Genomic DNA, 114,255 nt, shown 5'->3' with positions numbered 1-114,255 from the left:
TATACAGTGTATCACAAAAGTGAGTACACCCCTCACATTTCTGCAAATATTTCATTATATCTTTTCATGGGACAACACTATAGACATGAAACTTGGATATAACTTAAGAGTAGTCAGTGTACAACTTGTATAGCAGTGTAGATTTACTGTCTTCTGAAAATAACTCGACACACAGCCATTAATGTCTAAATAGATGGCAACATAAGTGAGTACACCCCACAGTGAACATGTCCAAATTGTGCCCAAATGTGTCGTTGTCCCTCCCTGGTGTCATGTGTCAAGGTCCCAGGTGTAAATGGGGAGCAGGGCTGTTAAATTTGGTGTTTTGGGTACAATTCTCTCATACTGGCCACTGGATATTCAACATGGCACCTCATGGCAAAGAACTCTCTGAGGATGTGAGAAATAGAATTGTTGCTCTCCACAAAGATGGCCTGGGCTATAAGAAGATTGCTAACACCCTGAAACTGAGCTACAGCATGGTGGCCAAGGTCATACAGCGGTTTTCCAGGACAGGTTCCACTCGGAACAGGCTTCGCCAGGGTCGACCAAAGAAGTTGAGTCCACGTGTTCGGCGTCATATCCAGAGGTTGGCTTTAAAAAATAGACACGAGTGCTGCCAGCATTGCTGCAGAGGTTGAAGACGTGGGAGGTCAGCCTGTCAGTGCTCAGACCATACGCCGCACACTGCATCAACTCGGTCTGCATGGTCGTCATCCCAGAAGGAAGCTGACGCACAAGAAAGCCAGCAAACAGTTTGCTGAAGACAAGGAGTCCAAGAACATGGATTACTGGAATGCCCTGTGGTCTGACGAGACCAAGATAAACTTGTTTGGCTCAGATGGTGTCCAGCATGTGTGGCGGCGCCCTGGTGAGAAGTACCAAGACAACTGTATCTTGCCTACAGTCAAGCATGGTGGTGGTAGCATCATGGTCTTGGGCTGCATGAGTGTTGCTGGCACTGGGGAGCTGCAGTTCATTGAGGGAAACATGAATTCCAACATGTACTGTGACATTCTGAAACAGAGCATGATCCCCTCCCTTCGAAAACTGGGCCTCATGGCAGTTTTCCAACAGGATAACGACCCCAAACACAACCTCCAAGATGACAACTGCCTTACTGAGGAAGCTGAAGGTAAAGGTGATGGACTAAACCCAATTGAGCACCTGTGGCGCATCCTCAAGTGGAAGGTGGAGGAGTTCAAGGTGTCTAACATCCACCAGCTCCGTGATGTCATCATGGAGGAGTGGAAGAGGATTCCAGTAGCGACCTGTGCAGCTCTGGTGAATTCCATGCCCAGGAGGGTTAAGGCAGTGCTGGATAATAATGGTGGTCACACAAAATAGACACTTTGGGCACAATTTGGACATGTTCACTGTGGGGTGTACTCACTTATGTTGCCAGCTATTTAGACATTAATGGCTGTGTGTTGAGTTATTTTCAGAAGACAGTAAATCTACACTGCTATACAAGTTGTACACTGACTACTCTAAGTTATATCCAAGTTTTATTTCTATAGTGTTGTCCCATGAAAAGATATAATAAAATATTTGCAGAAATGTGAGGGGTGTACTCACTTTTGTGATACACTGTACAAGTAAATTTTTTCATAAACCATTGTTAAGCTTCTTTTTGTGAAAATTAATTCCATTTTTTAGATCAACTGCCGCAGTCTACATTTACATAAAGATAACCTTCCCTTTTCCCCCACGTAAACCCAGACACAGGTAAGACACAGGTGGCACCACTGAGGTTCAAACTCAAAAGCAGAGCTTCTCTGCGATGGTGGGCAAGCTGTGAATCCCCATTCAGTCTCCTCTCCCTTTTTTTTTTTTCCAGCCAATTGTGTCTGTTAAGCAACTCCCGGGACAGTGGCACCACAATTTCTAGTGTCGAGTCTCCGGTGGTGGGCTAGCATATCAGTCTCCTTAGCAATTAGGTGGCACTGCAATCTGTGACGCTAGCCCTCCACAACAGTCCCAGTTTCTGATGTGGCCCATTGCGAATATTAATTGCCCACCCCTGCTTTAAAAAGTGCCATACAAAAGTATGGCTTTATGCAAATAATAGCTTAATGCTGATTGCATGATGTCTTTGGTAAAACAGTGCAGAATTAGACTGATGATAGTCATTTTGCTTTCTTAAAGGACAAAAGAATGATTTAAAAGTACATCTTTGTTGAATTCCCAATACATTCACATTTACTCTGTCTTATCATAGATGGTAATAAGAACAGTGATGGCCTAGTGGCTAGAGCTTTGACCTACCAATCAAAAGGTTGTGGGTTTGAATCTCGGCTCTGCCATGAAGTCACTAAGGCCCTTGAACAAGGCCACTAACTTTCTTAGCTCCAGGGGCACGTTACAATGAATAACCAGCCTCCAAACAATAGATTGGATATGCAGAATGACAAATACAGACCCCGTCCCTGTGCCCTATAAAATGCACTTGGTGCTGATCATCTCCAAATTCCTCTATTCCGTATGTCACTTAGCTTTAACTAAATTTAGATCATTATCTATCTGTTCTAAAACTCACAGACAGTAATAAAACTAAATGTCATTGGTATGTCTGCTATGTGGTTCAAACTTGATTTTGCTGAAAAACCTTTGGGATTTGGATACCTTAAATGTATCAATCTTGGTTGAAAAGCACAGCCAGTTGTAAATAACAGTGGCTGATAAACATTAAAAGCAGGGGAACTGAGGACTTTCTCTCTCTAACCCTTAACAAAGGTCTAAAGTGATTCAAAATGTTTACTGGATGAGATGTTCCACGCTTTCAGTATCATACCAGCACTTCTCAACTCTTATCATTTCACAAGACCATGTCCTTGTTTTAAACATGGTTGGCATATTTTCAGAAGGTTACACATCACAATTTATGATCACAAGATGTTGTTCTAAATTCCTCAAGCATATTAAAATTATCTACCACAATGTGCTAAAAACAAAAATGTTTTCAAGGCTGGTAATAATAATTAAGTAATAATTGTATGTATCCCTAAGCATGCTCTCTGTGACTGCTGCAAAACAGCATTGATCATTTTTCTTCTTCATTTGGGCAGAGATTACATATAGTTTATAAACCGCATGTGTCAAGTAATAAAATTACAAATCTACCTACCTATTTTAAAAAGAACTTTGGTTCCAGAATAGAAGATTGTTTTATTCTCTTAAATCTTCATTTTATCTAACAAAAAAGAAGAAAAAATGTTTCCCCAATTTTCCTCCCAATCTAGTCGTATTCAATTACCTGATTACATTATCGTCCTCTCTACTGATGTTGATCTTCGCCCTGGTTGAGGAGAGCGAGACTGACACACGCCCCCTGCATCTTTTCACCTGCACGATGCGAGTTCATATGTGGATCAGCTTTGTGTACAGAGAGCCACACCCTGATTAACACATTATCCCTCGACTCTGTGCAGACACCATCAATTAGCCAGCAGAGGTTGTAATTGCATCAGTTATGAGGTCCCCGACTGGCTCCTACGCTGTATGAACAGCCAATTGTTTTTCATGTAGGCGCCCAGCCTGCCGGATAGCAGAGCTGAGTTTCGAACCAATGTTAGCTCGTGTGCTTGCGTGTGTGCTTTTCTGACCAACTCGTGTTTTGTAAATATAAACAAATTTATAGTTAACGCCTAGAAAACACTGGAAAAGTTGGTACAGAAGTTAGAGCATGTTTACCACTGTTACATCACCTTTCCTATTAATTACACTTTTTAATTGTTTGAGAACTGAGGACTGTTGCAGTTATGCACGTGAAGCCCATATCTGCTAGACACAAGACTTCTTCTTAACAGTCAGTAATTGCTGTTATCTGATTCTCCTCTTCATGATGTGCCCTACATTTTTAAGAGGAGACTGATCTGAACTGCAGGCAGGTCATTCTAGCACTCTGTGTCTGCAAACGTAATCAAGAGCTACACAAGTCTGTTTCATCAGTTCATATAGGTTTTGTATACCAAGACAAACTAAGAGGTAGCATATAACAAGTAGAACACTCCACACTCCATTGTGCCCATGAACAACTGAACACTACAGAACTGTTAGTCTTTGGGACACTTGCTCATCTACAAATTACCTATTTAACTTATATAATGACTTGCAACCCTGCTTACACTGGTCTTTCACATTCATTTCATTTCTTAATTATTTATAATGTATATCTATAGTTTTTATACAGCACAGAACTCTGCACCTTAACCCATAATGTGAATTACACATGCTAATTGTTTACAGGTATGAATGTGTGAAGTGTGCGTTAGAGAGAGAGTATATGTGTGTGTGTGTGTGTGTGTGTGTGTGTGTGTGTTTAAGACTGTCCTTATTGTATTTATCGTGCACTGCTAGCATCTGTATAACCAAAGTCAAATTCCTTGTATGTGTGAGCATACTTGGCCAATAAAGTCTGATTCTGAATCAGATGCAGTACCTGCTTACCTAAAATTAAAACATGCAGCCACAGTGGCAGTTTTTGGGTGAGAACAAAGGACCGTATGTTAAGTGAAACTTAAACTACAACCCCAAATCAGAAAAAGTTGGGACAGCATGGAAAATGCAAGTAATTAAAAAAAACAAAAAAAACAAGAGTTTCTTACATTTACTTTTATTTCATTGCAGACAGTATGATCCTGAGATATTTCATGTTTTGTCTGGTCAACTTCATTTCATTTATTAATAAACATCCACTCCTGCATTTCAGGCCTGCAACACAATCCAAAAAAAGTTGGGACAGTAAAGCATTTACCACTTTTAAGAAAAGGAATGGCAACATTACAAAGATGCTTTGGCTCCGAGGATACCAAGCGGTTTAGTGTTTTAGGTTTTATTTGTTCCATTCTTCCAGCAAACACGTCTTAAGATTTGCAACAGTACGGGCTTGTCGCTGTCACATTTTTTCTTTTAAAATTCTCCACGCATTCTCTATTGGGGACAGATCAGGACTGCAGGTAGGCCAGCCCAGTACCTGTACCCTCTTTTTTCCACAGCCATGCCTTTGTAATGTGTGCAGCATGTGGTTTTGCATTGTCTTGTTGAAAAATGCATGGACGTCCCTGGAAAAGATGACGTCTTGAAGGCAGCATATGTTGCTCTAAGATCTCAATGTACTTTTCTGGCTTAATGCTGCATCACAGAAGTGTAAATGACCTTTGCCAAGGGCACGGACACAGCCACATACCATGACAGACCCTGGGTTTTGGACTTGTTGCTGATAACAGCCTGGATGGTCCTTTTCTTCGTTGGTCCGGAGCACACATTCATCTGACCACAATGCACGTTTCCACTGTGATGGTCCATCCTTGTTGCCTCAGAGCCTAGAGAAGTCAACGCCATCTTTGCTCATCAAAGACAAAGACATCTTTGCTCATCAAAGACATCTCCTGTTTGGAATCACATAATTAGTTTTTTCACCTCATTACTAGTCCTAAATTGCCCCCGTCCAAACTTTTTTTGGAATGTGTTGCAGGCCTGAAATAAGGGAATGGATGTTTATTACCAACTGAAATGAAGGTGAGCAGACAAAACATGAAATATCTCAGGTTCATCCTGTCTGCAATTAAAGTAAATGTAAGGAACACTGTGTTTATTTTATTTGCATTTTCCATACTGTCCCAACTTTTTCTGATTTGGGGTTGTACAAATAAGTAACATGGTAGTTCATGTTTTTTTAAATGCATGTTGGCTATTCCATTCTAAGTCCACTTTGTCATTCAAAAGTCTAAGCTGCCTTAAAGTGGTAATATCTTAGATTCTGTACTATGACCTCGGAAACCTGATAGTAATGCATAGAAGTTTCTTTGGCCATGAAATCTTCATGTCTTTTTGAGTCCCTCGAGCAAAACAGAGCTACATTAGTGATGTGTAACATTAGACAGACAGGCTAGACGACTGAGCAAAGTTGGACAAGTCCAAAAGTCTACAAGAGTTTACTGCCCTGTGAACTATATTAGGCTATAAAATACAGAATTCTACATGAAGAATGCAGATGGTTTTAATCAAAGGAGTAAAATGGTAAGTTAGTTTTATGACCAACACCACTTGTATCACTTTCAGTAAAGAACAATTTTCTGACAGACATTGGTGAATAATAATAATGGACCCAAGACAGGAAGACCTGTAATCCTTATTCTTTGACCCCCAATTCTGAAGACCCACTGACTCAACTTTTTCCTGAAAACAGCAGATTAAGCTTAAGCTAATAATCAAGATCTTTATGAGCTAAATCAGGTGTGTCTTAAAACAGGAAAAGCAATAAACTCAACAGAGCAATGAGCATCCAAGACAAACACTAAGCACACCCACCTTACTGCATAGCTACAGATTTTCTGCAATCTAATTAATAGTAGTACATGTTAAGGTCGTATGCTGTGCCGTATAATCATGAACAACTGGCATCATTTTGATAGTTTTGGCCAATATTCAACAGATTGCAGAAAAAAGGACACTGTCCCCACAGGAACTGAAACTGCTGCCAAACAAGTGAAAAGGGCCATGCTGGACCATCATAGTTCAGAGAATTCAATGATTTGACTGCTGGTTTAGATAAACAGATGGTTTTAATGTTTCTCCCTGGACGATGAACTAGAATGATAAAATACCTTAAATGCAGCTGAAATCGGCTATGACTAAATAATGCAAACCAATAATATATGATGACGCAGAGTAGAAAAGAGATCCACAAAGGTTTTTAAGCCAATTTATCAAACAATGATAACACAAAAAATGCAAAAAAGCATCTGCACAAACCAAGGGCCAAATAGACATTGAAGTCCCAGCTAAAAGGTTACACCAACATGGTCCACCAACAGCTGGACAGGGTCATGGTGGGTCTAATTTCCCCACAATCACAGGGCGCAATGCAGTAACACCCCGGACATGACACGGATCCATTGCAGGGCCTCTCCCATCCCCCTCAGAAATAGATGATCAGGTCTGTATGTGGACGCCTGACTGGCCACTGGATCCCAGAGATAGTGGACTAGCGTAATTCACCAGTGCACCACTCAAGTGCCATGTAGCTAAATGAAACTATAAAAATTCCTAATTTAAACTAGAAAATCAGTACATATTACAAAAAGTTACCAATCTTACCATAAAGAAAAGAATAATCATACACAATTTTTTATCTAGGATCCAGGACAATTGTTAAAACTACACATTATGTATTACCCTCAGAAATTTGTTTACATTCATGACAGAAATGGCAGTTACTTGTCACACAAGATTCATCAGTTCACACAAGGTTATATCAAACACAGTCATGAACAATTTTGTATCTCCAATTTACCTCACTTGCATGTCTTTGGACTGTGGGGAAAAAACCGAAGCACCCAGAGTAAACCCATGCAGACATGGGGAGAACATGCAAACTCCACACAGAAAGGACCTGGACCGTCCCACCTGGGGATCGAACCCAGGACCTTCTTGCTGTGAGGTGACAGTGCTACACACTTAGCCACCGTGCCGCCCGAAATCGGTAATTAAAACATGCTTCATAACTTTATCATCAGTGAAAAACAGAAGTTTGAAAAGTTTCCATTTACGGGTTTGTTCACACTCCTTACTGTGGCACCTTGAACTGTGTCAGAATTTTTGAGTATCCAATGCTGGATGGGAGCTAAAAATTCAAAAAGTGACCACATGGGTTCAATCAATGAATTGCAAAAGTCTTGAGACTAAAAGTCAATTTTTTCCGATTATTTATCTATTCACTGCACAGAATGTTACAAAATTACATTTGAGATAATCAGTCAAAACAATTTTTGTAAAAATGCATGAAAGTATTTCAGACACTGAGCTTTACAGGTAAAACAAGCTCACAATATGGCTTCACCTCCATTTTTGGCAGCAATGTTCCTTATAAAAATCTATTTATTTATTAATTAGGATTTTAACATTACATTTTACACACTTTGGTTACATTCATGACAGAACAGGTAGTTACTGGTTACACAAGATTTATCAGTTTAAGTCTTTAATGTCAAACACAGTCATGGACAATTTAGTATCTCCAATTCAGTCTTTGGACTGTGAGAGGAAACCAGAGCATCCAGAGAAAACCTACACAGACATGGAGAGAACAGGCAAACTCCACACAGAAAGGACCCGGACGGCTCCACCTGGAAATCAAACCCAGGACCTTCTTACTACCCACCTTTGGTGATCAGACTTATCTTCTGTGTCTAGGTGGTAGGGGGTTGAAGCTTGTCTGTCCAAGTGTCATTGTTGTTTGCCAATTGACAGCATAAGAAGGTTGTATGGACGGACAAGCAGACATACCGTATATTTGTAGTAAAAAAAGAAAGAGAACTTGACAAATGAAAGAAATGGAAAAGTGAACAAGGCTGAACAATACTTTTTTTCTAACCCATGTCTTGCTTTGCAGCAAAACACTTCTATTATTAGATTTGTTGTGTCTACATAATGTTTTGTTTATGAATGTACTCTACACTCTACACTTACTAATTGTATGTGTACTAAGGCATTTTTCAGGAGAATGCTACAGTTATTCATGAGTAGTTCAATGTACAGCGGGATAAAACGTCACCATGTCCTAATAGAAACTCTGGACTGCAAAGTAGATTTTCCCCATCATGGTCTATTAATTAACATGACGATTTTAAATTTAGGATGTGAATAACATCATTCCACAAAGAATTAAAGGCACATGGTAGACCTGCTTCTTATAACATCCTGAATATTAAGAAATTGTTATGCCTGTTTATTATTTTGGCCCATTCATGTATATGCCAACTACAAATGAGGAAGACTACCTCTATGGTACATTTACTATAGCAACATGAAACCATTCCTAATATCCCTAAACACACTAGGGATAAACAGCACAAGATTTTTCTTGAACCACTGGCCCATTCGTCTATAAATTCTGTAAAGAAACATGCTGTTTGGAGTAGGTTTGGCATGCTTGAACGTACCTAGCAGATGATTAGATTTCATGGTTATTAAAATGCAATGCTATGGTGCCCCCTGTCGCTAGAATTGTATTTAGCAATAGAATAAAAATGTAGTAGAGCTCAAAGTGACACAATCAAGCAAGCTTTACATTGCTGTAGACTTAGACAAAGGTGCTCCTGCTTTAAAATTGGTACCTTAATTAGGGATGTCCCGATCCGATCTCAAAGATCGGAATCGGGGCCGATCAAGGCATTTTTAACTGATCGGAAATCGGCTTTACTAATGCCGATCATAACCCGATCTTTTGTTTTACGTCAGCATGTCCGCTGTGTGGAAATACTTTAAATTGGAAAGTGAAGCGAGTCCAACAGCGGTGTAATGTCTACAATGCGAGCGTTTCACGAGGCGGTAGGAGCAGAGCTGCGTTCATTACTGTAGAATTTTACTGTTTATATGGTGTGTGAGTCGAGGATCACTCCGGTTTACAAAACAATAACTTTTAATCCGAGTATGAAAACTTCAGGACCATAACACAGCTTTTACGAGTTTACGTGTTACAAGACTGAACGACATCTCAGTATCAAGCACTCTGATTGGCTTAGTTATGTAACCGAGCGTCGTAGTGATGCACTCGCTTAATAAAGAAATAAAATACACGGTAATGGTATATTCACAAAAAACACTTTATTAACTTCTTCTGTTACTGTACTGAATCACGGACAGCTAGAGCCGAGCACGCTATCCCATGCACTATGGAAGCCCCAAAGGGTCAAAACACACTCACTTTGCGTAGACCCGTCCATCAAACCATTGTCACAAAACAAGCACTTTAACTGGCTTTCCTTCATAACAAAAGAGTGATTTTCCATTTTATTTTGGTATTCAGGTTTTACTGTAATGCTGTTAAGTAACTTATTAGTTTTTTTATATTCAAGTTAAGCTGCTACACCACTTGTGAGTGGAGATTTTTGTTCATTTTTAGTGTATCACTGCATTAAACAGAATTATGTTCTTTGAATATAAAGTTCAAAGTGAAACTGTAATTATCTCACTTCATTTTTACTACAATGCTGCACTAGGTTTGTTTACTTTTATTTTGTAAAAGAACATTAAGCAATAGCTTGGATGCAGGCAATTTTTTTCCTACAGCACTGCAGAGCTATTCAGTTGTTAAACATGTTCACTGGATTAATTTGAATAACTGTAATGTACTTGAATTGTGCACTGTGTGAACAGTATTATCTAGTTCTTATCTAGACAATATCTAGAAAATACAAGTATCGGTTTGAGAATCGGTATCGGATCGGGATCAAAATTAAAGATCGGGAACAAAAGAACGTGATCGGGACATCCCTAACCTTAATATTTGACTGAACAGTGCCACCAATATTCTAGCTCATGGTATGTCATTTCTGGTGGCTGTTGAATTAGTGAGGGCTCAAAAGGTCAAAAGGCAATTTAGGGCTAGTAATAAAATAACCTAAATAACATTGTGATTTTAAACAGGTGACTGTAATCATGATTTGGAACAAAAGCAGTATCCACGATTTTTTGCATTTTTGTTTGATGAGCAAAGATGGGCAGAGGATCCAGAGTTGGTCAATTAATGTGTAAGAAAATGATTGAAATTTAAAAAACAAAGTTCCTCAAAGAAAGATTGGAAGGAATCCCTATACTGTGCAAAATATCATTAAATAGTTTCAGGACTCTGGAGGAATTTCAGTGCATAAAGGGCAAGAGCGCTAGCCTAATCTGAACACCCGTGATCTCTGATTTCTCAGACGGAACTGCATTTATAACTTTTCATTAATAGCTGATGTACATTGGCAAACCTTGGCAAATCACTGCAATACGTTATTTTTTACAAATGATACTTAAAATTTCACTGTGCAAAAATGCATGTTATGTTAAACAAGTCAAAAAGTAGCATCAAGTTCTCGGGGTTTGGAGACATCTGTGATGGACCATCACACAATGGAAATGTCTGTTGTGGTTAGACTAAACAGATTTCTCCAATTTTTTGGGAAAAATGGACGCTGTGTGCTCCAGACCAGAGACGAAACTGACCATCCAGACTGTTTTTAGCAACAAGCCCAAAAGCCAGGGTCTGTCATGGTATGGGACTGTGTGACAGCATTAATGCAGAAAAGTACATTGATTTTTAGAGCAACATATGCCTTCAAGACGTCATCTTTTCAGGAATCGATAAATAGCAGTTTTTGTGTTGTGACCTATTCAGTAACCTAAGTGTGGCATAAAATAATACACTTTTTTTTTTTTTTTTACAAAATATGCTTTTTATTTTATCTCTCAAGATTTATAAAATAATTCTTCAATGTGCATTGACAATGTCTTAATATGCCCTTCATAAGAAACATTCTCCATAAACATTACACTCGTCTTTCATGCAGAATGAGGACCAAAATATATCCTTATCTTCAAATGTCAACGCCTCTAGAAAAAATGTGCAAATATACGAGGTTTCCCAAAGAGATCGCAAAAGCAGCATCAGTAATGGCAACAGCAGCATTGTGTTAAGTCCGACAAGCAACGCACACAACTTCTTCTATAAATGTCAAGCATAAGTTCATCCCTCATGTTTTTTTTTTTTTCTTTTTTCAAAAAACTTTTTTTTTCTTTTTTTGTGGACTTTCCAAGAGTGAAGACATGTGTAACCAGTCCAAATACATACAGCGTCTCCTCCTTCTCTTGCATAATTAAACATGAAAGACATGACATAAATACAACTCACGTACAAAAAATAGGGGGAAAAAAACACTGACAAACATGAATAAAACTGAAAAAATGTTAAGGTTTTTAAGGTAAACCATCAATTAGGCAGAAATTCCTTTACACGCCAAGAGCACATCTTTATCAAGAACCGTTTAGCCTAGACCAAGAGAAGCCAACAGAAGCTCAATAGTGGCGACAGCAGTTGCAGGAAAATCCACTTTATTCCATTCTTCATTCGCCAGTCTTCCATCAAGCCCAGTCATCTACAGGTGCAGGATTCTGCAATCATGTCCTCATATTCTTTATACACAATGCTGCCGTTCTTTTCCATCATTAGTACACTGATTGGCTTGTATTTGTAAGGCACACAGGAAGGAAGAGGGATGTCAGCAACACCGAGCTCACTGATGAAGGTCTGGACAATGGCATGGTTGGGCGAGTTGTAGCCATAGTACAGGATGCGCGGGCAGTCGCCCATGCAGTAACGAGGGTTGTACATGGGTGGTGCAATGATCCAGTGGTCCCAGCCGATGTCGCGAAAGGTCACACGATACGAATGGAGTTTGCACTGATTCTTGCCCACACTGTTCTTAGCTCGCCTGTAGTTGGGAATGTCAGAAACAATGCTGCCGGTTTCTTTGGACCGGCGTGACCGTAAGCCGATGTGAGAAGGGGCTTTGACATGCTTTGTCCAATCCATTGGATGTCCCTCTTCTTCCAAGAAGAGAAGCAAGGCAGGAGCTCTTAAGTGGTTTTGTGGTGGGAAACGTCTGTGTGTCCTCCGTCTTGCCTCGGAACGAACTCTCTCAGCTTTCAAGCACTTGTACTGAACATAGACGACGAACTGCCTGCCTTTAAATAGAGACACATGGGGTGTGACATCGGATTCAGTCCACAAGCTTTGAGGGCCCAGAATGACATTTGTGTCATTGGTATGTTCTGGGGATGAGACTCTTGCTTCACACTTAATCGAAGAGTATGGTGCAACAGGCGCTCTCAGATGAATGAAAGATGCCCTGATCAGTTTGTTCAGTGGAAGGTTTTCCAGTTCATATTGCACAGTGTAAGAATACAGCAGGTCTGGCAAGGACAGGGTTTGAGACAGGAAAGAAAGAGAAAGAGAGGCACACTAAGAGACAGTCAGGGAATCATGTGGTTCATTCATGTAACCCCCAATAGTGGCCTGTTTATAAGGTACACTTACCTAAGGTACCTACATTCATTAGCAATTAAATAATGTGAGGTCACAGTTGACCTCTGTAATAAAATTATATAATTAATTATGTGCAGGTAAATAAAAATAATACAAATTAATAATAATAGTAATGTTAATGTTGCTAATGTTAAGTATTGAAGGAGAGTCTGCAAGTATTCAAAACATGGCAGGAAGGGCAAATCTTTAACCTACAATGTTGATGTGAGGGGTGAGTAATCAGTGTTTGATAAATTTAACTCTCAAAAAAATTTGGGCTTGAGCAGGAAGGACCCTACACCAGCATTTAAGTTCTCCTCCTGCATGATACAAACACCATTAACACCTTTTCTCTCTTTGCATCTTATTTATTTATTAGGATTTTACCGTCATGTTTTACACTTTGGTTACATTCATGACAGAACAGGTGATTACTGGTTACACAAGATTCATCAGTACACAAGTTTAATGTCAAACACAGTCATGGACAATTTTGTATCTCCAATTCACCTCACTTGCAGATCTTTGGACTGTGGAAGGAAACCAGAGCTCCCGGAGGAAACTCAGACAGACACGGGGAGAACATGCAAACTCCACACAGAAAGGACCTGGACCGCCCGGCCTTGGAATCGAACCCAGGACCTTCTTGCTGTGAGGTGACCGTGCTACCCACTGAGCCACCGTGTCACCCCCTCTTTGCATCTTCATCTATTTTTACTCTGACTGTAAATGCACATACAGTGCAACTACAAAATCTTATCACTGTTCATGTAGTTTTCACTTACAAATAACATAAAATGTCACAATTTTACAAAGATTCATTATGTTCACAGTCTTTATGTCCCCTGAGCAGGAGGACAGACACTATAAGAGTTGAAGAAGACAAGGGTGAAATCTTGAGACAGATGCATTTTTAGTTGTTTAATCAGTTTAAAATATATCTTTTTATGGCTTGTCCCTATGTGGATAGAATTATTAGACTCAATAATAACAAACCACCTAGTGTAAATGGGGTCACAGACACAATGACTGAAAGATCAATGGCCTTCTCTGGTTTTGATTATATAAATAAGGGGATGCTAATATGAAAGGTACTCCAATACAATGCTCAATGGGTGTAGGTACAAGGTAGGTATACCTAATAAACTGGCCCAGCAGAGTATTCTAAAATAATAAATAAATAGTAACTCATTGAGTAGCTACTACAGTAACTTAGACTTATTAACTTCATAATCTGATAACATGTGAAATATCTAGACATTAGATATAAGACGTATTGAGCTGGTTGTAACTAATAAGCACATGTAAAAGGTATAATAAACTTTTACCATGGTTTGAGGAGTGGAAGTGCTTGCCGGTGGTGGATGCACGAATCAATCTGACCGTGTTAGATCCAAACATTTTGCGCTGTTTTGGCCTGCCGTCCAAATCTGCCGCTTTCCTGTACAGACTCCACATAAACTGTAGACTTTGGTCCTCTTTTTGTTTTTCTAAAAGTGCAGTATTGTTGGGGTTTCTCTGCTTCTGGTGGCTTTTTCTGCGACTCTGCTCGGTCGCCAGCACACCGAGATGTGACGGAGGGAAAGCCATTTTATCAGCCCAGGACGCGGGCAACAACAGAAAGAAACACGACAGTACACAAAGTCTGAGCAAATTATGACAGCTGGCAGCCTTCATGTTTAGCGTATGGCACGGACGAGTGCAACCAGGGAGGTCACCATCGTCCAAGAAAGCCAGAAGGCGGAATTAGCGCCGAACATTACCTGATAACTGCGTGTTTCTCTGAGTGCCGAGCCATTATTACATCCCTCCAATTAACCTGTACAGAGAAGGGCGAGCGCGTCTGACGTCAGCGCCACGCCTTTACACTGGCATACAGGGCTAACTATCATTCTGGTATGGGAATAAATGTGCTAATCAAATGTTTTATAAGATATAAATAGTCAATCAAAAATACATTAATAAATCTATTAACACAATATATCAGTAGTTCTGTGTTTCTACTATTAGATACTACAAGATTCGTGATCAACTCTGGAATCAATCAGGGCTGACCAGTATCATTCCTGTTCATTCTTGCAGCTGAAATGTTGTTTTTTCCTCATAAATTTTCAAATTTTAAATGTGTTAGGATATGCCTATAGGAATAAGACAACTGCTTATTAATAACAATCAGATTTCTGTTTTCCTAATAAATAATTATTAAATAATTGGTTACATAGAGGCATTTCCATCTTTGGAAGAATCTTAACACAAATTGAATGTTTATCAAGATCCATTTACCCAGCTCTTGTTTAATTACCTTCCACTGGCATTATGAAAGAAATGAAGCAATATGTTTTCTATTTTACATGAAAAATAAGTCCCATTATATTAAAACCATAATTTGATCTAATAAAGCTGTGATCAGGGTGGGCTAAATGCAATTGACAGAGTGTTCAAACTTATTTGGTTTAGGGTACCAGTGCCACAATTCAGAAATAGTAAGGTATGTAGTAATTGCTTAAATCTGATTTTGATGTTGCTTTTGATAAGTTGTCTGTGAAACCTTCTACAGTTTATTCAAACAGTAACAGCTCAATGGTTAATGTAATTGATTAGTAGGGCGGCACAGTGGCTAAGTGGGTAGCACTGTCGCCTCACAGCAAGAAAGTCCTGGGTTCGATCCCCAGGTGGGGCGGTCCGGGTCCTTTCTGTGTTGAGTTTGCATGTTCTCCCCGTGTCTGGTTGGGTTTACTCCTGGTGCTCCGGTTTCCTCCCACAGTCCAAAGACGTGCAAGTGAGGTAATTTGGAGATACTAAATTGTCCATGACTGTGTTTGATATAACCTTGTGATGATGTGACTGATGAACCTCGTGTAATGAGTAACTACCGTTCCTGTCATGAATGTAACCAAAGTGTAAAACATGACGTTAAAATCCTAATAAACAAACAAACAATTTTTGTCTGTCTTTAAAAAACGATTAAAAACTCACCTTTTTACTAAACACTTAAGCTGACTTGTACCTATTTACTAACATTTTCCAAAAAAAAAACGAAAAAAAACAACAACTTTGGTTCTAACAGGTTTCAGCAGATTCGTGTTCTTTGACTATTGTTTACTAAAACTTGAGAAATGAAATGTTTACTATGGAAGCACTTCTGTAAGTCGCTCTGGATAAGAGCGTCTGCTAAATGCAGAAAATGTAAATGTAAAACAATTGATTAGTGATTAGAAAGTTGCTGGTTCAAGCTCACAACTACCAGTTTGCCACTGGTGTGCCCCTGAGCAAGGCTCTTAACCCTCAATTGCTTGCATTATCACTGACCCACCTGCATGCTTGACCACGAGGACAGTTTTCTTCTGGTCATAAGAACACTGAACACTGTGTTCCATAGAACACTGTGTCCCGGAACTCAAGTCCAAAGACTGGTTTCTGCCTTTTGATGGACTGGCAACCTGTTTGGGGTGCTTACTGGCTTTCACCCAATAAATTAAACCCACCACAACACTGACCAGAATAAAATTGTGGTAAAACAGACAGTGAATAAATACATTATGATTTAATTTGACACTTCATGTGCTTTTTGGGGAAGAGTGGTTTGCCTTGTGGAGCCTGGCCATAAAGTCATTTGTTGTTATGTGATGTTCTTATGGTTTTCACTTACAAATGAGTCCCAGTTTTCATCAGATCATCCTAGAAGTATTTTGTAGTAACATGTTTTTTTCTTAATTGTCCTGATAAGATTGCTGATGCTTGTTATTAGAAAGTACATTTATGAGAGTCCAACCCTGAATGTGTGGATGGACATTACAATGGACATTTATAAATAAAAAGGTGCACTGGGGTCCATGGCAGGAAGGGGGCCCTCCACAACATGAACTCAACCACCCACCTCACTGCCCCCCCATTGGCTGCACGTATTATGCATGTATTATGGCAATATAGCAAACACTAATATATATGGACAGTATATACTGTATATATATACAGTGTATCACAAAAGTGAGTACACCCCTCACATTTCTGCAAATATTTCATTATATCTTTTCATGGGACAACACTATAGACATGAAACTTGGATATAACTTAGAGTAGTCAGTGTACAACTTGTATAGCAGTGTAGATTTACTGTCTTCTGAAAATAACTCAACACACAGCCATTAATGTCTAAATAGCTGGCAACATAAGTGAGTACACCCCACAGTGAACATGTCCAAATTGTGCCCAAATGTGTCGTTGTCCCTCCCTGGTGTCATGTGTCAAGGTCCCAGGTGTAAATGGGGAGCAGGGCTGTTAAATTTGGTGTTTTGGGTACAATTCTCTCATACTGGCCACTGGATATTCAACATGGCACCTCATGGCAAAGAACTCTCTGAGGATGTGAGAAATAGAATTGTTGCTCTCCACAAAGATGGCCTGGGCTATAAGAAGATTGCTAACACCCTGAAACTGAGCTACAGCATGGTGGCCAAGGTCATACAGCGGTTTTCCAGGACAGGTTCCACTCGGAACAGGCTTCGCCAGGGTCGACCAAAGAAGTTGAGTCCACGTGTTCGGCGTCATATCCAGAGGTTGGCTTTAAAAAATAGACACATGAGTGCTGCCAGCATTGCTGCAGAGGTTGAAGACGTGGGAGGTCAGCCTGTCAGTGCTCAGACCATACGCCGCACACTGCATCAACTCGGTCTGCATGGTCGTCATCCCAGAAGGAAGCTGACGCACAAGAAAGCCCGCAAACAGTTTGCTGAAGACAAGCAGTCCAAGAACATGGATTACTGGAATGCCCTGTGGTCTGACGAGACCAAGATAAACTTGTTTGGCTCAGATGGTGTCCAGCATGTGTGGTGGCGCCCTGGTGAGAAGTACCAAGACAACTGTATCTTGCCTACAGTCAAGCATGGTGGTGGTAGCATCATGGTCTTGGGCTGCATGAGTGTTGCTGGCACTGGGGAGCTGCAGTTCATTGAGGGAAACATGAATTCCAACATGTACTGTGACATTCTGAAACAGAGCATGATCCCCTCCCTTCGAAAACCTCCAAGATGACAACTGCCTTGCTGAGTAAGCTGAAGGTAAAGGTGATGGACTAAACCCAATTGAGCACCTGTGGCGCATCCTCAAGTGGAAGGTGGAGGAGTTCAAGGTGTCTAACATCCACCAGCTCCGTGATGTCATCATGGAGGAGTGGAAGAGGATTCCAGTAGCAACCTGTGCAGCTCTGGTGAATTCCATGCCCAGGAGGGTTAAGGCAGTGCTGGATAATAATGGTGGTCACACAAAATATTGACACTTTGGGCACAATTTGGACATGTTCACTGTGGGGTGTACTCACTTATGTTGCCAGCCATTTAGACATTAATAGCTGTGTGTTGAGTTATTTTCAGAAGACAGTAAATGTACACTGCTATACAAGTTGTACACTGACTACTCTAACTTATATCGAAGATTTATTTCTATAGTGTTGTCCCATGAAAAGATATAATAAAATATTTGCAGAAATGTGAGGGGTGTACTCACTTTTGTGATACACTGTATATATATATATATATATATATATATATATATATATATATATATATATATATATGAAATTTGTTGAGGGGACCCAAAACATTTTTTTGCACTGGGGTCCATGAGCTCCTAGTTACACCACTGCTGTGGGGGGGGGGTCAACTTTATATATTAGCTAACTATCGAACTTTTGGGGGAGGGGGAGTTAAAGTATTAATTAATAGGGTCAGTCCCCGCAATCCCCCTTGTAATTCGAACCATGGTTTGGGGGGGGGTCAGTAAGTTTGGAATCACCTCATGTAATCGTGTGCTGCTGTGTGATTTGCGTAGGAGGAGCTGCTCCGGTATGCACGAAAAAGTTACTGCGGGCCGGACAACGGACAAAGCAACAGTTAGCGTTTGCATCAGATCCCGCCCCCGGCGACATTACATTGGTCCATTCCAATGAAACTCGACCCTCAACGGTCGTTCCACCTGTCAATCAATTTGACTTCTCAGCCTGAAGCACTTCCTCGGAGTGGCTGGACTGTGCAGCCCTGAGCCCTCCTCTCCCTCCCTCCCTGCTCTCACACCGCCGCTGCCGCTAAACGAGTTGTTAGTGATGGAGAAAGGACACACCGCGCTCAGAGAAGTGTAAGAAGTGTAAGAAGTAAGAGGAAAAAGTCCCGGAATCCAGCATGGAGACCGTGGAACAGCTCGTCACGTTTAACCACATCCACGTCGAGTTAAACGGAGGTGCTCCATGGGGATTCACGTTGAAAGGAGGACTGGAGCACGGAGAGCCGCTCATCGTTACTAAAGTAAGTTCAGTCAAAAAGCAAGGCAGAAGTGTGCAAACTTTAATGTTTTAGGTCCTCCGATTAGTTTTTTATGCAGGTTTACTTCGACTTGCATTAAACATTACTTAATCGATACGAGTTTACACTGGAGTACAGCAACAGAGCTTTAAATGTAGCGGAACGCTTGTACTGGGCATTGTGGTTTCTCTGTCATGCAGTGGATGCACTTTTTCTGCACAGTATTATAACAAAAGTTTCCAAACTCATGTATCAGCCACGAATTATGGTTTAACTATTACACTATTTAACACTGAATTAAGCTATTTAACAATTAATGCATTCATGTCTTAACATTTCATACAAACGAATGAACACATTAATGCATTATTATTAATTCCTTTATTGTTTTTGCATATACACTTCATTAACATAACACATGGTCCTAGTTGCGGTGGTGGCATTGCCTGCATTTCAATCCAAATGTACTTAATTTTGTCCAGACCAATTTAACACAAAGTCCAATATTTACAGATTGATGTTTTGTATGGAACACTGTTAGTGATAACAGTAATCCATACAGCGCCAGGTATTTTTCTGTAGTTGAATTTAAAATTTTTGCTTTGCTGCTGTTTTCTTCTCCTTATGTACCCTGGCACACTGGAATGCCTTAACTTTACACTACACAGTAAAAGTTTGAAATTCAACTACTCTTCTTGGTTCTTGCATTATTTCACCCTGTATTCACTCCCCCATAACCACATTAGTAAAATATGCTAGCCATTTAGCTAGTGAGTCTGCCATGCTTTCGTTTGTGAGCAGCAAATATTATAGTGGAGTGAAGCACTCTTGGGAGCATGTCTATAATGTGAATAGCAGGATATATGTAAACAAACCAGCCCGACTCTGTTTTTCATACGTTTCCTCTGATTTGTGATGCATCGGCTTGATCACATTGTTTTAAGTGTTTTCATGTCTGTTTTGTTGTTGAATTTTAATTTTATTTGCAATGGTAAGAACAATTAAATTGCAAATGCAAGTTAATTAAAAATGAATTCTGTTGGTCGCTTTTTTGGTCACTTTATTTCAAGAGGAAACCTACATACACTCTGTTATCCAAAACTCGCTCCTCTCCTAAATGCTGGGGTATTTTCAAAGTGTGCTTAGGGAAACTTTCAAATGTGACTAACAATGTGCAGCCATCTGTTAAACAAAAATGTCACATTTAATAGCAAAAAGCTGGTATAATAAAAAATATTTTTAGAAAGGCATTATTTTCCCTAAAACCATTAACAAAAAAACAGATAACGCAGGACTAATGGCATTACTGTCTCTGTCTAATAACAATATAAACTAGGAGGGACATGATTTATTAGTAATAAAGCATTCTGGGAGAAAAATAGGGAAAATTTTCTTCCCATCTTAAATCAGACTCTTCTTTTCCAGAGTTTTGGCTAGCCCATACTACTTTTAGAATTACTCATTCTGACATTTCCCCTTTGTTGTATTTTTCATCTTATTCCATCCCGCTTCAAGCCATCCTATTCACTTCATTCCATATAGTTGCACATTACCATACTGGCGACCATATTTAGTTCGACAAATTATTTGGGAGATACATTTATATCTGAAATATTTAATATTTAAATATATTAAATATTTCTTTGCTTTTATTCTACATTATAAAAGCTCTGAAATCAAACTTGACTTTTTAACTTTTTTGACTTTTTTTTATATCATACTGCTGTGTGTGTAGTTCTTTTCTGACTTCTTAAAATACTGCACATTAACATTGTGTACCTCATAATGTACCTGTGCAGCTTTTCCTACACTCATTAGCATTCACTTCTCCTTCAGGCAATGGAAAACTGATTTTTGAATCATGTTAAATTCAGCTATCTTGTCAGAAATGAACAGACTTGTAAACAAACCAAGAGTCGGGATATGGCTATCCCGATCAGATTTTTTTAATCAATTGCCGATGCAATACTGTTACTCTTTGGTTTTAGCTTATACTGTTGTCAAAATCTTATCTAATACTGAACCAGGATTACAGTATTTACCTTAGTATGAATACCTAATATTTAATCAGGACATTTTAATCCATAATCTATTCCTAGCTGTAATGCATAGGGCCATACATTATTACAGATATAATTTAAAAATTGCTGTATGGCGCCCAGGTGGCGCAGCGGGAGATTCCACTAGCACACCAGCGCTGAGGTTCTGAACTCCTCGATTCGAAATTCAGCGTTGCCACCGGCCGGCTGGGCGCCATCTACCAAGCATAATTGGCAGTGCCTGCAGCAGCCACGTCTCTGCTAGGGCGGGATGACTGGACTATGTGGGTGGGGTTTTCAAACGCTGTGTAAGGATCCTGATTGGCAGATAGAGAGGCGCCTGTGCAGAGTGCATGGGTGAAAAAGGGTTCCGCTAAGGGCTGCATGCGGGTCGAAGGAGGCGTGAGCAGCAATATACCCTCCTCGACCGAAATCAGGGATCCCCCAGCAGCGGAAGACAATTGACTATGCTAAATTGGGAGAATATGCATAAATAAAATAGAAAAAAAGTGCTGTACAATATAAATTTTTTTTTATATTACAGCATTGACACTTTTAAAGCTAATATTGCAAAATCCAACAAGAGACTCAAAACAGGTGTGTTTAGTTATGACATACAAAAATTAAAATGTCACAATATAATCACATTGCTTTTTATTTTTGTAGTGCTGAACTAAGATGTAAATATTTCTTCTTTTATAATGCGTATTATTTGTTTAGTTAGCTGTTTGCTCAGTGGCACTAAAGGGTGTAGTGTTACAGCAGATTGTTTCAGTGGGCTACACACAAAATGGCATTTAAATTAAGTAGGTGTACATAGTAAAAACAATGAGACTACTGCCTATAATGGATTGGTAATACTTTAATCTACTGGTTTACATCCACAGAAATAATGTGCTCATTGCTGATCTCTAATTGTACATGACTTAAATCATTTGATTTGTTTTCAATAGTGTAAGGTTTAGGATGCTACCAAGCATTTTCCTGGCTGGTTAAGTTTCTACACATGCTAGGCTGATAAAAAAAATAAGAAGAAATCACATTATGTGTATGAATTCAATAAACATTTTAGCTAAAAATATTCAAAGTATATGTACAAACCAAGCTTTATAATTCTTGTTAAAATTCTTGTTAAGTGTGCAGTTTACAAGGCCTGATTAGGTAACTTCTTAAATCTGACATTGATTGCTTATTGGCGTGCAGATAATCTAAGACCGTCCTGGTGAAAAGAAGCTCTTAGGATGTAACGTTCTCAAATTTAATACATTCTTTGAGTGCATGTGTTAGGAAATGTTTACAGTGTTTGCATTTAAAATGTAAGGCAGCTGAACTACTATACAACCACGTAATGTCTATAATTTGTTTGATTATTTAATAAATGACACAAACCGTTTGCTTATCTATCCTGCTCTACCTCCAAGCAGTCCACACATTAAGAAATGAGGCCTGCAGGTTAGAGTACAGAGTGCAGTCAAGGAATTGCATTTAATTTTCCCCTCTGCTGGCTTCAGTTCTGCTGCATTTCACCAAAAGTGTTGATTTGTTTTTCTTGAATGAAGATGTTTTGGGGTACAAGAGCCCCAGAGATCACATTCCCAGACTCACCACATGAGCTTTCAGTTGGGAAGGGGGAGAATGTCGGGGGGAAAAAAGAGGGAACGGTTAGAGAGATGGGGGGTGTGCGTAGTTGAAGCATGAGCATGAGAAGAAACGTCTTGAGGCTGCTCTTGTGCATTCTGTTGACTGAATGTAGCACTGTGGTTTCATGAGCATTGCTGTCTCGTATGGTTTGGTTCAGTGTTGTTTGAGGAATTTTCAAATGTACTTTAGGGTCGAATCGTTTAGGACTGAAGCGTTGACAGGCCTGAATGAATTCAAGATGAGCATCAACTAATCTTTGTAAGAAAAGATGCCTGTGTGTGTGTGTGTGTGTACTCAGGCCTGGTGGCAATTGTATACATTTTTTCGGGGCGCACTGATGTGGTGTGCCTCTCCTCTTCCAGATGGTATGATGTGCTGCATGAGTTCTGTTCCACTTCGTGTCTCAGATGTGTCCCACTGACCTTGGGGCCTTCCTCATGACCTGATCTGGCACCGGAGTCATAAACAGGTGTTATTGATATTTGCCCATACCATATGTTTACTTACCCCAGAATGAGCAATTATTTCTTTTTTAATAAAAAAAAGCCAGTTCCCCAAAAATAAAAGGGTCCTTGAACCAACACTGTTGGGTTCTGTAGCAAACTCTGTAGAAGTGATTAGTGGCTAATGCTAAACACTTTCTGTAGTAACACCTGTACAGTCCATGCCCTTTACCAAATATTGTCCTTGTTGTTGTAATAAAGTTGTATAAAATAGTATAGAGACCAAATTGTGATGTGTTATTATTGATGTGGAACTATGACTCGATTTATTTGTGGGAACTTGGCAGGCATGTGGATTAAAGTGACTGATTAACCAAATATAAAGTTCAGCTCTTCTAGTAGGATTTTCCTGACATTTACTTAAAGCAAACTTCTAGCAAAAGACACGGTCCGCAAAGAGCTTACAAAGTATCAAAGTATCAAAGTCATCTCATTGTTGAAAGGTATCGGTCAGGAGAAGGGTGCAAAAATGCCCAGGAATTACATATACCATGAAACTCAGTGAAGATAGTCATCAACAAGTGAATAAAATATGGCACAACAGTGACATTACCAAGAACTGGACTTTTTCCCCCAAAAAATGATGAAAAGACAAGAAGAAAACTGGGTCAAGAAGCCTACAGCAACAGTAAAGGAGATCCAGGAATATCTGGCAAGCACTGGTAGTGTACTATATGTGACAACAATACCCTGTATTCTTCATGTCTGAGCTGTGGGTTAAAGTGGCAAGAAAAACATCCAATCCTGGCTACATTTAGCAAAAACCTACAGTAAGTCTGCCAAAAGCACTTAGGTTGAACTTTTTGGTCACAATTCCGAAAGGCATGTGCAAAAACAACACTGCATATCACTAAAAAAACACCATACCCACAGTGAAGCATGGTGGTGGCAGCATTATGCCTTGAGGCTATTCTTCTGTGGCTGAAACTGGGGCTTAGTCAAAGTGGAAGGAATTATTCATTCATTCATTTATTGTCTGTTTTAATACTGTTTTATCTTGGTAAGGGTCGCAGTGGGTCTTATTCATTGGCTGAAAGCAGAAACCACTGTGCCATCCAGACACACACACACACACACACACACACACACACACTCACTGAGAGTGTCTTTTAGTAGATCCAATTGGCCTGACTGCACGTCTGTTGTCTCGTGGGAGGAAACCAGAGCACCCAGAGAGCACCCTCACAGACACAGGAAGAATAAGCAAACTCTACACAAACAACCCTGGCCGTCCGGCCGGGGAATCAAACCCAGGCCCTTCCTAATCTTAGGTGACAGCGCTACCCAGTGGAAATTATAAACAGTTGCAAATATCAGTCAGTTTTGGCACAAAACTTTCAGACCTCAGCTAAAAAGCTGAGGATCAAGAGCAGTTTCACCTTGCACAACAATGACCCAAAGCATACCTCTGTATCTACAAAAGAATGGTTTCACTAGAAGAAGATTAGAGTTTTTAGAATGGCCCAGTCAAAGCCCAGATTTTAACCCAAGTGAAAATCTGTAGGGTGACCTGAAGAGAGCTGTGCACAGGGGATGCCCCAATCTAACAGATTTAGGGTGCTTTTGAAAGGAAGAGTGGGCAAAGAGTGTTAAGTCGAGATGTACCATGATGATAGACTCGTATTTAAAAAGACTGAATGCTTTCATAAATTCAGAAGGTGCTTCAAGAAAGGATATGTTTAAGGGTGTGCATACAGTATTTATGCAACCACATTGTTGTAAGTTTGTTCACCATATTGAGGCACAGATGGCATTATAAATTCTAATCCAATCTCTGCCACAAAGGTAAACTCCAATAAACAGCAGTAATCCCACATCCACAAGAGAACTACTAACATGACTCTAAGCATAAAGGAGCATAGGCCTCCCAGTAATGACACCTGAAGGACTCTTGCCTGTTCTGCATTAAATGGAAACTGAATGTTCTCAAATGGAACGTTTACCTTACTAATGGCTCAAGTCGTAAAACCCAGTGAAACGTGTTGAGTCCACGTGGGCTGTGTTTTACTTCCTGTGAACAGTTTTGTTGTGTCATGGAGTGAGTTTAAATGCAGATTCCACAAGTAAACTTTAAGTCTTTTGTCAAGCAAAGACCATAGATTGATTTCATACAAGCTCACACAGAGGGGCACTGCTTACTGATGGAAAAATGCCACTAGCTTTTCCATGATCATGCTAAGCTATTAAATAAACCTTAAAGCCTCTAAGCCCCTGAGTTAGACTCACTCATGCTGACTCTTGAGGTTGGACTGGAAACAGTGTGTAGTCCCTTGCTTTTAGTGATTTCTTGCTTTGAAGTTAATATAGACCACAGTCATAGTCATACTTTCTGTTTGGCCAGTGGAACCTTTTCCCAGTAAACCATAGTTCTGGGATAAAGAGAGCGTTTTTGGATTTGGAACATGTTTTGCTGACAAACATCTTTTATATAAATTTACACACTGGTGAAATGTTCAGGCAGTGCATTCACTCTTTATCAGTAATGTGTGAAGAGTGAGATTGCTTCCTCTTTTCTGTCATTAAGTAACTACAGACGCCTGATACTGAAACATTGTCCAAGAGTTGAACCAGTCCCAGTTTCTGTGTGACTACTGTTTAAGACACAGCACTATGAGGTAATGGGTATTTTGTTATTACTGGTTTTAGTCTCAAAGAAAAACTGGACAAAACAATGTTTTATTTATGCATTAAACTATAACTGCTGTTGGGTGTGGGAAGAATCTGATATCTTTTAGGAATGTGAGTTTGGCTCTTGCAACATTTACTTTGGGTGGAGGGGGTTTGATAGAAAGAGAGATATATTGGGGTCTTACTACTTTTACTGTATTCACTGCAACAGATTTCTGTTTCTAGGGAGTTACTTTTGGTGTTGTTTGTTTTATTGAGGAAATGGGTAGAATGTATGCATTCATGCAGATGCTACTGCTGATAGAATTAATGTGTTAGACTCATTTTCTGTGTCATTTCCCCCGATGTTTTTAATAAGTTGCATTTCTAGGGTCCTAAAGTCTTTTTTTTGTCCCCAAATTTTGTTTTTAGATTTATTTTTGTCATTTAAATTATATGTTTTGTTTATCTGTATCCCCTATATGTTTTTAAAAAGTACTTACCTGTATTATTTAATAAATCAAAAATTTATTAAAAAAAATATAATTTTGACTGTGATTTTGTTAGGCAGTAATTCCTTCCTCTGCCTGATCCAGTTCAGCATTATAGACCAGTATTAGCCCTGATACCAATACTTATAAAACGATTGAGACATTCTTATTATTTAATGTTGTACAATTTTTAAGAATGTGAATAATAGAATGGCTGAGATTCGAACCCAGATCTCAGCATTGGTGGGTTAGCATAATAGACAGCTTCGCCACTCGAGCACCTTGTTCTTGTTGTGTACATTTTAATCCCACCTTTAAAAACACACACACAATAATGAGTTACTTTAAATTGTCTTAAGTTGTAAGTCAATGGAATAGATATATGGATGTGTGATGCCTTGCAATGGACTGGTGTCATGTCTGGGTTGTGTTTCCACATTGCCTGCTGTAACTGGGATGGACTCTGTATTGAACACTACTCAGATAGAGCTTAATAAATTAATAAGTATCTTTGAAACAATTGTTTTGTTGACACAGCATGTCTTTTTTTAAGGTTTTAGTGAATATGTGGATGTGTGTTGACCTGCAATTGATTTTCACCCTGTCCTGGGTATTTTTATTGCACCCTTTGTTTTCAGATATCCACAGTGACCATGATCAGGATAAAGTGGTTATTGATATCGAATACATGAGTCATGGTTGGTGTTTCAGTCTACTTCCATAAAGAAAAAGGAAAGCCGAAGAAAGAAATAATGAAGCACTTTGTTTAAATAAGGTTAGCATAGGGTACAAGGTCATTTCTTACACACTTCCACTTCAGAAGGCACACCATGGCCCTATTCATGGACAGCAGGAAACCAAGAGATGACAGGTCTTGTATTAAGCTTTCATGGTACGTCCTCCATCTTCCATGCCTTCATGTCTGACATGACATTGATGAATCAATATGTCTTTCCTTTGATCCAGAAGGTCACTGGCCTTCTGACACTCAAACATGTCCAGTTATAAGTTTAAGATTTGTGTGAGTTTAATACTATTATTTTAATGCAATGATCAATTCATTTTGACCACATGGACTTGAAGGGTTAGGCGTTGTTTGGATTGTAAACTTCACCTTCTTTAGTATGAATAAACTCATATACAAACAAGTATGATGCCAAGTTCACCAGGTAACCATCTAATGGGCTTTTGATTTGCTTTGTAATTTAAATTCAGTTAAATAAATAAGGGACCCGGCCAGTCAGGAGGTTTCTTCTTTGTCTTTTTGGACATTTTTCAAAGGTGCCTTCTCACGTCACAGCAGGAGAGAGCACATGCTGCTGCCTCTGAAAAGCCTTCAAAACCAAAAAATGCTCTCAGTTTATGTCTGAGACATGAGTGATCACTTAGTGATGTTTGTGAATATGTCTGGCAGCTTGGTGTGTGGTGTCTCAGTAACACCACACAACATGTAAATGGATAGTTAAATACCCTTGATAGATACTCTTACCATTGTGTCTCATTTTTAAAGTGTGTATGGATGTGAAATGTATATTATTGATAATATTGTTATATAGACATTTATAAAACTGCAGATTTGTGATTGCTGTGGTAAGATATATTTGCAGTTTAGCCATAACTACAGTGATGTTTGGAAGGGTGCTGTACTTTACACCAGCGCCAAGATTCTGAACACCCCGGTTCGAAATCTCGGCTCTGCTACTGGTCAGCTGGGCGCCATCTAGCAGGCACAATTGGCAGTGCCTGCAGCAGACAAAAATTGGCTACCATGTCTGCTGGTTGGAAAAACAGCCGGACTAAGTGGGTGGGGTCTTCAAACGCTGTGCAAGGACCCTGTTTAGCAGACTGAGGTGCCTGTGCAGAAAGTGGTTGAGCGTCATGTGCGAATCCATGGGCGTAAAAGAAGGGGTCTGCAAGGACTGCGCACTCCTTGGCGGGGAAGTGTGAGCAGGCAAATATACCCTCCTCGAATGCAATTGGGATTCCCAGCAGCGGAAAGACAAATTGACTATGCTAAAATTGGGGGAAAAAGGGAGACAATGCCTAAATAAATAAAAAGAAATATAGACAATGAGAAATCAACAGTTCTAGATGTTAAGGTAGGGATGTAATCAGGAAAGATTTAGAAACATCGCTGGCTACAGGTATGCGTCTGATGAGTAAACTTCTCTCCATTTTTGTGTCATAGTTCCCTAGCTAAACCATCTGTATGAAGGTGTTTTAGTGACTTTGGCTGGTTGGGATACAGTGAGGAGAGATAGCTTGTTGGTGTTCGCTTCTCGGACTCTGGAAGGATAATAGTTCTACAGAGTTTTCATTAAGTGTGGACAAAGCGTAGTTTTTCCACAATGTGAACAATTAGAAAATTGATGATAATGTGCCACCTTGCCAAACTTTAAATCCAAAAATTAGAGCATATTATTGTACATTTAGTTGTTTTTTAGGAACTGCTTCATTCTAGTGTTGCTGTGAATGGATTGTGTATTGTGTGTGAACTGAGCAGACCATGAACCTGTTTGTCAAACACTTAGCAAAGCAGCGAAAGTTCCTAACTAGTGTTTAGCAAGAATGATGAGCTGTTGAAATGGCACTCATTGCTTTGCCATTAGGCAAAAACAGTAAGAACAAATAGTTGATTTCACTAGTAAAAACATTTACATTTTGACTGAATGGGAGGCGTTTGGAGTTATTTGTGTTGCAAGTCTAGAGACAAGTATTTTTGCCTTTTTAAAAAAGAGCCATTGAGTTTGTTGGAATTGTTTTACAGTTTTGTGTGCTGGGATATATTGACTAAAAACCTCGTTTTGTCTGTGGTGTTTGGCTCTTTGTGTTTTGAGCTATAACTGTCATTAAAATATATGATGGGAAATGGTTTGACATTGTTCAGGCCAGCTTGCCACATGTGGCTTGTTAACTGGTAAAAGAGAAAAGCGCTGGCAAGTAGAAGTTGTCATTAGAGAATTGAAGAATGTGAAGCACATTTCTTTACAGAGAAGTATTTTCTCCACAATGAGGATTATCTCAAGACAAAACTGGCTGTGTTTAATAGTTGTACATTGAGGTGTGTGTGTTTTGTTGGTGTACAAAAAGTCATTTAAAGTAATGCGTTTTACTCTGTATCATGTAGCCTTAGGGCTGTTTTACTTTAAAGAGTCCAGCAGCACAATGGGACCTTAGTCTCTGCCAGGCTTCAACACTATTTGTCTCACTGAGTTCGAACTCACACTCATTTTTCTGGCTAAAGTCTTCAATAAGAGGCTTTGTCAACGATTCTCACATTGCCTGTCTCTTTTAACTTCCCTCCTTCTCATCTTAACTCACCCTTTTTGCTCCTGACTCTGCTTGACCGCCACTGATTCCACTTTGCGCTCTCCTTTACTTTGTGTACGGAATTTACTGGATTTTCACCCTGAATGCCATTCGTGTCTGTGCTTTGTGTTACCCCCGCTCCCATGCCCAACCTGAACTTTCCCGTCTCTACTGTAGTCATGTGCTCAAGGATAAGGGCTTTTAAATGACAAAACTGACCCGAAATATCTGAAAAAACTCTGATAAGCTTTTGTTGTGGTCAGGGAGATTGAAGATAAAGTCTGTGCGTGCATGTGTGTGCTTGTGCTTTAAGTCGGGGGGGGGGGAGGGTTTCGGGTGAGTGGGATGGATAAACGAAGCTTTAAGGAAGCACTGGGCGTATTGCAGATGTCGGTGTGTATTGTCAGGTTGTGCTGTGAGCCAGTAGCTTAAGCCCCAGTTTATAAACAAAGACACTGTTTGGGATGGGGGGCGGTGGCTGCTCTCAGTGCCCTGCTCCTCACCCACTCTCATTTTGGTGCTGAGAGGATAACAGTGGTTAGGAGTCACCTCTTATAATCTTGATAAATTCACTAATCATGAGCATGCACTGACCTATATGACTAAATGAATATGGGCCTAGCATGTAAAAGTGTGATTATTTTTTAAGAATAAGTGTCCAACTGACATACTTTGGTTAATTAGCTTTGAGAAACATTTATAGACGTTTCTTGAGGTGAATCATTTTTAAAATTCCTTAATTACTACTAGTAGCCCAGGTGGCGTGGCGGCACATTCTGCTAGCACACCAGCTCTTAAGATTCTAAACACCCCAGTTCGAATCTCAGCTCTGCTACCGGTCGCCATCTAGTGGCCACAGTTGGCAGTGCCTGCAGCAGACAAAATTGGCCATGAGTCTGCTGGGTGGGAAAAGACCAGACTAAGTGGGTGGGGTCTTCCAATGCTGTGTAAGGACACTGGTTAGCAGACTGAGGTGTCTATGCAGAAGTAGAGGAGCCTAATCCACCAAGGCATGGGTGAAAAAGAAGGGGTTGAGGGAGCAGGCAAATATACCCTCCCTAAATGCAACCGGATACCCAGCCGCGGAGGAGTAATTGGCTACGCTATATCGGGAGAAAAACGGAGAAAATGCATAAATTAAAGAAAAAAAAGCTACTACTAGTAGTGTTAGCTGGTTCAAATGTCTTATTAATCACAACCAGCATCATGATGCTGTTACAGTCAAAGCAGCAAACTGTTTTTTGCGCTGACTGTGCCATTGTTTCCTCTCAGATTTACCGTTTTGACGCTTGTTTTGTCTTGCTTGTTGCTGCGCTCAAAGTTCAATCTAAATTGTTTATGGAATGTAGTCTGAAATGAAGCACAGACAAATCAGAGATTAACTGATTCTCACTGTTTTACAAAATGCTGTACTGTTGGATCCAACCCTAAATTTTAACCATGGCATTGTGAGAAACATAGGACATGGCAGCTAGTGAGCTGTGAAATAAGACTGGGTTTGCAATTTCAGAATCAATCCGATGTTAACTAATCCCAGAATAGTTTGTTGTGGCTTCGTAGATCTTTAAGATTTAATGTGCTTTTTGAAACAATAAAGATTAATGATCCCATTTCCTTGTTTAAAACTTTATCACATATAACATATTAAATGACGACCATTGTATGGGATTTCTTTTTAAATACAAGTGAAAAACTGTCAATACTTTCACTTAATGTTGTGAGCTTGCCGCTCAGTCGCATAGTCTGTAAAAAGTGGTTTCACCGCATATTATGTGAAAGGTTCAAACACCGCAGTAAGCGTGAATATACACCCAGCCTCACAGTGAACGAAACCCATATAATGTAAATGCAGCCTTAAAGCTCTCCAGGTGATAAACCGTATGTGTGAATTAAGATTGTTGTGAAGTTATTCAAATATTTAAGTATGTATTACTTTTGTGGAGCACCACATAGGAAAAAAGCTTCAAGCACCACCAGTGGTAGTTTTATCCCAGTTTGAGAGTTAACTAAATCAAAAAGAGCCACAAATTTGGTTGTTCAGTCCTTAAAATAGCACCACATTTGTGTATTTGTGTGTATTTGACAGGTTTTCTAATGTACCACTGCTTCTATGTGCTTGTGTCTGCTTACATGTGTATATTTGTGTGTTTATATGTGTGAGTGAGAGAGAATTAATTGAATTGGGAGAGAGAGAGAGAGAGAGAGAGCGAGAGAGAATGAGTATTGTAGTGTAATACACTAATATATTTGGAGGTGCTAACTGTCCTTTTCAGTTGAATGTACTTGATGAATTGCTTTAGTTGTGTATAAAGCACTTAGGGTGGCACGGTGGCTTAGTGGGTAGCACTGTGGCCTCACAGCAAAAAGGTCCTGGGTTCGATCCCCAGGTGGGGCCGTCCGGGTCCTTTCTGTGTGGAGTTTGCATGTTCTCCCCGTGTCCGCGTGGGTTTTCTCCGGGTGCTCCGGTTTCTTCCCACAGTCCAAAAACATACCACCAGGCTAATTGGAAAACACTGAATTGTCCTATAGATACCTAGCCGCTAGATGCACAAACCAGTGCATTGTAGTGATTGATTGATTGAGTACTTTATTAATCCCCGAAGGGAAATTGTGGTGCCGGTCCCAAGCCCGGATAAAATAGGGAGGGTTGTGTCAGGAAGGGCATCCGGCGTAAAAATTGTGCCAAATCAATGCGGATCATGATCCGCCGAGAGCCGACCCCGCAACCGAACGGGACAAAGGTCGAGGAAGGTTGCATCTGGCCCCAGTTTACTTGTGTAAGAAAAGTGTTACACAAGCAATTACAATGACTAGTGAATAAAAAAATTAAAAAAAAGTAATATTCAGCATGGTAGAGGTATACAAATGGCTTTTTTGTTAAAATCAAACTATAGAATTAAAGAACGTCAGCTGTCAACACAGTTTTGACACCAAGGAGTTAGTGATGCTCTTTGATCTGTCCAGGGAGCATTGCTGCTTAAATAGCGTCCCATTCTGTACCAGTGCTACTGGTATAGACTCTGAATCCAAGATGATTGATTATTATTATGATTATTGTAGATGTTGCTATTATTTTCTTAATTATTATTGATGATATTAATAATTAACTGAAAGTACTGATAAATAAACAGCACATTAAGCTTGTATACACCAAAAACACCAAGGACAAGTGGGTGTATAATGAAACTATCAGTGAAACCTGTTTTTGCCAAGTTTACAATCCGAGTTGACCACACAGAACTTTTATGGATAAGCACAGTTGTTCTAAATGGAAAAATAGTATGACAAAATAAGTTGGTGATTTTTACTTTTTATATACTTAGTAATTAAACTAATTTCTGCAATATTTACAAATATGTGTTGTTGAACTGATTTGGGTTGAAAGTTTTGAAAGATATGTATGAAGCATAAGAAAAGCATGTGGTGAAAATGTGGATACTTCTGGTGAAGTAAAGGAGTGAATGTTGGATTCCTTCTGCAGCTGCAAGTCTTTATTGAGCTCTGACCACTGGCACATTTTAAACCCTGTGGCATGGGGTTACCATAGTGACTCTGCTTTTGATAGGGGCTAACCCCAACCCTGTGTGTGTGAGGGAGAGAGTGAGAAACTCTGAATATAATTCTATATGCTGAAAGACATTCCTCTGTGCTATTTGGTAATAATTTCCATGTTGAATATGTCTAAACACATACATGAAATCTAATTTATATGCACGTGAGCACTAATGTTATGCTACACTGAAAAGTAGAAAAATATGTCAATGCAGGTTGTGCTTTTATTTGCCTTAGGTTTGGGTTTGTTACTCTGAAGGAATGTCCATTGCTTCTTCACATTGTTTACCTATGGATCTTCCAAATATCATTGGATTAGTAATTAACCTTAAGGGCAGTGGTAGCTCAGCGGTTAAAGTACAGGACTAGTAACTGAAAGGTCACAGGTTCAAGCTTCAAGCCCCACATCTGCCAGGTTGCCTCTTTTGGGCCCTTAAGCAAGGCCCCAAACTCTCCGTTGCTTGCAGTGTTACAGTTTCAGCTGTAAGTCGCTTTGGATAAAGGAGTTATTGAAAACTAAAATAATCAAAATCTAGGTTGATAACTTTAAATGCAAAGTTCCGTTCTTTCCTCTTACACATTTTTTCCTGTTTAATTGTTGCCAGTTCTAATTCACTACCTGAATCTCCAATAAGGGTAGACCTACCCTACGATCACACTACTAAGAGGGTGAAGGCTGGAATGTGCTTCCTTTAGGACATGTGCAGCCAGCTACATTGTCTTTCTGAACTGAAGCTCTTGTATTGTTAGTGGGTTAGATTAACAAGCTTGAAGGAGGGTGCTAACTGCCTCTTTTCATGCACAAACTCACATATGCTTGTGATTAAGAGGAAAGATCATTGATCTCTGCCATCTAGCCCTCATCTGTCACTTACTAATGAGTAGGCATTACTGGTGTACATTACAGCTGTTCTGTTTTGCCCATGAGCAACATTCAATGTTTTATTGAAATAGTCTAAATAAAAAACAAAAAACATTACATAACACAAGTCATGAACTATATGCAAGAGGGCTGGTCAGTATGACAATATATACTGCCTGACAATAGAAATGTATCTATACTGTCACAAATAGAGATACTGAAATGGACTGTTTCCTGACACTGAGGTGGTGCACTCAGGGGTACATCTTTGGTACTTTTTGGTTTCTATAATTTTAGAAAAGTACTCGTTTGCATTTTGTAAGATAGATAATACATTTTTGTAATTTTTGTACTTTTTCAGCATGGAAAGAACAAAGACTACATAAGCAGTACATTTAGTACTTTTTAAAAAGTGTACAGGTAGAGATTTAGCTTTACCATTTATTTCATGGAACTGAACTGTGGACTGTCACAGATCTGTGCTTCTTATCTCCTTGACTGATGGGGAAAATATAACATACCTTTTTAGCCACCTTTCTAAAATAAATATTATACCATGATAATATGGCCGAAGCCCTGTGATGGATTGGCACCTGGCCCAGGGTATTCCCGCCTTGCGCCCATTGTTTTCCGGTGGAACCGCACTGCACCCGCCACAATCCTCACTGGGACAAAGTGGTTAATGAAAATAAATTTTTTTTAACTTTCATACATTTATTGTTCAAAGTTCCAATTAATTTAATGCTGTAAAAAGTTCTAAAATGTAATTTAACTTGGCTTTCCATTAGCAAGACATCTTAATTTCTTGTTAGTGATTATGACTGTCAACAGCTTTTGGCTTTTCTGGCCATATAAACAGATTTGTTTAACTGCACCCACTAGACCGAGCCGTATACACTACAGAAAGAAAGTGTAGAAGATTTTCTACAACTCCTTGAAAACTGATTATGGATGAAACATTCATGAAACAGTAAGCACTTGGGAAGAGAAGAGAGCCCAATTTGTGATATGGCCTATTTAAACCTTTAAACCTGTGGTTGTTTCATCAAAACAATGACCAAAAACACATGTCAAAACATGTCCGGTTTTGGAATGGCATTCCTATAGTTTGGAAGTCAACCCATCAGGTAGAATGCTGATTGTACCGACAAATCCAGTTCGTGTAAAATTATACCAGAAGCTTTTAAATGGCCATCAGAAAGCTTATCAAAGTAAAGAAGACTGAAAGAACATGTATACAAAGTATTATTAATAAGTTTTGTCACAAGTGTATGAAAACCTTTTACCCTAGCTGTAGGTGTGACTTAAATACTTACCTGAAAACACTGACTGGTTGAGCATCACACACACTTTCTATGTTCCTCAGCTCTTTATTCATATTTTTGTTCAAAGCCAGCACATTCAAACCCCCTGTGAGGAAAAAGCCATCCTTTATTTCAGCTCTGTGACAGTGAAGGCTTTTAGTTAACAATCATATTTCTTTTACTATATGCCATTACATTAAAACAAAGTGTGTTTTATCTGTAATAAATCATACAATAAAAACTCGCTGTATAAATAAATGAATATATGAAATATTCTATTCAATAAAGTAAATGAAGACAGAATACTTGATAGAAAAAGAGAGAGATGAGTCTGCTCCCAGGGAGCATGCTATATAATAGCAACAGATGTTGCATGTGTTAATCATTGGCTGTCATGTGACACACACACACACACATCCTGGAAACAGATTAGGCTTCCTCTCAGTAAAGATGTTTAGCATTGTGTAGTCTGACATCTACATACCTACATATTTTATGTTAGCCAGTAAAGCCTGGCTGATATCACCATTTCATGGATATATCAATATCGACATCTAACTGCACACAGGAGAACTGGAACTAAAGCATGGCCGTGTAAAAACAAGCCTGGCCAGCTGTACCAATAGCTCATACATGGCATTGCTCTGATTTGATTTTTTTCTAGAGTCACACATTTAATTTACCCAAAGCTACTGTAATAAATATGTAAATAAAAAAATGTGAAAAGACTTTTACATGTTGACTTTTCTCCTTAAAAACAAGAAATGGCACAAATGAATGTTTACCCATCAGTCTACACTTAATCACCCATAAGGAGAAAGAAAGAACGCATATAAAACAACATACTAAAACAACGCTTGACAAGGGCTATAGACTGATATAATAATTACCCACCCTTTCCCGCCGTGAATATAACCATTGGTAAACACGGCGTAAAACAAAAAAAATATATATGAAATAGAATCGAATTAAATAAATAAAACAAAAAAATGTGTTTTTAGAGTTTTATAAATGTTTCTATTCACGAAAGTATTCAGGCATTTTTTCTGTGGCATATCAAATTGTGGTCAGTTTAATTCTGTTTGCTTTAAAAATCCTTAGATGTGTCTAGAACTCATTTGGAATCCTCCCATTGTGATCTGAGTTTATTGAATATAATTTGGAAAGGTACATACCTGGATCTATAAGGGCCCTCCATCACATTGTCAGGACAGAAACCACTGTCTGTGGGTCTCTCTGATCATATTGCTGCAAGGTACAGGATATATAACAGTATCTAATGCTTTGATTGTTCCCAGGACCAGGATGGTCTCAATTATTTTTAAATGGAACAAGCTTGACACAACCTTGAACCTTCCCAAGAGTTGCAAGGATGACCTTGGTCTTGGAAGTAGGAAAGAACCCAGCAGTCACTCCTGTTTAGAAATGGAAGAACCAACTGGATGGTCAGCCATCTCTGCAGTTTGCTAGCTAAATGCTATGTAATGGCAAGTTTATTTGGTCTGATGAGAGAAAATGTAAATCTCTGGGCAAAAAGGCAAGCAATATGTCTGGTGAAATACAGGCAAAGCACATCATCTGGCGAATACCATCCCTAAGGTGAACCATAGTGCTTTTAGCGTCATGCTATGGGGCTCTTTTCAGCGGCAGTGACGAAGGTAAGAATTGTGAAATGGAAAAAAGCAGCCAAAGAACACAAAACTCCTTTCAAGAGCCAAAACAACAACGGATTAAGTTAAGCTTTCTCTGAAATCTCTGGCTAAATAAAAGCACAAAATCTATGGAACATCTTTGCACAGATCTGAAGATGGCACTTCATAGACACTTGCCATCCAGTCTGATAGAGCTTGAGAGGATCTGCCATGAAGAATCGGATAAATGTTGGAAATCCAGATGTGCAAAGCTTGGAGAGACAAAAAAGAAAAAAGACCTGAAGCTGTAATTGCTGCCAACAGGGACTTCTACAAAGAAGTAATGAAACAATCTGAATACATTTGTGGATATGACTCAAGATACACACTGCATTTTTAAACTACAAAAACAAACAAAAAAACATCTGCAGCCTATTGTTAGCATACAGTATTAGCATAATACATAACACCATACTAATCAGCATTATAGAGTCTTGTTTTTTTTTGTAGCATGAATTTCACAAGGTGTTGGACCCTGTGCCAACTGTAGCTTTTGGCTGACATGAGTGAAACCAGATGTGGTTCCCCTTGTAGCCCATTTACCATAGGGTTGACATGTTGTGTATGCTGATGCTATGTGGTTGTAAGGAGTGGTCAGCTGAATTACAGTAGCCTTTTCTTGTCAGCTTTAACCAGTCCGTCCATTCTCCACTGACCTCTCTCATCAAGGGGTTTCAGCCGCAGAACTGCTGCTTACCATATGTTTTCCCTCTTTTGCATAGTTTTCTGTAAACTCTACAGACTTGTATTAAAATCTAAGAAGATCGGCAGTTTCAGACATACTCAGACCAACGTCTGGTACCAACAACTATGCCACATTCAGCCACTTTGTTTACATTCTTCTTCTTTTCTGATGTTTGATGTGAATATTTATTGAGTCTCTTGAGCTGTGACTATGAAATTTTGTTGCTGTAGTCTCTAACTGTACCACCATAGCGTGTGCACAGTGTGCGCCTATGAAAGAGGCCAGTTAGAGGCCTGTAAACAGTATTAAAAAAGCCAGATATGCAGCTGCAGTCAATGTACTAAAACCAGTACAACACTCTACCAGGTCATTAGTGTCATTGCAATGCCCAGAGGGGTCCACCACCCAAAAAATACATGCTCAATTGTGTGCTATGGGAGTCCCTTTCTAAGGATTTGGGTTTGTTTTGATGTTTTTACTTATCTCTCACAACTAGTTTCTACTAGCACAACTTGAACCTACTGGTATATTACAACCCCAAATCAGAAAAAGTTGGGACAGCATGGAAAATGGTAAAAAAAAATGTCTTGAAGGCCGCATATGCTGCTCTAAGATCTCAGTGTACTTTTCTGCATTAATGCTGCCATCACAGAAGTGTAAATGACCTTTGCCAAGCGCACGGTGTCCATTTTTTCCAAAAAAGACCTGGAATGCTGATTCATCTGACCACTATTCACGTTTCCACTGTATTGATGGTCCATCCTAGATGCCTCTGAGCCCAGAGAAGTTGACGTCGCTTCTGGACATGGTTAACATTGTTTTAAGTGCCATTTGTGCATGTACCTCTGTATTGTTGTGCTTGACAAAGGTTTGCCACAGTAATCCCTTGCCCGTGTGGTTATATCAGCTATTGTTGAGTGGCGGTTCTTGATGCAGTGCCGTCTCTTGTTCAGCTTAAGCTTGCGCCTTTGGACTTTACACATTGAAATTCCTCCCGATTCCTTGAATGGTTTAATGATATTATGCACTGTAGAGGGAGAAATATGCAGATGTGCTTTAAATCTTTCTTTGAGGTACATTGTTTTTAAACTTTTGAATCATTTTCTCACGCATTTGTTGACAAACTGGAGATCCTCTGATCATCTTTGCTCATCAAAGACTCAGCCTTTCCTGGATGCTGCTTTTTTACCGAACCATGATTACAATCACCTGTTGACATCACCTGTTTGGAATCACATCATTATTTAGTTTTTTCACCTCATTACTAGCCCTAAATTGCCCCATCCCAACTTTTTTTGGAATGTGTTGCAGGCCTGAAATGCAGGAATGGATGTTTATTAATAAATGAAATGAAGGCAGTGATAGCTCAGTGGTTAAGGTACTGGACTAGTAATCAGAAGGTTGCCGGTTCAAGCCCCACCACTGCCAAGTTGCCACTGTTGGGCCACTGAGGAAGGCCCTTAACCCTCAGTTGCTTCAAATCATGTTCAGTCATAATTGTAAGTCTCTTTGGATAAAAGCGTCTGCTAAATGCCAAAAATGTAAATGTAAATATAAATGAAGTTGAGCAGACAAAACATGAAATATCTCAGGTTTAAACTGTCTGCAATCAAATAAAAGTCAAAGTAAATGTAAGGAACACTGCATTTTTATTTTATTGGCATTTTCCATACTGTCCCAACTTTTTCTGATTTGGGGTTGTACTAATGCCAGTACCCAGAAACGTTCTTCTTCTCACCAATCACAAATCATCACCGTATGACACAAAATATCCTGCCTAACAAAAACCTAATATATCCCACCACAATAGATTCACAGAAAACAGCCAATGTTTAAGGTATTTCTCACACATGCCCAGAAATATCCACACTTAGAGATTCATGTCTGGCCTGCATGCCTTAGCTGCCTTTCAGTTAATCATTTTCTTACTGGGGAAATCATTACAGACATTGATAAAGAACCACTTGTCTAAAAGCAGCAGTCTTGGGATACTTTTCTCCCCAGCGCTTTTCAGGGTTGGTCTCTGTTGGACACATCCATGAATTATTGCTCCAAACAGCAGTGTTGAAACCAATTTTACAATTCATTGAGAACATTTTTTCAGATTAATGTGAGCAAGCAAATACTTTTCTCCTTACAAGGATAAAATCTGGCTGTTTTTTGCTTTTACCAGTATATCCTGAAATGAGATGCTTTCTGAGTGAATTTCACAGCAACAATCATCATCTGTTGTCCTGTTTCTAGTGACCATGAACTGGGGTCTGCTCCCAAAATAAGGATCATTTTCTTTTCCTGTTTGCCTTCTGTTTTCTGCCCAGCTATAGATTAAGGCCCTATATGTGACTGTGTAGCTGGACAGTGCCCTTATGTGCCCAGCCAAGGCACAATAGTGGGCAGGGAGCCTGGCAGGCGGAGATTGGCACTCCCTGTTATTTATAGACAGTTAGAGACGCTGACCTCATCCAGTCAGGCTTAAGCAAGTGGGCTCAGACTGGGAGACAACAAACTCATTCTTCATGTCCGCATACAGAAGTGAGCTGGCAGATCGGCACTGCTACAGACAAAAAGTCAGCTGACAAAAAGTTTTACGTCTTTTGTCTGTGCTGCTGTTCCCAGACCCAGAAGAACCTGATTAGAAACTGATTATTTTGTTATTAGTGAAATATGGAAGTAGGAATCAACTAAGACTTGATTCAATATTACAATATTTTTGTAATTATTACTGGATTGATTCAGGTTGATTCAGAGGTATTGTGTTATTTAAATCAACTTTAAATTTCCTAAAATGTCTTAGTATAATGTGTCATTAATATTTATACTTACTTTAAGAAGTGAATGAATGAATTAATTTATCTATCTTTGGTTATGACTTCACTTATCAGAGTTGCTGTGGGCAAAATCCCATCTGAAAAAAAAAAAAGTCTCTGGATTCGCTGAATCATATGCAATTCATAAGTACCTTATGAATTTATAAGTACCTTATAAATCAACGTCCCCTTAACTCAAAATCTTTGAAACTCAATGCCCTTCATCAAGAAATGTGTACCCTTAAACTCAACGTTTCCCTTAAACTCAACATGTTCAGTTTCTTAAACAAAAGAAAAACAGTAAAACGTTATCAAAGTGCGCATATAAGACGAATCTGCATTTGTGTGAGAAAACAGTTAAATCCACTCTAAAAGCTCTACATGTATCTGTGTTTAGCTGGATTTTCCTCACTGTTTCACTTTTAAACTTGTGTTATAGCTCAAGGTGCTGAGAAATTGTAAGAATCAACTTTTTTTGAGAGAGAGTCTAAAACGGCACATCAGCTTTTGCGCTGCTTTTTAATGATAAGCGCTTATCACGTGAATGCACCTTTACTGAATGGAATACGGTGTTCCAAGATCTAGCATCTCCACGATTAAGAAGCATAAGAAAACAGCCGCTCAGGTGGTGCAGCGGTAAAGTACGCTAGCGCACCAGAGTTGGGGTTTCGAATACATCGTATCGAATCTCAGCTCTGCCTTTCCGACTGGGCAGGGCAGCTGCATGAACAACGATTGGCTGTTGAAAAAGCATAAGAAAACAATTAATAATTAAAGGTAAAGTGCAGTTTTTTTTTACCTGTTTTCCATTGAATTTAAGTGGTTTTATATTATATTATTTTCAGTGTATAAGTGTAAAAAAAAACCCCATTATTTTACATTAGCCTAAAATATATGCAGTTCCACGGGACCATGGAATGCATTAACAGGTTTTCCATACATCCTTATGGAAAAAATACCTTAACTCAATGCCTTTTAAACTCGCCACTCCCAGAGCCAACTGACTGAGTTTCAAGGTACTGCAGTACTATGTATTGTAGATGGTAAAATACCTAAATGATTTGCATTATTGCATTGATCAATGTTCTTTTTGAAACTGAGTGATAATTCACTCATGAAGATTGGTGAAGCCACAACTCATCATTGCTTGTAAAGGCTGAGCCTTTGGTGGATCCTCCTTTTATATCCAATCATGGTTCCCTCATCTGTAACCAATTCACCTGCTTAATATGGAATGTTTCAAATGGGTACAATATAAATATTATATAAACTTTTCACTCGGTGTATGTCAGTAATGTACAATATACAATGATTAGGGATTTTGTATATTACCCTCTCCTAGGCTAAAATTAGAACAAATTCAGTATCACCCCATCTTCACCCGATAAACAAACCCCCGCTCACCCAGGGCTTGTTCACATTTTTCAGTACAGCAGCCACCCTGTTAAGAATGGCCTCTCAAAGCTACTTATTGTAGTGAGACTATTCCCACCAAGGGACTTATAATTTTCCAGCCTTGTTCGGGTAATTTGAGATTACTCTCACCTCCCAAGGCTGAAACGGAGAGTGTATTTTATCTTGCTGAGGAGGGGCAGGAAAGGAGGTACAGTGATGCCATTTGTTTCCTCTTCTCACTCATTGCCTCCATTCCTCCCTTAGTTTGTTTTTATAAAGAAAAAAACATTAATTAAAAGCCTGCAAACAGCGCTCTCCCACCAGTGCTATCTGCCTCCTCAACACTGCTGTCTGCCAGCTCACATTTGAGGAATGGGGTGCAGATTTATTTTTATTTACTTTTTTTTTTTTTTTAAGGCTCATATTGAGTGGCGGTTTCAGAGGGAGGTGGCTGAAAGGAGGGGGATGGAAAAAGATGGAGAACCACTCCAGTCTCTACAAAGGCCTTCTTTGTAAAATCGTTTCCTTATGGTCACTGGGAAGTGTGGAACAAACTAGCTGGTACCCATGCCCAAGCCAAACACATACACACACATACACACACACAAATACAGTGAAAGAGGCCCAGTGGAACATAGGTGTGGTGCGTGCAGTGCACGACGCCACAGTTATTTTTATCGCCAAACCTCCAAGGAGATCATGACCTCAGGAGAGAGGGAAAGAAAAGAAGAAGGTAAGGTAGTGGTGGGTGGACACGGTGGAGGGAGAGATGAAGACTGAAGGGTGGAGATTTAGCAGCTTTGTAAGACTCGTGGCCTTTACCAGTGGCAGCATACAACTCCTCAGAGGCTAGTGCTGAATTGTGGCAGTGTGGCAACTATTTCTTTGTGTTCCTTAAAGAAATGCTTGACATTCTGTAATTAATGGGGACTGAGTTCACATCATAATTAAAGGCAATGACGGAAGATGCCGGAGCTATCACAGAGACGCGTGCGCTTGTCATTTTTGATCTTCTGTTTCACGGTCTTTGAGCACTTTGGAACCAAATGAGGTAAGTCTGAAACACTATTATTGTGATTTATCGCATACAGTGGGGCACCTGACTGCTGTGACTGCCAGCATAAGTGCAATAACTTTCTCACTGCAGGCAATAGCATGACACATCTTAATTTGGATTGGGTGCTGGCATACTTCCATTCTATTTTCCCACTATAGTGCCTTTATTGTAATAAGGTGGTATATGGAAAGAAATGTATAATTTCATTTATTTATAACTGTGTTCATAGGCATGAAGCAGCAGATTTATAGAACTTTGGCAAACCCAGAATAGCTCTGGGAAGTGAAGCAGGCATTCCATTATGCAGATGAAAATTCATTCACATTTGAGTATTTATAATGGTGTGTGCCTGGATTTTCTTCAGAGAAGTGCTGTCTAACATCTGGATACTCCAGGTGCAAAGTAATCCATTTTAACTCCTGAATATTGCCTTATGAGGAAAAAAGTAAAAAAAGAGGCTTTTACTGGAATAATACAATAGTTTTGATCATAGCTGAATTCCTTTCATAGTTATCAGAACAATAAAGATAAAGAAAGAGAAATTCCTACAGCCAGAAACCAGTTCACTTCAAACAAAGGCCTTAAAATAAAACAGAGACCCATAAATTAAGCCTCTAGGGATGGACAAATATTCATAAATGTAAGTAATTCATAATGGATTAAAAATTCTTAACATGTATTAGTAACATGCAGCTGTAACCATTTAAAACTGACTTATACCTAAAACAATTCAAACAAAATTCCACATTACCACAGGTGAGAAGTAACCCTTCCCATTAATTGGACTTTTTAATGCTTTGAGAACCAACGATACTAATTGTTGCAGTTTTGCAAGTGGACTTTTTGTCCATTCTTCAGCTGTTCTACAGTCTATGGTCACTGTCATCTGATTTTCCTCTTCATGCTTCACCATGCATTTTCAATAGAAGACAGATCTGGACTGCAGACAGGCCAGTCAAGCCCACGCTTTCTGTAACTACAAAGCCACGCAGTTGACCTGGCATCATCTTGTTGAAATAATTATGGACTTTCTGGGAAATGATGTTGTTTTGATGGCAGCATGTGTCTCTAAAACCCCAGTATACACCTCGACGTCAGTGGTACCTTATGCAAGTCATATGCAAGTCATCCATGCTATGGTCAATGGTGGATTTCCCATACCATGACAGATGTTGGCTTTTGCGCCTTTCACTGATAACAGTGTGGATGGTCCTTTTCATCTTTGGCATCTAAGGCAAAGCAAGATCTGTTTTTTTACTAAAACAAGCTGAATCATGAGCTTGGGCCCTGAGGACTCAGGTGTTTCTGCATAGAATTAATGTACGGCTTTCTCTTTGTTTGTTTTCCCTAAAGTTTGGCTCAACTTGGTGAGCCACGATCCATCATTGCTTGTATGGATGGAGGATCCTTCTTTCATCCGCAATCATGATTCCTTTGTCTTTTACCAGTTCACCTATTGTTGAACGCTGTAACCTGAATATTCTATAAACTCCTATTTTACCCCTGTCCCCACTATTTTGGAGGGTTTACAAAAACTTTGTAAAAACACTTTACAAACAGATCCACATGTGTAGAGGTTAAAGTGCTACCCCCAGACATAGCCAATCATGTATGTAGATGCTGACTGGCTGATAGCACTGGGAATTTAAACCCTGGATCACAGGCTAGTGTAATTTACTGCTGCGCCACCGAGTGCCCCTACTTTTGATTGTATATTTATTATATAAAATATATAAATATATATAGAATGGTTCAAATTTGGGGCTTCCTTTCCATGTATTGTTTTATTTTACAAGGCTGGTTTAGAATTTCTTATTGTTTTTAATGTCAAGGACTTGTACATTTACATTGACATTTTCGGCATTTAGCTGACGCTTTTATCCAAAGCGACTTACATTACAGTTACAGTATACAGTCTGAGCAACTGAGGGTTAAGGGCCTTGCTCAAGGGCCCAACAGCAGCAACCTGGCAGATATGAGGCTTGAACCAGTGACCTTCTGATTACTAGTCCAGTACCTTAACCACTAGGCTACGGCTTGCCCTAGCTTGTATAGGTATTGTATTTGTATCGAAAAGTGAGGATTTTGAAAACTATACAAGAGGGTGCACAATTGAAACAAGGCATGTAGACCATAAAGCATTTAAAAAAAGTAAATGTTGTGCATCAGAGTTCTACTAAGAACCATAAAACATAAACCAAATCACCTGGCTTTGAGTTTGCTTTGTCCAAGCAGGATTCAGAGCTTCGTCTCTCTTTTATGTCTGGTGATTCTTCAGCAAAAATATTTCTACAATGTGCAGAGGCTCCCACACAACCACAGCCTGAACAACACTTATGTGTTTATTTAGATAGCTGCAGAGAGGCTTTCAATTACTATGGGAGGAGAGGGTGAAGTATGTGTGTATGTCTGTGTTACAGAGAGACCACTTTGTGTCTTTGGTCATTTATTTAGCTTTTTGTAAAGACCAGATGTTACCATAAAAATGGTAGAAATACATAAACGTTTGGCACTAGTGACAGCTTGCAACTCCATATGAGTTAGAGTTGAATATAGACAGTCTATAAACCCTCGGTAGTTAGTTTAGTGCTAACGAAATAGAAAAGTTCCATTTTATTACAATATGACATTGTGGGGGCATTTGGTTGGTCTATTGAGCTCTGTAAAAGCTGTTATTATTGTACCCTATACAAACAAAGGAGGATTTTTGAGGAAATCCTTTTGGATTCAACATGCAACAAGTGAATGAAGGCAAGTAACGTCCTGGCTCAGAAATCTGCAAGTCTGATTCAGTACAAAACATGTCAAAAACATGTCAAATAATAATGCAAACTATTGCCAATATTTTGTGTATTGATTATGTCAATAATTGTTAAAGCCTCCCTTTTTTATTATTATCAATTGGTAATGCTTTCAGGTACAAAGTGTCTCTACTCCAAAGCTCAGATGTTCATCTACTACTAATAATATTCAATAATTTTACTATTTACAGTTCAGTCTAATTAAATGTATAATGAAAATAAGAGCTACAGCTATATACAACAAAAATTGTAGGGTGACAGGCTGTGGTGAGGCAAGGGGTCCAGCACATAAAATGTTCAGGAAGTATCACATACGGGTACAAGAGCCTCTTGGTGTGTTTACAAGCCTTTATCTACATTTATGGCATTTAGCAGACGCTTTTATCCAAAGCGACTTCCAGTTGTGACTGAATACAATGCAAGCAACTTGGGGTTAAGGGATCCATCACAGGGACCCAATAGTGGAAACTTGGTGGTGGTGGAGAATGAACCAGCACCATTCTGTTCTCTAGTCCCATTTTTCTCTGTGGGAATTCACATACCTCCAACTGTTAACCCATGTCACCAAATGGGGTTCTAAATGTTTCCAGTTTTACAACCTTTGAGCAGAAACAAAAGAAAAATGGAGAGGGATGAAGTGACATACATAACCGAGCTACAGACATATGGTACTCATCATAGTGAGATTGTGCATATAGACTTACACAAAAGCAAAGCTGAATTGATTTGTGTCAAATTTCAATATGCTTGGTTTATAACTTGTTACACAGTACAACAGGATGTGTATAAATCCTTGATTATATAGAATGGTTTGCAACAAATGTACTTCCTTGTCTTTCCTCTGACCTTGTGTTTTGTGGCACAGTTCCCAGTGTTCTCAGTAATGCGTGATATTTGATTTAGTGAGCAGTCTGGTATTTGCCATGTCTCTGATGAGAGGAGTTGGTGTTTGATACCAGATAAGACTAAAGGAACAGAAGTGTGATTTAGTGTATAAAACAATGTAGAGCCTTTTTCCAGTTGCTTGCTGTTGAGTCAGAAGATCTTGTGGAAGTCATGACTGCAGTGTATTGTGGCTATCCCAAATGTTATGGTCATATAAAAAGTAGAATAAAAGCAATGTAGCTATTATATGAGTTTACTGATCTATTAAATCTGTTTTATTTGGAAACACTTTAATACCAAGGTATTTTGGGGTAAACTCTTGGGGTAAAAGTTACTTGGCCGACATGTGGGACAGAGTACCTCTCATTCATTTTTTTTTTACACTTTTTTATACTTCTAGATATTTTATGTTGATAAGAGCTGTGGTAAGTCCAGCCTAGAAACATTGGGTTTTGCACACCATTAATCTCGGTGCATTACACATACGATTGTTGTCAGTCCACCTCCTGGCATGATTTCGGGTGGTTTGGTTTGGTGCTGAGGTAAACTTTGTCTGACCAGCTGTTTGACTAACCAACTCAAATTGCACTACGCTGACTCAAGTTGGTAAGTGACATCAGCAATCCAAAAAAAGCTGGATACTTCAAGAGGCCAGTCTAATTCCAAAGTACCAAACCATATGAGTCTTTAGAAGTGGATCATGTCTAAAGTAAAAGACACAGGTTAAGTTTTCTGTATGCTGTGAAGTAAAAAAGTGGCACTTTGATACCAACACCTGGCCAAGGCCGTATTAAGGCTAATGAATAAACGTTATGTAAACGTCCCTACGACCATATCACCTGAGCAGATAGTACTACTTCAAGGCCAGAAGAACACATTTCAGCTGCAAGCTATTGATTATCTTTTACCGAAAACAATGTGTGCAACATTAAAAGACCTTCTGGAATTTCTGAAAGGTACTGATTGTGTTCTATATGTGACAACAATCTCCCGTATTCATGTGCCATACTACCCTCATACAGACTCCTACCCTAAAACGATCGAATGCAGTCATACAATCAGAAGATGCTTTAACAAAGTATTAGTTTAAAGGTGTAGTTTTTAGGGTTTTTTTTCATTGCACAGATTAAATGTCACATTAAGATGCAAAAGATCTAAAATTATTCATCTTGGTCTCACTTTTTTACATCACACAAACCTGGCACTGTAGAAATACAATGTACACAATAGAAATACAGTACAACAAAATTATTTCTTCACATATCAGAGCGCAGTGTCAGCCATCGTACGGCGCCCCTGGAGCAGACAGGGTTAAGGGCCTTGCTCAAGGGCCCAACAGTGGCTGCATGGCAGAACTGGGATTCGAACTCTCAACGCTTCAGTTGATAGCCCAAAGCTCTACAGTGGCTAAGTGGGTAGCACTGTCGCCTCACAGCAAGAAGATCCTGGGTTCAATCCCCAGGTGGGTTGGTCCGGGTCCTTTCTGTGTGGAGTTTGCATGTTCTCCCCGTGTCTGCGTGGATTTTCCCCCGGTGCTCCGGTTTCCTCCCACAGTCCAAAGACATACAAGTGAGGTGAACTGGAGATACAAAATTGTCCATGACTGTGATCGATATAACCTTGTGAACTGATGAATCTTGTGTAACAAGTAACTACCTCTTCTGTCATGAATGTAACCAAAGAGTGTAAAACATGACGTTACAATCCAAATAAACAAACAAAAAAATCTGTTATGGTAAGAAATATGAACATATGCTCATATGAATAATCCACAACTATTTTGTGACAATTTGTGCCTTTACTCATCCCTCCGTTTGATAGTGATCGTTATCATTCATGACTATGTGAGGGTTTCAATTGCGTCTTTGTTTAAAAATTTATGAGAAATTTTAGCTGCATTATCCATAATGGGAGTTGCGAGAATTATATGTTTACAGTTTAGGATGTATATTTAGCCTTTGACTCCTCTGTACTGCATCACAGATAGAGTAAAAAGGAAAATATGGCCAGAATGACAGGCATCCTCTGGAAGTCTGTTCTTAGTGTGTAGCGCCTGTGTAGTTCTGCCTTTTTTACTCTGTGATTAAAGAGTTTTACCTTACTGTGCCCTTGTTGTTTTTGTGACTGTGACAAAAAATAGGTCTTTAGTCAACTTTTGACCTCAATTTGCAAATACTCCTATAAGACAAAGTATATATGCGTGAGTAGAAGTTAACCTTTAACCTCACTATCTTTCTTTTAATATATGTCTCATATAGATAGAGGAAGGAGGGAAGGCAGCCGAGTGTAAGAAGTTGAGAGTGGGTGACGAACTGGTCAACATCAACGGCTCTGCACTCTACGGCTCACGCCAGGAAGCTCTTATTCTCATCAAAGGTTCCTACAGGGTCCTCAAGATTGTTGTTCGCAGGTACTTTTATACACTCTATACACAAACGCACACACTCTGGTTACTTCCAGGTCACACTCGGTTCCTTTAGAGGAGTAAGACCAAAGGAAGGAAAGTGAATGCTGTAATGATAAAGATGACATCATTGCTATGACCTTTAACAAAGAAGAGGGTAAAAGAAACATTTAAAAAGATAGATGGAAGTTGCCTCCCTCTGTGGTATTTGCTTTAGCTGGGCTGATATGATCTGACGTCAGTAGAGCTGGGCAGACAAACATTAGGTCACTTGTGCATTATAACTTCTGAATAACTACCCGCTGGAGTCTGGATCAGGGGTGGGTAGTATAGCCAAAAACCCTAATCAAATAAAAGTATAGTTTCTTCTACTTTAGGCTCTTCACGTTAGGGGTTGCCACAGCGGATAATTCGTCTTCATCTGCATGTCCTCTCTCACCGAATCTATAAACCTCTTCATTGGCCTGCCTCTCCTTTTACCTGGCAGCTCCATCCTCAGCACCCTTCTCCCCATAGATCTCTAATCCCTCTGCACACGCCCAAACCATCGCAATCTCGCCTCCCTAACTTTGTCTCCAAAACATTCTCCCTGCACTGTCCTTTTAATAAACCCGTTCCTAATCTTGTCCATCCTCATCACTTTCAATGAGAATCTTAGCATGGTCATCTCTGCCACCTTCAGCTCCCTCTCCTGCCTTTTCAAAGCCATATAACATAGTAGGCCTCACTACTGTCCCTTTCACTCTGGCAGATTCCCTTCTGTCACAAATCACTCCTGCCACTCTACGCCACCCACTTCATCCTGCATGCACTCTCTTCTTCAACTACTTTGTACCCTTGACACCAAGCATTAAACTCATCCAATTTCACCACTGTAACTCCTTGCAACTGCAGCTTTGCACCGCCCCCCTCTCATGTTTGCAATGTGGAAATCAGTAATAGGCATGTGTGTAAAAAGTACACCAGTCTGGAGATCATCTGGTGGAGTCCACTCCATGTCTCAGAGCTCTTAGACGACAGCATTTAACAGGGGTTATCTATAATAAATCTTAAAACAAGGCCAAGGTCAAAATGCAGAAATGTATGAAACGAGGTACCAGGAAATACACAGCTAAAGAACAATGAACTACAAGACATTGCGAATGGACATGAAAAAATAGGTTTAACTCAAACCAGATCACAAGAAAAAGACACACTCAGGAAATCAATCATTAAGGAAACGGAGGTGAATACAGGACCAAACAGATTCCAGAAAAGTATGCAGCCAGCAATTATCGTTGCTAAGTACAGTTAAGTTGAGTCAGACCTCTGGTGACCATATGGATAGTGTTTATCTAGAAGATTCTGTCCTCTGTTTGGGTGTTCAGAGTTCTCAATGACTTGTTCATTGTTTTTCTACCTGTATTCATCCATTATGCTGCTGGAGCAACACTCTTATCTTTGCCTTATCACTGGCATCCAACATAATGATCCTCAGCCATAGTCAACAGCCTGTGGTCACTGCCCTGTTATACATTTGTGTAAACTATTCATACAAATATTTCTCTTACTTACTCTAGTTGCTTAATCCTGGTCAGCTTTGTGGTGGGTCCAGCACCACACAAGGCAAATTAGGGTGCCAGTTTATTGCAGACCATTACACACATTACACATTTGCTCATTTACATCCGAATACCATTTAGAGTAGCCAGTACACTTTTTGAATGTTCTTGGAAAGGTACAAGGAATGGAGTACCCAGAGATAACACACACTCTTTAATGTGGTAAACATGCCAAACTCTTTAGACAGTAAAAGGATGCGAGTGTAGGATTTACATCGTTATGACCAGTGTTAACTACTTTACCAGCTGCACAGGCTTGCAAGGTCTGGATTCAGTAAAGTGAGCAGGATTGTCTGTCTTCCTAGAAATCTAAATAGATTTTGATGTGAATTTCTCTCTTTTTGGTAAAGGATGATGTCTCGTACAAAATTGTAGGGAGATGCTTAAATTGCAGAAAGATTTGCGAGCACAGGTTGCAGAGATCTTATTATATTAAATAGTACTGTACATTGTACAAACAGTGCAGTACTTGTGCAGTGATATAGCAGTTCAATATTGATATGGGGATTAAGATAAACATTATCAATCTGCTTAAATAATCTGAGGTATATCAGCCAATTATACATTCACCAAGAGATTAAAACTATTACATAGACAAGTCTGGGTTTAGATAACATGCTGTCTGTATTTGAGCTGGGTTACTGGGTTACTTACTGCCAATACTAATCAATACTAGTTGTTGATAATATTCCTGTCAGCCCTTCCATCACTGTGTGAAACCTTTGTGTCCTCTTCGACCCCCAGTCTTACCTTTGAACTACACAAACAAAAAATTCAAGACCAAGTCAGCATATGTCACCTGTGCAATATCGCTCCCACTGTCCTCATCACATCGAGGTTAGACTTTTGCATCACAATTGCTTTGCCCTCTACGATGCATCCAAAATTCTGCATCTAGACTCCTGTTACTCACCAACACTGGCTACCAGTGACTAAACGCATCTATTATAAAATTTTGCAGTTAACCTTCAAAGCTCTGCGTGGCATGATGCCTGCTTACCTAGCAGACCTGCTTAATCCCTGTATCCCACCTCGCAAACTAAGGTCCTGAAATTCAGGCCTTCTACCTACCCCAGGTCTGGATTGTCCCCTATGGGTGTCATTTAGTGTTCCTGTCCTCTCTCTCTGGAACTCCCCTTTCTACCTTTAAAGCCAGGCTCAGATGTATCTCTTCTCAGCTTACTTCAACTCACTACCACAACTCTTAGATTCAATTCATTCTGTAAAGCGAACTTGGGTTTGTGAAAGGCACTGTATAATCATAACTTATGATGATGATTTGATGATGATAATGATTATTATTATTATTGCCATGTATCTTGTGGTATTTTTTCCTGCTAAAAAACCCTGGTCCTAATAATAAGTCAATTTACCAGCTTTTACCATGGGTGTGAAGAAGTAGGTTATGAGCAGGGCAAATATGCTCAAGGATTAGTTGAAAACGTGTTTATGTGTAAGGTTAATTTGCCTTTGCATGGTGTACTGCCACACAGTGACTGAAGCCTGAACTACAATGATTCAATGGTCTGAATAGCAGCATTTATTGCAACCGTTCCAGAATGTACATGTGTTCAGAATGTTTGTTTGTGTGTGACTAAGTCTAGTTAGAGGGGATTTCCATGAAATAATTGATTTGGGTTATGCTTTTATATCAGTTCCAGCTTGCTACAGTGACTACCGGTCATTCCTTTCTGACTGTTTGTGAACTGACACAATAAATTAAGCTGAATGTTGCAGCTACTGTTTTTACCCTGTTAACTGCACCTCTAAAAATCTTGGTGTACAGAATCATACATAGTGTAATCATCCAATACAGGAATCAACCAGAAATGTTTCTGTACACCCTGAGGCCCAGAACATTCATAAACATTGGAAACAAATATGTACACAATGAATGGCCCTATTCACCAGGAATAGCCTTTAAACCAGGGTTTGTACTATACACCAGTGGTGATCCCATACACTGGAAATAGTTCAATACAGAAGCAATTCTGTATGGTACCAAGAGTTCTACTGTATACTAGAGAAAGCAGCAGAATCAAACTTTTCTTTAAGAACAGTTATAAACCAGAAACAGCCCTAAACACTTTTTCAATACACTATGGACAGTCCTATACACCAGGAACATATGCGTACACTAGCAGTGCCAGCTGTAAAGTAAATAATAATGCATTAGGGGCATTGGGCTGGGGAGAGTTGGAGGGAGTTGCTGAAACTGGAAAATTTCTTCAGTTTTTTGCACATCCATTTATTTGGCTGTGGTTCAGAAATGCATCAGTAAGTCTCAGTGTTATTAGCCTGCCTGTGGTTTCCCGCTTTCTGTGGGTTTTTTTCAAGGCATTTCAGGTCAATAGCTGTTCTGTACTCCTCGGTTCTTGTATGAAGTACTAGATCCTTGTCATTCCACCACAGCTTTAAGGGGTACGTGGAGTGTGGAATACATGTCGAGTACTGTATGAACTGATTTTCTCTGTGTGTTTTCTTTGGTTTGTGTGAGTGGGTGTGGATGTGAATTATTGGTCGGCTTGTAAAAAAAACAGACTTGGCTCTTGGATGTCTTTATGTGTGTAATTTTAGTCAGAATTTCATCAGAATGACATTTACTGCGTGCTGATGTGGCTGCTATAACGGTTGCTAGACCCCATCATGGAACATTTAGTTAGCAAGTTGTCAGGACTGAGGAGCTATTAAAGCCTCCTAAAAGCAGGGCTACCATTGTCTACCTCTTTATTTCTTCTGTTTCCATGACACTTAAGCAGGAAAGAAATGCATGTCCTTATGCAACCAGACCATTTAAAATTAGAAACAAGACCTTCCATTACATATGTGAGTAAGTGACTCACTTGAATTATTGCAATAATATTTCAATATAATACGAGCATTCAGACTTTCATCTATTAAATTTAATAGCACTTTGTCTGTTGTGAGTTTTGGATGCTTGGTAAAGGTCACATGGTTGTAGCCAAGACTCAATACCATGCTAAGTACACAGTGGAACATGGATCAGTTAGTGTAAGTGGGTGTTCATGTGTAAATAAGTATGTGGGCATACTTCCCGTGTGCTAAAGTAGAAAAGCGTGTTCTTTGTTCCAACCCTTTGGTGTACTTGAAATATTATGTGTGATAGTTGTATGAGTGAGTGAGTATATTAATAGTTCCTTGGTTCATAAGTGGAAACCAAACCCGGACCTGTTGTGTGCCTCTTTTTACCGTATTTCATGTTTATTGTCTTTTTAATATTTGTTTTTGTTAGTTATGTTGTTCTTAATTCTCACCCACTTGCTAGTTCTTCCCTATTGCAAAGTAACTACCAACCTTTTTTTCCCCTGAAAGACGCTGTTGCACCATTTTGAGAAGACACTCAGCAATTGCACTGTTTTTTTGTGTTATTTACAGTTATATGTATCGCTCACTCACTCAAACTTGAACTAATGAATCTGGTGTAACCAGTAGCTACCTGTTCTGTCATGAATGTAACCAAAGTGTGTAAAACATGACGGTAAAATCCTAATAAATAATATTCACTCACTCATTCATTTACTCACTCACCCACCCATCTATGTGCAGTTTACACTTGCTCATTCTTTTGCTCAGTTGCTCACTCACTCACTCACTCACTCACTCTCCCACCCATCTACGTATGTGCAGTTTACTCTCACTCACTCACTCTCCCACCCATCTATGTGCAGTTTACTCTCTCTCACTCACTCTCCCACCCATCTATGTGCAGTTTACTCTCTCTCTCTCACTCACTCACTCACTCACTCACTCTCCCACCCATCTATGTGCAGTTTACTCTCTCTCACTCACTCTCCCACCCATCTATGTGCAGTTTACTCTCTCTCACTCACTCACTCACTCACTCACTCTCCCACCCATCTATGTGCAGTTTACTCTCACTCACTCTCCCACCCATCTATGTGCAGTTTACTCTCTCTCACTCACTCTCCCACCCATCTATGTGCAGTTTACTCTCTCTCACTCACTCACTCACTCACTCACTCACTCTCCCACCGATCTATGTGCAGTTTACTCTCACTCACTCTCCCACCCATCTATGTGCAGTTTACTCTCTCACTCACTCACTCTCCCACCCATCTATGTGCAGTTTACTCTCTCACTCACTCACTCTCCCACCCATCTATATGCAGTTTACTCTCTCACTCACTCACTCTCCCACCCATCTATGTGCAGTTTACTCTCTCTCACTCACTCACTTACTCACTCACTCACTCTCCCACTCATCTATGTGCAGTTTACTCTCTCTCTCACTTACTCACTCACTCACTCTCCCACTCATCTATGTGCAGTTTACTCTCTCTCTCACTTACTCACTCACTCACTCTCCCACTCATCTATGTGCAGTTTACTCTCTCTCACTCACTCACTCACTCACTCACTCACTCTCCCACCCATCTATGTGCAGTTTACTCTCACTCACTCTCCCACCCATCTATGTGCAGTTTACTCTCACTCACTCACTCTCTCTCCCACCCATCTATGTGCAGTTTACTCTCACTCACTCACTCACTCTCCCACCCATCTATGTGCAGTTTACTCTCACTCACTCACTCACTCACTCTCCCACCCATCTATGTGCAGTTTACTCTCACTCACTCACTCACTCTCCCACCCATCTATGTGCAGTTTACTCTCACTCACTCACTCACTCACTCTCCCACCCATCTATGTGCAGTTTACTCTCACTCACTCTCCCACCCATCTATGTGCAGTTTACTCTCACTCACTCTCCCACCCATCTATGTGCAGTTTACTCTCTCTCTCTCTCTCTCTCTCTCTCACTCACTCACTCACTCACTCACTCTCCCACCCATCTATGTGCAGTTTACTCTCTCTCACTCACTCACTCACTCTCCCACCCATCTATATGCAGTTTACTCTCTCTCACTCACTCACTCACTCACTCTCCCACCCATCTATGTGCAGTTTACTCTCACTCACTCTCCCACCCATCTATGTGCAGTTTACTCTCTCTCTCTCACTCACTCACTCACTCACTCACTCTCCCACCCATCTATGTGCAGTTTACTCTCTCTCTCTCACTCACTCACTCACTCACTCTCCCACCCATCTATGTGCAGTTTACTCTCTCTCTCTCACTCACTCACTCACTCACTCTCCCACCCATCTATGTGCAGTTTACTCTCACTCACTCACTCACTCTCCCACCCATCTATGTGCAGTTTACTCTCACTCACTCACTCACTCACTCACTCTCCCACCCATCTATGTGCAGTTTACTCTCACTCACTCACTCACTCACTCACTCACTCTCCCACCCATCTATGTGCAGTTTACTCTCACTCACTCTCCCACCCATCTATGTGCAGTTTACTCTCTCTCTCTCTCTCACTCACTCACTCACTCACTCTCCCACCCATCTATGTGCAGTTTACTCTCTCTCTCTCTCTCACTCACTCACTCACTCACTCTCCCACCCATCTATATGCAGTTTACTCTCTCTCACTCACTCACTCACTCACTCTCCCACCCATCTATGTGCAGTTTACTCTCACTCACTCTCCCACCCATCTATGTGCAGTTTACTCTCTCTCTCTCACTCACTCACTCACTCACTCTCCCACCCATCTATGTGCAGTTTACTCTCTCTCTCTCACTCACTCACTCACTCACTCTCCCACCCATCTATGTGCAGTTTACTCTCTCTCTCTCACTCATTCACTCACTCACTCTCCCACCCATCTATATGCAGTTTACTCTCACTCACTCACTCACTCACTCTCCCACCCATCTATGTGCAGTTTACTCTCTCTCTCTCACTCACTCACTCACCCACCCATCTATATGCAGTTTACTCTCACTCACTCACTCACTCACTCTCCCACCCATCTATGTGCAGTTTACTCTCTCTCTCACTTACTCACTCACTCTCCCACTCATCTATGTGCAGTTTACTCTCACTCACTCACTCACTCACTCTCCCACCCATCTATGTGCAGTTTACTCTCACTCACTCACTCTCCCACCCATCTATGTGCAGTTTACTCTCACTCACTCTCCCACCCATCTATGTGCAGTTTACTCTCTCTCTCTCACTCACTCACTCACTCTCCCACCCATCTATATGCAGTTTACTCTCACTCACTCACTCACTCACTCACTCTCCCACCCATCTATGTGCAGTTTACTCTCTCTCTCTCACTCACTCACTCACTCACTCTCCCACCCATCTATATGCAGTTTACTCTCACTCACTCACTCTCCCACCCATCTATATGCAGTTTACTCTCACTCACTCACTCACTCACTCTCCCACCCATCTATGTGCAGTTTACTCTCTCTCTCACTCACTCACTCACTCTCCCACCCATCTATGTGCAGTTTACTCTCTCTCTCACTTACTCACTCACTCTCCCACTCATCTATGTGCAGTTTACTCTCTCTCACTCACTCACTTACTCACTCACTCACTCTCCCACTCATCTATGTGCAGTTTACTCTCTCTCACTCACTCACTTACTCACTCACTCACTCTCCCACTCATCTATGTGCAGTTTACTCTCACTCACTCTCCCACCCATCTATGTGCAGTTTACTCTCACTCACTCACTCTCCCACCCATCTATGTGCAGTTTACTCTCACTCACTCACTCACTTACTCACTCACTCACTCACTCACTCACTCTCCCACCCATCTATGTGCAGTTTACACTCACTCACTCACTCACTCACTCACTCTCCCACCCATCTATGTGCAGTTTACTCTCACTCACTCACTCACTCTCCCACCCATCTATGTGCAGTTTACTCTCACTCACTCACTCACTCACTCACTCTCCCACCCATCTATGTGCAGTTTACTCTCACTCACTCACTCACTCACTCATTCTCCCACCCATCAATGTGCAGTTTACACTCACTCACTCACTCACTCACTCACTCTCCCACCCATCTATGTGCAGTTTACACTCACTCACTCACCCACCCATCTATGTGCAGTTTACACTCACTCACTCACTCACTCACTCACTCACTCTCCCACCCATCTATGTGCAGTTTAAAATAGCCATTTCATCTTTTGTCAGATAAAGGTGGGTTAAAACTGAAGTACCTGGAGAAAACTGACATGAACACTGCCAACACCATACCACTTGAATTTATTTGTCACATAAAAAAACAATGCGTCAATACCCATGTGGTGGAGCAGGCTAATAAAATGTGAGGTGAAAATGAAACCCAGGTTCACAGCAATGTGTTCCATTCACTTTATTAGCTGTTCTACTGTGTTTCTTAACTTAGAGCTAAAATTACTTACTAAATTATTTCTGGCAAGGGTTTGGGAACATTTGGGGAAGTTGTCCATGATTCAGTTGGAAATATATCAATCACTGGTGTGACGTGACATACACTGGTATGTTTAGTATTGTTCTTTGTGCTTATTCGTCATTAAGGTGCCTGCGTGTTCTGTTGGAACCGGTAGATGTCCTCCCTCTAACTAACCAAAAGAGGACAGTGTATGTGTGTATAGTACGTGAGAATAGTATGATGACATGTGCAGTAAATCGGATGTTTGTTATGGTTATGGACCGGAGACAGTGTGTACATCCTTCCTGCATACATTTATTCTATTGTTTAGCTGCAAATAGGGATTGTTTTAAGTGTGTAGTGTTCCGGTCTGTTGATGTCATTTCGGATTCGGTTTGACTCAGTAGGTGCATGTATTAAAACAAATTCTTGGCTTTTATTTAAAAATCGAAATGTATAAAACATACCACCTTCTGTTCTTAACACAGTATGTCTAGCATGGGTGCGGTAGTCATCTTGCCATCCTGACCGGTGTGCTCACTTCTTGGGAAATTCCTGTCCACTTGCGTTGGACTTCCTGGTCCGCCCAGTTATGCTTCCTTCTCCTGCTTCCTGTTTCAGGCGCCTACTGTAGCAGCAGATTTAGACAGTGCATTCACAAGGCCATTAGCAAGAGACTAACCGTTAATCCCGGGCCATGACAAGTCCAGTAGCAAAGGCTATTGTTTAGTCTGTGAGTGAATAGGAGTGACACAGAGGGCTGCACACAAGCCAAGCACAGACAGACCTAAACACACTGAGGAAGGGCAGAACGCTACAGGAAAGTTAGGCTGTTGCTCTCTGGCCTCACATATTTATTTTGCTTCATGGGAGAAGTTTTGACTCAGGCTTACTCACCGCCTGCTAGAAAAATAGTTTCCTTCAGACTTAAATTGATGCACCTGTTATCACAGTAAGTCTTTGGGAAAGCTCTCCCCTAGACCTAAAAAAAATTCACACGTTGCATAACTATAAGCTTAATTAATCTAGGGGCGGGTGACACTTTAAAAATATACTATCGTGATAAATGAGGACATTTTCATAATATGCGAGCTGTATAAAAATATTTGGATTTGCTTAAAAGGGCCAGCGATATCGAAGTGTTGCATTCAGAAAAGAAAAAAAATGCACTTACGGTTATCATAATATTTGTATTTATTGTCGGAAAAGAAGTTGAATTATATAAAATAGATTTGAACGTCCAATTCTTTACTTGCTACTATGAGTAACAAGTGTCAGTAAGCAAGTGCATTGTATGCTGCTACTAACACAACCACTGTATGATTTTGGCAGTTATTTAATTGATTCATGTACTTAGGCTGGGTAGCGGAAGCTCAGTGATTAGGGTTCTGGACTTGTAATCAGAAGGTTGCTTGTTTAAGCCCACCATCTCTAAATTGCTACTGTTGCAAAGCAACCAATTGCTTGTTATATATTCAGAAACACTCAAGTCACTTTAAAAAGAAGCATCTGCTTAAATAGCATACATGTAATTGTCACATAAATGTAAAAAGCATCACTGACTAAATAAGCAATAAGTCATTTTGGGGGGATTAGAAGTATATAACTTCTTATGTATGTTCTTGCAAGCATTATGTAACTAGCAAACTAATAGCAACACTGTCAATGTCATAATAAACTTAGAGATCTTGGAAACACTGGGCACAAAGTGGAAACACACCTTTCACAGAGCACCAGCCCATTGCTTAAGACTTACTTAAAGCAGGTTCAAATACACTTACAATATTAACCAGAGGAAATCCATGTGGACAAGAGCAGGGGAAGGTTGTTCCTCCCAATCTAGCCATATTCAATTACCCGATTGCATTACGCTTCCTCTCTACTGATGTTGACCTCCTCTCTGACTGAAGAGAGGCATGACTAATGGCCCCTCCGACACGTGTGCAGTAGCCGACTGCATCTTTTCACCTGAACGAGCCGAGTTCATACGTGGATCAGCCTGAAAGACACACTCTGTGCAGGCACAATTAATCAGCCATCAGAGGTCGTAATTACATCAGTTATGAGGAACCCCCTCCGGCACCCTTGCTGAACAACAAGCCAAACGTTGTTCATATAGGCGCCCAGCCTGCTGGTAGCAGAGCTGAGATTTGAACCAACAAGTTCGAAATGTCAGCTCTGGTGTGCTAGCGTGTTTTACCACTGCACAGGAAAACCTTATTTTAATATTACAAGAGGAGCAGTTTTTCTAGGCCTCATCACTCAGAGCTGCACTAATTAGAAGTACATAATTTCCACTTCTACACTTTAATAAGCAACATCCTACAGTCCTAATGTTTCCCATCCATCATTAACATAGAAAATAACCAAATGCAGTGCTAAAAGCAATGCCTGCTAATGCTCCCTGCAAGAGGACAGAGTGTGGAGAGCCATTTGGAGGCTTGTCTGTCCCAGACACTTAAGACAACAGGCTAAATAACATTCCCTTCTATAAGTTTATGAGCCATGGGGGATGTGTCAGTTCCCTTAGATCTAAGCAAAATGGAGAGAGGTGGAGGGGGCAAAGAGAAACGGACAAGTTCAGGGCGAACAGCGCCAGGAAGTTTCCAGAAAAGTGCTCAGCAAGACCCCCTCCTGCTGTGCCAAGAAACTTCAAAAACAAAAGAGCTTTGGCTCCTGTCAAAACAATGGACATTCCAAGCATTCTTAGACCTACTCTCTCTCACACACTTTCATCAATCTTCCATGTGCTTTTCTCATTCCATGTTCTTGTGCATACATATGTCTGTGCTGTTTTTCTTCATGTAATGTTATACACATTTTTTCTTTTTTTATATACAGTACGGCTAATACAGTGTGGTCTGTGAAATGTATGTATGATTATGAACATGTGTTTAAGTCATTTGAAGAGCAGTCGCTTAGTCTAGTGTAGAACTTGCAGAGTCATCAGTGCAGACTGCTCTCTCAGTGTGAGGCCTGGGACCAGCTGCCATTGGGATTCCACTGCTGTCTGACCGCACAAAGCAACACAACTGCTTTTTATTACCAGTGCCATTAGTCCTGAGACATTACTTGTCTCTTGACAGCTACGGTCCTGAGAAGAAAAAACTATCAGAACTAGAATCCCCATGTGCAGTAAAGACGAGTTCATTGTAATATAGAGTAGAGGTAGGATCAGAGATAGTAGTTATATAGACATTTCTACAGATAATCACTTAAACGACTGCATAGACTAGTTCCAACCAATAAACAGTTTGGTGAAAAATCAGTTTCACACAATTGCTCTCTTTTCCATAAGTATGTGGAAACCTCTCCTCATTACCACTGCCAACTGGGGTATAAATTCAATTATATAAAATAAATTATGTGCTCACAACTTTGCAGCCTCAGTTTGGTAAAGGCACTTCTCTGTTCAGTGACTGTGTTTTCAATTCTACATGTAATACCCTGCCAAGACTAAACTGTCTTGTGTTTTCAGTTTTGCAGAATGATGTTTACAGAAATCAAAATTTCTTTTACTTAAGATTGCAAAATAAAACTCCTACAGAATTATCAATAATGTAATGTTAAAGGTAGGGCTCTACTAATTTCACGGACCTTGTTTTTCAAAGATCACAGAATTCACAGATTTTTGAAAAAAAGTTCATTAAATTACACTCATAAGCCGAATAATGGAATAAATGGAAGCTACAATATACAGCACAGCCTATCGTAATAGTTGAATGTGAACCTAGAACATCCAGTGACAGTGCGAGACTTCATGCTCCGTCTTAAATACGAAAATGCTCGTCCGTTTTGACACACCTCCCTCTGCGTCTACAGAATTAGTTGGAAGTTTTCCAAACTCAGTTACCCGGGTAGTGTTTTTAGCTGCTTTAGACTTGGACATCTTGGACATTTTGACTAAGTGATTGCTAACTGAATTGCCGTAGGATTGCTAGAACTGCCTTATAGTGCAAACTATAGTCAATGAAAAGTGCTTGAATGCTATGCGAGTGAAAAACAAATCGTTAAACACAAACCTTATAGTTTAAATTTCACAGCAAATTGCATATTACATGGGGAACAGCTCATTTTACGGTCTGTGATGCAATTTTCATGGAGTAGGGCCTTAATTCTAAGTAATAAGTATTGTTTGAATTTTATCAGCTTAGAATGCCAAAATATGTTGACCTAATAATGTAAACAATTAATTAAAATTAGCATTTAAACAAATAAAATTATGATTTTATATTTTAACAACATGTATCCTAATTTAGTTTGTGTTAAGTTATGCACTTATATTCAATATAATCATATTGTTTTACGAAAGTATACAGCACCCATATTCACTTTTAACCGCCTGCCCAGTGAGGTGTGAGTGCATTCTGTTTTGATGGAACAGTTTATGCCTTTTAAATTATGTTTATTTTTTATTTACTAATTTGTAAATTCAAAAACATGCATTTTAAAGCCTGACTCAGACCATTTTAATTTCTGCCACTTAAGGACTTAAAAGTGACTCGTGTTGTTTTGACAGTATGCTTTGTGTTAGTATCAGGCTGAAAGATGAACTGTTGCCCTGTATTTTTCTCCATTCATTTGTTTCTAAATTCTTATTACTCTCCATGTCCCTGCTACTGAGATGCACTCCCATGGTTTAAACCTACTAGATTTCACCTCAGGGATGGTATTAGCCAGGTGATATATAGTGTGTGTGCAGAACATTAAGCACTATGCCTTTCAAAATAGGGACTTCCCTTTTGCCACTCTACCATGAAGACCTAATTTATTAAGTGCTGCAGAGATGTTTGCCCATCCAGGAGGATTTTCCATCTCTGTACAGGCGTTTGAAGCTCTTTTCCAGTGATCATTAGATTCTTTCTTACATCCCTGCCCAGGGCTGTGCCAAGCTTCTTCCATTTCAGAATTATTGAGGCCAATGTGGTCCTGGGAACACTTTGTAAAATGCAATCAAACAAGAATCAGTGCTGTGTACACATTCTCTTGTACCTTTATTTAACTGATAAAAGGACAATTAAATGAGTTGTAATATCTATAAATGTAAATATATTCATATAGGCTATTGAGTACTTTTGGAAACCATTGTCAATTAACACAGTCTGCTGCTCCATCAAGAAATTCAACATGAAACTCTATTACACAAAGAGAATTCTATGCAGAGTTCTCTGGACCAAAGCTTTTCTCAGGTAGATTGTAAGACAGTGGAAGTGTGTTCTGTGGTCAGATGAGTCCACGTTTCAGCTGTTTTTGGGAAGAATGGACGTTGAGTTCTTAATGCCAAATACGAAAAGGATAATTGGCAAAATTAAAAATTCACATGCACAAATAAAATAATTTGTATACTCAGTTGCCTCTGTCTAACTGAAGGGCTACTTCGGCTCAGATTGCAGATCATTTTAAAACTGATGATGAGGTAAATGTATTATAATTCACAGACATTGAACCCTTTGGTGTTTGTATCTACATAGTCGCAGACCAGTCAACTGCCAGTGCTAATCGCTGAAAGCATGTCTGGGGGTCATAGATGTTTTGACAGCATATTAGTCGGGTGGTTCTTGTGTTTTTGCTCAGTGGGGTGCGCCTGCGTGCATCTGTGTGTGTGTGTGTGTACATCTATATTGTTTTGTCTACATTTGCTTTGTGGTTTACCTGAAGTCATGACTCAACACAACATTCATTTACATGAGAAAGTCCAGACAAAACTACAGTGAGGAGGGGGCAGTATCGATGATAAGTTGTTTGTCCGGGGGAATTCTTAAATAATTCTTGTCCTTTAGGAAACTACTTAAAGAAAAGAGAGAGAGATGGAACGAACCCAAAACAACAAACAAGCCATTGTGCTGAGGAGGCCAGTTCTGGACAGTTCCCTTCCTGAGGGGCTCATTTTCTGAATATGGCTGTAATGTTCAGAGCGCTGGTGATTATATGGAATGTGGGCAATGTGTTTTTGGGAAGTGCATGACTACAGAACAAACAATGGTGATTGCAGAAATGTGATGTGCATGAAACACTAAAATCAAGAGTGTGTATGGGTGCATTTGTGTGCTTGTATAGGGTTTCCAAGGGGTCGGGTTAGAGGTCAAGTATCAGCTTTAATGGGTACAACTAACAGTTTACCCCTTCAAGCATATTTATTTAAAGTATTATTTATTGGAATGTTAAGAATGTGCAAATTATGTGACCCCCCTCACACAAATACTGTCTAAACAAACGAAGCATGTATGAATACCATGTTATTCAATATGTTGAATGACATGTCCTTTTCATTGTGTTTTTACAAATTTAGTTAGAGTACATGACCAAGCCAGCAGTGTATCTGAGACTTGAACACAAGCAGCTATAACTTATTAATCTTTTTATTTATTTATTCATTTATTAGTATTTTAACGTGTTGTTTTACACACTTTGGATACATTCATGACAAGACGGGTAGTTACTGGTTACACAAGATTCATCAGTTCAAGTCTTTAATGTCAAACACAGTCATGAACAATTTTGTATCTCTAATTCACCTCACTTGCATGTCTTTGGACTGTGGGAGGAAACCGGAGCTCCCAGAGGAAACCCACACAGACATGGGGAGAACATGCAAACTCCACACAGAAAGGACCCAGACCGTGCTACCAAAGAATCGAACCCAGGAACCTAATGCTGTTAGGCAACTGTGCTACCCACTGATCCACCAAGCCGCCCTTATTAATCTTATTTATTCAATTTTGCATTTTCCCATTTTTCTCCTAATGTACTTGTATCCAGCTACCTAGTTTTCAAATAAAATAATTTACACTGGTGAACCATTTGAGTACCTCACTGTATGGCCAACATGTCCTTTCTCTTAAACATGTGAAGCTACCTTACATCTTTACAAAATTCCAGCTAAATGCACATAAAGAAAAGCACTAACTGTAACTGAAATGTAACAATGCATCTTTCTGACTTAATGTGATGTAAGCACTGTCCAGTCACAGCTCTGTTTCAATTATACAGCAGGTTCTCTGACATCTTTAATTATTTAAAGTGGTATGTAGGTCCTACTAGTGCTAACTTGTTAATATTTACTTGTTAAGTTAGCACTACAGTGGATTATAACACAGTTAGTGGATTCCTGTTTGGTAATTTGGTAACTTAAATGTTTACACAAATGTAAAAATGTTATTGTTGAAAGGCTTGTTCAATCAATAAAGAAATACTAATAAATAGAATTATAATATTAACACTGCATTCAATTACCATTTTCAACCACCATGACTGTATCCAGTAGAAACTGAAACATTTTGGACAATGTTTATTGAAAGTTGTCTAGTGAAGTCTAATGTGTTAATGTATTAGACACATGTATTAGCTTTGGGGAATAGAGTTATTTTTCTTTAGCTGTAGACAGTCAGGGCTTTTTTAACATCTGTGAGATGAGGGGGCTACTGACTCATGAGTCTATTAACCCTATAGGATTGCAGCCGGCACTAACCAGACAAAGAGGGCTGAAGTATGCACACAGTACCACTGAGTCAGTGGATTGTGTGTGTGTGTTACTGACCTGCCCCACCAGAAAGCAGTGATTAATCTAAACATTTATTTAAACAAAGTTTACAGTTTAAATACAAGATATTTAATGTTTTACTTTTTGGTAAATATAAATTTAATGTGTTGTCATTTTACTATATAATTCATCAAACAATCATGTAACATTTCAAAACAGTTCACAATGTGCAACTGCAAGTATTTTACCCTCAACAATTCATAACATTGGTAAAAGATTCAGGGAATCTGGAGAAATCTATGTGTGTGAAGGACAAGGCCAAAAATCACTACTGAATATTTGCACTGCATTAAAAACATGCATTAAAAACATGCACCAAGATAAATATCCTGCTCTCTGTATTTTTAAAGCGTATTTTAATCAACTAATTTGGATTTAGCTTACATTTGCAACAAATAGTTGACCAATGTAAAAATCACTGCTTTTTTTAAATTACCATTTCACATAGTGCCAATGTTTTTGAAATTAATGTTTGCATACTTTTACCAGTTTTTCTCTGTAATATTGTATATGATCTTTTATTGATATTGTATTTCTTATTGATGGTGTTATTGTAATTATTTTTTTTTTTTTTGCATTTTCTCCCCTTTTTCTCCCCCTTTAGCCCGTCCAATTGTCCAATTTGCATCATGCTTCCTCTCTGTCTATGCCCAACCCTGCCCTGACCAAGGAGATCGAAGCTAACCCACATCCCCTCCAACATATGAGCAGCAAGCCAGATGCATTTTTGCCACCCACACATTGATGTGTGGCGCAACCTAGCGTTGCATGCGGAGAGACACACCCTAAGGGCACTCTTCCTCATCTCTGTGCAGGCGCCTCTAATCAGTTGGCAGAGGTCGTAATCACATTCTGACAGAGAGAGACCCACATCCGGCTCTTTGTCCCGCCCCCCCAACTGAACAACCAGCCAATCGTTGCTCATACAGCCACTCAGCCTCGAGCCGGCAAGGCAGAGCTGGATTCGATACGACGTACTCTAAATCCAGCTCTGGTTGCAATGTGTGTTTTTACCGCTGCGCCACCTGAGCGGCGTAATCTTTTTTTTATATATTATTTTATTTACTTTTTTTATAAAGAACAACATGAACAAGCAGAACATCAGCCCCTACAAAAAATTACAATAAGACCCAACAAAGGAAACAGATGACCAAGCAAAATACAATTAGAGAGAGAGAGAGAAAAAAGATCCCTATGGTCTCCCTAACTCGTGGTATTGTAATCTTAACATACTTTCTTGTCTTTCTTGTATAGCTTGGTAAATAAAAAAGCATTCTGATTTTGATACATGCTTTTAGAAATCCATAATATTTTTCCCTGCATTTTCTCCCATTATAACCACTACAAATTCTTACTACTACACAAGTCTGTCCTATCATGTGAAGGTTACCGTACATGGAGAGGCAGGGGTAGTTATCCATTTTTCAAGACTTGTGAAGACAGCCACTGTCTCTTTTTAAAATACAGCAAATGCAGTATGCATCATTGAGGTATCAGCTAATGTAGCATTAAGGCAAGATTGACTCGTATCAATATTAATTTATAGGCGGACAAAAACCATTACAAATTAAGCTCTGTAGCAGTATTTGTCTCTGATGACTATGGCATTGTCAGGGCAAAAACCTGTTATCCCTGAATGACACAAATGGTGAGTCCCATCGATCTAAGTACTGAACAAAGGCAGATGATGTTAAAATCAAATAACCGTGAATAAGCCTCCACTGTGGCTATCACAGTGGTAAATCCTTATTATCAGAGGTAAAAAGTATGATGATGCTGAACTTTAAGCTCATGCACCTTTGAAGTATGCTTTATTCTAGTCAGTATTGTGGCGTGTCTGGTACCACCTGGAAACACTGGATGGAAGGCAGGAGTACATTCTGACTAAGCACTAATCCATCACAGCCACTTAAACAGCAGTGAGGATTGAACCTGTTTTTAAGATGTTGCTGTGTCACACAGTCTACCTGCTGCATCACCTTGCTACCCAGAAGAAAGAACTTTACCTGATAACATGCCACCACAACTGTTACATCACTTCCTATCTCTCACTTCTCCATCATCTTTTTGACAGTTATTTGAAGCGTCTCTCAAATGTTCTTTCCCGCTGTCCAAAGTTGACAGGTCTCCCAGAGAGGCAGGAAGCAACCCTAACATTTTCCCCACATTCAAACAATAATAGGAGAGGACCCTGGGTATTATTTTAGCAGTGGCTTGCCCCTTTATCTGCTCGGAACATAGTTTCCTCTCCGTTTGAGAACCACTTCCTTTCGCTAATGTCATTAGAGAGAATTGAGTGGGAGTTTGTGTGTGAGGTCTAGAGGCAAAATCTGACTGCTTGGACTTTGGCTCAGACTATAAGGGTATGAGGGAGAGGGAAGTGTTTTATTTTGTGTGTGTGTGTGTGTGTGCGTGTGTGTGTGCGCGCGTGTGTGTGTGTGTGCGCACGCATGCTTGCAGGGGTTTTGTGTGTTCATTTTTCCCAGACTAGAAAACTGTTCAGAGCCTTAGGCTGCCTCATTAGTGCCAAAGTGACCGCAAACCTTCACTCATATGTTCACTTAGGCTTGAGGAATCTGATAAGGGGTGACTGCTAACACCAAAACCAGACCTCAGTGTTTTTATGTAGTTTGTGGAATTTAAGGATTTTTTTCTACTGAGCAACAGAACAAGCATTGGTTACTTACTCTTGGTTTTCACACTTGATCGACTCTTTCTGTTGTTACTTCTTGTAAACGTGAAGACCAACCGGGTAAGAGTCTGCTGCGATTTTACTACTTTTCTGTTATAAAAAATATTACTCTAGCTAGAGCACTAATGCTTAGTTATGTTGTGACTAGCTTCAGGTTTATGTATGTTTAATGCTATCACATGCTATGACGTGTTTTGTGATGTTCATGCTTTTTAGGCTTTACTTAACATTTACTAAATAAATAACCTACAAATAAAAGCTTAACATGTTTTGTAATGCTGATTTGTTTGTTCTACTAAATTTATAATGACTAGATGTAAGGTCTTAAGCCACCAATCCTTTTTTTAAGACAACTAACTTTTCTTGATCGTTTTTTTCTAAACTCTTGAATGTATTTTTCACCTTAAAATATGGTTCAATTTAATAATAGCTTTGAAGATTTTAAATTCAAGTCAAAATAACATACAAAGAATAAGAAAGACTGAGCAGTGACTTATTTTTACTATTAAATCTTTCTCAGACTAACACTCCTCTGGCGAGTCAATGATCCAATCAGTTTTGACAGATTATAAATAATTCATCTTGGAGCTGTACTTAAATTATATACAAAAATATATCAGATTGCAGTTATTCCAGCAGTATGTTATTTTGAGTGTTTATTTTCAGTATTTCCTATTTAGTTCAATTACCCAATAGGGACCACCATTATTTTATAATTACAATAATAACAACCTATTCAGAACTATTGCTGTACTAGGAAGCATATCATCCATAATTTTTGGGAATATTGTGTTTTCTTCAATGGCAGAAATGGGATGTACACACATTCTTGGCAATATTTCATGAATGCTGCTAATTTTTAATGGACAGATATAAAGAACATATTCCGCAGATTTCTTACAAAAGCTGAAATGATTATTGCTGAATAAGCTTGTGGTTTATAATTCTTGAGTCAGATTTTGTTTGGTTACACTGTATCATTACCCCAGCTCCAGGTCCTCTGCAGGGGGGAATCAGACATTTTTGTGGATAAGGAATGATGTGAAAAGCAGAAACAGTAGTAACTTTGATTTATAGGTTAAATCACTGCTGTAAATGGTAATGATTGATTTAAATGCAACTCAGTGCATTTGGATAGCTGACAAAGTTAAATTTACTGCACTAAATAGTAATCGTGTATTGTTCCACATTCAGACATCTTTGCAAAACAATGACAACTTTTTAGTATGTTTACTTAATTAGACTGCAGCAAAACATGTGCATCAATGTTATTGTCTAGATTGTAATCATCCATGTTTGTCTTTATAGACGCTCCGTCCCACTGTTCCGGCCTCAATCCTGGCACCTGCTGAAGTCATCTGAAGCACCCTCCGTGCCAGGTCCAGTAAGCGGTCCGGACGGCCCTCCGGCCATGCAGCTCCACCCCACTCCCTTCAGTGTACCTTGGCACTCAGGGGGTGACAGGTATTCTAACCCATACACTTATAACCAGCATTAAGTACATAGAAGCAGTTGGAAAGTTGGCACATTTCTTCTTGGGGGATTTTTCCTCTAATGAGTTTCTAAAAAAACATGATCAGGAAGTCAGTGATCTCATGCCTTATGTCAACACACTCCTTGCTTGATAATGCTGCTATTTTTACACTTTTTAATTCTTGCATTCTTTTAAGATTTGTGACCAAAGTGATTAAGGTATTTGAATGACATATAATGGTACATAAATGGCTGCTAAATAAACAGATACAATCCTTGTGTACTTTTTATAAATCAACCACATGGACTGGTTTGATTTGTTAAGATTTAGACTGATTTTATTAAGGAATTATTTCCTGTATTTTTAGGTTTTAAATTAGATTGTTGATGTAAAATGTCTTTATAACTGTCTACATCACTGTGCCTAGACATCAGTGTATCTAGGCTATTACATTATCACTGATCCCATTTTATATCATTAACTGTAATAAATGGAAGTGTATTTGTTTATGTTAAAACAATGTTATGGTCAGATTCCCACACGTCCCTATTTAAATGAAAACACACATTAAAAAGAGCTTTCCTACTTGCAAATGCTTAGGCTGATAAAACTCCTTAAATAGATCTGAGCTAGAAAAAATTAAGACAATAAATATTGCACCTGGCTAAATGTCAGACTGCATAAACAATACTCAATTTTTTTATGTCACAAGAGTGCAGACACAACAGACATAGAACTTTTTTGGAAAAGGAGAAGGAACAACAAGCATTGAACCACTTGTTATTTGATAAGCTTTTAGTACATATATTCATTCACATATTCATATATTTTCAGGCTGATAAATGACACAATTGAATCATTTATTGATGACATGTAATGCCCCATATCATGATGCTTTTGCCCTCACACTTCAAAGCCCTGTGACTATTGTGACTATATATGATTTAAGTAATTGAGGGTTAAGGACCTTGCACAGCAGCCCAACAGTGCACACTATTGGGCTGCTGTGCAAAGTCCTTAACCCTCAATTACTCAAATCATGGTGGGGGTTAACCAGCAACCTTCTGATCACTAATCCAGTACCACTGAGCTACCCCTGCCCAGGTTCAGGTTGACCTGCAATCCTTTGGTAGTGACTATTGGCTTCTCTCTTACCCTTCTTATCACTAGTTTAGGAGAAATGAGATCTTGTTAAATCATGTGTGGCACACCTCTGGGGATAACTCGTGGTTTCATAAACTTGCCACTTGCAAACTGTCATACCAGTTACACTAACAAGAATTATTAATGTTTTTTCTATAGCTCTGTAGCTTTTCCATTTAGTTTCTGTTTAATATTTTTCGTCCCGATAAACTTCACCTTTATCTTTACCATAGTTGCTGCTTATGTTAAATCTTATTGAGTGTTAAGTGTTTAAATACTTCTTCCCCAGTGGACCTGTGCTTGGGATCATTATCTTGCTGATGAATCCTCATAAGTCTTGACCTTTGTTGTGCCAGACAACAGTTTCCCCATAACTCTGTATATTCCAGTCGACCCTTCCTGTGCTTCCTGGTCAAGAGTGCTGTGCATCATTAAGCCTGGCCATAAAGTCATTGGTTATTACGGTGCTGTGAAAAAGTATTCACCCCCTTTTGAGTTTCTTTCATTTTAGCCTGTTTTTTACACTTATATGTTTCAGATTATTAAATTACTTTTGATATTTGACTGACTAAACCCAAGTTAACACAAAATTCTTTTAAAATGAGGATTTCATTTATTGAAGGTAAAAGGTTCAGCCCTAACTGGCCCTGTGTGAAAAAGTAATTGCCCCCTTAGCTACTAAATCAGCCAGTTAACTAGTGACATCTATATGTACTGGAAATACATTATGTAATAAAAACTAAAGTGCTTTTTTTCCCTTGACGTATTTTGGAATGGTTTTATATATTCCATAATTTCTATTACTGCTGCTGGAGTGATTTTAGGAATTTTTAAAAGCTCTGGGCTCTCCAACACCAAGTGTTTTAATCACCAGACAATCATGTCACAGTTGTTTGTTGTTTTCTTTTTGTATACATTTTATGTATAAAATTATATTTCATTTATTCATGTATTTTTCTTTACCTTTTTCCACCCTCCCTCTTTTACGCTATAGTGAGCTGTCTATGCCATTGGGCCATCTTTCCCGGCACTACAGCACAGACCGTAGCAGTTCAGTGGGGAGTATGGAGAGTCTGGAGAACCCTCCAAATCAGGGTTACTACGACAGCCAGCTTTCTCCAATTGATCCTGCCATCTTTAACAATAAGCGTGACTCTGCTTATAGTTCCTTCTCTGCCAGCTCGAACACATCTGACTACACAGTATCCCTACGCCCTGAAGAGAATAGCTCCATGGACAGCCTCTTGCAAGGCTTTGGTCCCTCCTGTAGGTTTCCCGAGGGTCGCCCACACTCAGTGACCAGTGGTCCAGGAGAAATGCATTGTGAGGAGGGACTTAAGTCCAGGACTCTACCTTACAGGCCTGAAGGTAAAACACGTCCCTCATCCTACGGTTACGAGGAAGAGAAATGTGCACCCCCACCACCTCCCATGAGGAAGGAGAGTTTCAGGGCCACTCGAACACAACCAGGAGTAACAGATAAGCGCTGTGTCTCTGCTCCTGTTGGCATTCCAAGTTTAAATTGCACTATTGAAGACCCACCTCATGTACTAAATGGCCGTGTTTGTTTGAATGGTGCTCCAGAAAATGACCAGGACTTGAAGGATAATAAATCAGAGCCTTACTACGTAAAACATCCTCAAAGAGACATTTGTAAAATTATAAAAGACCCATCAACAGAGCAATGCCAAACTCTAGGCAGGTATTCAACTAAAGCAGCAAAGAGTCCAGACAATCAGCTCAACCATTTTGAGAACAACCACCAGTCTAGGATGCACAGACATAGTGCCCCTGAAAAGCTACTTGCCTCTGAGTTAGGTATGATGGAACTTTCCAGTGACAATAAGGAACACATCATAAGTCCTTCTAGCCAGTGGTCTAATGCACTGCATCCTAGGGAGGAGCTGACAGAAAACAGTTCGGATGTTGTGGCTCATGGTAAATGGGGAGGAAGCAGGTGCTCTACCCCTGGTTCAGTGACCTATTCAGAGCTGGGGGAGCAGGATGAACCAATAGACTCAAGCCAAAGACTCACTTCTGCACATAATTCCTGGGAATGTTCCACCAGTGCACCAGGTGAAAAAAATGCTGCACCCTCTATAGACCCTCAAGTTCAGGAAATATGTTTTGGGACCATTAGTTCTGCATCCAGTATGGACACTTTACTTGAAGAGAACCAGGAACAAGAAGAAAGCAGGGAAGATGAAAGTGAGGTTTTGAAAGCCCCTCAGAAGCGGCACTTTCGCTCATCAAAGTCACGCCGTCGCAATGAACGTTTTGCCACAAACCTTCGCAATGAGATCCAGAGGCAGAAGGCTCAGCTACATAAGTGCAAAGGCTCAGGAGGTCTACTCTGTGGTAGCGAAACATTGGAGGAAGAGGATTCTTCAAACATCTATATGGAGGAAGCATCCTCATTTAAGCCTTCTTCAATTAATCAACACCAGGCACGAGCGCATAACAGTCAAAACACCAGCTTCCAGAATGTTGCCCCAACTCAGGTCAGATCATCATTACCAGACAGATTCTATGGATCAAAAGATGTGGAATCTTCAAGAAGCAAGACCGAAAACATCCATGTTTCACAGGATGACACCCATGGTGTCAAGTCAGTTGAGGTATCCAGATCTGTAAGTGTGCAAGTAGTTGAAGAGTTAGCTCCACCAGGTAAAGCCCGTCGCTGGCGTTGGACACCTGAACACAAACTGCAACCAGACACTGGATCAATTGAGAGGAAGAAGAGTGGTGAAGAAAAAAAACAGTCATCTTGGAACTATGGAACAACTAGAGGGAGAATAGGGTCTACTGGTGGGCGCTCTAGTAGAGGAGATGATTGTGATATTCCACCTTTTGCAGACCGGAGGAAGTTCTTTGAGGAAACTAGCAAAAACCTGAGTCAGTCCGTGACCAACTTGGCTGGTTTGACGAGTCACCGCCAGAGACCAGAAAGGCCAGCGAGGAAGAATGAGCTGTCTACGTCTGAGCCCATTGAGTCGGTCTCTAATCTTGGATGCAGGAGATTCTCATACCAGGGTGGAGTTCATGATGTAGGCTCAACCGGTTCGCTTGAGACTCGAAGGCAGTTGGTTAATGCACATCACGAGATTGACAGAGAAAGAGAAAAAACACTGGAGAGAGAACAAGTAAAGGAGAGAGAGCAAGAGGGTGAGAGAACACAGGAAAGAAAGCAAGATATACCCAATGAACAGGAGAGGGTACAGGCATGGACAATGGCGCAAAAGCAGGACGAAGAAAGGGAGCAAGAAAGGTTGAGAAAAAAAAATGAAAGAGAATCTCAGAGAGTGCAACAGGTGGAGAGAGACTGGGATAACAATAGAGAGAACATCTATGCTGGACATGACCTCAAAAATATCACAGTACTGCCACCTTTGCCTCATGAAACCCATCAAAAACAACCCTTCATCTCTCAGAATCTATCCCACCATAATTATAATTCAGACAATTCCAATATCAAGCACAACGCTGATATCCCAAAGCCATGCTCAGCCTTCCGACCTGTAACTAGCCAGCAGTATCAATCAACCCAGTATTTTCGACACCCTGGATTCCAGACCAGGAGCTGCACCCCAACAGAGGTAATGCTGTCAAGTATAAATAATTTTTCTATGCACTTTAGAGAGACCCTTACACTATATAGCCTGGGAATTAGACTAGAGTTTTCACTTTACAGTTTGCAGTCCACCCTATACATTATTCATTCGTTGCAGTTATAGTATTAAGGGATTCCACAGTCCTTGGTTTGGAACTGATGAGATGAATGTGTTCCATAGAGACTAAACTGCTGGATCAGAGCCACTTGCATTAAAACCTTACCAGCCAGCCAACAAAAATCTTGAACAAGACTTGCGCTGTGAGAATGGTCGCAGAAGCCGGGCTTATAAAAACATACATTTAAAAAACTTTTTGTGTATCTGTCTGATAGAATATTTGTTTAGTTTATATAAAAATTACACCATGGCCTCTTGGAGGTGTATACTGATCTATTAAAAGCATTGCTGATAATCACTAAACACTGAATAGACATGATAGACAAGATTTAGATTAATACCCAGATTATGACTAAAGTCTAGTCTTGTTAAGCATATTTACAGACAAAATATTGCTTTTCACTCCCCCAAGGTGGAAAATGCTAAAATTATTTATTTGGGGATCAAACTGTATGTTTAAATGTGTTTATAATTTGTTAATTGGCTTATTTTCACAAAGTATAGTTTTAAATTGTGCTAATAATAAATAACCATGCCTCTTAAGGTTACAAAGCAAAAAGAGCGTTTGCGTTTACAGTTGAAGTCAAACATTCATAGTGTATCACAAAAGTGAGTACACCCCTCACATTTCTGCAAATATTTCATTATATCTTTTCATGGGACAACACTATAGACATGAAACTTGGATATAACTTAGAGTAGTCAGTGTACAACTTGTATAGCAGTGTAGATTTACTGTCTTCTGAAAATAACTCAACACACAGCCATTAATGTCTAAATGGCTGGCAACATACAGGGGTTGGACAAAATAACTGAAACACCTGTCATTTTAGTGTGGGAGGTTTCATGGCTAAATTGGACCAGTCTGGTGGCCAATCTTCATTAATTGCACATTGCACCAGTAAGAGCAGAGTGTGAAGGTTCAATTAGCAGGGTAAGAGCACAGTTTTGCTCAAAATATTGCAATGCACACAACATTATGGGTGACATACCAGAGTTCAAAAGAGGACAAATTGTTGGTGCACGTCTTGCTGGCGCATCTGTGACCAAGACAGCAAGTCTTTGTGATGTATCAAGAGCCACGGTATCCAGGGTAATGTCAGCATACCACCAAGAAGGACAAACCACATCCAACAGGATTAACTGTGGACGCAAGAGGAAGCTGTCTGAAAGGGATGTTCGGGTGCTAACCCGGATTGTATCCAAAAAACATAAAACCACGGCTGCCCAAATCACGGCAGAATTAAATGTGCACCTCAACTCTCCTGTTTCCACCAGAACTGTCCGTCGGGAGCTCCACAGGGTCAATATACACGGCCGGGCTGCTATAGCCAAACCTTTGGTCACTCGTGCCAATGCCAAACGTCGGTTTCAATGGTGCAAGGAGCGCAAATCTTGGGCTGTGGACAATGTGAAACATGTATTGTTCTCTGATGAGTCCACCTTTACTGTTTTCCCCACATCCGGGAGAGTTACGGTGTGGAGAAGCCCCAAAGAAGCGTACCACCCAGACTGTTGCATGCCCAGAGTGAAGCATGGGGGTGGATCAGTGATGGTTTGGGCTGCCATATCATGGCATTCCCTTGGCCCAATACTTGTGCTAGATGGGCGCGTCACTGCCAAGGACTACCGAACCATTCTGGAGGACCATGTGCATCCAATGGCGGTGCCGTGTATCAGGATGACAATGCACCAATACACACAGCAAGACTGGTGAAAGATTGGTTTGATGAACATGAAAGTGAAGTTGAACATCTCCCATGGCCTGCACAGTCACCAGATCTAAATATTATTGAGCCACTTTGGGGTGTTTTGGAGAAGCGAGTCAGGAAACGTTTTCCTCCACCAGCATCACGTAGTGACCTGGCCACTATCCTGCAAGAAGAATGGCTTAAAATCCCTCTGACCACTGTGCAGGACTTGTATATGTCATTTCCAAGACGAATTGACGCTGTATTGGCCGCAAAAGGAGGCCCTACACCATACTAATAAATTATTGTGGTCTAAAACCAGGTGTTTCAGTTATTTTGTCCAACCCCTGTAAGTGAGTACACCCCACAGTGAACATGTCCAAATTGTGCCCAAAGTGTCAATATTTTGTGTGACCACCATTATTATCCAGCACTGCCTTAACCCTCCTGGGCATGGAATTCACCAGAGCTGCACAGGTTGCTACTGGAATCCTCTTCCACTCCTCCATGATGACATCACGGAGCTGGTGGATGTTAGACACCTTGAACTCCTCCACCTTCCACTTGAGGATGCGCCACAGGTGCTCAATTGGGTTTAGTCCATCACCTTTACCTTCAGCTTCCTCAGCAAGGCAGTTGTCATCTTGGAGGTTGTGTTTGGGGTCATTATCCTGTTGGAAAACTGCCATGAGGCCCAGTTTTCGAAGGGAGGGGATCATGCTCTGTTTCAGAATGTCACAGTACATGTTGGAATTCATGTTTCCCCTCAATGAACTGCAGCTCCCCAGTGCCAGCAACACTCATGCAGCCCAAGACCATGATGCTACCACCACCATGCTTGACTGTAGGCAAGATACAGTTGTCTTGGTACTTCTCACCAGGGCGCCGCCACACATGCTGGACACCATCTGAGCCAAACAAGTTTATCTTGGTCTCGTCAGACCACAGGGCATTCCAGTAATCCATGTTCTTGGACTGCTTGTCTTCAGCAAACTGTTTGCTGGCTTTCTTGTGCGTCAGCTTCCTTCTGGGATGACGACCATGCAGACCGAGTTGATGCAGTGTGCGGCGTATGGTCTGAGCACTGACAGGCTGACCTCCCACGTCTTCAACCTCTGCAGCAATGCTGGCAGCACTCGTGTCTATTTTTTAAAGCCAACCTCTGGATATGACGCCGAACACGTGGACTCAACTTCTTTGGTCGACCCTGGCGAAGCCTGTTCCGAGTGGAACCTGTCCTGGAAAACCGCTGTATGACCTTGGCCACCATGCTGTAGCTCAGTTTCAGGGTGTTAGCAATCTTCTTATAGCCCAGGCCATCTTTGTGGAGAGCAACAATTCTATTTCTCACATCCTCAGAGAGTTCTTTGCCATGAGGTGCCATGTTGAATATCCAGTGGCCAGTATGAGAGAATTGTACCCAAAACACCAAATTTAACAGCCCTGCTCCCCATTTACACCTGGGACCTTGACACATGACACCAGGGAGGGACAACGACACATTTGGGCACAATTTGGACATGTTCACTGTGGGGTGTACTCACTTATGTTGCCATCTATTTAGACATTAATGGCTGTGTGTTGAGTTATTTTCAGAAGACAGTAAATCTACACTGCTATACAAGCTGTACACTGACTACTCTAAGTTATATCAAAGTTTCATGTCTATAGTGTTGTCCCATGAAAAGATATAATGAAATATTTGCAGAAATGTGAGGGGTGTACTCACTTTTGTGATACACTGTATGTACTGGTTGGAAAATGTATATGGTGGAATTTCTGGAATTGTATTAGTTTCTGTTGCTATTCTTTTTCTGTAACTAAATAACTGGAAAACATACTTGGGTTTAGTAGTGTATACATGGTGTGGAATGTAATGTCATTCATCTATGTGACACAGCCCCCTAAATTCTTGTAACTGTTTGTGATGGATGATGACTACTCTGTGTCCATATGCTTTCATACCATTGTAAAATCCAGTTTTGAACTTTGGAGGTATCACAGGCCTGGTCGGCACTTAACAACCACAGTTGGCTATGTCTAATTTATGAATCCATTGTTGGCTAGTGAAAAAATGCAGTTTGTTTTATACATGGGGTGGCATGGTGTCTTGGTGGGTAGCACTGTCGCCTCACAGCAAGAAAGTCCTGGGTTTGATCCCCAGGTGGGGCGGTTCAGGTCCTTTCTGTGTGGGAGTTTTCTCCCACAGTCCAAAGACATGCAAGTGAGGTGAATCGGAGGGACAAAATTGTCCATGACTGTTTGACATTAAGACTTGTGAACTGATGAATCTTGTGTAACGAGCAACTACTGTTTCTGTCATGAATGTAACCATAGTGTAAAACATGACGTTACAATCCTAATAAACAATAATATTTTATACATGTAGCAGGAGGTGTTTGCTAGCATATGGCCCTCCTCACGGAACATGAAACCAAATGGAACAATGCTCTCCTGCCAGCGTCAGGAACAAACCCCAAACTTATGCTAAAATAACATCTGCCTGGATGGACCCCAAAAAATAGGTCTTTGTCATGATTTGTGGCTGCTGGAACATGGGTGACACTGTTCACAGGCAATGAAGTCATTGTTTTTATCAGGACAGATTTCCTCTTAGCATAAGGTGACAGTTTGGGTTTTTCTCCATGACCTGGCAAAAGACATCTGTGAGTGAAATTAAACTAGAGTTTATTATATGGGCACCAGCTATAGTCAATCACTTACAAGGAATTAGGAGGCCATGTCACAGAGATCAAATTCTTTATAGAACATTGTCAAATATTAATTTGTTACTGTTTTTAATCTAGAACATTTACAATAAATATATTTTTAAATGCTTCTGTCAGGAAACATTAGGAAATTGTAGCATTCAGACACATTCCTGTTTTGATTCATTTCACAAATATCTTCCACAGGTTTATCCTGTACAGAAACTGGAACAAACAAAACTCAACAGGAAGTTCAGCCTAACTGAGAGGTATGGTCACTTCCTGTATTTGAGTTCCCAGATGGGTGGCTGCAGCGGATTTGTTTTCTTTGCTTTTTTATTATTCTTTATTGTTGTCTTGTTTTATGTAATCTGTGGTTTTGGATATGTAACTTGGAAACAATGTTCAATTGTACATTCTTTCCAATTATAAATAGACGTAAATAGCTTCCCAAGACTTTAATAAACTGTGTGGTATGTCTGCAATAGGATATTAAATCGTTTTTTTTTTTTGTCTTTAGGGATTATGTTCAATGTAGATGTGACTGCAGACAGGAAGACCTCTCTGTGGGTTGGGGCATTCAGGGTCAGCGCAACAACAGACTACCTGCAGGCAACAATGAGAAGGAGGCGTTTATGTTATCACCACTCAGAAACCGTGCAATGTCGGAAAACGATATCCGGATAGATACCCAGTCTCTTCATAGCCATGTTGCTGCTGCTAGCACTACCAGAATGTCTTCGTCTGTCCTCAAAGAACTGGATGAAAACGTTGTACCTGTTGATGGGCCAAAGAAGAAAAAAGGTCCTGCTCCTCCTCGTCCACCTCCTCCCAAATGGGAGCAGTTTCATAAGAGAAGAGCATCACATCACAATCTCTTCTCCTCCCAGTCTGCATTTTCTTCTCAGGTGCAAGTGTATACCCCCGGTCCCCCTACTGTTTCTGAAATGGCACGTCAGCGCTCCTACAGTCTTCCTCCAAGAGATGGGACAGAAAGTCACCAACAGGGCTACCAAACGTGTCCACCAGCTCCTGCCTTTAATCACAGCGCTTTCAAACCGGTGACTCCGCCTTCAAAAGAACAAGAGACTAACAGATCTCAACACTATGATGTGAACAGTAGGACAGACATTCCCTCACCTTCCACTGAGAACAGCTCAAGGTAGGAAAAACGCTGCTGCTCTGACTTGTGAAGGATATTTTATGTAAGGCTGGGGCAATGAGCACTTCTTATGTTGATCATTTTATTATACAAGGGATCTTCAAAAAGTCTCCTCACTTTTATATTTCCGTTGGAAACGGTGAGGGTGGGAGGAGTAGTAACTGGTCGTGACTGAGAGAGCTTATAGTCTGGATTTAGCGCCATCTTATTCCCATCTTTTTGGACTGCTTAAAGAAGCTGTAAAAGGAAGACTATTTTCATGTGATGATGTAAAAGCAGCGGTGCATCAGTGTCCACACTTAACCAAAAACCAAACTCTGGGAAAATGCATCGTCAGATGACTATTTATTAAGAATTTACATTATACAGAATCTACATAAAGTTTAAAAAAGTGTGGAAACTTTTTGAAGAACCCTTGTAGAATAGCATGCATAGCATATACACTGATCAGCCATAACATTAAAACCACCCCCTTGTTTCTACACTCGCTGTCCATTTTATCAGCTCCACTTACCATATAGAAGCACTTTGTAGTTCTACAATTACTGACTGTAGTCCATCTATTTCTCTACATACCTTTTTAGCCTGCATTCACCCTGTTTTTCAATAATCAGGACCCCCACAGGACCACCACAGAGTAGGTATTATTTAGGTGGTGGGTCATTCACTGCAGTGACACTGACATGGTGGTGGTGAGTGGATCAGACACAGCAGCGCTGCTGGAGTTTTTAAATACTGTGTCCACTCACTGTCAACTCTATTAGACACTCCTACCTAGTTGGTTCACCTTGTAGATGTAAAGTCAGAGACGATCGCTCATCTATTGCTGCTGTTTGAGTTGGTCATCTTCTAGACCTTCATCAGTGGTCACAGGAACGCTGCCCACGGGCCGCTGTTGGCCTGTTGTTCTCAGTCCAGCAGTGACAGTGAGGTGTTTAAAAACTCCAGCAGCGCTGCTGTGTCTGATCCACTCATACCAGCACAACACACACTAACACACCACCAGCATGTCAGTGTCACTGCAGTGCTGAGAATGATCCACCACCCAAATAATACCTGCTCTGTGGTGGTCCTGGGAGAGTCCTGACCATTGAAGAACAGCATGAAAGGGGGCTAACAAAGCATGCAGAGAATCAGATAGACTACAGTCAGTAATTGTAGAACTACAAAGTTCTTCTATATGGTAAGTGGAGCTGATAAAATGGACAATGTGTGTAGAAACGGGGGGTGGTTTTAATGTTTTGGCTGATCGGTGTATTTATGCAAAAAAGATCACTTGACCTATCAAGAAATTGATACATTTTTACAGCTTAACTAATAAGTTATTGCTCTAACCCTAAGACCATGGTACTTGCTTTTCATGTCTGACTCTATTACTCTTTCATTTCAGATTGTCAGACCAGAGTCTAACAGATCAGCACAGACCAGCTGTATTAAAGCCAGTCATCCATAAACATAAAGCGGAGTGGGACCTCACCTCCCCTCACAACTACACAGTGACCACCACTTCCAGAAAGTCACCAGGACCTGCCCCGTCATTAGAGAATGGTTCTTGCACTGTCCTTGCTTCTCCTCAGTCCTGCTTCTCCATAAACAACAATCACCAACAGCACTTACAGAATCGGTCTCAGCAAACGAGCATTTCTGACGCATCCTTAAAGAATCTGGAAACTTCTGGTCAATGTTCACCTCCCAGCAACGATCAGATGTTGCCCTTTGAGACCGATATTGATGAGATCCACGAAAACCAAGCTGCTTCAGAGGAGCAGCAGAAGCAGACAGAAGAAAGGGCAGAGATGCAGTGTTACGCTCAGCCAGTGACTGTGCTGGAAACTGACATTGACACTGTGACTGTAGAGACAACTTCATTAACAGGAATGAGGAGAGGGCAGAGGGCATCTGTTGTGGATTCTTTGTTGGAAGAGAATTGTGGTAGAGCCCGGAAGGAACTTATGGGAGAGTTGTTCCCTCAGTACGCACAAGCAAAGACTGGGGCAGAGGGTTGGAGAGGAGGCTACCCAGTGAGTGGAGACACCCTAGAGAGGTATACTATGGTTCAAATGTTGTTTTATAGAAATGTTGGTATAATATTGGAGTGCTGTAAAATGATTGAATCCATTTATATTCATTGCATTAGGTCCTCTAGACAGAGCTCATTAGCATTACAAGACCCAGCCTCCGCCAGCTACAAAGCTCAACTCCTCAATAAGATGCCAAACTTCTCTAATGTAAAGGAGGAGGATGAAGAGCTCAATTACAAGGTTGGTACTGATTTACTTTGCTTCCCTCTAGGTTAAAGGGTTTTACTTCTATTCAGTTAACCCTACGTCCATTATTTTGGGTGAAAAGCATGCTATCCCATTTATGTTCAAAATGACCATAATCTTTTCTAAGACATTTTGGTCTACATGTGCTTGATACATTTTCCCAGAAATTGGTTTGGGAGGTGTGCACATCTTATAAATGCCTTGCTTCTTCTGCATCACATGATGCCCACAGGCATTCCGTGTTGTTTGGTATGTTTAGACAAGGCTGCCTTATTCTTTTGCATGTGACTTTTTGTGAAAGTGTTGGTTTTGTGTGTGTGTGTGTGTGTGTGTGTGTGTATATATATATATATATAAATATACATAACTATCGGCTTTCTTCCCACAAGTCCAAAGACATGCAGTCAGGCCAATCTGAGCAACTAAGATTTGCCCTAAGTGTAAATGTGTGTGTGTGTTTGTTTGTCTGTCCTGTGATCCGGTGATGGACTGTTTGGAGTGTTTCCTGGCTTTTGCCCACTGAATCAGACCCACTGTGACCCTGATCAGGATAAATCAGTGGTAAAACAGACAATGAAGGAATGAATGAATGTATCTTCCTTCATGTCAATAAAATGAATAGAGGTGGGTGCCCAGGTGGCGCAGCTGGATATTCCACTAGCACACCAGCGCCGAGATTCTGAACTCCTCGGTTTGAAACTCGGTGTTGCCACCGGTCGGCCGGGTAGTGCATGACCCAGGTAATTGGTAGTGCATGAATTGAGGGATGAACGGACCATGTGGGCGGAGTCTTCAAGCGCTGTGTAAGGACCCTGATTGTTGGATAGATGTGCCTGTGCAGAGTGCATGAGTGGAAAAGGGTTCCGTAAGGGGCTGCACGCAAGTCGGAGGAGGCATGAGCAGCAATATACCCTCGTCAACTGCAAGAAATCAGGGATCCCCTGCAGCGGAAGACAAATTGGCTAAACTAAATTGGGAGAAAAATGCATAAAATATAATAAAAAAGCCGTTCTGTGTGCCTTACAGAAGCAGTTGATGGAAAGCTTGCGTAAGAAGCTGGGTGTGTTGCGTGAAGCTCAACGGGGCCTGCAGGAGGATATCAGAGCCAACGCTCAGCTGGGTGAGGAGGTGGAAAGTCTAGTGCTGGCAGTCTGCAAACCGAATGAAGTGGATAAGTTCCGCATGTTCATCGGGGACCTGGATAAAGTGACCAGTCTGCTGCTATCGCTCTCGGGCAGGCTGCTTAGGGTGGAGAGTGCTCTTGAGTGCCTGGACCCAGAATCTTGCCACCGTGAGAGGGTAAGATATGGGATGCAGACATTTTGCATTATTGGAATTATATTTTTCCTCAGGCTGGATATTTCAGCATTATGATCCTCTTGGCTGAATACCTCCATTGTTACTCAGCTGCATGAAAGCAATTTAGTACCATTTTGATCTAGTCCTCCTTCTTCTTCTTAACTTTTTTACATTAAAACAATGTGTTTAAGGAATCTTTATTTTCACTGTTGGTCTTGGCATAACTTCATACTGTTGAACTGTATTATGTATTATGAAAATATAAAGAATTATTTTGATTTGGGAGTCGTCTTAAATTTGCCCTTTGTTGCATCCCTTATGCGCTTTGTTCATACACTGGATATTATGTGTTGTGTTTTAATACCTGGGAGTCTTTACAATGTGTTTGATTCTTTTGTTCTATAAAAAAGTAAGGAAAGAAAAGGCATTTACATTTTTGTCACCTAAGTATTTAACAGTATTTGATATCTGGTAAAATAGTGCCCTAAGTGTGGGTGTAAATGTTTGTGTGTTTCTACCCTGTGATGGACTGGTGACCTGTCCAGGGTGTTTCCTGCTTTTTGCTCAATGAATCAGAACCACCACGACCCTGACCAGGATAAAGTAGTGGTTAAACAAACAGTGAATGAATGATTGAATGAATGAATAAACAAATGAACATTACTTAGACTATTATTAACGTTCTTTGTCTTGTACTCAATGGATCATGAACAGGTGAGCATCACATAGTTCCCCCTGGGTAATAGACGGTGAAAGTAGTAGGGCAAAAAGTAGTACTGGGAAAGTAAGATGCTGGTGATTTACTCCCCACTTTTAGCACTGGTGTTTAACGTCCAAATACTGAGAGCTGTTCTTCTTCTTCTTCTTCTTCTTTCGGCTTTTTTCCCTTTTTCAGGGGTCGCCACAGCGAGTCATCCTCATTGATTTGGCACAATTTTTACGCCGGATGCCCTTCCTGACACAACCCTCCCTAATTTATCCAGGCTTGGGACCGGCACTACAATGCACTAGGGGCTAGGTATCTATAGGACAATTCAGTGTTTCCAATTAACCTGGTGGCATGTTTTTGGACTGTGGGAGGAAACCGGAGTACCCGGAGGAAACCTACGCAGACACGGGGAGAACATGCAAACTCCGCACAGAAAGGACCCGGACCGCCCCACCTGGGGATTGAACCCAGGACCTTCTTGTTGTGAGGCGACAGTGCTACCCACTAAGCCACCGTGCCGCCCAAATACTGAGAGATGTTATTGTGTAGAAAACTAATTGTGGTCCATACCAAGCCCAGAAAAAGTCCTAATAAAAATAAGATGTTAAATTTTTTTTTCCAATTGTCTAACGGTTGCACAGCTCATGAAATGGTTGCCAAATAGCAGCAGGCTTTGTAAGATTCCATGTCTCACCTTTGGTCGTTGTCTATAAGAAGTTTATTTTTCTTTCTGGGTACTCCAGTCTTTTCTTACATTCCAAAACCGGGCGGCACAGTGGCTCAGTGGGTAGCACTGTCGCCTCACAGCAAGAAGGTCCTGGGTTTGATCCCCAGGTGGGGCAGTTCGGGTCCTTTCTGTGTGGAGTTTGCATGTTCTCCCTGTGTCTGCGTGGTTTTCCTCCAGGAGCTCCGGTTTCCTCCCACAATTAAAAGACATGCAAGTGAGGTGAATTGGAGATACTAAATTGTCCAAGAACCTGTGTTCGATATAACCTCGTGAACTGATTTACATTTTCAGCATTTAGCAGATGCTTTTATCCAAAGCGGCTTACACAATGAGCAATTGAGGGTTAAGGGCCTTGCTCAGGGACCCAACAGTGGCAACTTGGTGGTGGCGGGGCTTGAACCGGCAACCTTCTGTTTACTAGTCCAGAACCTTAACCACTGAGCTATCACTGGCCCAACTGATGAACCTTGTGTAATGAATAACTACAGTTCCTGTCATGAATGTAACCAAAATGTAAAACATGACTGCATTTTCTGTCGTTCATGTCTTTTTTTTCCTTTTCTGTGGTGCTGCAGCTCCCCCTAATGGAGAAGAAGAAGCAGCTCTTGGAGCAGCTGGCTGAGGCTCAGGAGCTGAAGGAGCATGTGGACAGGCGAGAGGAAGCCGTGGGCAGAGTCCTGGGTCGCTGTCTGACCCCGGAGCAGCTGAGGGACTACAGTCATTTTGTGAAGATGAAGGCAGCACTGCTGGTAGAACAGCGGCAGCTGGATGACAAGATCCGTCTCGGCGAGGAGCAGCTCAACGGTCTGAAGGAGAGTCTCGGGATGGGATTTTGTCCTTATTGAAGGCGGGAAACGAGGGAAGCGGAGCAGGTCGTTTAATGTGTGCATGGACGATGAACATGGATGCATGGATGTCTTTTGTTTAAGTGCTTGGCGCCGTGTATCCATTCACACTGAAGCACTACCTGATCGAGCATTTAATTACTTCAGAATCAGACCTAAGCCTCACCGCAATGTGTGGGCATCTTCTACCATCAACTGAGAGACTGTTCATGCACTGCTATTTATTTATTTATCCCTCTCTGTCTCTGTCTCTCAGCTAAATCTGAAAACGTTCAGTGCCATGTTGGATTCTCTTCACTGAGATTTGAGCGAACTGAGAGCTAATATGCATATTGATACAACGCAAAATTCAACGAAACACTATTTACTCCTGAAAACATGCAGAAGAGAGTGTTCTTAATGGCTGTAAATTTGCCATACCGACGGTGACCCTGACCGTGACCCTGAGCGTAAAAAAGCTCTGCACTCTCGGTTAAATCTTCCTTAACAATGCATTTACGTTCTCTAGCGGCTTTATTCTGGCCAGGGTCGCAGTGGCACCTGCACAAGCTGAAAAAACTGGATACAATTAGTGAAAGAACGTTATCTCTGATGTGCCGAGTAGAGATGTTTTGCTGCAGTAGTAAAGCAACACTGATATTCCACCATCGCCATATTGAAAGTAATATGGACGTTTAAATGAGGTGGAGACTTCAGTCTGGTTTTGTTGTTGTTGGAGAAACGTGTCTGCACTTCTTTTTCCATTATTAGTTCATTCCTCCGTTCAGATAATTCATGTCTTCATTAAGAGCATAACATACTCTTTATTTTTATTATTGGGTGCTTTACTGTAACTGTCAATCTATTTGTTGCCAAAGATTTGTCTTTTAATGAAAGGACAGAAACATGGTGCTTGTTGTTGAAACATGCAGTAACTGATCTCTTGATGTCTGCATGGTGCAGAAAGATCTTTAGCTGTGTAAATTCACTACAGCAATTCGTATATTGTTAATAATTATTCACGTTGCCAGTGTTATAAAGGCCATGTGTAATATAATGTATTTTCTGACTGTAATATGTTAAACTGCTTAATCATTTAATCCTCAGAGAGAGTGAAGATCTCTAGAGGAAATAATGCTGCTTTATTAAACATTTAATGCCCTTAGTGTTTAAAAAAGCATTTTCGTTTCAGCCAACAATATATTGAATAATATATTGATTTTTTTATTATTATTTTTTATTTTGGATTTTCTTTTAAGGGCTATCAGCATTTTTTACTATGCCAAAAAACGAATGTGTATTTGTTGCAGCGTACTGACGTATACTTTTCCACTGTATAGATAGTCTTTTTCTGTACTCTTTATATTGTTGTATTATACCTTCATAAATAACTTCAGCCGGAAAATGTAAGAAAATATTTGGTTGAGCTATAACTGAGTCCCTCAGTTTTTGTATTGAAAATTAATTGTGGAATATGTACCACTACATTTGGAATATACATATTTTAAGCTATATGTCTGTTTTTTATTCTTCCTAAATATTTCCATTTCATACTACACACTACATAGAGTTCTTTAATAGTATTGTATATTTTTAATCTTTTAACACTATCGCTAAAGAACAAGCAAAAGCCCAGTGACCAGGAATGAACCCAGGTACTCTAGCAGCTGTGCCGCCTGTTTTCAGTTACTTAACAAAAATAAGTAGCCCGCCCCTTTGTAAAGTCTGTCATTATGGTAGACAATTCCCTTAAATTTATCAGAAATATGATAGCTCAACATTTAACATTTAGGGTACTAGACTAGTAATCGGAAGGTGGCTGGTTCAAACCCCATGACTACCATATTTCCATTGCTGGGCTCCTAAACATCTGCTAAATGCTGTAATTGTAAATAAAAAATACACTCACAAGTCTGAACAACAAGACCATTATAAGGAAGAGATGGTGGTGGAAGTATATCGTTTTTAGCAGCAGGGACTGGTGCTCTGTTCAGGATGTTGCATGGTACAGAGAAATTCTGGATAAAACCCTACTCTGCCCAAAAGCCTAAACTAGGGGATTTAAGCCCTGTGACTCACAGCACACTGCCAATGCAACATTAACACAGTTAAAAATAAAACAAAATAATGACCTTTAGTGTGCTAATCAGACTCGATCTTAACCCCATCAAACATCCGTGATGAAAATCACTGTACACCACCATTTTCTGACAGACATGAGAGCAATTTTAAACCATTCCTCTTAAAATTGATCATGATTCAATTGCTCCATAATTATTGGCACCCCAAATTGGCAGTAAAAAGACATATAAGAAATTCACCTTTAGGTATTCGGCTCAATCTCACACTGAAAAATCCCACTGTTAATTAAATCACAATGACTGACTGACATCTTCAAAAAAGGAACTGAAGAGTTTTTTTTTCATTTATATTTTACTTTTAGGTTCATCCATATCTAGAAACTTTTAAGCAATAATCCATGATGTCCTATTTCACCAAGGTAGATAGATGTATAGGGTGACAGAGGTCAAACTAGCTTAGTCATTCTTCAGCATAAGGAAAAAACTAGAGAACACACAGTTTAAATTAGGCTTAAATCAGGGAATGACTATAAAACAGCTACTTGCCTAAAAATGCCCATGTCTACAGTTTGGGCAATACTTTCGATTCACGTTCCAATGAACTTGAAATGTGACAAACTTGCATGGATGAGGACCCAATTTAGTTTTGCCACCACACACAGTGCAGAGGATAGTAAAACAAAATCCCCAAGACACATTTACAAAAAATTGCATTGTGGGGCCACCAAGTCTGCAACACTACAGACACCAGCTCCATGCCAAGAGATTATTTGGAAACACAAAAAATGGTTTACTGAACACAAACTCAACTTCTGCCATGGTTCTCAGTCCCCTGATATAAAACCCAATAAATATAAAATCTAAATAAGGATAGAGCATGAGAGACGACCTGATGACCTAAATATTTTGATTAAGAGAAATAGTCTCAAATTCCCTGCTCTGTGTTCTCCAACCTTACACAATGTCATAAGAGAAGCCTAAGTGCAACTTTTTGGGAAAGGGAAATTGTAAAAGCATTAAATGCAGGGGTACCAATAACTGTGTGCACATGTGGTTTTGTTAAATATATCTTAAAAGTGAACTTCTTATAATCCTAATTTCTTAACTTTTATTAACTGGGGTGCTACTAATTGTGGAGAGGACTGTAACGATAAGAGGAATGAATATTTTTGCTGGGCTCTGTTTATAAAAGCGCATTAAATTAAGCAGGAACCTGAGTACATCTAGTTAAATTATCATGCAAGTAAGGTCCCGAACAAAGTGATTCCTAAAGATAAATGACATTAATGAGGAGCAAGGTGGCATAGCAGGTAGTATTTATGGCATTTAGTGCTTATTGAAAATGAGCACCCCTACTCCATGTCTGTGGTTTTCTTTGGGATTTTCTTTGGGCATAAACCCATCTTGCAAAATAAGGTCTGGACCACTGTGACCAGGATAAGGTGGAAACTAAATATGTTACACTTGCTGTTTAAACTACAGATGCTGTGTATATCCAGCCTTGGAAAAAAAAAATAATAATGCTAAATGGCCAAAAGTATGTAGACATCCCAACATATCATCAGTATGTTTTTTGTTCCTAACTAGAAAACTGAGCTGTTGTATACTAGAATTTAGAAAATGTATTCTTTACGAATTTACTTTCATATATTATTATATATTCTTCTGCCAAAGTTTTTCCAAATAGATAGAAATGTATGTTTTATGCATTAGTTATGGGTGTAGCTAAATATTTGAGTTCACTAATTAAAAAAAAGATGTCTACATACTTTCGGTCATGAAGTGCAGGTTTAATTTATTTCTAAAGGTTACCTCACACCTTCAAGTTCTTTAACTTTTCTTAGTGTTTTTATAAGATGATGCATCAGTACTTAGAGGTTTGTATGTTTATGGTGAAGATCCCTTTAATAAAACTTCTGAAACTCACTCAGTGACAAAGAAAAACACTAAAACAAACAGAACATTTACAACCTCAAATCAAAACAAAAACTGTACAAGCCTAATGCTGTTTCACTGCTCACTTTACTTTCTGCATTCATTCATTGGGGGGGGGTTTAATATGATAATAATAGTTCATTGCACGTTTTGCAATACCAGGTATGAATAATCATAGCCATTTCTTTGCTGTTTTCTCCACCACGGTAATGGATTTGTGGGATTTTTTATTTGTACAGGATATCATAATGGCCGGGTCGATAGAGGAGAAAAATGCGTGGCTCGCTGCCCTCGGGGAAAATGTGATGATTAACCGTGCCACCCTCGCCTCGGTCCATGTACTCCACCAATATAGACACATTGAGCGCCTGTGCCAGGGCTATGATGTGGATGTGGTCACTTTCTTTGGACATTGGCTCCACCTCCTGCAAAATAGAGCAAATACAATTAAGCATTAGTTTTGTTGGTCTGATCAACAATGTGTTTTTACACTTTCAGATTCAGATCAGTATTTCAGATTTACAAATCCACCAAATCTATCTGAATGCACCTTCTTTTTCAGTGATGAAGCTCAGCTCTGCTACTGGCTGACCAGGCACCTAAACAGACATGATTGGCTATGTCTGAGAACAGGCAAGCCAAAAATGTTCCTTATTGCTGCTGCAATTGCCATTTCTACTGACTGGTCAATGGTGATGGGAAGTTAAAAAAAAAAGCAATCAAGGGTTATCATACTTCAGAGTAAAAAGAAAATTGAGGAATAGCCTTGTACTTTAGATAGAGGGTTGGTCACCACTTAATAATTAGTTTAAAACAACATTCGCCAGTAAACAACTGCAAAAATGTTAATATTTTGTCCTCTGGTGAAATCTGATGAAGTGTGGGCCCGGGAATACTTCCACAAACTGTTGCTGTATACATAAAGGCAAGTCATGTTTGTACTAGGTCAAAAGCATTGACAATCATTAGCAACTTTTCTCCTTAAGCTTCCCTAAAAAGGATCGATGCACTGTGGAAAAGTGTAATGTGGGCTACTGAGACACATACAACTTTAAAGCTGGGTTAAGTAAGTGTATAAGAATGCGTTAAGGTTAAATTGCATGGGTAATTTGCTTATCTTAAAGAGCAAAATGAGCATTTCTTCCAGGAACATTCCTGCTTATTTCAGTGTACAATGTTAAAATCACACTCTGACATTACAACAGCAGTGCTGGTGCTAGACTAGCTTGCCTGGAACCTAGACATATCTCACTGTGTTGCATTATAAAAAAAAAAACAAATGTAATAGTGATGCCCTACCAGGTTATACTGAAAGAAACAAAACTGAATAGGTGTTGTTAAACAGAAATCAAATAAAGACTTTTAAAGACACACGGTTTTAAACCACTCTTACCTGCTGACAGAATTCTTTGACGGAGCGTCCTCCTTCGATGAAGTGCTGGAAGAAGGCATGCTCTCTCTGTAGGTAGCCTGAGGTGAGCAGTCTCAAATAAACCACCACGTAGTCTGACACACACTGATCATTGAAGGAGTTCAGCAGCTCACGAAGAGCCGGCTGCTTCTCACACAGTTCAATCAGGTCCATAAACTGAAAGTGACAAGGAATAGCATCACTCATTGAACGCAACATAATCACACATATGATTACTAAAGGATGAATGTTTCATTGAACATAAATTCCAGCTAGCAATTTTCTTACACTTACTCACCGTATTGTGAAAGTCTTCGATAGTGAACTCAGTGAAGCCCTGATTTACAAGGTCCAGTTTGCTCTTTGCTGCCACAGCTTTGAACCTATAAATATGACCAGAATAAGATCAACCAGTCAATTACTACATCAATAAAAAAGTACTAAAATACATGATTTATTTATACTACTAATTTTACTAATTAATGGGTAAAACCTCTAAAAGACAATAAAACATTATTAATACTACGTGAAATTTTCAGCATGGAAACAAAGAAAATCTTTACTTCTGTAGTTCTTTGCCGTCATCCAGCAGTGACTCCAAATGTGAAAAGCCAAAGGCTCTGTAGAAACAATTTCCATCGGGCCGTGTCTTCCGAATATATGAATATTTTTTGTGAAGATCCTGCAGAAATACATACAGTAGAAAACTATTTAGTATTTAAAATCAAACTCTGGTGTAGTTTCCACTTGGATTTGTACCTCGATGCTGCTCCTCTTGGATTAGTAGTAGTATTTGTTGTTACTGGCATACAAGCATCTATACAGTGGGGTCAAAAAGTATTTAGTCAGCCACTGATTGTGCAGGTTCTCCTACTTAGAAAGATGAGAGAGGTCTGTAATTTTCATCATAGGTACAATTCAACTATGAGACAAAATGAGAAAAGAAATCCAGGAAATCACATTGTAGGATTTATAAAGAATTTTTTTGTAAATTATGGTGGAAAATAAGTATTTGGTCAATAACAAACAAGCAAGATTTCTGGCTCTCACAGTCCTGTAACTTATTCTTTAAGAAGCTCTTCTGTCCTCCACTCGTTACCTGTATTAATGGCACCTGTTTGACCTCGTTATCTGTATAAAAGACACCTGTCCACAGCCTCAAACAGTCAGACTCCAAACTCAACCATGGCCAAGACCAAAGAGCTGTCGAAGGACACCAGGAAGAAAATTGTAGACCTGCACCAGGCTGGAAAGAGTAAATCTACAATAGGCAAGCAGGTTGGTGTAAATAAGTCAACTGTGGGAGCAATTGTAAGAAAATGGAAGACATACAAGACAATTGATAATCTCCCTTGGGGTCAAGATCTCATCCTGTGGGGTCAAAATGATCATGAGAACGGTGAGCAAAAATCCCAGAACTACACGGAGGGACCTGATGAATGACCTGCAGAGAGCTGGGACCAAAGTAACAAAGGCTACCATCAGTAACACACTACGCCGAGAGGGACTCAAATCCTGCAGTGCCAGGCGTGTCCCCCTGCTTAAGCCAGTACATGTCCAGGCCCGTCTGATGTTTGCCAGAGAGCATATGGATGATCCAGAAGAGGATTGGGAGAATATCATGTGGTCAGATGAAACCAAAATGGAACTTTTTGGTAAAAACTCAACTCGTCGTGTTTGGAGGAAGAAGAAGAACCCAAGAACACCATACCTACTGTGAAGCATGGGGGTGGAAACATCATGCTTTGGGGCTGTTTTTCTGCAAAGGGGACAGGACGACTGATCCGTGTTAAGGGAAGAATGAACGGGGCCATGTATCGTGAGATTTTAAGCCAAAACCTCCTTCCATCAGTGAGAGCATTGAAGATGAAACGTGGCTGGGTCTTCCAGCATGACAATGATCCCAAACACACCGCTCGGGCAACGAAGGAGTGGCTCCGTAAAAAGCATTTCAAGGTCCTGGAGTGGCCTAGCCAGTCTCCAGACCTCAACCCCATAGAAAATTTGTGGAGTCCGTGTTGCCCAGCAACAGCCCCAAAACATCACTGCTCTAGAGGAGATCTGCATGGAGGAATGGGCCAAAATACCAGCTACAGTGTGTGGAAACCTGGTGAAGACTTACAGGAAATGTTTGACCTCTGTCATTGCCAACAAAGGTTATGTTACAAAGTATTGAGTTGAACTTTTGTTATTGACCAAATACTTATTTTCCTTATTTTATTCTTTAAAAATCCTACAATGTGATTTCCTGGATTTTTTTTTCTCATTTTGTCTCTCATAGTTGAAGTGCACCTGATGATGAAAATTACAGACCTCTCTCATCTTTCTAAGTAGGAGAACTTGCACAATCAGTGGCTGACTAAATACTTTTTGGCCCCACTGTAGCTACATTCATGGTTGCCTTATTAGCTCCCCCTCAAAGCCCAAAATACTCGTCCCTGTTTTGACACACACCATAATGTGCATCCACATAATCAGTTGGGTATTTTGCAAACATAGTTACCCGAGTCGTGTTTTTAGCTGCTTTAGACTTCGACATTTTGTATAACTGATTGCTCGACATTTTTGTAACTGAGCGTCTTTAGAGTTTTCTGAGTTTATAAAGTAAGAAATAAACTGTTTATAGACAAACTATCCAGAGCATAATACTTTACTGGCTTGTTCTTTTGAGCACAAACTACAGAGAGATGATCACATGTGTAGAGAAGTATCATTTATGGAATCCCCAAAAGGGACAAAATGCACTCAATACATAAACACATACAGGGGTTGGACAATGAAACTGAAACACCTGGTTTTAGACCACAATAATTTATTAGTATGGTGTAGGGCCTCCTTTTGCGGCCAATAAAGCGTCAATTCGTCTTGGAAATGACATATACAAGTCCTGCACAGTGGTCAGAGGGATTTTAAGCCATTCTTCTTGCAGGATAGTGGCCAGGTCACTACGTGATGCTGGTGGAGGAAAACGTTTCCTGACTCGCTTCTCCAAAACACCCCAAAGTGGCTCAATAATATTTAGATCTGGTGACTGTGCAGGCCATGGGAGATGTTCAACTTCACTTTCATGTTCATCAAACCAATCTTTCACCAGTCTTGCTGTGTGTATTGGTGCATTGTCATCCTGATACACGGCACCGCCTTCAGGATACAATGTTTGAACCATTGGATGCACATGGTCCTCCAGAATGGTTCGGTAGTCCTTGGCAGTGACGCGCCCATCTAGCACAAGTATTGGGCCAAGGGAATGCCATGATATGGCAGCCCAAACCATCACTGATCCACCCCCATGCTTCACTCTGGGCATGCAACAGTCTGGGTGGTACGCTTCTTTGGGGCTTCTCCACACCGTAACTCTCCCGGATGTGGGGAAAACAGTAAAGGTGGACTCATCAGAGAACAATACATGTTTCACATTGTCCACAGCCCAAGATTTGCGCTCCTTGCACCATTGAAACCGACGTTTGGCATTGGCACGAGTGACCAAAGGTTTGGCTATAGCAGCCCGGCCGTGTATATTGACCCTGTGGAGCTCCCGACGGACAGTTCTGGTGGAAACAGGAGAGTTGAGGTGCACATTTAATTCTGCCGTGATTTGGGCAGCCGTGGTTTTATGTTTTTTGGATACAATCCGGGTTAGCACCCGAACATCCCTTTCAGACAGCTTCCTCTTGCGTCCACAGTTAATCCTGTTGGATGTGGTTTGTCCTTCTTGGTGGTATGCTGACATTACCCTGGATACCGTGGCTCTTGATACATCACAAAGACTTGCTGTCTTGGTCACAGATGCGCCAGCAAGACGTGCACCAACAATTTGTCCTCTTTTGAACTCTCGTATGTCACCCATAATGTTGTGTGCATTGCAATATTTTGAGCAAAACTGTGCTCTTACCCTGCTAATTGAACCTTCACACTCTGCTCTTACTGGTGCAATGTGCAATTAATGAAGATTGGCCACCAGACTGGTCCAATTTAGCCATGAAACCTCCCACACTAAAATGACAGGTGTTTCAGTTTCATTGTCCAACCCCTGTACATCAAACCTTGTCAGCACACTACACCACAGAAAAGTCTGTTACACTAACGTAACTGCCACATGATTGCTGGGACTGCCTCATATTGCATATTGTGCCTCATATTTAATACACTACGTGAATTAAAAATGTTAAATCGCTAAACACAAACCTTAAAGTTTGCATTTCACAGCAAATTGCATATTACACGGGAAACTGCTCATTTCATAGTCTGTGATGTTGAGGTCCGGGCAGTAAAGTGGAAATTTTTTTTTATTGTTGCTCTTCATGGAACTTGAAAAACATTTTTTTTTAAAGTTCCTAGCCCTGTCCCTTCACAGACTCTCTAAGCTAGTTTTTCTTTATTTTGTGCAATGTAAAACAGTAATCAAACCAAAAATATTATATAGAATTAAATCAAATATTTCTAACCTTAATCTTGAGTTGATAGATTGTGTCCTCCGCAGCATACTCACTCTCAAGCACAGACAGATCCTGCCTGTCTGACACCAGTGGTGTACTTGTGGCTATCTGTTCCAAAACACACACACAAAAACACAAACACACACCCAAATAACATTAATAAAAAAAACTGTCAAATACATAATGCAGCTTGTGCAAAAAAGCAGAATGTTGTTTTCTGTTTTTCAGAAATGTAGTGATTCTGTTATGTTGCCATTTAAGGCCATAACTCACTTCCTGCTGAATTCGGTCTTGCTGTGCCATGATGGCCTCGTCATGGGCCAGGCAGTTGACTCCTGCAAAAATAAAGAGATATTCAGTCAGTGAACATTATAAGAAGCACAAACTGGGTACCTTCTGGCTGTGTCCATTTGCTGAGTCAATTTAGGGACGACCCACTCCATCCTGGTCATTCTTTGTATCTGCAGATGATCTCCTAGCTGCTGAAGCACAGTAAGACCTTGCTGAGCACACTCTGTGCTTATAGTAGAGCAGAAGCTTCTAGAAAGTCAGACACAAACTGCCTTGTTTTGGTGGTGCTTTTTCCATTTTCTTCTGCTGTGGCTTAAACTTCACAACTAGCTTTACAAGTGTGTGTAAAATGTTGACTTAAATTTTACCAATTTACAGGATAGCTAAAAGGCATTTTAATGTAGGTATTGTTATTTAACTGTGTACATGTAAGCCTCTCTCAGCGCAAACAATCATTGTGATCGACATGGACAATAAGCCACTTTTGCCCTGCCTCTGTGTTCCTATAATAATTAATTCGAGTTTTTAAACAACTGTTTATTTAGCCGCTCAGGTGGCGCTGTGGTAAAATACACTAGCACACCAGAGCTGGGATTTTGAATACATCGTATCGAATCTCAGCTCTGCCAACCGGCTGGGCGGCCACATGAACAACGATTGGCTGTTGTTCAGGGTGGGATGAGCCAGACCAGGGTTTCTCATAACTGGTGCAATTATGACTTCTGCTGGCTGATTGATGGCACCTGCGCAGAGTTGGGGAATATAGCTGATCAGGGTGTGGCTCTCCGTGCACAAGGCTGTTCCGCATATGAACTCGCCCCGTGCAGGTGTAGACAGGCAGTCGGTACTGCACACGTGTCGGAGGGGGTGTGTGTCAGTTGCAAAGCTCCTCAGTCAACAGTGGAGGGTTGTATCGTAGAGGTGAAGCATAATGCAATTAGAGTAATTGGATACGACTAGATTAAGGGAAAAAATTGGGGGGAAAAGCGAAGAAAAAGAGAGAGAAAAAACAACAACTGTTCAAAGTTATTTGTATAAGCTCAGTGTGACCTTCCCTCCATATGTACCTTATTAATTTTCAAAATAATATTACTCACAAGTATATCTCATTGTATCTCTAGGTCTTGAATCTTAAAAAAAGGCAATTTGCTATAATGACCACATGAACTCGAGGTGGCATAAGGCTGGCATAATAATCATGAAATATAATGATTTGTGCTACCCCAGAATGATTTACTATATTCCAAAGAGCATCTTGTGTTAATGTGTTACTGAATGCTTGAGTTCAGATCAGGTACAGGCAGCATGTTGCTCTTTGTAGTAGTAGTGGTAGCTGTTGCCAGAGTTTGATGTTTAGGATTTGTGTTGGAAACATTGTATTAAATTCAAGAAAATGAAAAACTGTGAAAACTTTTCACTAGTGGTCTCAGAATTTGAACCCACAATTATATAATAATTTTAGAAGATTGGCTATCAGTACTGTAGTATAATTAAAATGACTGGGGCATACGTTTTATTGTTTCTGCAAAAGATTAGATTATTAAATAATGCTTAACTCTGTATTTTATAGAAGATAATATGTATACAGTTACATTAGGTGAAAATGCTTACTCTATATCACTATACCACTAGCTACAGTGGCTTCTTAACTGGAGTTCACTTAATGCTGGACTGTAATGACATTTGTTATTGAAATATTACAGCAACTAAACAACCGAATGCATTAAAGTAGACAAGTGTATAAAGCGATAACCACTGCGTATAAAAGACTAACCACTGATTTTTTTCGACATTTAAAAAGCAACCATCAGCAATTAGACCTGGAATTAACATTACAACAATGCGTTGTTTGTTAAGATGCGAGTAAATCTGCGTTTGAGGTGTTTAACAAGCCACTGTACACATAGAATCACTGCAACTAATAGCACGTTACTAGCATCTTTCTCCAAATCAATCCGTGATTATTTCTTTGTTCGCCATAGAGCTAATAAGCTATCTACTCTGCATTAGTCAACACGGCTCAAACACAACAAGCATGCACACGTTTCCAAAGACAGGCCCCGAAATAAAACAAACAAACCATAAAAGGCATTAACACGCATAACGACATAAACACGAGCATTTTTATTTGTTTTTAAACTCACCCTCCATCTCTCCCACTGATGTTTCCTGTTGTTCGTCCGCCATCTTGGATTCACAGTCCTGAGGCTGCGTCTAAAACAGCATCCTACATAGTAAAGAGTCTGTCAAAAATGCTACACCATCACTTACTAGTGTACTCATGTGACATACTTTTTAGTACAATAGTATGCTGTTGGAAACGCAGCCTGCTTTCAGACCAACAGCAACAATGGTTCAATTCAAAACAGCTCCTTATTTTCTCTCGGAGTGCACTATATAGGGTGTGAAATAAAAGCTTTTAAGCCCTAAGTAGTGCATTATAACTCTGTTTTAGGAGTAATTCGGGATTTCATTCCTTTCTGTACTTCCAGGTCAGGTTTGTTCGGCAGCACATTAACAATTTGGACAGTCTGTCCTTAGCGTTTACTATTAAAAACTAAAATGTTAACGTTAAACAGTGTTTCACTGTCGCTGAGGTGTTTTCGAAAAGTGGCAGCTCGGCGATGGCATCATACCAGTCTGACAAGTTAGTTAACATTTCATTCCCTAATTTGAAACGTAGCATCGCCAGATATTCCCGAGTGTTGTACGATTTGACGATACCTTATCGCGATACATTACCGTTGGTTGAAGTTTTGGCAGGTGTCAGTGCTTGTAAAACTCCATTATTATTTACAGTTATTTTAAAGTCTATATACAAACTTTTAGTTTTTTCTTAGGTAATGTCACAATGTCAGACATGTTTTGAGAATAATATCATCCCAATGTTTTTGAGCGTTGTGCAACACTGAATGTTATTATATATGATGTGTATCTGAAACAACTTTTGGTCACAGAAAGGTACAATCAGTTGTACACATTAATGCAACAGTCTTAAACACAGAGCCCTGGTTAGTTCAACTGTTTGTAACACCTTTCAATTACACATTCATTAACTTTTACTATCGGTTTTACCCTGGTTTGGGGTAATGTCATGTAATTGGTGGCACCATAGCAATGTGTATTGGGTAGGAGGTTTAAATAGTTGACAAATACATCAATAACCATCCAACTATGTTATTGAATACATAAACAGCTACTTTTCAACAACACAACTAACAAATGCTTTTATGGCCAGATAGTCTTATTCCTTTCCATTCAGCGTTTAGCCCTAAGCAATAATAACAACAAATTAAAAGCAGTTGTCACTGATAAATAAAAATCCCTTCATTTTTTTTTTTAGTTTCTTTGATGTATTGCGCAATCATATCAGCGGACCTGTTTGGAGTGTTTTTTAACCATAATATACTTGCTCCCATCAGTAGAAACATCACATTAAGGTGTGTCTTCTAGTGCTTAGCAATTTCCACAGAATGCAGTGCCATCACGGTGTTGACAAGAGCCTTTGTGTTATGTACGCATGAAAATCTTCAAAAAGGGGAAAGGCTTTTTTTTTTTAACAAGACACATGTGCTGTCCATTGATTTGCAGCTGTTGTGGTGAAAATACCTAAAAACAAAGGTGAAATCAATACAAAAACATACACACAAAATAGCAAGTGCAGACTAGAAAAGACGAATCTGACATTTTTGGTGATTTAGAAATCCCAGTCGGATGCGTTTTTTTTAGGTCCCAAAAAAGGATATGTTTGGAAAATGGGGACATATGGTCACCCTAATTAAATATAAGGTGTTAGAATTATAACCTTAATATTTAACTTACTTTGCAGCACCCAGTGTACCACATTACCTTATGCTTTTGCAAAATTATATATTTTTTGCCATATCACCCCTGGTTTTTCTAATAGACAAAATTTTTTCTTAATAATACTTGAAATGTTTTTAGTTGGCACACACCCACCTTTTAAAACATGCCAAACATGCTCTTAAGAGTGAGTATGTAAATGTTTGTGTGGTGCCCTGTGATGAATTGGTGCCCAGTCTAGGGTGTATTTCTACCATGACACCCTGATCAGGATAAAGTGAGTATTGAAAGTAAATGAATTAATAAATGTTCTAAACTAAATGAATGCTTTGCTTTCACAGATGACCTGATAAACAACATGGACAAGAAGGCAACATGGGACAGGTTTTACACAGAAAACAGCAAGAAAGGAAAATTCAGGAACTTTGAGTGGTTCTTTGGCTTCGACTCAGTCAAACACTACATTCTACCTATTTTGCAGGCAACCAATACCAATTCACCATTGCATGTTTTAGATATCGGCTGTGGCACATCAGCATTTGGGTCTTGTATCTACACTCATTTACCATGTGCTGTGAATGTCACATGTGCTGATATCTCTCCTGTGGCAGTACAATTAATGCAGGAACATGCTGAAAGCACACCAGTGCAGCCTTGCAACCCAGCCTCCACACTTGTCTTTCGAGAAATGGATTGCACAGAGCTACAAAGACATTATGAGCCCAGGAGTCTGGACTTAATATTGGACAAGGGTACAACAGATGCTCTGTTGAGGTCTACGGAAGGGCGAGAAAAAGCTGGTCAGGTTGTAAGGCAGTGTTTAACAGTGCTTAAACCCTCAGGATACCTGCTACAGTTCTCTGATGAAGATCCTGATGCCAGGCTGCTTTGGCTGGAGAAAGAGAGTCAAGGCTCACAGGTGGCAGCCAACATAGCTGTGCAGGAGGTTGGAAAATTAAGAGGGGTCACATATTTCTGTTATCAGTTCACCTTTCATATAGGACACTGACACTAACTGCAGGTGTATAAAATACCTGGATATCTAAAATGCTACCATATTTAGATTTTTTTAGCAATTGCACTTCTATGTACAGAGGATTGTTGTCATCTTTAAATGTGTTTTGGCATTGACTCCTTTGTACAAGGGTACTTTCAATAAATTATGCAACTGATTATTGGTGAATCCCACATTGTGATTACATATACCAGGGTTAGTACAGTATTAATTCTTGTTACTTTTTATTTTCACTTAGTGGTTGACATTTAGTTTAGTTTGTCTTAAGATGCATCATTAATTTTATTTAAAGTGTGAATCCTGGCATTCATCTTCAATTCTAAAGTGTGAATAGTCCTGTTTCTAGAATTAGCAGCATTTACTATACTTACATAATAGAGAAGAAATAAACATCTTTCTGCTTAGCATATCCGACCAGCATGTCATCATCAGTCCATTTTGCCTCAGCATTTCCGCGCATTAGAAACCAGTACTTCCTCTGGACAGCTCATAAAATGAAATGTAAAAGAGTGATAATTAACTCTTAAGAGGTCTGGCTTCTAAAACGTTTACTGTGCTGATAATATTTCACCATGCAAATAATACCTTGTATGTGGTGCTCCTATAATCGCTTTCCATTCATTAACCAAGTATAAGTTTCACAATGAGCATAATAATAGATCAGTCAGTAACAGTATACCTGTATAGTAGGTGTACCTAATAAAATAGCAGTTGAGTGTAGATTACTTTACAGTTATGTAAATTTCTTTAGCTTGAAAAATGTTTAAACTTGGTATCATCATCTGTATATGGTGGACTGTTGGTAAAAGCCAGATTAGATCTATTGATTTACTCTGGCAGCTGCATGCCACCGTAGGGCAGGTTGACCATTTACTGCTTATCCCGCTTAATAACATGTTCTGACCTTCAGAAGTACTGCTCACTAGATGTTTTTGCACCCTTTTATGTAAACTTCAAAGAATGTTAGTTTTGACCTTACAATCTGTTCTAACTGTGCTGATATTTATTATAACAGCATGGCTTTTTCACACCAAAACTGTACGACTCCACTGACACGTTGCCAAGTTACAACAAGCTTTTTGCACACAAACCTTAGTTGTTTTATATTATAAAAAATGAGAAACATAAAATGGATGACTAAGATAACATTTGTTTATTAGGATTTTAACATCATGTTTTACACTTTGGTTACATTCATGACAGGAACGGTAGTTACTCATTACACAAGATTCATCAGTTCACAAGGTTATATCAAACACAGTCCTGGACAATTTAGTATCTCCAATTCACTTCACTTGCACATCTTTGGACTGTGGGAGGAAACCAGAGCACCCGGAGGAAACCCTTGCAGACACGGGGAGAACATGCAAACTCCACACAGAAAGGACTCGGACCGCCCCACCTGGAGATCAAACCCAGGACCCAGATAATATTTGACCTGCAGCTCATTTGACCAGTTCCTGAACATCAGATTCTAAATCTGCTGTTAATATGAAAACTGTTAGATGCTGGCAGAACCGAACATGTTGGAATTGGCTAAATATTCCAATAATATCTCTCTGCAGAGCCATCAGACCCCTTCTTCAATGAACATAAATGTACAGATTATAATACAAATATTGCAATAAATCCTTATAGCTAAATTGTCATTTAATTCTTAGTGAATTTTATTTTAATTTGTTATTCTTTTTCCTATCATCTTCACTTACTTAATTGGTAGTGTTATACTAAATAAACCATGTCTGTTGTAGCCTACTCTGAAATGGGGAGGAAGGTAATCACTGACTTCCTATGACACAATTCACTAGCCTGCTTAACAATGTTCACTATAGGGAAATGAGCTAAATTAACAGCTTTAATTCTTGTAGAGATCTAGAGACTAAATATTGTCAAAGTATGATTTCTTGTACAATAATCTTGAACGTTTTCTTACCAAATATCAAAATGATATGAGCAAAGTATATGGAAGTTAATTAAAACATAGTTCTATTTTTAAACTGTTTGTTTGTTTATTAGGATTGTAACATCATGTTTTACACTTTGGTTACATTCATGACAGGAAACGGTAGTTACTCATTACACAAGATTCATCAGTTCACAAGTTTACATCGAACACAGTCATGGACAATTTTGTATCTCCAATTAACCTCACTTGCATGTCTTTGGACTGTGGGAGGAAACCGGAGCACCTGAAGAAAACCCACATGGACACGGAGAGAACATGCAAACTCCACACAGAAAGGACCTGGGGATCGAACCCAGGACCTTCTTGCTGAGATATAGATATCAAAGGATTACCATTTTACACAAGTAAGATTTATTGTAAGAAAGAAAATAAACCCTGCACAATCTAAAGTACTGACATCCCCAAGTAAGACATACACCGATCAGCCATAACATTAAAACCACCTCCTTGTTTCTACACTCACTGTCCATTTCATCAGCTCCACTTACCAAATAGAAGCACTTTGTAGTTCTACAATTACTGACTGTAGTCCATCTGTTTCTCTACATACTTTTTTAACCTACTTTCACCCTGTTCTTCAATGGTCAGGACCACCACAGAGTAGGTATTATTTGGGTGGTGGGTCACTCAGCACTGCAGTGTCACTGACATGGTGGTGGTGTGTTAGTGTGTGTTGTGTTGGTATGAGAGAATAAGACACAGCAGAGCTGATGGAGTTTTTAAACACCTCACTGTCACTGCTGGACTGAAAACAGTCCACCAACTAAAAATATCCAGCCAACATCGCACTGTGGGCAGCGTCCTGTGACCACTGATGAAAGTCTAGAAGATGACCAACTCAAACAGCAGCAATAGATGAGTGATCGTCTCTGATGTTACATCTACAAGGTGGACCAACTAGGTAGAAGTGTCTAATAGAGTGGACAGTGAGACACGGTATTTAAAAACTCCAGCAGCGCTGCTGTGTCTGATCCACTTATACCAGCACAACACACTAACACACCGCCACCATGGCATTGTCACTGCAGTACTGAGAATGATCCACCACCCAAATAATACCTGCTCTGTGGGGGTCCTGACCATTGAAAAACAGGGTGAAAGCAGGCTAAAAAAAGTATGTAGAAAAACAGATGGATTACAGTCAGTAATTGTAGAACTACAAAGTGCTTCTATATGGTAAGTGGAGCTGATCAAATGGACAGTGAGTATAGGAACAAGGAGGTGGTTTTAATTGTATGGCTGATCAGTGTATATCACCTCTAAAATACAAACACTGGAAAAACAAGTAGAAGTCAGTAGAAGGTATTGTTAAAAAATTCAAAAACATGGGGCCACATTTTAAAAACTAGTGGCCCACAATACAAATACACAAAGCACGCATAACATTATGACCACCTCCTTCTTTCTACACTTACTGTCCATTTTATCAGCTCCACTTACCATATAGGAGCACTTTGTAGTTCTCCAATTACTGACTGTAGTCAATCTGTTTCTCTGCATGCTTTGTTAGCCCCCTTTCATGCTGTTCTTCAATGGTCAGGACCCCCACAGGACCACCACAGAGCAGGTATTATTTGGGTGTTAAATCATTATCAGCACTGCAGTGACACTGACATGGTGGTGGTGTGTTAGTGTGTGTTGTGCTGGTATGAGTGGATCAGACACAGCAGCGCTGATGGAGTTTTTAAACACCTCACTGTCACTGATGGACAAAGAATAGTCCACCAACCAAAAATATTTAGCTAACAGCGCCCCGTGGGCAGCGTCCTGTGACCACTGATGGTCTAGAAGATGACCAACTCAAACAGCAGCAATAGATGAGCGATCGTCTCTGACTTTACATCCACAAGGTGAACCAACTAGGCAGGAGTGTCTAATAGAGTGGACACGGTATTTAAAAACTCCAGCAGCGCTTCTGTGTCTGATCCACTCATACCAGCACAACACACACTAACACACCACCACCATGTCAGTGTCACTGCAGTGCTGAGAATGATCCACCACTTAAATAATACCTGCTCTGTGGTGGTCCTGACCATTGAAGAACAGAGTGAAAGCAGGTTAAAAAAGGTATGTAGAGAAACAGATGGACTACAGTCAGTAATTGTAGAACTACAAAGTGCTTCTATATGGTAAGTGGAGCTGATAAAATGGACAGTGAGTGTAGAAACAAGGAGGTGGTTTTAATTGTATGGCTGATCGGTGTATATAGAGACCTTACAAACATTTGGTTGGTTATCTCAAACAAAAGACCCAAAAAGTGATCTAATCAGCAATTATACAGAACTATTAACATCCTGTGTTTCACAGAACATCAAACCCCTTAATTCCATATTTGTTTTAGTATCTGTAATGAGGGTTGTGTTTTTGTCGAGAGTATGGTTTATATTGCTGCTTGCCGGTGTGTTTTGTCCTCATCACAAAACTGTTTCCTGTTCTTGAACAGGACGGGACAGAAGAAGCAGGTGTGCTGTTATAGTTGCCACCTTAAGCAAACAAAATTAAACATTAGTATGATCCACTCGGAGCAGAATTTAATACTATATAACCATAAACTCTTACAATTAAGTAAGGTAAACTACATGTAAGACATCTTTATGTGCTTATATGTTCATTTGACCCGGTCAGCCTAATTATGAAACATAACTGTAAAGATTTGTTTTCTGAGCATTATTGAGGACTGATGCTGATGTTGGGTAATAAGGTCTGTCTCAAAGTTGGCATTTTAATTTAGCTCAGATTTTTGATGGGATCAAGGTAAGGACACTCCCAGTCCAGTTCCTCCACACCAAACCAAAATTGAGAATAATAATTATAAATTAATACTAAAACATTATCACTTAACATTACAGTTGAACTATGCAGTCTGCCAAACTTAGATTCACCCAGAGTGCCAGAAAGTAAATAGAACTGATCAATTTTGCTCTAGAGTCTAATGGCAGCATGCCTTATATCACTCCCATTGACGATTCACATTATTCATGATGAGATTGTGTGCAGCTGCTCCAGATGAAGAGTTTTTGCTTTCACATTGGTTTCAAAAATAGTTTGAACCCTGGTGAATGTTGCAACAAAGCACACACCATTGTTACACTCTACATGCTTTAGCACTTGGAGGCCCAATTTGTGATTTGATGTGGCCTACTACTTCTTTACACAACTCCATCTGAGCTGGAACTATAACAGCATTTTTACTGAATCAGACTATTACCAATATTTGTGTATGGATAATCAACAAACAGTATTTTTGATGTACCTATGAACTTGTTGCTTAAACAGCCAAACATATTAATTGCAAGGTGTGTCCATATGCTTTTGGCCATGCAGCGTTATAACATGACTTAAGTTATGGTAAAGTCTTACCATTATTACTTGTATTGTTCTCAAAACTGATGTAACCATCATGAAACTGAGACACAGTAGGTAATTGGTCCTCATAAAAACACGGTCCAAATCCGTCATACTGTGGTGGATGGTACCAGGATGGTTCTGAAAAGATATAATAAGTAGATCAAGGTCCTCTATATGCTGCAAATATGACCTCTGCTGGCTAATGGTGACTGCACAATAAGACAAAGGGGAATGGAGATCGGTGCGCAATACAAATTTCTATATGAACCTGCCCCGTGCAGGCGTGTGTTAGTCACAGCTCTTCTTTGTCAGGAGTGGAGGTCAGCAGCAGTAGAGGTAGTGAAATGCGATAGGGTAATTTGATACGACTAGATTGGGAGGAAAATTGGGGAAAATGCATTAAAAAATAGCAACACATTTAATAAAAAAAAAAAAAATAAAAAAAAAAATTTGGACCAGGTAAAATAAAGAGTGGTTACCCAACCCATTATTGGCTATAAAAGAAGAATCCACATAAACGCACTATGCCAACAAAAATGGGCTGTGGCTTACCACTGTGTGCAAAACTTTGTGAGACAATTGTCAATCAGTTCAAAAAGAATATTTCTTGTGATTCACAACCCTACATGTGTAATAATAAAGATCATCTGAATATGTTATGCATGGTAATGCTGCTGCATATTCCATCGATGACTGGATAAGAAACTACTGTAAAAATATTAATATTATTATAATATATATATTTTTTATTTATTATTATTTTTTATTTATTTAAATTTTTACCCCTTTCTCCCCTTTTAGCACATCCAATTGTTCAATTAGCATCGTGCTTCCTCTCTGTCTATGCCGAACCCTGCCCTGACGGAGGTGATTGAAGCTAACCCGTATCCCCTCCGAAACACGAGCAGCAGCCAGATGCATCTTTGCCACCCACACATTGACGAGTTTGGCGCCACCTAGCGTTGCATGCGGAGAGACACACCCTAAGGGCACCCTCTCCCATCTCTGTGTAAGCGCCTCCAATCAGCCGGCAGAGAACGCAATCGCATTCTGACAGAGAGAGACCCACATCCGGTTCTTTGTCCCACCCCCCACATGAGCAACCGGCCAATCGTTGCTCATATAGCCACTCAGCTTCGAACCGGTAAAGCAAGGCTGGATTCAATACCATGCTTCTCAGAATCCAGCCCTGGTTGCAGCGCGTTTCTTTTTACCGCTGCGCCACCTGAGCGGCATTTTATTATAATATTAATATATTTAAAACACATCCAGTTAAAACACAGACTACTAAAACAAAAACAAAGCATACTTTTTATTTAATAAGGCCTGAATGAGCTTTGTACCTTTGGCTGTAGGACTGGACAGCATGACACCCCATGCCTGAGCAGCATGAGCCAGCAGCAGGAATGTTATTTGCCGATGAACTATAGCATTCCAGTGAACGCCATCCCTCATGCGGTGATGGAGACTAAATCGGAACAGGAAGTGCAAATCTAGAACGTTGAAGCCATAAGCATCTGCCAACGTTGCACCGTAGAAGTTCGCCTCAATGACATCATAGCGCAGAGTCGGGCCCATGTGCTCAATCTGACAGGTGAAAAGATTGAACTGAATTATCTTCTTACAGATAAACAGTCAAAAGGGTGTGTGTATTAAATCAGACACTACCTACAGATTCTCTTTTGGAAAGTCTGGTTAGCTTTGTGTTCAACAAAAAAGACAGAAACCGAAAATCTACACTTCTCTGGAATCTCTCTACTCCAGGGTCTTTTAAAATTTTATAGTGATGCACTCACCCCATACTGAGTTGGAAAGATACCTGAATTGTATCTAGGTTGATACTGGCTGTAAACAATAAATTAGTATTGGATTACATTTCCAATCAGGTGTTTCACTAAATAAGCCAAACAGTCAAGACAAAACAGTGCAATTAGGAATGTGCAATGTAGCCAAACCCCTTTAATATGATCTATCTGATGTGCTGTAACAATTTACAGGACAGCTCCAATGATCAGACTGACTACAGTAGTACCAACAAATCTCTATTATCAGGGGTCTTATATCTGATTTCCAGTCCATAAGCAATAACAGAATATAAATCCTACCCATTCTAAAGTAGATGGTAAGCAATAAATACACTTTAAGCTAAAAACTACAGTAGAAGTCTCTCGGAAACATTTAACACTGCCTAGCCGCTGCTATTTGGATGACAGTCAACAAATAATAACAAACCCCTCAATAAATGAACATGTTGAATATTCAGTGACATGTTCAAATCTGTTCACGGCAAAATAAAAAACAACACCTACTTCAGGCACCAGAAAGCCTCCAACGATCTTCTGGCCCAGAGGCATGGTCATGTTCCATACCACAAGGCATTCCTTAGGCAAAACTGCCTTCAGCTTGGCAAAGAACTTATGCAATTTCTCCCGGTACTCCGAAACCCACTTCCGATTATATCTGAATACCGAGAGAGAGACAGAGAGAGAGAGAGAGAGAGAGAGAGAGAGAGAGAGAGAGAGAGACAGAGAGAGAGAGAGAGAGACAGAGACAGAGAGAGAGAGAGAGAGAGAGAGAGAGAGAGAGAGAGAGAGAGAGAGAGAGAGAGAGAGAGAGAGAGAGAGAGAGAGAGAGAGAGAGAGAGAGAGAGAGAGAGAGAGAGAGCTTAAATGTACACAGTGCAAGGATGATTTATGTCATCAGTTGTGACACAGAACTGTTATGTATGGACAGACACTTTTACCACAGTTACCTAGATACATCCCATACGCAGGAGTTGACTATGACCACATCCGGTTTTGCATCATTTTCAAAGTCAGCAAGAATGCTCTCCATGTACTTAGAGAAGATCCGTGTGATGAAGTAGAACCGGACCAGGTGATGGTCTGTGCGATACTGACGAACTTCTCTGTATTCTGTACCATTTGTCATGTGCCCTAATCTTCCTCCTTCTACAAGACAATCCTGTTCGAAGAATAATTCTCCCTGATGAGAGAATTACAAAAGCCCCAATCAGTACCTTATTGTTGTACTAGAACAATAAAGTAGCATAAAAGAAAACCTACCTTGCTTTTTAACTGGCATTGTGTCAGATATGAATCTCTCTGCAAAAACAACACCAAGTCTTTGTACACAGAACGCTGAACTACAAAAAAATGAAGACAATTAGCACAACATTTACTATACAAGCAGTGGTGAATTACTCAGTGTTGATATTCATACTAAATCACTCCCTTTAACTTATATGCTAGTGTAAAGGGAACATGGATATTATTCTAAGCATGTTAGTAACACTGGCAGGGTACCGCCACTGTAGTGTGTGGTGCACTGGCTCTTAAACTGTGGTACTTCTGGAGTGGCCGGCACAGTCACCTGACTCCAAATTTAAGAGCCAGAAGCTGGTGTCTGGCTATGCATAGCATTTGCAGCTGGTCGTAGTAGCAAAAGAGTGTTCTATTAAGTACCTAAGATGCTTATCATTAAGGGGTTGAATAAGACTGCAGTAGTCAATAAAAGTGGCATTTTGTGTTGAATGTGGAGAAAACACTTGTTATGTTAGTTGTGTTGAGCTATTTAAACTGTTCTTGTTTGATTGGTAAATTGCAAACAACTGATTAAACCAATAAGGGTTAATTAATTTTGATTACAACTGTACCCCTATGTGAAACAAGAAAATACCTTGGAAAATAGGTTGTAAATGTTAGTGTGTGTTAGGTGTTTAATAAAGAATACTGTGTTCAGCACACAGACAATACCACCTTTTAACAACCATGGATTCACTTTCCAAGCTCTTGCCAAAATTTCTAAGATTGCCAAATTAAAAAATACCAAATGAAGTGATATATGTTAAATAGATTAAACAGCCTTGTTATGAATGATTTAATCTCAAAACCAACTGCAATTCTAATGGTAGTAAGTGTTAAAAAATCAGTACCATAAGGTAAAACATGATCTAGGGTTAAAATTTACTTTGTGTGGGCAAGGGGAAAACACAAAAAAGTTCACAATGTTAAACAGACTCACTTTATTCACTGAAATCAGATAACATTTTTGACACCTTTGGTTAAGAGGTATGTTTTTTTTTTTTTTTTAGTAAAATAAATAGGCAGCCTATTCAAATACATAGTCACCAAGCACTTTATTTGAAATGTCTGCCTTGTACATACATTCATTAGCCATGGGCTACACCTACCATATGAATATACATTGTGGGTGTACAATTACTTACTGTAGTCCATGCCATACTCTGTGCATTTTGTCAAACCCCTTTACCCCATCCATTAATGAAAAGAGACCCCTATATGACTTCCACTGATATAATCTGTTTTGGGTGATATTTATTTATTTATTAGGATTTTAACATCATGTTTTACACTTTGGTTACATTCATGACAAGAACGGTAGCTACTCGTTACACAAGATTCATCAGTTCACGAGGTTATATCGAACAGTCATGGACAATTTAGTGTCTCCAATTCACCTCACGTGCATGTCTTTGGACTGTAGGAGGAAACCGCAGAACCCGGAGGAAACCCACAAAGACATGGGGAGAACACGCAAACTCCACACAGAAAGGACCCGGACCGCCCCACCTGGGGATCAAACCCAAGACCTTCTTGCTGTGAGGCGACAGTGCTACCTACTCAGCCACCGTGCCACCCTGGGGTGTAACTACTGGGGGGCAGGTGCATATATGTACAGTGCCTTGCAAAAGTATTCAGCCCCCTTGAACTTTTCAACCTTTTGCCACATTTCAGGCTTTAAACATAAAGATATGAAATTGTAATTTTTTGTGAAGAATCAACAACAAGTGGGACACAATCGTGAAGTGGAACGAAATTTATTGGATATTTTAAACTTTTTTTAGAAATAAAAAACTGAAAAGTGGGGCGTGCAATATTATTCAGCCCCCTTGCGTTAATACTTTGTAGCGCCACCTTTTGCTGCGATTACAGCTGCAAGTCACTTGGGGTATGTCTCTATCAGTTTTGCACATCGAGATACTGAAATTTTTGCCCATTCTTCCTTGCAAAACAGTTCGAGCTCAGTGAGGTTGGATGGAGAGCGTTTGTGAACAGCAGTTTTCAGCTCTTTCCACAGATTCTCGATGGGATTCAGGTCTGGACTTTGACTTGGCCATTTTAACACCTGGATAAGTTTATTTGTGAACCATTCCATTGTAGATTTTGCTTTATGTTTTGGATCATTGTCTTGTTGGAAGATAAATCACCGTCCCAGTCTCAGGTCTTTTGCAGACTGCAACAGGTTTTCTTCCAGAATGGTCCTGTATTTGGCTCCATCCATCTTCCCATCAATTTTAACCATCTTCCCTGTCCCTGCTGAAGAAAAGCAGGCCCAAACCATGATGCTGCCACCACCATGTTTGACAGTGGGGATGGTGTGTTCAGGGTGATGAGCTGTGTTGCTTTTATGCCAAACATAACGTTTTGCGTTGTGGCCAAAAAGTTCGATTTTGGTTTCATCTGACCAGAGCACCTTCTTCCACATGCTTGGTGTGTCTCCCAGGTGACTTTTTATAGATATCTTTGAGAAATGGCTTTCTTCTTGCCACTCTTCCATAAAGGCCAGATTTGTGCAGTGTACGACTGATTGTTGTCCTATGGACAGATTCTCCCACCTCAGCTGTAGATCTCTGCAGTTCATTCAGAGTGATCATGGGCCTCTTGGCTGCATCTCTGATCAGTCTTCTCCTTGTTTGAGCTGAAAGTTTAGAGGAACGGCCGGGTCTTGGTAGATTTGCAGTGGTCTGATACTCCCTTCATTTCAATATGATCGCTTGCACAGTGCTCCTTGAGATGTTTAAAGCTTGGGAAATCTTTTTGTATCCAAATTCGGCTTTAAACTTCTCCACAACAGTATCTCGGACCTGCCTGGTGTGTTCCTTGGTCTTCATGATGCTCTCTGCGCTTTAAACAGAACTCTGAGACTATCACAGAGCAGGTGCATTTATACGGAGACTTGATTACACACAGGTGGATTCTATTTATCACCATCAGTCATTTAGGTCAACATTGGATCATTCAGAGATCCTCACTGAACTTCTGGAGTGAGTTTGCTGCACTGAAAGTAAAGGGGCTGAATAATATTGCACGCCCCACTTTTCAGGTTTTTATTTCTAAAAAAAGTTTAAAATATCCAATAAATTTCGTTCCACTTCACAATTGTGTCGCACTTGTTATTGATTCTTCACAAAAAATTACAATTTCATATCTTTATGTTTAAAGCCTGAAATGTGGCAAAAGGTTGAAAAGTTCAAGGGGGCTGAATACTTTTGCAAGGCACTGTATATACAGTACAGGCCAAAAGTTTGGAAACACCTTCTCATTCCTGTGGTTTTTCTTAATTTTTTTTAAATTTTCTACATTGTAGATTAATACTAAAGACATCCAAACTATGAAGGAACACATATGGAATTATGTAGTAAACAAAAAAGTGTTAAACAAACCAGAATATGTTTTATATTTTAGATTCTTCAAAGTAGCCATCTTTTGCTTTAATGACAGATTTGCACACTCTGAAATTTTCTCAACCAGCTTTATTAGGTTTCCACCTGGAATGGTTTTCAATGAATGTTTGTGCCTTGTCTAGAGTGAATTTTTGGAATTTGTTGCTTTTTTAATGTGTTTGAGACCATCAGTTGGGTTGTGCAGAGGTAGAGTTGGTAAAATATAAAACATATTCTGGTTTGTTTAACACTTTTTGGTTCACTACATAATTCTTCATAGTTTGGATGTCTTCAGTATTAATCTACAATGTAGAAAATAAAAATAATCAAGAAAAAACATTGAAGAGAAGGTGTGTCCAAACTTTTGGCCTGTACTGTATATATGAAATTTGTTGAAAGAGCCCAATTTTTTTGGGCACTGGGGCCCATGAGCTCCCAGTTACGCCACTGGTGCCACCCCGTTTTGGGTGATAGATCATTACTTAAAATTCTTCAAGGTTAAAACAAAACAAACAAAACAAACACCCCAAAACTGTTACTTTACATTTAGAGAAAATCTGTCTAGATGGTCTGATGTTATCCAAGAACCACCAAAAACAGGTCTGCTATTAGAAGCTGAGTGACACTTTTCACAGTCAAGCAAGCTTTGTTTGGTCATGCACTTGGAAGGTACCCAAGGTCTCCAAAAGCTGTAAGCCATAAAGCTTTACCAAAGTTAGCAGCTGATCACATAGAAGTAAAGACAAGAATAGTGGGTTCTTTTTGCATGTACACGTTGAATTGCGTGGCGATAAAATGGTACGTTGGATCGACTGTGGACAATAACAACTGTTCCCAGTCAAAACTGCAATATGTATACAACACGGAATATTTCAGAACTCACAACGAACTTGTGAAAAACTCGATTTAGCAAAGAAGTCAAAGAGAAGCTGCAAATGTATGTATGTAAATTGTCAGCTACTATGTGTTTCATAATAGAATAGTAGTGATGTTTAGTGATGTTAGATATTACTTACTTGAATCTCCCAGCACGACCACAAATTTGTTGTGAAGGAGCTGAGTGGCCTGTTGATGAGTTACCGTCCTGAATGCGGCCTCTCGCATTTTCAATGTTAACTTAGCAAAATTAACAGTAAATATGAAACAGCTAGCCTAAAAAACACCACTGCTTTTAATAACCTTACAGGTAAAGGTTAGTTTATTTAACTATTTTTACCAGGCAGGTTTATCAGTGTCGTTTCTAAGCTCTATTTAGTGCACTTTACCTGAATGAGCTAAAGTGATTCTTAATTGAACGCAGTGATAAACGATGGTCGGATTAGGCCCAAATTTAGTTAAATAGTTTAATACTGATTTATTTTGCGCTCTCCGGATTAACAGCGTTCGTTTTGACCAACACCCACATAAACAAACTAACTTGCAATTAAAGCGGACTTATCTCACAGTTTCGAACTCCGATTGATTGGGCTCC

The 114,255-nt window shown here is 39.9% G+C and overlaps 5 protein-coding genes across 7 annotated transcripts; 2 read left to right on the top strand and 3 right to left on the bottom strand.

Moving 5' to 3' along the window:
- Positions 1–11,268: 11,268 nt before the first annotated feature.
- bmp15 (bone morphogenetic protein 15) lies at positions 11,269–14,619 on the bottom strand. The gene is made up of 2 exons (XM_062993225.1): positions 14,179–14,619; positions 11,269–12,738 (listed from the first exon to the last, which is right to left on the bottom strand). The coding sequence occupies exons 1-2, from the start codon at positions 14,525–14,527 to the stop codon at positions 11,918–11,920; spliced, it is 1,170 nt and encodes a 389-aa protein (XP_062849295.1). The 5' UTR covers positions 14,528–14,619; the 3' UTR covers positions 11,269–11,917.
- A 4,386-nt stretch (positions 14,620–19,005) lies between these two features.
- On the top strand, positions 19,006–87,493 carry shroom4 (shroom family member 4). Its single transcript, XM_062994196.1, has 10 exons — positions 19,006–19,146; positions 49,031–49,182; positions 69,605–69,760; positions 71,908–74,509; positions 79,248–79,309; positions 79,561–80,202; positions 81,593–82,246; positions 82,340–82,463; positions 83,496–83,768; positions 85,780–87,493. The coding sequence occupies exons 1-10, from the start codon at positions 19,024–19,026 to the stop codon at positions 86,047–86,049; spliced, it is 5,058 nt and encodes a 1,685-aa protein (XP_062850266.1). The 5' UTR covers positions 19,006–19,023; the 3' UTR covers positions 86,050–87,493.
- Positions 87,494–89,987: 2,494 nt separating this feature from the next.
- Positions 89,988–98,480, bottom strand: otub1b (OTU deubiquitinase, ubiquitin aldehyde binding 1b). Its single transcript, XM_062994191.1, has 7 exons — positions 98,327–98,480; positions 96,165–96,226; positions 95,901–95,999; positions 92,019–92,137; positions 91,754–91,838; positions 91,438–91,632; positions 89,988–90,469 (listed from the first exon to the last, which is right to left on the bottom strand). Exons 1-7 carry the CDS (start codon positions 98,367–98,369, stop codon positions 90,272–90,274), a joined length of 801 nt encoding a protein of 266 aa, XP_062850261.1. The 5' UTR covers positions 98,370–98,480; the 3' UTR covers positions 89,988–90,271.
- A 73-nt stretch (positions 98,481–98,553) lies between these two features.
- cskmt (citrate synthase lysine methyltransferase) lies at positions 98,554–101,169 on the top strand. 3 transcript variants are annotated; one of them, XM_062994193.1, is made up of 2 exons: positions 98,554–98,674; positions 100,328–101,169. In XM_062994193.1, exon 2 carries the CDS (start codon positions 100,345–100,347, stop codon positions 100,993–100,995), a length of 651 nt encoding a protein of 216 aa, XP_062850263.1. In that variant the 5' UTR covers positions 98,554–98,674; positions 100,328–100,344; the 3' UTR covers positions 100,996–101,169. The 3 variants fall into 3 exon arrangements, with proteins under 3 accessions (XP_062850263.1, XP_062850264.1, XP_062850262.1); XM_062994194.1 differs by having other exon boundaries at positions 98,554–98,679; XM_062994192.1 differs by lacking the exon at positions 98,554–98,674 and adding an exon at positions 98,686–98,829.
- A 4,111-nt stretch (positions 101,170–105,280) lies between these two features.
- On the bottom strand, positions 105,281–113,888 carry fam113 (family with sequence similarity 113). The gene is made up of 7 exons (XM_062993224.1): positions 113,801–113,888; positions 109,384–109,463; positions 109,071–109,303; positions 108,628–108,778; positions 107,662–107,905; positions 106,331–106,456; positions 105,281–105,453 (listed from the first exon to the last, which is right to left on the bottom strand). The coding sequence occupies exons 1-7, from the start codon at positions 113,886–113,888 to the stop codon at positions 105,308–105,310; spliced, it is 1,068 nt and encodes a 355-aa protein (XP_062849294.1). The 3' UTR covers positions 105,281–105,307.
- Positions 113,889–114,255: the final 367 nt, after the last annotated feature.

Source organism: Trichomycterus rosablanca, chromosome 4, assembly GCF_030014385.1.
Source record: "Trichomycterus rosablanca isolate fTriRos1 chromosome 4, fTriRos1.hap1, whole genome shotgun sequence".
NCBI classification, from domain to species: domain Eukaryota; kingdom Metazoa; phylum Chordata; class Actinopteri; order Siluriformes; family Trichomycteridae; genus Trichomycterus; species Trichomycterus rosablanca.
This window is presented reverse-complemented; position numbering and strand designations above follow the sequence as displayed.

Coding starts and splice junctions, on each gene's coding strand:
- otub1b (XM_062994191.1), bottom strand. CDS start 98,369: ATGGCGGACGAACAACAGGAAACATCAGTGGGAGAGATGGAGG. Junction 91,839..92,018: donor GACGGCAAAGAACTACAGAA/GTAAAGATTTTC, acceptor TCATATTTATAG/GTTCAAAGCTGTGGCAGCAA. Junction 91,633..91,753: donor TCGAAGACTTTCACAATACG/GTGAGTAAGTGT, acceptor TGTCACTTTCAG/TTTATGGACCTGATTGAACT.
- bmp15 (XM_062993225.1), bottom strand. CDS start 14,527: ATGAAGGCTGCCAGCTGTCATAATTTGCTCAGACTTTGTGTACTGTCG. Junction 12,739..14,178: donor CTTCCACTCCTCAAACCATG/GTAAAAGTTTAT, acceptor TGTCCTTGCCAG/ACCTGCTGTATTCTTACACT.
- cskmt (XM_062994192.1), top strand. CDS start 98,745: ATGTTAACGTTAAACAGTGTTTCACTGTCGCTGAGGTGTTTTCGAAAA. Junction 98,830..100,327: donor GCATCATACCAGTCTGACAA/GTTAGTTAACAT, acceptor TTGCTTTCACAG/ATGACCTGATAAACAACATG.
- shroom4 (XM_062994196.1), top strand. CDS start 19,024: ATGGAGACCGTGGAACAGCTCGTCACGTTTAACCACATCCACGTCGAG. Junction 49,183..69,604: donor CTCAAGATTGTTGTTCGCAG/GTACTTTTATAC, acceptor TTGTCTTTATAG/ACGCTCCGTCCCACTGTTCC. Junction 80,203..81,592: donor TCCACTGAGAACAGCTCAAG/GTAGGAAAAACG, acceptor CTTTCATTTCAG/ATTGTCAGACCAGAGTCTAA.
- fam113 (XM_062993224.1), bottom strand. CDS start 113,888: ATGCGAGAGGCCGCATTCAGGACGGTAACTCATCAACAGGCCACTCAG. Junction 108,779..109,070: donor TGCGTATGGGATGTATCTAG/GTAACTGTGGTA, acceptor CTCGGTATTCAG/ATATAATCGGAAGTGGGTTT. Junction 106,457..107,661: donor GTCCAGTCCTACAGCCAAAG/GTACAAAGCTCA, acceptor ATATCTTTTCAG/AACCATCCTGGTACCATCCA.